A 144179-nucleotide genomic window follows, 5' to 3' on the forward strand; every position below is an offset into this window, starting at 1 on the left:
TTTGCCAGTAATCCATTTGAACAGTCAGCCACAAGGAAAAGAATGAAAGGACCAATGAAGAAAAGTAAACCATGCTTGAAGCAGTCAACAAAAGCCAGAAAAGTGGGGGTAGTGCCCATCCATGGCTCCTTCTCAGCTACAGAAATGGAACTGCTGTCTGGAAGAGAAGAAAACCCCATGGCTTTCCGTATGAGGTTTTCATATGGAACCTTCCGGAAGATTCCACTTCGTATCTCCTAAATCTGTGATGGCGAACCTGTGGCACGCGTGCCAGAGATGGCATGCAGCACCCTCTCTGGTGCACACAAGCCGTTGCCCCAGTTCAGTTCCGCTGCGCATGCGTGTATGCCTCCTGCTGGCCAGCTGGTCTTCGGGTCTCTGCCGCACATGTGTGGGGGATGGGGTGCGTGTAGGAGGCTGCTCGTGCATGTGCAGGGGGTGGGACGCATGTGGGGGCATGCACACATGCACAGGGGGTGGGGCGCATGCACGGGGCCATATGAGCATTGCATTTTGGGGGTTTGGGCGCATGTGCATGCATTCACATGCGCATACATGCACTTTGGACACTCGGTCTGGAAAAGGTTAGCCATCACTGTCCTAGGTAAAACATCAAAGATAATCAATTATCCAAATGTTATAAGGAAGAAATATTGTATAAAGCATGTGCCCCAATAAGAATTTCACTCCTTTTATTATCTAACATCATTGTGTGATTTAAACTCAGTTTAAAACTTTAGAGGCAAAAGTTAGTTTTTGTCATAAGTGAGCTGAGCAGCCAGCTATGCTCCTTTTTCCTATTTCTTGAAATAAGGAGGCCCAGCCAGGCAAGAATCAATAAAGGAGGAGAATAGTCAGTGCTAAGTAAAATTTTGCAGTATGTGGCCACTGTTGTTTCATCAGTATAAATATAATTATGAACCTGGGCTTTTTAAACTAGTTATATATACTATATATAAGATGCACGCAATCTATATGTACACTATTTTTTTTCCACAAAAAAATGAGTAAAGAATAACAAATGAGGGACATCAGTGGACGTTTAAAGTTTTTTCTAGCAATTGGGAACTAAGGGAGAACTGAGTAAGAAAGCCCATACAGTATTTAATTTACTTGGTGAGAAAACTTTACTGTAGATAGCAATAGCAATAGACTTATATACTGCTTCATAGTGCTCTAAGCTGTTTACAGAGTCAGCGTATTGCCCCCAACAATCTGAGTCCCCATTTTACTGACCTCAGAAGGATGAAAGGCTGAGTCAGCCTTGAGCCAGTCAGGATTGAACTGCTAACTGTGGGCAGAGTTTGCCTGCAATACTACATTCTGAGCACTGCACCACCACTAAAATAATAGATCAGGGGTGTCAAAACTCACGCCGTCACGGTGGTGTCATGTGACGTATTGGGACTTTCCCCCCTTTGTTTAACCAGGCATGGGCGTGGCCAGCGCATGATGCATCTGGCCCACGGGCCAGGAGTTTGACAGCCCTGTAATAAATCATATTAGAGAAATGAACTCACTTTCATTTGCACATGACCAAATTTCCTGGGCACATTTTTCTTGCAGTAACCCCACACATAGTATAAAAATGTTTTTAGAAATCTTTTCGGAGCAACGCATAGCAGCATATAATAAGCACTTACAGCAGTTAATGCAATCCCCTCATTCCAGTTTCTTTTTATGAACTGGTAATGAGCTATACTCTTATTTTACTTTGCTGTATTTTGGCAGTGTCCTTTGCCATGCTCGGTATGATTGTAGGCATGTTCGGTCTTTGAGAATAAGCAGCGATAATCAGGCTTCACTCTGCATGCCCTTATCACCCACCGCTTCTCCCTAAACACTATAATTAAAACGTATTTTTCATGTTCCACACCTCTTCTGTTTGTTACCTTTTACTGCTATGAAAAAAATATACCAAAATCTATTTTGAATTTTCAGTTCTGCTATTGGTTCTGAGGTATTCTTTCATCAGATCATCTAAGAACTCAGTGTCTCTTTGACAAGATCTATAACAAGAAGTCTAAAATAGTGTATTCTTGATGGGTGGCCATGGAGAAATTAGAGTATTCTTGCTGCACTGTGTGCTAGGGTTGGCTATTTATGAAAACATAATTTAGAGCATATTCAGAAATAATAATTATCTGCTCCTAGTGCACTTGGCAAAAATTACATTTGAAGAGCTGGATATAATTTCAAATTGTGGAGAGGGAGAGACAGCTAAGAGTTCCCAGATCACTGAGATAGCCAGGCAAAAACCTGGACAAAAAGCTTTGATGTACACCATGTAATCAGGATTGGGCCTGTCAATTAAACATTAAAAAATAATACAATATTTTCCAAATGTATTATGGTCAATCATTAGGAGGCATGTTTTTTTCCCCCTCAAAGCCTGGAAAAGTTTATTCTTAGTGTAAAAATGTAAGAATTAATTGCCTGTGACAAATATGTCTCTGTATTTTTGCATAAATGATTGTTCAGAAAACATGCTCAGATACATCTCTCTATATTTTTTTGTGTGCCCAGAAATAAGCGTGTGGCCTTATTGCCATGTGCTCAAAAGCCCGATTGGGCTTATTGTCAGGGGAGGTCTTATTTTGGAGGAAACAGGGTATGTACAGATACCAAAGTCAGTTTCTCTGATGAAACATTTTGTCCTACCTCAATCAGTTATGCCTGAATTGCATAAGAGTCCAAACTTATCCTTGGAAAAGATCAGTGCCAGAATTATGGGGTAAATTCCCATTTTCATGGGCCAATGGTGCATTTGAAAATGTTGAGAGCCTATTATGGGAGGTCTGTAATGACTGACATAGTAGAAGTCAATCACAAAATATCTACACTCTAGAAAGCAATGTCTCTGGGAACTATAGGTGGTCTAGAGGCATTGTTGGAAATGCTTGCTTAGTTGAGGCTGAAGCTTTTCATTAAAGGAATCTGGAAAAAATAATATCAAATTATTCTATGGACTTAGTAAGTAAACCAAGGAATTTCTTAGCATTTTGGGGATCCAGGGATTAGATCCAAGAATCTTTAACTCAATATGCATCTTAGCCATATAATGAACATCTGTAAATCCAGCTTGTAGTAAGTTCCTGAAAAAGTTCAATTTTTGACTCTAGACTGATTCTCTGTATGCTAATCGATTAATCCCTCCTGAATATGAGGGACTACATATTTGGCCTGAGATATTTCCTCTATAACAGGGGTGTCAAACTCGCGGTATCACATCAGTGTCACATGACATAGCATGGCTTTTCCCCCCCTTCGCTAAACTGGGTATGGGCGTGGTCAGTGAGTTTGACAGTTCTGCTCTATAACAAGGTTTTCCTAGAGTTGAGTATGTTTTAATATGTTCCTTGGGTGATAATTAATACAGCTGCTGCCCCAGGGGTGGGATCCTACCGGTTGAACAACCGGTTCACTGTGCATGCACAGTTTCCATAAAATTGAACTTCTGCATTGCAAAAAAGGAAAGGATTAAGGGAAACAGCTGAGGAGGGCCAATTCAATCGTTGATCAGCTGGGCTTCAGAAGCAGAATTAAAGGTCAGTATAATCCGGGGGCAGGAGGGCCCACTTTCACAGCAACAGAGAACCGGTTCGCTCTCAGCAGGAAGTGGGAACTACCGGTTCGGCCGAAACTGTCCGAACCGGTAGAATCTCACCAATGTGCTGCCCCAATATGGCTCATCTCTTAGGAAAACAAATCAAACAATATGAATGGTTCTATAGTTCTGGGATGTGTGAAATGAGCCTTAGCATGGTGTTAGGCCCATTCTACCATTTGCAAACACCAGTGTAATATACTAATATCTGTCAAGTGCCCAATGGCTTTCTTAGGTTTTCTTTAGGTTTTCTTAGGTTTTCTATAGAACTTCAGAAACTTCTTTAACAAAAAAATTCACTCAGCAAACTTCACTCAGCAATGCATATATTAAAGATGTGTTGTAACTATCTGAAAAAGAAAAGTTAACAAATATCAGCTCATATGTATAAGCATCGGTGATTTAAAAAATGCTACATTACTGCAAACAAACAGAACAGCAGAATTTCCCACCTCCCTGGGTTGTGACCAGATTAAGCCCCCTGTTCCCCTCCCCATTTTTAAACATGCACACTATAATTTCAATAGAGAAAGCCAAGCCCGTGGCTCATTAGCCAACAAAGATAACACTACAGAACAAGTACTTGAAATAGGATTATTTGGTGGACAGCCCAGCTGAGACAACATAATCGAGTGGAGGTTGCATCAGTCTAACCGCTGCATGCAAATGGATTCTGTGAAACCAGCTGTAATAACTAATGGAATCTGCAGCTGCATTCCAAACCTACTGGAAGAATAAAAATGTGCCCAGGCAGGAATAAGCTCCCTCACCTTTTCTCTTGTCAGCTGAGTGCAAAATCATTAGTACGGACTTCATGCCAGCAGCTGTCCTTCCAGACAGCTCAGAAAATGCTAATATTTAGCATTACTTCCCTGGTGGTGACTCATTGAGTTCTGGGCACAGCTCTGGATTGTCCAGTCTAAATTCTGTGCTCAAACTTTAACCTTAAAAGACTTTAAAAGGCTGTCTAATATTCAGTGTCAAAAGTTAGAGATACCTTCTGGATCTAGGCCAAGTCTGAATTCCAAAGCAGACTGAGAGAGTTCAGAAAAGATTCGGATTTATCTGTAGCTCATTGGATAGCTCTGATGCAACTGACTATGTGTCATAAACATTCATTGTATTGCTCTGAAGTGGTGGTGCCATGCCTTTGGAAGTCCCAAAGGAAGGAAATTTGTCACTAATTGAAATACTATGGTCAAGGCATAACAGATACAGTGTCATCAGTCAATGTTCTGGAAGGATGGTAAGATCACAAGGTACTTATTGGGGAGTCAAGAGAGTACAAGGGGTCAGTTTCAATCATATTACAAGTACAAGCTATTTGTCAGCACTTCAAGCTCCATTTACTCTAGTGCTGACATAAGAAGGAGAAGCGGAGGCATCTGGAAAGGGACGTTTGACTTTTCACCTACTTATTTTCTCTGGAGATAATATCCCCTAGGAGATGGGATGGAAGGGGGGAAATTCCTTTGAGCTGGAGCAGTAGATTAGGGGTAGAGTGACTTGGAAGATGGCCAATGAGTGCAGAGGAGTGGGGAATGGAAAGGGAGGGTTTTGGGTCTGGAAGTCAGTGTTGGCTGCGATGGAGTCGGAGTTAGAATGTTGTGCTTAATAAATGGAAGTTTTTCATCAAAGACTTTGTTTGAAATGCAATTTATTTGAGACGACCTCGAAACCTGACACTATTATTTGAACTAAGAAGAAAATTCCTAATGGTGAGAACACTTAACCAGTGGAAGAAATTGCCTTCAGAAATTGTGAATGCCCCAACACTGAAGACTTTTTAAGCCACCTATCAGAAATAATATAGATCTCCTGTGAGAGCAGAGGGTTGGATTAGATGACCTCCAAGGTCCCTTCCAACTCTGTTACTGTTACATCACTGATCATGCTGAGATTGTCACTTCGGGATCTGAAAAGGAATTTTGCATCTTAGAATCAGATATGGAACCCATCTTCTTGCTTGGTATGGCTTCTCATTTTTTTCTTAAGTCCTGAAAAATCCTCGTTTCACTTTCATCTGGATCAGACTCTGTCTTGTCCTTGTCTTTGGAAGACTAAATAAAAGAAAACTCCTAGTAAGTTCCTTCCTTGTGACTCTCAAGCAGGAAGAGGGGAGTTGTGTTTATACAAGAATTTAGCCAAGTGTCCCTCCTGGGTATCCTTATTAGAGAAGGAAGCTATTAGGTAACAGTTACTCATGCGTGTATCTTCCTTTTAAAGGGGCCCTCTGAAATTTGCCTTGCTGTTGCAGTTCCTGTTTAATAAAATAACATCTGTAGTTCTATAAAATCCTGTGGACTTTATTCAGGAGTACAAGGCAGTACAGGTAGTCCTCGATTTAAAACAGTTCATTTAGTGACCGTTTGTTGTGGCCCGTCAGCGGCCTGTGCGGATTGTAGCTGATTCTGACAGTGAGGAGTCTGGTGTGATGTTGTGCCAGCAGTCTATGCAGCTGGTACCCGAGTCAGATAATGAGGAGGCTGGAGAAGATGTGGTGCCAGAGGCAGGGATTCAGCCAGGGCCTTCAGAACCTTCAGAAGCTCCTTTAAGTGAAGAGGGCAAAGAGGAGGAGCCTCTTCTCGATACATGGGCACGCAGAACGGTCAAAAGACAGGAGTGGCTCCTCAGGAGGAGGTCTCCTCGAGAGTAAGGCTTGGGGATAATTGGCCACTCCCTTAGCCTATTTAAGGAGGAATGCCGACTGAAGCAATTTGTAGGGAACAACTTTAGTTCACTCTACTTCGCATCTGGATTCTCTGCAAATTGCTTCTGGGCTTTCTGCCAACCTTAGTAAGATTGTGATTACTTTATCTTTGGTTTCTTGTAGGCTGTTAAGAAAGTCTATTAATAGCCTTTGTTTTGAAAAAGACTGAGTTATTTTAGTAAATTAAGTTTTGTACAAACTTTGTGTGTGATGTGTTCTTTGGGATCTGTAGCTGGGACAGAACAAACTTACAACAGTATGGAAAAAAGTGACTCATGACAATTTTTCATAGTTATGACTCTTGCATCCTCCCCATGGTCATGTGATCAAAGTTCAGATGCTTGGCAACTGGTTCATATTTATGATTGTTGCTATATCCCAGAGTCTTGTGATCACACCTTTTGCAACCTTCTGACAAGCAAAGTCAATGGAGAAGCCAGATTCACTCAACAACTAGGTTACTAACTTATCAACTGCAGTGATTCACTTAACCACTGTGGCAAGAAAGCTTGTAAAAAGGGGCAAAACTCACTTATAAATGCTTCACTTAGCAGCAGAAATTTGGCGCTCAATTGTGGTTGTAAGTTGCGGACTAACTGTATGCACAGTGATCCTCCTTTCCATTTCCTCCCTCCCTAATGACAACAACCATGAGTCTTGCATCTTCTAAGGAGGCTTACAGCTTTTCAAAAGGCATCACTTAATTTTATATTTTTCAAAAAAATGTTTTCCTCCTAAATAAAACACATAGCAATTTGATTTTACTTAGAAGCAACCCATAATCATAGCAATTCTGAAAAACACCCATACATTATCAGCCACTTTCTGTTCCTGCTGATCTTAGCAGAGCTTCCCATAGTTTCTTTCCTTCCCGCCTCCTGCGATTCTGGAGAACTTGTTCAACTTGGGCTCATCACAGGTAACTTTTACGTAGAAAGCCAAACCCGAGATCCTTTTTAAGCAGCCTCACTGACTAAAACGGGCATTCTTTCCATGGGCATCTTTTCAATCACCTCAGGCAACAAAATTGTTTATTGATTTCTGTAATTTACATTTGATGACTTTGAACTTTAGTGAAAAGGTTTTCAATAGACTGCCTTTGGTGCTTATTTAGGCATAGCGCTTGTCTAAGCCACTTTGAGTGCTTGAATAAGCAAAAAGGCAAGGTACAAATTTAATAATAAATCGTAAATATACTTTGCATTTAATCCAGCAGTCTGTGTTTTATTAGATGTAATAACTTTTTTTGCAATGTAAACCTTCTGAATTTTAGCCAGGATTCTTGGCTTGCAATCTGTGCATGTGTGTGTGTGTGTGTGTATGTGAGAGAGAGAGAGAGGGAGGGAAGGAGGGAGAGAAAGAGAGAGAGAGAGAGAGAGAGAAGGAGGGAGGGAGGGAGAGAGAGGGAGAGAGGGAGGGAAGGAGGGAGAGAAAGAGAGAGAGAGAGAAGGAGGGAGGGAGGAAGAGAGAGAGAGAGAGGGAGGGAAGGAGGGAGAGAAAGAGAGAGAGAGAGAGTGGGAGGGAAGGAGGGAGAGAAAGAGAGAGAGAGAGAGAAGGAAGGAGGGAGAGAAAGAGAGAGAGAGGGAGGGAGGGAAGGAGGGAGAGAAAGAGAGAGAGAGAGGGAGGGAAGGAGGGAGAGAAAGAGAGAGAGAGAGAGGGAGGGAAGGAGGGAGAGAAAGAGAGAGAGAGAGAAGGAGGGAGGGAGGAAGAGAGAGAGAGAGAGAGGGAGGGAAGGAGGGAGAGAAAGAGAGAGAGAGAGAGGGAGGGAAGGAGGGAGAGAAAGAGAGAGAGAGAGAGAAGGAGGGAGGAAGAGAGAGAGAGAGAGGGAGGGAAGGAGGGAGAGAAAGAGAGAGAGAGAGAGAGAAGGAGGGAGGGAGGGAGGGAGAGAGAGAGGGAGGGAGGGAAGGAGGGAGAGAAAGAGAGAGAGAGAAGGAGGGAGGGAGGAAGAGAGAGAGAGAGGGAGGGAAGGAGGGAGAGAAAGAGAGAGAGAGAGAGAAGGAGGGAGGGAGAGAGAGAGAGCGGGAAGGAGGGAGAGAAAGAGAGAGAGAGGGAGGGAAGGAGGGAGAGAAAGAGAGAGAGAGAGGGAGGGAGGGAGAGAAAGAGAGAGAGAGAGAGGGAGGGAAGGAGGGAGGGAGAGAAAGAGAGAGAGAGAGAAGGAGGGAGGGAGGGAGAGAGAGGGTAGGAGGGAGAGAGAGAGAGAGAGAGATCTTCTCAAGTTAATTCAGCAAATAGTACTGTTGCCAAAACCATTAAAATTGTTGCAAATGGTAGAAAGGCTGAGAAGTAGATCCACAAAAAGAGCTTTCTCTGCCCTTTGATATTTCAGACAATTTAAAGAGGGGGGAAAAGAAAAGGACACCTTGGCATGGTGAGGTGAACACAATGAGAGTGGTGACCTTCAACAGCATTGCTTCATTCAGCTGCCTGAACTAGAAAACTTCTACTTGGCTTTCATCTTATCTCCAATCCTAGATCTTTGTTGCTAATGATAGAGTCTTATTTCTGAACCCATTCAGGATGTGTATGGAGAAATATCTGCTTCCTTCTTTGTCCCCCATCTCCTTTTTTTTTTTTTTTTAAAGTAGAGCTAAATCAAAAAAGAGAAAAGCATTGAAAAGACTGCTGCTACACTGCACGGTAATGAGCAGCTGTTCTCAACTAACACTACTGGATACAACTGGATGCTTTAATTAAAGCAGCTTAGAAAAGGAAAAAAAAAAGATCCTTTTAGACACCATTGTGAGGATCTAACAGCCATTGTTGTAAAGGATAGAACTAACAACATAAATTGCCAATAGAAATAGAGGCATATGGTTCCCCAATAACAGATGAAACAAAATTGCTCCTTTGTGAAATTTCGTGTTGAATATTCTCTGGATCTGTCAATATTTGGAAAACATTCACCATATGTTTTCTACCTCCATTTAATGAACGTAGCTGTTCAACTTTGTGATTCCCAGAGCCGCAGGTAGGTAATGTTAGACTCTGCACTTACTGATCTTTCCCAGATGGTAGGTTTTTATTATTTCATTCAAAGGGTAGTACGATAGCTATCCTGTATTTGGGTCTCCCTGGGAATGGTGCCAGGAGATGCCAGCTTGGCCTGAGAAGACTGCCCTCTACTACATCAGTCACGGGAATGCTCCCCACATGTGTATATAAGAGCGAGATATGGATGAGGCAAATCAGCCATCTCACATTCCTTTTGGATACAGCAGACCAGGAGAACAGGGGAAAAAAAACACCATATAGCCAATCAAGTGCATTGCAGTATAATACCTATGCCACTCCAAACAGATAAATCATCCAGGCAGAGCAAAGTTGTTGTTTCATAACCAACAATGCTAGTTGACACCTCATCATGGACCATCGTAGAGGATGACAGAATTGGCTACCAGCCAATGAATACTTCAGCTTCAACTAAAACAATACAAGAGCACACAATAGATACAAACTCATGGTAAACCGATCCAAACTAGACTGCCGAAAATACGAACTTCAGCAACAGAGTGGTCAACACCTGGAATGCACTACCTGACTCTGTGGTTTCTTCCCTAAACCCCCAAAACTTTAACTTTAGACTGTCTACTGTAGACCTCACCCCATTCCTAAGAGGGTGTGCTTAAGCGCGCCAGCATGCCTACCATCCCTGTCCTACTGTTTCCATTTATTTGTATTCTTATCCTGTATTCATAATCATGTTTATACTTATATCTGTAATCCTAATGTTTTCTTTTATTCATATCCTTTTCATGTATTTATACATGCTTGACGAAAAATGCAAAAATAAAAATAAATAAATAGAATTCACAGTCTTGAAGAAGTCAGAGAACTACAGATTCCACAGATTCTTTCCTGGGATTACAGGCAGCAAGAGTAGCTTTCAAATGGAACATCACCTCAGAATAATGGCCTCCATGGCTGTTTACCATCATAGGTTTGAATTTGCCACAAATTAATGCTGGCCAGATATCAGATGACAAAAACAAGCCATTTTGATTGAACAACATGCATTCCCTGATTTGCTTACCAAAATAAGATTTATTATGTGAGATTATTTATAGTGAGAGAATCATTCTCACTTTTGTTCTTCTATTTTCTAAGTTGCTTTTCTGTACCTTTGGGGGCGGGTCTATTTTTCTCAAAGTATTTTTTTTTCTTCTAGTATATTTCATGCTTGCTTAAGCTCTCACTTTAGTTTTTCCCTCTACCTGTTGCTAAGTAACCCTTCATGAGGCACTGATGGTTTTATTTATACTTATTCCCTCCTGCCTTTCATGGGGAAATTCTCTTAACTTTCCGTTAGACTGACAGAGCTTGGGATATCTGCTTCCTTGCCTTTGTCAGCTTCCAACTGAATTATGGCACACAAAAGCAGACTTGCCAGTTGTTCTCCTGTGTTGTCCATGACCCTACTTGTCTCCTTCTTTCTCTCTCAGAAATCTGTGGGGTTTTATACATATTTTGTTATTGAAAATTGTAATAAAAATAGTACAATGCAAGCTCAATTCAGAAAGAAGGGAAAGTAAAGAGAAAAGAATAAAAGGTATACAGAAAAAAAGACAAGAATGAAAAAGAAAAATATTGGAAATAGTTTATTATCTTCATTACAAATACAAACATAATTCATCACCATCAATAATGTTACATGCAAATATCTCTTCTTCCCATAAACTGTCCCTTATCCATATGCAAGTCCACAAATTACTAGCATTTCAGTCCTGGTGTCAGCAAAATAAATAAATCATTAAAGGATCCCAGATTTATCTAAACATATTTTAACCTTGATCAAATAAACCAATTTTTACTATTTTCTTTTGCTTCTGACAGTCTTAATCTTATGTTCATTTGGATGATATTGTAGGATTTGATCTCTTTTCCATTTTTTTTCCTCATCTCAAAGATTTCTTCAATGCTTTAAGCAACTTCATTACAAAGTCTCAATCTGGGTCAATTTCTTGTCTTGTCATACTTTAGGTCTTTTTCCTCTATCATATAGTCTATTATTTATTTATTATTTCTAGTACTTCTTCAAATTCTTTATGTTCTGCTATTTCTGCATCATGCAAAATGTATTTCATCACTTGTAAAACTTCCTAGATATTCTCTTTCACATTAGTAATTTCTTCTTCAAATTATTTTAGACGTTATCTATTCATAGAAGCATATTTCATTGCTGAATATGAAGCTGCTATTTTAGTCCCATTCTTCAAAAATCTCCTGAAATATTTCAAATGTTATATAGTATATTCTTTTACTTTGCAAGTTCCAATGCTGACCAAAGACAAAATGCCATCTTCTCACTTTTCTTCCTTTCCCCATTCGGTCTGGAATCTTGAGTCCTTTAGTTCTTCTTAAGCCTTTTGATTCTATGTCTCACTTAGAAGAGATAGATTTCAATGTGTAGTCCATGTAGCTAGGGTATATTTGCCAGGGACAAGCTCCTGGCACACCTGCAAGATAGGTTCAATCAAGGGGGAAAAGTGCATTCACAGTGAGGTGGTGTTGAGATCTAAGCTCCATATCTTTTTTGTACATGTACTTGATTCTGATGGAGGGTGTATGGCTTCCAATGCTACATTTGTCATCTTGCCCATTTTCATTTGATCCCCTGCAGATATCAACTAGATTGGGTTGAGAAGCAGCATTCTTGCTGCAAATCTACTAGAAATGAGATCCCAGGCTGATTCCCCAAGAGAAGCAGTATAGGTAGTCCTTGACTTACGACAGTTCATTTAGGCATCATGCAAAGTTACAACTTCACTGAAAAATGTGACTTATGACCATTTTTCACACTTATAACCATTGCATCATCCTCATGGGATGATCATGGTCACATGATCAAAATTCAGTTGGCAATTGACTCACATTTATCGTGCAGTTTTCCGGGATCATGTGATCACCTTTTGCCACCTTTTGACAAAGAAAGTCAATGGGTAAACCAGATTCACTTAACAAACATATAACTAATTTATCAACTGCTGTGATTCACTTAACAACTGTGGCAAGAAAGGTCATAAAATGGGGCAAAACTCACTTAATAAATGTCTTGCTTAGCAACTTAATTTTGGGCTCAATTATGGTCCTAAGTCATATCTCCTGAAGTCAGGTAAGAGGATTGTTCCATTCAGGTACAAGCTTTATCAGAAAAGGAACAAAGTGGGTCTAACTCAGAAGAGGAAAGAGAGAAAGTGCTTCAAAATGCCAATATAATGAACTGCATTTTTAAAAAATTCAAATGCAGGCTCTTGTGTCTTGGTAAAAGAGGGTAAATGGGAGTGATAGGGATTAATCTAAAGGATGAGGATCCCAACAAAGGTCAAAGGATTTGAATGAAATTACATGTTGACAGCAAGGCATTGTGAGTGGTCACCCAGTCATCAGCACGACTGAGGAAGGTGGATATTGTCTAGATAGAGAGGGATGTTATTATGGCCATTATGGATTCTGGAGAAAAAGCATGAAAGGCCGTGCTGAAAGAGGTTCCTATGCTTCAATGGCATTGTCTATGTGGTAGAGGCTAGCACTGACCCATTAAGAGGTGGCATTTGACATTGATGGTTTCTTCCAAGCACTCTATTTTGTTTTCACTGTGTTGCTTCTGTCCATGATTTTTTTTTTTTTTGAGAGACAGCACACACACACTAAATGCACTCACTTAGCACTTTAAAAATAAGAGTTGGAAGAAAAAAACTGACAGCTTTAGGGAACTCTTCTCCTCAGACTGTGGAAAGAGAGGCATGTAATCTCCGTATCCCATGCTGGTTAGCAACGTGTCACTCTATTTTACATCCATTGAAAATTTGGCCCCCTTTTAGTGGATTCATCCGGTTCTGACCAGTTCAGGTGTACCGGTAGCTCCGACGATCCGCTGAGAGCAAACCGGTTCGCTCCGATTATCAGATGGGCTCACTCGCTCACCCCTGCGTTATAACCTACCTATATTTCTTTTCTTTTAAGCCCAGCTGATAGGCACGGCAGAGTGGATTGCTGTGCCTCAGCTGTTTTACTCACTCTGGATTCAGTAGAAAGTAACTTTTGATTGTAATGTGCATGCGCGAAAGTGCACAGCGAACCAGTTGTTACAACTGGTGAATTCCACCACTGGGATGGTCCCATGTGCTGTGCAACTGACAATCTATAATCTAGGCATAGATTACTGTTGCCACATTTGAGCACCTTAAAGTGAGTCACAAACAAACCAGTAGCTTAGCTATTCAAATGTTTCCCTTACCTGGGCCACCACCTGCAAACCCAGTGACAGTTGGGAATGAAGGAACATTCTCAAACTGACTTTTCTGGGAAGCTTCCTCCCCACCCCAGGCTTCATCTTGGTCTCCAATTTCCTCCTGATCAACAACATCTCCGTCTTGTTTTAGATTTAATTTCCAATTGTTCTTCCTCATCAGTTAATTTGGGAAGAAATTAAGAAAATAACAAATTCCCTGCCAGCAATCTTTGCAGGACCAGGATTGCTATGGTTTTGCCCAGTTGAAACCATTATATAGGTAGTGCCTTATCAATTCCCTGGGTGTAGAAGGAATGTTTTTATGGGATAGCATGGTAGTTAGGGAAGAGGGGATTCTGAAGGAGTTTGTTCCTTTGGGAACCCTTTAGGTCAGGGGTCTCCAAACTTGGCAGCTTTAAGACTTGTTAAGACTTCTTAAGAGTTAGATAGCTAATAAAACCAGTTAAGCTATTTAGGTGATTTTAAACAGTTTTATTCCCAGTTTGCAATATATAAATATCAGGTTCAGCAAATTCCAATCTACTGAATGCAATCTCATACCTATGGAAATGTTAGGGAAGTTTATGAAGATTAAATCCTTAGACTCGTTCCCTCTTTGATAGGATGTTGCTTTCTTGACCTGATGGCATAGCAACAGCTCCTAATTTATCAGTCAAGATAGCTAACTCTCAGGGTTCCAAGTAACACCCCCAACGAAAGAAGACTCCGAGGCTAGAAGTTCCTCAAAGTTCCATTTTATTAGAGATGTCATATTGGCACATCTGGGAAAACACGAATCTGAAAGCTTCCAGGTTTTCCCCACCCAAAAGAAAATCCAAGTCCCTGCTCCAGCACCCACATGTCCATCACATGGTCCAATCAATGCACTGTCCCAACTGGAGATGCCTCCCAGTCACACCACTCCAGGTGCAGGGCAAGATGTCCTTGCCTCTCTGAGAAAGGAATGTTATTATGACTATATATCACCCTTGCTCCATACAATCCCTCCTCCCAGTTTCCCATAGCACTAAATGTGGCAGCCCTGAAGATCCAAAGTAAAAAATGGCTTCCAGGACTTACACTAACATTGTTTCATCTCAGGAGCTTCAAGAACAGCCATGATCAGAATATACACTGCGTTGGCATGGAACCAATTCCTTTCTATTTCTTTTGAAAATCTCAACTAATAACTTTGGGTCACTCAAAATTAGATTTCATTTCAAGAAGGAATTTCCAGGTCATGTTGACTATTGATTCTTTATTCCATCAGCCTTGGCTTGTGGCCTATCCTACTTTCAACCTTCTGAGTCATTTTCTCTGTAAACAGTTCCTCTGTTATGTTTGTTGCTATAGTTATATCTTGTTTCAAACATAGGTCTCTTTATATATTTTTTGAAATTCAAAACAGACAGGTCAATTTACACTAAATAACTGAAATACATTAAAAGGAAAAGGAAAAACAGCTGTGAATAACAAATGAAATTACATTTAAAAATGGGAAATTTGCACAACTCCAGAGAAATTAAAAAACAATCTTCTCATGGCAACAAAAAGCCCTTAGGGCAGAAAATTCCTAAAATAATTACTAGCCTTCTTTAAGATCAGGTGCCTGCCAGATTATCTGCCCCACCCAACTTTACATTCATAAAATAGGTTAAAATTAAAATTAAATTAAAATTAAACTGAAAACTCTCATGCTATAAAATACCATAATCTAATATCAGAATGTTATCTGATATATAGAGGCCCACAGATCCATGGTGATGCAGTGGTTAGAATGCAGTGTTGCAGGCTAATTCTGCTGATTGCCGGCAGTTCAGTTCTAAACAGCTCAAGATTGACTCAGCCCTCCATCCTTCCAAAATTGGTAAAATGAAGACCCAGATTATTGGGGGCAACATGCTGACTCTGTAAACTGCTTAGAGATGGCTGTAAGGCACTGTGAAGCAATATATTAGTCTAAGTGCTATTGCTATGTTTAGAAAATAAATACGTGTTGTGGCCACACGTTTTATTTGGAAATGGGCAAATCTGCCATCCATTCCATCAAAGAGGTAGTTAGAGTGAGTATCATCAAGGCCTAAAGACTGTGACTAGAACAACCTCACCAAGGTTTGAATATTTTATGACCAATCACACCCTCATGGCAGCTGTTTTGTAAGAGTCAAGATGACTCAAAATTTCAATCACACCTACATTCAGTGGTGGAATTCAGCCAGTTCTCATCAGTTCAACCAAACCGGTAGCTAACTTTTTATGCAGTTTGGCGAACCAGCTGAAAATAAAGAACAAAAGAGGGTTCCCCCCCTTCTCTTCCCTTCAGTTAATAACATCGGGCAGACAGCCAAGAACCACTTAACAGGTGAATACTTAGTTGTGATAAAAAACCCACAGGAATGCAGCCTTGAATAAACAATTTTATTCACTGACAGGATTAGGGCAGGGAAAGACCCAGGAAACCCATCAATGACCCATCTAGGGATGAGATTAACCTCTTCCTTTCAGGAAGAAGGACAAGATTACAAACATTTTCATGATAAAGGGTATTAAGTAACACTTCTGTGATCAGCTGATACTCCCTGGAGTTCCCCAAGACCTTTTATAGCTGTTGCAGTGTCGGCTACTTTTTTTGATTGCTCAGGTCATGGATTTTAATATTTGAACTACATAAAGGCAGTATTCTCAAGCTTATTTTTGCACCAGCCACATGAACATTGTTTGATGCCTCAGCAGACCACTTAATATTCTTTTTCCTCTTTGTTCTTCAAATCAAAACACATAACTCATATTGTAATAACATTCTTTTTGTAAGCTGTTGCAGCATGATAATCAAAACCAGTGCTACTTAAAACAAACAAACAAAAAACAACTGGCCACAGACTAGACCGCTGAAAAGGGTTCCTCAAACTGCTAATTTTTAAAGGGGAAAAATAGCAGGTTGAACAGGGGTGGGGGGATATAGGTAAAGCATTTGGCCCTCATTACAACAGACTCAAGTGTATTGAGAGGCTGATGTCTGTAGAATTAACTCTGGCAACTTTCCTATCATCCAGAGCAATAGAACTAAATGTTATTCAATAACAATATGCAGCTCTTCCTTTTTTTTTTTTGGCCCCTTCAAGTCATCAAAACTTTTACCTACTACTTGGATTAAGCCCTGAAGTTTTCTTGGCAAGATCTTGGAAATAGTTTGCCATTGCCTCCATTCTAGGGCTGAGATTGAATGACTGGTCCAAGGTCTCTGGACTAGCTTTGTACCTCAGCCAGGGCTACCCCCGGTTTTTAGCTTGGTGCCTTAACATCTACACCAAACTGGTTTTTTGCAGCTTGACATACTGACAGCTAAAAAGGAGCTTGAAGCAGATTGAGGCATGCTATCGGCATTTCCTTAGCTCAAATTCCTACTGAGCTGCTATCACGAGAATCCAAGGATCATCATAGAGAATCATAGGCACTGGGAGGTGTAGCATGCATGCCCACACTTTTTTTTGCCTCTGAAGCAGCTTTTGGCCTTCAGTTTGAAGGGCTGCACATCCCTATAAGAATAGCAAACACAGAACTTCTCAATTGCAGCTGTATTTACATGTTACCATCAACCTGAAATCTTCCATGCCAAAGTTTGAGTTGTAGTTCAGGCATCTGGACCACATTTAGTTGGGGAAAACAGATATACAGTGAGAACAGCGCCTTTTCATGATTGTAGACACATTTTTTTAAACAACTTGCCTTCAAAGTTTACAAATTTAATTTAGAAACCAGTTCTGTAAACTTTATGCTTGGAGTTTCTTTACAGCAGCCTTATAAGAATGTAGCAATAGAGTATTCTTCACCTTTTAAGAATGTAAAATAACTTTTCCCTTAAGCAAACTTGTTCAACAAGTGTCGCATTTTTCTTTGACTGACTTTCAGCTTCATATGCCCAGCCTCCAATTAGCTCTTCCATGAATATGTCAAATTAAATCTGTGTTCCCATAAGCCAAAAGTGATTCTGTATCTTTTAGAACTTCTAATTGCTGTATTTTTCTTCCTTTCATGCATATACTGGATTTATAATTCGTTTTTTGGAAATGGATGTAATCAGAGAGTAAGGCCTCACTTTGAAAATGGTTGTCATTATCTGCAGCTCCTGAATGGCTACAGAATAATTACCTTGTCAATGCTGGTAGTGAAGAGGTGCTAAATCCAGTCTCTTATGTATTATCTAGGACTGCAAGCAATATACTTAATGGCTTATAGAAGGATATTTTTCATTCTGTTGCTTTCTGATTATCCTAACAGTAGAGATATTTCAGGAATGTAATGAACAAGTCAGATTGAAGGAGATTTAATGGATATAGGATTAGATGGAGGTTGGATTTACTCAAATGCAAGTAGCAGTATCTACTGACCTTGACTGAATTTGAAAAGCTAAGCAGGGTTGGACCTGTGTGGTTTTTGAATGGACAACCATCAGGATTTCCCAGGGATGTAAAATAGATAGGGAACTAACATATATATATATATGATGTCACCACCACACATCCACGCAGAAAGCAGACTCAAACCCACACTGATAATGAGCCACGACCAAGGACCAGAAGCCAGACCGCAGCTGCATCATTAGCCACTTTAAACCCCTCCAATCCATACATGAAGCCATACACCCACCATGAAGAGCTCACACGGCCACAAACACAAAGCCAAACAACAACAACGCAGCTCACCAGCTCAAATTCCCCTGCAACTCAGACTAAGCTGAGCACAACCAAGCCCCCACCCAAACAGAACACACCCCCAGCCAATCAGAGCACAACCAACCCCCCATCCAATCAGAGCACAGCCAAGCCCCTAACCAATCAGAACACACCTCCACCCAATCAGAACACAGCCAAGTTCCCACCCAATCAGCTCACACCCCCACTAGCAATTAAAAGGAAGAGACAGCTGCGATCTCACATTGCTCCTGGAAGCACGAAGCTGAGAACACCAGCCTGAAGATGACGAATGAGACTTCGTCGAAACGTCGCCAAGACACTTCCAATTTTACGTGGGAGAATAACCAAAGACATACATACATACATACATACATACATACATACATACATATATATATATATATATATATATATATATATATATATATATCCGAGGGAAAGACAATGGAAAAATCCATCTGTTTTATAAAACACACACATACATAAACACAACAACAACCCAATAGAGATGCTTTCATGTAGACCAGTTTAACACAAAGGAAACTATATTGATTTCTAGTGAAATGGGTCACAACAGAGTTGGAGATCTGGTAAACAAAGGATCGTGCCAGATTCATGCCCAGAACTGGTAGTCATGGAAATAGTTGAATAAAAAATAAACTGGAACTAGACAAAGGTACTGTAGAGGCAACTCCAGAGAACCTGGAAGTTCAGGTGGTGGAAGACATAGATTACCCAAGGCATGCTAACAATTTTAATAACAGCTCCTAGAAACCTGACAGCACCTTCAGCCAGCTGCTTTTTTTTTTTGAGGATTTATTTGAAACAGTAGCCTATCACAACAAGTCGGAATTTAGAAGTGATGCGTTCTGTCCAAATGCAATGCAAAGCATGTACTTTGAGAGGACTAATTTGTACTCGTATAACTCTCATATATATCTTTGAAGAATAGCTCAGTAGTGTCACCACCACACTGATCTAAAGATGACTGCTGCTGAACCAGCCTTCCTTTTCTAATATCAACTGTTATTCTGGCAGCTAGAGTTGTAATATCTCAGAACGAGAAAGCAACATAGCAAATGTGGGCTGGATAAATGAAGGTCCAGAACTGCATTGTTTTAAATCCATCGTAGAAGAGAGGTTGGTTTCATTGAAAATAAACTTTTGCAACATTTCTAAATTGTTGCAAATTTAGCTATTTGAAAGAAAAATTGGTGCTTGGCTTCAGAGAAATTTTTTTCTCAGTCTGGCTGAAGAAACCATGGGCTGCCCCAGAGAATTGCCATCTGCAGTTTAAGTTCTTTGAATGAGCCAATTTATTTTTTTCTTTCTGTCACATTTTGGTGACCCAGTGCAGCTTTGAAGTCTATTGGCTATGCATTTATGCCAGTTTATGGCTTGTGTACATCACATGCTCCCATTCTAGTTCACTGCAGAGATTAGATGGGGTATTTAGATCACCCCCACTTGTTGGTGGACCTCCATTACAGTAGATACAAATTTTTTGAGTTTCCCACCCATGTAAGTAGGATTCTGAGCAGTGGTGAAATCCAATTTTTTTTACTACTGGTTCTGTGGGCGTGGCTTGGTGGGCATGGTGTGGCTTTGTTGGCATGGCAAGGGAAGGATACTGCAAAATCCCCATTCCCTCCCCACTCCTGGGGGAAGAATATTGCAAAATCTCCATTCCCGCCCCACTCTGGGACCAGTCAGAGGTGGTATTTGCCGGTTCTCTGAACTACTCAAAATTTCCACTACTGGTTCTCCAGAACCTGTCAGAACCTGCTGGATTTCACCCCTGATTCTGAGGCAATTAGGGCTTCTTTCTTAACAGAGTCCAGCTGTATTGGTAGTGGATATGTCATGAGACAATAATTCCTTTGTTGTTAATTATTTAACTATTGAGGTAGATGCAAAAAAAGATCATATTCACTACTGTTTTCCTAGTGTTGGAAGGAAAATCCATCTGGTTCAGTTCCGAGCTTTGAGAAAGATGCTGGAAATAACATGGAGGCTGATTGGAAAGAAAGACTCTGTTTATTGATGAACAAAACCAGAGCATGCAGTTCTGGGGCAGCTGACCAAATGGTTGAATGAGTGGATGGATCTTTATAGGTTTCTGTGACTTTGAAGTCTGAACTGTTCTGGGGATTGTACATTGAAGGAGCTTGTGTCTTTTGCTAAATCGTGGTAGGTTAATCCTATTATGTCCTGACCTAAAAGGTCATGTCCTGTCCTTCTTAATCCATCACCCTGGAGCTGAAGATGTTTTGTTTATGAATAGATTGGCTGGGATTTCTTAATGGGCCCAAAATCTCCATCTCTAAAGATTATGCTGGAAGTTTTACTATGTAGGAAATTGGGGCTGGAGCATGTTTCTCCATTTTTCCTTTGGGGAAATGTTATATTCTGCCTCTTTTAATATTCCCCAAAATATTTCATTCTTCGGGGGGGGGGGGGAGCTTCCCACACTAGTGACTCAATTGGAAAAGTAGATATAGCCTAGAATGAAGGATTTCTAAGAGGGGTTTTATATTGAAAAAAATTACCTTTTGAAATTATTCCCTTCTAATTTATCTTTGAGTTGTGAATGCTAAATCAAACACTGGGGTTTCTACATTAGAAGCCATAAATTACGAATCCTCCATTGTTCCATATTTTTCTTTCTTTCTGAGTTGGCTTAGCCATAGGCCTTTTGCATTCTGAATTTCCCAATCAGCGGCAGAGTTAAGAATCTGAAGGAGTGAGGAAGAATCCTTCTATTAATCTCTATCTCTGCATAGGTGTGCTGCTCATCTTTATTTATCAGGAAAAACAACCATGTGGTGCAGAGTGTTCTTTCAAAAATATTTCTTAACAGAATATTTCTTATACGAGCTGGTGGTGGTCAACCTTTTTTTTTGAAGAAGAAAGATTGGTAATGAAGAGTGAAGTCCAGGTATCTTATAATATCATGGATCACCTAATAACCTTGAGAATGTGTGGAATTTAAAGAGGTATTGGTTAGATGTCATCCTTTCCTTGTAAGTAAGAATTGTCTCTTGTCTGAAATGGTATAGGGTTTCCTATATGAACTAAAAGATATGAACTGAAAGGTTCCTTTCAACTCTGTTATTCTAATATTCTGCTTCCCTAATGCCCTTTGCAAATTGAGGGATGGAAACTAACAAAAGAAAGTATCTACGCTTCTTTTGTTAGCAGTGATGTAGTGGAAAAAGCTCAGGTCATTCATTTTCTAAGAGAATGGAAAGACAGCCTTGACTTTCTTATAATTTCGCTAGCTTATTTAGTTGGGGTGTATTGTTGTTGCAATCTTTTTAAAAACAAGGTGGCATTGAAATTTCCAACTCTATGGAAATGTAGTCATTTTACCTGAATCATGTAAGCATGTGGGTGGCCAGACAGAGAAAATAGATAAATTAAATTATTTTGCTGGCCTAAAACCAGTTCTAAGGACTGTTTGACTGATTGCCTATAGCTTTAAGAATGGTTCACTTAAAGGGAGTAGTTTGGCAGAAAGTACTCCATTATAGAATATAAGATAGATTGTTTGACCTTGGCCTTTTGCAACAGCTTTTGATTATTATTATGGATCTTTATTTATAGGCAAGGGACACAATACATTCACCAACACTGCATCTATACAATACTATAACATAGATAATATATCAAGGACCAGAAACTTCAGTATGAATGAATGGGTGACAAAGGCAGTTGCACAAAATTTTACAGCTCTTCTGAAATCACTCCTGAATTGTGAACTAAAAGGAAAGGAACAATTTCTTCTCCTGAGTTTCCATGACTAGTGACTAGCAGCGGTGTTATTAAAATCTCACACCAGGTTGTATAGAAAGGAAACAATAATACAGGTAGTCCTTGACTTATGACCTCAATTAAGCCCAAAAATTATGTTAAGTGAGATATTTGTTAAGTGAGTTTTGCCCCATTTAATGACTTTTCTTGCCACAATTGTTAAGTGAATCACTGCAGTTGTTAAATTAGTAGCAAGCTTGTCAAGTGAATCTGGCTTCCCCATTGACTTTGCTCGTCAGAAGGTTGTAAAAGGTGGCCGCAAGATCTCAAGAGACTGCAAGGGTCATAAATATGAGTCAGTTGCCAAGTGTCTGAATTTTGATCACATGACCACGGAGATGCTGCAATGGTCATATGTCACATGAAAAAAGGTCACATGAAAAATGGTCATAAGTCATTTTTTTTTCAGTGATGTTGTAACTTTGAATGATCACTAAATGAACTGTTGTAAGTCAAGGACTACCTGTACTAAGTCAGCATAGTTAACTTTTCTGCCTATCCTGGAAAGTGGTGAAAGAATAGTAGTTAGGACATCATCTAAATCAGTGGTTCTCAACCTTCCTAATGCTGCGACCCTTTAATACCACTGATCTAAATGTACTGCCTAGTCACCTTCTCACCTCCCCAGACTGAGTGCTTCAAAGTAGATAGAAGTACCAAATGTAGCATATGTCTGCATCAGGGGTGGGTTCTACTACCTTTATTACCAGTTCGCAATGGGATCACACAGATTGCTTCTGATGATGTTGGGGTCATTGGGCAGAGCCTCCCGCCAGTTTTACTACCGGTTCTATAGAACTGGTTTGAACCGGGGCAATCCACCACTGGTCTGCATGTATTTAAAGCAGCTGAGCTCTATATATTGTGATCATTCTTTGGAATCAAAACTATATATTGGGATATACTCAGGGGTGAAATCCAGCAGGTTCTGACAGGTTCTGGAGAACCAGTAGTGGAAATTTTGAGTAGTTTGGAGAACCGGCAAATACTACCTCGGGTTGGTCCCAGAGTGGGGTGGGAATGGGGATTTTGCAATATCCTTCCCCCAGGAGTGCGGTGGGAATGGGGATTTTGCAGTATCCTTCCCCTGCAACGCCCACCAAGCCATGCCCACCAAGCCACACCACACCCACCAAGTCACGCCCACAGAACTGGTAGTAAAAAAAATTGAATTTCACCACTGGATATATTTATTTATTTATTTATTAAATTTATATCCCGCCCTTCTCCCCGAAGGGACTCAGGGTGGTGAATAGCCGAGAATTAAAATAACATGCAATATAAAAGTTAAAATAATTAAAAATAAATTAAATTAAATGGCCGCCCCAATTTAAAACCCCTAGCAATACAATTAAAAACCCCTAAAATCTATTCAGGCCAGGCCAGCTTGCTGAAATAAAAACATCTTCAGGGCCTTACGGAAAGTGCGGAGATCCAGAATCAGCCGTATTCCGGGAGGTAGCTCGTTCCAGAGGGCGGGTGCTCCCACAGAGCAGGCCCTCCCCCTGGGGGCCGCCAGCCGACATTGCTTGACCGATGGCACCCTGAGGAGACCCTCTCTGTGAGAGCGTATTGGCCAGTGGAAGGTTATCGGTAGCAGCAGGCGGTCTCGTAAATATCCTGGCCCTAAGCCATGGAGTGCTTTAAAGGTGAGAACCAACACCTTGAAGCGCACCCGGAAGACCACCGGGAGCCAGTGCAGCTCGCGCAGGAGAGGTGTTATATGGGAGCGCCATGTCGCTCCCGTGATCACCCGCGCAGCCACATTCTGGACCAGTTGGAGCCTCTGGGTGATATTGGTATCGAGACCTTGATTATGGAATCTTAGAAGATCAGGTACTGACTGACAGAAGTAGATACATCTCCTTCTCAGTTGGTACTAAGTGGCTAAATGAGAAATAGACCAGCCTTTTGAGAAACAGGCAAAAACAGAAACAACAACAGATCTGTTAAGTGCTTTGATGGGAAGCAGTGATTAAACTCAGGAGATTATAATTCAACAATGATCAGCAACAAACCCATCAGTTCTTTAGTTGAGTGCAAAGCTAAGCAACAGCAATAATAAGCTATTCGGCAGTTATGTTTAGAGAAGGATAAGTAGCATCAGATTAGTTTCCTACTTTGATAGCAATAATGGTAAGATTTAAGAAGCCAGGCAGCACTTTGAATGAAGAATGATTAGCTCAAGCTTCAAAGCTGATACTGTGGTCATTGAGACCCTGTCCTTCCTCTTCAGTTCAATATAATATATGTCTGTTACTCAACTGATGTTCAACTGAGCTAATTCCCCAGACTTTTTTTAAAATGCCTACATCAGGTTTGTACAAGGATGCATATCTTATGTGTCTATATATTATTAAAATTCTTGTGTCTGTTTGATAGTTTGCAACCTTCCATTGGGAGAATATGGAAGGCATAGGGCAACAATTATTGAATCAAGGTAACTCAAATAGGTTGACTTATAGAATAGTGGGACATATGACTCCTGCAGGAATAAAATTTGGGGAAGTCATTGCTGGTTCAGCTTTATGCTGTTCATTCGAAATAACAATCACATTTCCAATTAATCATAAGACATCATTTTAAAATAATGTTAGTGAATGGGAATTGCAAGTCAGATATGGATATGCTTTGATAAGTACTTAGTTATTTGTTAGATGCATATCTTACACCTTTCATACAGGCGCTCAAGTTAGGAAACATAATATTTTCTTCTTCTGGTTTTCCCCTCAAGAACAACCTGTGAAGTAAGTGAAGCACTCAGTAACTTTTGTGGTTGAGGATGAATTAGCAGCTGGACCTAGTTCAGGGGTGAAATCCAGCAGGTTCTGACAGGTTCTGGAGAACTGATAGCGGAAATTTTGAGCAGTTCGGAGAACCGGTAGCAGAAATTTTGAGTAGTTCGGAGAACCTGCAAATGCTACCTCTGGCTGGCCCCAGAGTGGGGTGGGAATGGAGATTTTGCAATATTCTTCCCCCAGGAGTGGGGAGGGAATGGGGATTTTGCAGTATCCTTCCCCTGGAGTGGGGTGGAAATGGAGATTTTGCAGTATCCTTTCCCCTGCCATGCCCACCAAGCCACGCCCACAGAACCGGTAGTAAAAAAATTTGGATTTCACCACTGGCCTAGTTGCTGTGGTCATGTGATCCTCATTTTCAACGTTCCCTGATAACTTTCCACAAGTCAATGGAGAAGCAGAAGGATTGTGAATGCTCCTTGCCACCTTCCCACTAGCAAAGTCTTTGCTTGTGTGAAGGTTGCAGGAAGAAAGTCAATGGAGAAAGTGGCAGGGAAGGTTGCAGATTGTTTGGATAAGTCTTATGTACTCTCTGCCAGTTCTTCTATGCTTGTGCTACACTGGTCACTTGTACACTCACTCACTTCCCATCTAGCAGTAGCCACTTACCTGGAAAGGTAGAGAAGAAGGAACAAAAGAAGGGGGAGAAAGAGATGAAAGGAAGGAAAATAGGAACAAATGAGAGAAGGGAGGGAGGGAGAGAGGAAGGAAGGAGGAAGGGAAGGAAGAGAGGAAGGAAGGAACTGGGAGGGAGAAGGTATAGAGGAAGAGAAGGAAGAAAGGAAAGAAGGACAGAAGGAAGGAGAAGGAGGGAAGAGAGAAAAAAAAGAAGGAAAGAAGGTAGGGGGAAGGAGGAAGGAAGGTACATTTCCAGAAACTCCCTGCCAGCAATGTTAATGGAGAAGTCATCAGGAAGCGGAAAATTGCTCCCACTCCCAATACTTTTTTGCTTGCCCATGATTATCTGTTTAAATAAAGATATTTCTTTACTTAAAAATACTTGAAATGGTGACCAAGTGGGTCACATTTTTTTTTTAGTATAAAATAAATCTATATTTCCATTTAGGATTTTTTAAAAATAACTTGAACTAATAAGGAAACAAGACAAAATGAACTTATTTTTCAAAATATGAGAAACAGAAATGTGTCAGCGCAAATAGATGTATTCATGCTTTTATGAGCATACACCTAATTATTAGATCCCATCAAGCTCTGTAAGACACATATACCTGTAAGACCGAACTCTTATTCTTAAGAGTAATAGATAGAAGAGTAATCCTATCATCCTTTCCCATATAACACTGGACTAGAAAAAAGGCACCCTCCACAATACTTTGGGATTTGAATGTCATTTTAAATCGAAAAGAAATTCATTTTGTGTGTGTATATGACGGAATCACTGTTACCAAGTGCCTAAATACAAAACCTAGTATCATCCATAGCAGCTTCCTATTAGAGAGGAAAGTTGAATTTTCTTTGTCAAGCTCAATAGAGAATAATGGAAATCCTCACTATAGAATGTGAACTGGAACTGTGTTGTAGAATCATCTGGGCCTGATGCCCACTTGTTCTATAATGCTGTGTTTGTAGAACTGTCATATGGCCATGCTGCAGCTGATATGGGAAATAAGTTTTTCTTATTCTTCTAGGCAAATGCAGGCCTCTAAATAAATAAGTGATACATGCATCAAAATCCACATTAAATAGATAGTGTTTCCTGGGCTATAATCCTATGCCAAGCCCAGTGTGGTTGCTCTTTCACTGGCATTCACCTTTTTTCCATGGTACAGCCTGGACAATTACTTCAGTATTGTTGAACTCTGTACTGTTGACTCTGTACTATTCCTCTCAGGATAACTGAATAACAGAGTTGGAAGGGACCTTGGAGGTCTTCTAGTCCAATCCCCTGCTCAAGCAGGAAACCCTATATCAGTGATGGCTAACCTTTTACGTCCCCGCGTGCTGGCCTGCATGTAAGAAATGGCATACAAAACCATCCGTCTGGACTGTGTGGCCTTGCTTGCCTCCGCGTGCACAGGAGCGCCGAAACCCGGAAGAGCAGCATTCTGTCACGCATGTGGAAACCGGCACCCAAACATCCAGTTTCTGGCATGGACGCACACCTGATGAACAGCTGGCCATTGCGCATGTGCATGACGTAAACCCAGAAGTTTGGGTGCCGGCTCGTGCATGCACAACGGAACTCTGCTCTTCTGGGTGTCGGTGATCCTGTGCATACGAACGCCAGCTTACCGGCACACATGTGTGCACAGGAACGTGGAGGAGGAGCCAGTGAAGTCGCGCATCCCTCGCAGGATGGTTCTGCATGCCACTTCCGGCACACATTCCATAGGTTCGCCAACACAGCCCTATATCATTTCAGACAAATGTTTGTCTATTTTCTTCATGTTCAAAGCTTGGGATGAAAGGGACCAAACAGTATGGATATTCTTCCATGGTACAACATCCACAAAGCAAGATGCCTGGTTCCATGGTGAAGTGCCCATCACAACTGGTCTCCGTGCCTCCAATTCAGTACTTGGCTAATGCATTTCCAAAGACCACCCAGACTTTCTAGGCAACCTCATTCAATGTCTGGGAATAAAATCTTTAAAAACACCCAGTGTGCAGCCTGAATCACTCTGAAAGAATGATAGTTTTACTAAAGTTGGTACGGAGGTCACAACTACAGTGAGTTAATACAGTCTGAGCCCATAGGATTAAGTCAAAGATATCTCAAAAATGTCAAGAAAGGCAATCAAGAGACTTACAAGAGACTTGAATAGAGTTGGCATATTTTGCAATGCTCAGCATTTTTATGAGCTGTTAGATTCTTGTGTAACTCTCTTAGGATGTACTGGGAGATGGGAATTTGTATCTTACCAGATGCTGCTAGACTGAATTTCTGCCAACTTCTGCCAGGATGTCAATTGGTAAGGAATTCTGGGAATTTAATTAAATAACATCTGGAAAACCACAGATTCCCCCATCCTGCTGCAGCTTTGGATGATACATTACAAGATGTAGAGAAGTTAGGAAAAGGACACCAAGCCTAAACTTAAGTTATAAAAATGATACAGGAATAATAAGAGGCACATGTGCAGAGATCAAGGAATTGAACTACATATGCTCTAAGAAAGGAGAATACTCTTAGGGATCAGTCTGAGAGTTTAGGAATACCTTCAAGAGTTTAGGAATACCTTCAGTACAAATGAAGGGAAGGAATAATTCATATTTTTGTAAGCTAGCTGGAGAAAGAACCACAGCTTGGAGCTATGGAATGAATATGTAAGTTACATTCTTTTAAAAAATTTAATAGTTAATAATTAATAAGCAAATGTATAATCTCCCTAAAGAGATGGTCAAAGATGATCATTATTTAGAAACATATTTAAAAAGACATTAAAGGAGTGCTCAGCTTTCAAATTCATTCAAACTTATTATAGCATAATGTATATTTAATAACAATGATGACATCTATTTCAAGATGATTGATTCCTGATTTTTGCCTACAAAGCCCCAGTCCAAATAGGAAAATGAATTCCAGTCCAAAAAGGGAATACAAAGGAGAACTGCTCCTTTCTCAGGATCTGAATGAAAGATTCTAGTTTTCATGCCTTCATGGGAACATGTACATATGTACATACAATCCATTTGAAGAACAGAAATGCCTACCTGGTTTAAAACGGGTTTCTATCACTACCATAATTGAATCATATTTCCTCAGGCTGTTCATAGAAATATATGCCTTCACAAAAAAAAAAAAAAAAAAAAAAAAAAAAGATGTGCTTATGGAGTAGATGTTGAATCTGGGATGAATCAGGGGAAGATATTTTTCTGATGTCCAAAAAACCAATTTGTACTCAAAAGGTTTAATTTACTTCAACTGCTTGGTGTAGTGCTGGCTTGGCTTTGTCTTTTTCCCTCCTATTTCATTAGCAAGAATTAATCCAGTTTGCTAATATGTGTTTCCTTTGCTCACTTCATACATTTTGTTTGAAACTGGAGGGAGATCTGAGGGGTACCTGGACTTTATTTCTTAAAATACAGGTAGTGTTTTTGTCTCGGAAGCCTAGTTGTAACCTGGTATTTCAAGCATCTTTCTGAAGCTAATTCATTCATTATATCACCTCCCTCCTGAGAAACATGTAATTTAATGCTTTATAACTGTATAGCTATGACTTATACCTTTAACATGTGGCCTAATTTTCTTACTCCCCTGCCTGCTTTTCTTCACTCCCTGCTTTCCTTATAGCCTGGCACAATGAACAGTGCTGAAAAACCTGAACGCTTAATCATTCTTTTGTGACATCCAGAGCAGCTTTTAAGGGTACACAGTGGGACTGCGGGTGAAAAGATAAATCATTCCTCCTTGGTTCCTCTGATGGAAGTGGTTCCATCAGCTGGAAAACTTCAGTGGAACTCACTCTCATGTATTGTAAAATTGTAGAGTTTTTCTGTGGACCAATGCTGTTGTCTCTGCTCTTCTTTGAACAGAAGCAGCTTCTTCCGTGAATGGAGTGGCAGAATGGAATCTGTGTGCTTGTCTCTAACACTGGCAGCTGCATGCCCTTGGAAGCTGAAAAACAAAGCATATTGTTGATAGCTGTTTCTTGCCGACTGTGATCTACTGCTCCTATCCAGTTTTTGCTAATTTGTGAAATCCACCCCCCCCACCAATCCCAATTGCTTTAAGATATAAGTAACCATCCCTGTACTTTATGGCGAACAATTCCACGAACTAATTACATGATGTGTAAACGATTTCCTTTTGTCAGTATTCATCTAGTTGGCATTATAAATCTGGCTGCAGCATAATGGCCACCCTAATGGGCTGGGTAAAGCATTCTCTTAATTCCAACACTAAGATTTAATAATTGGATTTTAGTAATCCATATTAGAGCACATTGATAGTTAAGGATACGTATTAAAGTGTAACTAATCACTTAGCATGATTATGTCTCATTTAGGATAAGGCAGTATTTTACTAGGGTAGATAACAATAATGATAACAATAGGAAAAACGTACTGTTGCAAAAGGCTTTTATTCCTGGCTGGGGTTCAGGACTACCATATTCTTTTAAACTGCACAAAATGTGTTCATTATAGAAAGTAATGAAACTGAGCGTTTCAGAAAGATTCTGAAAGGGAAACTGCAGCCTTTGAACTGAGACAATTATATTGGTAAGAACATAAAAGAGGTAAGGAGCAAGAATGAAGTAACTAATGGACAAAGTAGCTATTGTTTGTAAGGGATTTTGATCAGATGGGTAGGATGAATTCTGGCTATTCCTAACGCATTATTGGGGACTTGATGATGCTTGACAAGCATCTCTTCTTCAGTAGGATCATCAACAGCTAACTGACCTCAAAAAGATGGTCAAAGAAGGCTACATGGCCCACATGGTTTTGTACAATTGTTTATTATAGTAGCATCTGATTTTCTTGCTATGTTTATGAAAATGCATTGCAAAAATCCTCTCAAAAAACTTTCCTGCAGTTGTCAGGTGGCAACACCAGGGCTTCGGGTTGAGATGGAAAATATTTCTCTCCCAGTTGAAGGACAGGGAATGGGATTGGAAAGAATGAGAGAGAAGGCTGAACCTTCTTCACCAGGCTCATATTACTGGAAGGAAATGGGTTGAGGAGAAGTCTGGAAGAAAAGATGAGAGTCTCCTTCTTCTCTTTCTCCTCCTCCTCCTCCTCTTCCTCCTCCTCTCTAGCTGGCTTAATATGAAGTAGAACCTATGAAGACCAGGAGCTGCATTTCTTTTGCAGGTCCCATCAGTCCCCCGTGGATCTGGGGAGAGGGGACAGGAGAAGGGCACAGTACAGGGACAGAAAGAGGTGGATTTTCAAGTTTCTGTAGAATTTCAGACAAGTGATTTTTTTTCATATCTAATGCAGCTCAAGACTGTTCACAGAATGACTATTCAGATCAAGCTGGAAAGTAAAATTTGCATACTTCTATTGATTATAGTGGAAATCTAAAAGGTAGTAATACTTGTTACCTTCTGCAGAAAGTGAAGTAGCTGCATAAGTGGGTTCTTTTTTCTTTTTGAAGGTATCACATTTCAACTAAAATGGAAATTTGTTAATGGGTTCAGAAATATAACTACATTGAAATACTGTGACATTCGTTTTTGAGGATTGGAGATATTCCATTCGAAGCAGAATAGATTTATTTATTCTGTATTAATGAAAAAAAAACCTGAATTTGTATAAAGTACAGCTTCCAGTTAACAGACCTCAGTACAATGGACTTGCAAGTAACCAACCAAAATTGCACAATATGTCATTGGCATAAATTTTGGAAGTATCTTCTCATTAAACAACATTGCATAATATTTTCCCCTCCGTTGTTAAAATGAGTTCCTTGCTTTTTAGTGTAGTCAAGTGGCCTTATAAAACCCGTAAACCGGGTTTGTTTGTTTTTTTGGGGGGGTGACTTTACAGGTCTATGTCAACTCCTGACAATTATCTGGACAAGATCCTGCAATTTTCTTGGCAAGATTTCAGTCCTTGTCCTTGCCTACGCATTAGGGTTTAGAGAAGGATACTGGTCCAAGATCACCCACCAAGCTTTGTGCCAAGATGAGACTGGAGCTCAATCTACTGGTGTACCTGTGCCTTAACCCCTACACTAAAATGTCTCTCCTACAAGTCAATATTCCAATATAGTACATTAATTAAGAGATTGACAGAAAGAATGAATTTTGATTGAAATATTGGAGAATGATGGGGCCAAACACAACTTAAAGGATGTTTTACAGCTTGAGACCCTGCAGGAGATTTTCCTTTCTTCTACACTATACAGCTGACCTTCTATACACAGGGGGATCTTCAAAAGAACTTCTGCTAATCTAAAGAACCAGGTAGGTTCAGAGTGGTATTGCAAATGACATTGCAAATAGCAAAGTAATATTGCAAATAGCAAAGCTCGAAGACTTTAAGGGTTTTAAAGGTCAATAATGATGCCTTGAATTGTATCTGCAAAGCAATTAATAGGGAGAACATATCTTCAGTACAGCATCCTATGATCCTTGTACTTTGTACTAATCCATCTAATCATTGCATTTAGCACCAATAGCAATTTCTGGATACTTTTCAAGGTCAGCTTCACTTACATCAGACTGAAGTAGTCAAGACAGGCTCTCACAAAGCACAGATAACTTTGACTAGATGTAAGGAAAGATAAATTGCTAACTTTAATTTTGGAAATTGTCTCCTTGACACAACTGCCATTTGCAAATTCATTGACAGCTTGGGTCAAAAGAAAAGTTCCTGAGTTTTTACCATTCCATCCAGAGCAGACGTCACCTTGATCCCAGAGTGCAGCTTTTTCTCTATCAACAGCACTTTTATCTTGTGTGGATTGAATCTGATTTTTCTCCACCTGGCCATTAGTAAGATTAATCAGTTCTCAAAAGTCCTGATTGCTGCTTTGGTAAACAAGTACTGTACAGTGCAATAGAATCTGGTGTCCTCAACATGTAGAAGGCATTCCTCCCTCAGCAGCTTCATGTTGATGTTGAACAACAGAGGGTCAATGAAAGAGTCTTGAGGGACATTATAAGGCAGAGTCTAGATGATAAATGGAGTTCTTACAACACTGTCCCTTACACAAACCATGACAAAGTCAAGGGAATCCTTTTTGAGCAGAGCTTTATAATAGCATTGTTTGAGCAGATAGGAAAGTCCTGTCCTTAAGGATATGCTAATCACTTTCCTTAACCAATGTGCCAGACCAGACTGCTGGTTTAATCAGCCAAGTGGATCAAGAATCAAAGAAGCAGGTGGTAGTCCTTATGTCTTGATGCATGCTGTCAACATTCTTAAGATCTGCAAGCTGAAATGAATATGTATACACACACGCACACGCACACATACAATTTTGCTATTCCCCTGTTTGTTTTTCTCTTTTCTGAGCTATTAAAAGAACGAATAAAAACAGAAATGACATTTTTAGAAGCTGAAATGAAGCCACATTAATCTGAAATTTTGTTATTAGGGTTAGCTCTCTTTTACCTGTCCCAGTACTGGAGTTCAAGTCAAGGCAAATCTGACTGACATTGTAAAAATCTTTTAAAGTGGCTCCATCAGTACTGATCCCCCTGTCAACATCTTAATAGTACAAGAAACCATTGCTTGCCTGTAGTGACACAGCAGAGGCAGAAAAGAATAATCTGCTCACTGCACTCAATGCTAAAAACTAGGATTTCAAATGGGCCTAAAAATGTTTCCCTTCTCCATCATATGGTCTGGTTCCTCATGGAAGCTTCTCCACTTGCTCGCCATCCCTCTGATAATCAACTTCATGATGTTAATCTCACTGATGAGCCTAGTTGCTCATCAGAGTTCTTTTAGAGAGAAGAGAGTAGTTAGGAGCAATAGCATCAACCACCAAAGCCATATTTATTGTCTACAAACCAGCCAAGACACCAATAAATGGAAAGGAAATTCCCCAGGTGGATCCAAAAATCCTCTGGTTTTTGAAGTACCTGGCCAAGCCATTTTAATTGGACTTCTGTTCATACAGATCCTTGTGGCATCTGTCTATCTAAAACTGAAGAGTTTTAGATAAGTTCTTTAATAGCAATAGCACTTAGACTTATATACCACTTCACAGTGCGTTACAGCCTTCTCTAGTGGTTTACAGAATCAGCATATTGCCCCAACAATCTGGGTCCTCATTTTACCAACCTTAGAAGGATGGAAGGCTGAGTCAACCTTAATTCTCTCTTTATTAGACAGTTAATTAAGATGGGGAAAATATTGTGTTGAATTAAAAAAAAAGAATTCATATCCTTTCATGAATTAACTTATATTAAATATTTTATGTGGATATTTAAAAAGATAGACAAAATGATTAAGGCTTTTATTATTAAATAAATTTGGAACTTAGATAAGTGCTGTTCTGTGAATTGATAAACCATATTTTGAATATAAATTAATGGGAATGGCTTTGTTTATCAGTGTTAGAATAGAATAGAATAGAATAGAATAGAATAGAATAGAATAGAACTTTATTACAGTCATCGACCAGCAATTGACATACAATATATTAAAAATAACACTGACATTAATAATGAACAATAACCTCCCTGTTATGAAAATACATGATCTCAAACCATTAGAGTCACTCCCTGATTTACGTGAGTGGAAAGCCAATAAGTATGTGAGTAAATGTATTTTCCAAAAATTGTTATAGATATCTCCAAAAAATTGGCATAAGTTGACAGCTATAATTCTGTAACCCATTTTTTTCTTGTGGACATTGCAGTGACACAGAATTTTGCCACCGCACGCATGGTAGCCAGATTTGAGTCCTGGAGGAGAAAACCTACATAAAAGTCATCTGCCCTAACTGGCAATCTCTCTAGTAAGGGGAGAATATATATTGACCTATAAACTCACAGTACAAACTAGATCCAAATCAGAGGAAGCAATTGATCAAAACCTGTTCCAGTCTTCAGTCCTACATGAAAATGAAGTTGCTATTTTGAGTGCATCTTCCTAGGTAGCTTGAAGGAAGCAGAGATAGTGGCTTATGTACTGTTGTATGGTTTTTATTAATGGAACAGCTCTTTGAAAATTGCTGCTTCTTTTTTAATCAATGTTGCAGGTAGTACAGAAAAAAGTTCTGTATTTTCTTTTGTGCTCAATAGCTATATAAGGCAGAGATGGTGAAGCTTTTCACTAGGAAGGCCAGATTTGATTGATTATATTAATGCTGACATATTTAGTTAGAAATCATAGTTATATGGCTGCCCATCTCACCAAACATGACTCTGTGGGGCATAGAATAAAACCATAAAATAACTATTAAAACAGAATGCCATTATCTTAGCCTGATTATTTTATTTAAATTTCATATAAAAATTATAACAAAAATTTTATATGCATGTCCTCCAGATACATTTTGTTCTGATTAATACACACATTTTATCCTGATTAATGATTGTAATAAATGTGGATTGATAAATATTTTTTAAGTTACTACAGGACAAGAGGGAAAACAAGATGGCAGTAAAATAAAAATGCTGGAAATGGATGCACTGAGGGTTGGTCTTAAAAGGATGAGATGATTTGCATGATTAGCTTTTTGTGGTTGTACACTGCTACTAATTCTGCATACCATTTACTTCAGTTTCAGGATGTTATCCCTACTAATCAGGGTTATGCTGCAATATTACAGAACTATTTAGGTTTGATTATATCACATCATCACTAAAGCTGTGAGGTAGGATTGCCTTAACTGTGAACAGAAAGATCAACATTTTCATATAAGTAGAGGGAACCAAGGAATAAACTGTCATTTACCTCACTCTTCATTGTTATTCATAGTATTGTGTAACAGAAAAAGTAATGTATTCCAAATATATTAAGACAAGTATTTAGTTTTCATTGGGTTAGAGAAGGGCTGTCAAACTCCTGGCCTGTGGGTCAGATGCGTAATGTGCTGGCCACACCCATGTCAGAGGTGGGTTTCAGCAGGTTCTGACCAGTTCTGGAGAACCAGTAGCAGAAATTTTGAGTAGGAACCGGTAGTAAAAAAAATTTGAAACCCACCACTGGCCCACATCCAGTTTAGTGAAGGGGGGAAAAGTCCCAATACATCACATGACACCATCCTGACTATGTGAATTTGACACTCCTGGGTTAGAGTTAAGATAATTTAGATATTTAGATAATCTAGATCAGGGGTCCCCAACCCTGGTCTGCAGCCTGGCGCCGATCCGCAGCCCATTTAGATCTGGGCTGTGGAAGTGGTGGACGAGCATACATGCACAGCAGCGCACAATGGTATCCCGAGCTGGAAAGGTTGGAGATAGCTGATGTCTTCATAGGTGATGTCTTCCATATTATAATCTCAGAGAAATTAGATTTATTGGTTAGCAGTGTAATACATAGCTATTTGTCCTACCATCCTCAAATGTGAATAAATGTGAGGTACTGTGATGTTGGATGTTGGTATATGTCCTGTCTATATGGGTATTAGTAAATAATTGTGCAACAAAAGGTGCAGAGATGGAAGGACTCACAAATACCAACAATGGAAGACTGGGTGGTGAAATTAATGGAGCAGGTGAGATCTGGCGCTTTGATTAAAGGAAAGACTTTATCTAGTTTCATTTCCACTTGAATCCATTTTCAGATCCTCCTTGTATCTTCTGAATAGAGAGTAGGATTGTATCTACTGATTTCCTTGCTGACTCTTACATATTCCATAGAAATGTGAGAAAAGATCTCTGTTCATGACAACTGTGCATGTGAGATATCCTCTGTATAATCAAGAATTGCATGAAAGTTAGGGATGGATTCCATGGATACGATCACTCTCCATCCATTCGGTATAGGCAAGGATGGAATCTCTCTCTTTCTTTTCTCTATCATTATCATCTATTCATCCATCCATCTATCCTTCCATCCTTTGATCTTCCCATCTTCCCATCAATTTATCTTTAATTGGTCCTAGACCAACAGAGCATGGATGGAATGCATGCAAAAAGGTAAACTATTTAAGATTATAAGAAGAGTCCTGTGGAATATGTCCAACATTTTCAATCATTTGTCCCAAACAGGTGCTTTTGAGAAGCTCAGAAGTACAAACAGGACAATGATAGCCTTCTTCCATTGTTGTTCTCAAACAATGGTGATTTATCACAATGGTGCCTGTTAGTCATTAATAGAACAGCTACTCATAACTCCATCCTTTGTTTAGCTTTTCCATAGTGAAGAGGTACCCGAAACAGGAATGTAGCTTTAACTAATTCATCAATTTTGCCTAATTTTATAGTGCCCTATTGGTACTCTGCTACTATTACATACCCACTTCTGCAGCATGAGTAAAGGTTAGAATTCCTGAGGTTGTAGTTGAAGGCACCAGGCAGTTTAGATAAGTCTACACTGGCAAATTATAAATTTGATCAAAGGAGATTGATTTCAACTATGTTTGGTTGCAGTCTGGATTTGCCCAAACCCTACATTTTGCTATGTACCAATATATCATTAAGGATATTATTTAAAAAATAGAATGGAAAGTTACTATTTTTGAAAAGACATACTGCGGTTACTTTGGATAATTAATTCCAACTTTTGTCCAAGATATGAACTAAGAAAATCTTGTATTTCTTCCTATCTTTCTTTAATAAGAAATACTATATAATCCTTCCTCTTTTTTTTTTTTTTTTGTATATCTACATTGGTGAGCCTTGTTAAAGCTCGATATCTGTTTTAGCCAGTGAGGACTTAAACCGAGCTCCCTCTGTAATTTTGAAGCAGGGCGCCTTTATTACCTTTGATCTTAGAAATATAAATATGGTCTTAAATGTGATCATGAAAGTTTCTGTTCAGATGAAGTTTTCTGATGGGGTAGTAATCCCCAATGTTTGTTCCAGAGTTCAGTTTGAAATGTAGTATACAAAAGGAGCATTTCAATCAAGCAGGTTCTTACCAATTCATTTTTCTCATTCAGCTTCTAGGTTTAGGCTTTATTGTTGAGCCATCTATTCCCCTGGGTACATATGTGTATTTTAACAAAAGTTTTCTCTTCATTTCTTTCTCAGTTTCTTTTTTAAAGCCTATGCCCTTCAGATGAATTGAGAAAACATCAGATTCCTAAAAACAGATCTGTTGTTTCACAACTCTGCTTTACTGAACCAGCAAGAAGAGGTACAGGTGATGGCTTCCAGTGAGAATTGTTCTGTGTTCTCTTTGTTATGCAAATGAATTTGAAAAGCACATAGGAAAGACTCAAGTTCTGTGAAAAATGACCAGCCAGCAGCTTCATAGGTATACAAAACAAGCAATGTGGAAAGAATATAAAAGTATCAGAGTGGTTTGGCTATAGCACTAACCCTGAACTGTTTTCTTGAGTCTTTTTTATAAATGATTTTTAACAAAAACACTGTTGTTTCTTATAATTAAGTAAAAATATATAAATATTTTCATAACTAAAGTATTTTCTTTCTTGCATGTATATTATGCAAGAAAGTTATAAGTTCAAAAGAATATGTCTAGCTCACAATACTCCAGTGTTTTATGAGTTGATTATTGTTGTCTTGAGGATTTTTTCTTTGCCATCTTCATATATATATGAAGTATATATATATACTGCTCAAAAAAATAAAGGGAACACAAGCAGAAGACATCTGAGATCTGAATGAATGAAATAGCCTTATTAAATACTTTGCTCATTACATACAGTAGTTTATACACTGCTCAAACAACTAAAGGGAACACAAAACTACTGTATGTAACGAGCAAAGTATTTAATAAGGCTATTTCATCCATTCAGATCTCGGATGTCTTCTGCTTGTGTTCCCTTTATTATTTTGAGCATATATATATATATATTCAGTTTCTTGAGTCTGCCATGGACACTAGACATAACTCAATAAGAGCTAAACCAAATCCCAAGGGGGATTATTTTCAACACAACCTAGCATCTCCTGAAACCTATAAAATGATATTTTGAAGGGTATTGCATAATATTGTCCAAGCTGTGATTATAATAGGCACATTTTTGAGGAATTTCAAAAAAGGCAATATGAATATTTCATCCAAGGTTTTTGAACAGAACTAAAAGCAAACACTGTTCGCTCTCTCTTCCCCCTCTCCTGTGTTTTTCAATAATGGAAAAGAGAAATGTTAATAGCTAGGAGGTGGGAAAGGAACATATCCATAACCCATAATAATGCCTTTATGAATTGTTTCTATATTTTTTGCGAGCAGAATAAGCGAAGAGCGGGGGAGATTTTGGATTACCAAATCTAGTGCCTTTTTGTTCTTAGGTCAGGCTGCCCTCAAGATGGCATAATTAAGTGGAATGAAAGGGGACTAGTTTGAGATACATTTAAAATATACTAGTCTTTGACATATTCTAGCAAGCAAAACTCCTTTTGAAGGGCATGTCAAGTCCTGAATCAAAGTGTTCTCCTCATCATTGGCTGTCTCATGAGTGTTGATATCCTGCAGAGCAGAAATATAAAAGGAACTGCTGTTCACCATTATTATGAAATAGGAGCTGGGAACTGTTTTTCTTTTTTTCTTTTTCTTTTTAAAAGTTTTTTATTAATAATACAAAATTTAAAAAAAACTTTGGACATAAATATGACATCACTGGTTCCAAACATCTCCCGTCGCTTTACAATAATATTAGTACTCATATAAGCATATAGTTCTTAAACATACATTTATCTATAATGACAGCTATATTTTTGTTCTAATACTACACATTTGTCTTGGCTACCCTCTTGTTATCTATCCAATCATAAAATTGTTAGAATTGCTTTTCTTGTCAGTTTACTTCCTTCTCTGCAATACAGTTGCATTGTAAGAAGCCTAGGTTATAGTTTGTATAGGAGCCTAGTTTATAGTTCTCTCTGAACTCAAGGTTCCAGCTTTGCATGATGTTGAATCTGTCTGAATACAAATGAAAATAGTTGCCTCTTATATTCCAAGAATGATCTTCTATGCTTGACCCAAATTAATCTTGCCTTAAGACTTTAATATACTATGATACACATTTCAAATATTTTTCACCAATCTTTTTTTATATTGCACCATTGCTTGAATTAAAGTGAGCACCATAGTGGAGGACAATAAAAGGTTGAATTAAGGATTGGACAATTCTATTGAAATCATAGTAAAAAGTTAATTGTGATCAATTAAATTCCCTTTGAAATTGATAGGCGTAAGGGAACTTGTGTAGATCAACCTAAGGCAGTAAAAGGTTTGTAAAAGGAATGCATTTGTGCATATAAACTGCCCAGTAGTGGGCTGAAAATGTTTTTACTATCAGTTCTGTGGGCATGGCTTGGTGGGCGTGGCATGGCATGGCTTGGTGGGCATGGCAGGGGAAGGATACTGTAAAATCTCCATTCCCACCCCACTCCAGGGGAAGGATATTGTAAAATCTCCATTCCCTCCTCACTCCAGGAGAAGGACATGCAAAATCCCCATTTCCTCCCGATCAGCTGGGACTTGGGAGGCAGAGAAGAGATGGGGGTGGGGCCCGTCAGAATTTTTACTACCGGTTCTCCAAACTACTCAAAATTTCTGCTACCAGTTCTCCAGAACTAGTCAGAACCTGCTGAAACCCACCTCTGGAACTGCCCCAATCTAATTGACTTTTGTTGGTATAATATAGAAGCCAAAAAATTTAGAATACTTAAAAATTAAAAACAGAAACAGAAACACAAAGCAGATTTCTATGGAAGCATACTATATTGGCAATTAAATTGATTAAATCAGAAAGATTCTCCAATATAGGTAATGTAGATAATATTTAACTGAAGTTGCTAATAATCCAGCATTTAGTTTAGTAAACAATTTTTATTTACAGGTAATTTTAATTACGTTTAATTATATAACTAAATTTATAATTATGTAAATTATAGGATTTAGTATAAAGAAGTTGGATTTTTTTTTATCAACATCGTGTCACTCTTGCAACTACCAGAAAATAACAATGGGAAAATTCTGTTTGGTGTTGTGGGGATTGCCCTGTAATCGTATTTTAGTTCAAGGTTCCACCTGATTTCCAGTATTACTTAAATTTTGAAGACTTTTATTTGGATTTAAAGCAGTTTTCCAAATTTCCCTATGCTTTCAGGGATGGATGTATCAAGAACCAAACTGTAGAAGACTGGTTATGGAGTAAATTATAGTTGAATTTGAAAAAGAAGGAGGTTTGCTAACTCTGAGTGCCAAACTCAGGATTTAGGAGATATGACTACCACCTAAGGTAGCAGCCCCCAACCTTTTGGCCAGTTCCGTGGGGAGAGGTTTTTCCGCGGACTGGAAGTGGTGTGGTTTCACATCCTGTGGATGGGGCTTCACTTGTTTGTGTAGACCAGTTACTGGCATGCCACATACTAGTGCCAGTCCATGGACTGGGGGTGGAGGACCCCTGACCTAAGGAACAAAGTTGCAGCCTACAACATGTAGCACTGATATGGACAACTAGAGTATATTTAGTAAGAACTTTGCCCTCTTCCTGACTATAACTCTGTGTTTTACTTTTTTGTAGGACAGATTCATTTTAGATGCCAAAGGTTGAAATTTAAATCATTTTTTTCCTCCTAAAACAATTTCTTAAGAATAATATCCAGGGTTTTTCTCATTGGGTTTAATTGGGTCCTATTTTCATTCAATTCTATGCACACAAAGGAAAAAAAAACTGATTGTAGAGAACATGTAGCTTTTAAGAAACATTTTTCTTTGGAAATGATCTGAATAGATTTGGAAACATGTTGCTAGAATGAACTTCACCTTTATCCATATCCGTGTCTCTGATATAATCTGTCTCTTCCTCTGATGTTTCCTTCTCTTTCTCTGCAACTCATCTGAACATTTTCTTCACTTTTACAAAGCATTAGAATGGCAGGAAAATCAATGCTGTAATTCCTACAAAGCACAAGGTCTGTTTTCACATACTTTTTGTGATTTATTGTTAATGGTAGGCTCATCTTATCCATGTCATACTTCTCTAAGATTATATCCTAGTAATATCTCACTATTGCAATCTGCTGTATGTTGAGATCTGAAGATGTTTCAAAAATGAACATGACTCAGACATCCGCTGCTGAGGTGTTAGCTGTCATGAACTACAAGCAAGTTGAAACTTTTTTCATTCTAATCATACTGATCATATCATCCAGATTAAATCTTTAAATTTGGACAAAGGTATCTCAAATCATTTATTAATTTTTTTGCTTTGCCAAATTTGAAGGCTGTAACCTTCTCTCATATCGTGCCAAAAATAATAATCCTATTTTTCCACATTCGTCTTGTCTTTTTCTCAGATGTAGAAATTTGAATAGTTGTTTATGATTAAGATATCTCCTCCCTCCCATTAGCTGTCTTGCTTATTTTTGAACTGGGAATAGATAGTCCCTCCCTACTCCTTTTATAGTCTAGCCTTGAAAATGTTGCTGTTATTCCCAGAAGACATCAAGGTTTTGAACTTGGAGATGCTGAGGAAATTGCAAGGATCAATTGTTACAGATCATTCCAAGAGGGAATGTAGAAACTTGAAAATGAATAAAATTGGAGACCAAAGTTTATACCACTCTTCTTCTAATGAAATACTACTTTGATAATTAGATGTTGGTTCAATGAGTTTTCATTACACTTGAGATATCTTAACAAAGAATTCTCATGTGTATTATAAAGATTAATATTATTAGACTGAACACTTTGCAGTAATTTATAATATTAGTTTTAATTGCATACTGTAGTAGAGGATGTATTTTTAAAATGGATACTATTAAGTCTTCACTCTGATAATTGAATCAGAGTGTGTTACACACAACCAGATTGTAACTGAAAAATCTGTAAGAAAATACCGCATCTTCTTAGGTATTCATGAAAGTTTAGGCAGAGCTTTTTTTTTTTTTTTAAAAAAAAAAAAACAATTTCAAAAAGTTTATTTGGACATCCTAATTTATCCATAAAACATAGTGCTCTGTTGATGGATGAACATTTTTAGCTTTATGACATAAGATGCTAAACTTTAATAAATGCAAATGGAGGGGCTATATTAGAGGGCAATGAATTTTCAATTATGCAAAACAGGATTCAGTAGAACATTTCCCATGGACCCTTTACATCTGCATATTCACAATTTATCTACTTACATGCCATTACACAGTGATCATCCCAAATTGCAATTTCTTACTGTCTGTTTACCATAGCATTGTACTACTTAAGTCTCTTGGGCAGATCATTGTTTCATACATTTCTATACTGTTTCAATAATTTAATGGAAGACCATGTCTTTTTCTAATAGAAAGTTGTAGCTTCGGTCCTTGGCAAAAAGTCATTTGGAAAAACCTGTAGAGAGTCATTACTGAATAAACAATACTGTAGTTTTCTAGGGAGTTTAAATAATTATTTCAGAAAACATCTAAGTAAAATAAAGAGGCACAAATGTATACAATAAAAAACACAGCTATAAGGCAAAGTAAGTATTTTGTTATGTAAATGATTTTGTACTATCAAGTCATTGTCAACTCTGTGGTCAACTGACCACAGAGATAGATTTTTCTCCAAGATCATCTGTCCCTAACCTGGTCCTTCAGATCTTTCAAAGGGGCACCAATCACCACTGTAACTGAGTCCATCCACCTTCTTCTTTTTCCTCCCACAATTCTCATCTTTTCCAGAGAACTAGGTCTTCACAAAATGTGTCCAAAGTAGGATAATTTAAACCTGGTCATTTGTGACTCAAGCATAAACTTGAGTTTGATTTGTTCAGTGGTCCATTGATTCTCCATGGAGCCTTCTCCAACATCAAAATTCAAAGGCATCAATATTTTTCCTATTCTTTAAAGTTCAGCTTTCATTTCATTAGAGTGTCACATGGAGGATTATGGATTACGCTCTTTACAGGTAGACACATTACATCATTTTAATATCTTTTCTGATGCCTTTATGACTGCTTTATCGAGTACTAGTCTGTGTCAAATTTCTTGATTGCTGGTTTCTTTACTATTGATAGTTGAGCTTAAAAGGCAGAAGCTATCTGCCAATTTGATATCTTAATTAAAGACCTACAACATAGCCAGGTCAGAATGTTGAAAGATATGAAGTTCTATGGACATTCTCAGTCATCCAGGACATGGTTGTCCCAAAGGACCAGAAAATCCAGTTGCCTCTTGAAAAAAGCACCTTTGGAAAGGGATGAAGTTACTCCCTATTCCAGGGAGCGAAGAGTCCATAAAGCCTATCAACCAGGACTTGCCAAATCAAATTCCATGGCATACGGGACTCACAGCATGTCTTCCTTGCCATATGTGATAGAGAATGCAGATGTAATTGGGAAGAGATAGTCTCTCAGATATCCCATCTCCAAGCCATGAAGGGCTATTAAAGTGAAAACCAGCATCTTGATTTGTACCCAGAGGTAAACTGGCAACCAATGAAGCTTGCAGATCAAAGGTATAATATATACAGCTCTAGGGGCATGCATAGCTGTCTGCCCTGCTTTGCACTAACTGAAACTTCCAAATACTCTTCAAGGACATCTCCAAGTAGGGCACATTACAGAAATCCACAAGGGGTGATTAGGGCATGATTGATAGTGGGCAAAGCTCCTGATCTAGGTAGGGTGCAACTGATACACAACACAAAACTGTGCAAAGGCCCTCCTAGCTCCAAATGCTATCTGCTGTTTGTATAGGAATCATGAGTCCAGGAGAGTCCACAGATTGCACACATGGTCTGTCCGAAGCAGTGCCATCCAACACTAAAGATAGCATTGTCCTTGAACAAGAACACCACCATACCCAAAAGCGCTCACTCTTGCCAGGATTCAGATAAAACCTGTTGTTCTCCATTCAGAAACTTACAGCCTCCGGGCACTATGATTTGCAGCATTGCTTAATTTGCTAGGGGCAGAGACATACAATTGGGTATCATTAACATATTGATGATAACTCACCCCATGGCAATGGATGAGCTCACCCAGCACTTTCATGTAGATATTAAATACTGCAGAATGGGACAGATTAGCAAACCTATAGCATCCCACATAATAGAAAGTGAGGGTTGGGCTCTCTCCTCCCGAACTACCACCAACTGGAATCAACCCCGGAGGAAGGAGGTGAAGCAGCATAATACTGCTGCCCACCCCAAACCTCTGAGCTGATCCAGAAAGACACCATCTTGATTGTATTGCACACCGCAGAAAGGTCAAGTAGGGCAAAGATGAACGCACAACCCCCATCCTGCCCTCCTCAGAGATCACCCAACCAATGCTGTTTCCATCCCATACCCAGGTCTGTATCCCTACTAATAACCATTTTCATATATTTAACTTATGTACTAGTGTATGTTTTTTTTTTTACCCAAATGTGATGCGGTAAAAGATTAGGTTGTTAATCTCTGAAGCTGCATTCAGGTGGTCATTTCGGAGGAACATATCTGTATTTAAGTTTGCTGAGAAATTCATTTTATCTTAAATTTCTGCATACAGATTGGAAAAAATGTAAATTTGTAAAGCTGAATGTTTTAAAAAGTTCTAACTCTTTTGCCCAAGTGATTGCACGAAGTGATTGTATGGTTAGATTTGTTTTCGGAATGATGCCAAAATATCACTTCGTTATAGTAAATTATGTGTACATGAATATAGAGGTGTCAAATTTTTTAAAATGCCATCTGTTTGACACACATTCACAGTCAATGGTCATGAATAACGTTTAAAATAATTCTCAACTCTTTTGACTTTACCTAAGGGAGGGATAAAACATGAAAATTAAGTGAATAAATGACACATGTTTCTTTTGAATATTCTTTCCTTAATAGCTGATTTTCACATACACTTGCAATACACTAGATCTCACCTATCTCCAGAACCCAATCACCCTGATTCAAAAAAAGACTCAAAAGATATCTAATATATTTGTGAAAATAAATCAATTCTTAGTTTGACTATTTCTGAAACTTACTTTTTAAATATATTTAAACATTTTTATTTAAACCCAGCAATAACCAAGCTCCGAGGATTAATGGAAAAAAATGAACAAAAATATTCATAAAAGAAAATAAATCAAAATCCCCACTCCATATAGTGTGGGTGTATATAAAAGTACATTTGTAATCAAAAGGAAACTACATATAACATTATAATTATCCATGTTCAGTATTGTTGCATAAAGGAACTTTTACGCAGAAGGAAATATTCTTAAGAATGTCTTCACAAATATAACTATTATAGGTGAGTAAAACAATCTTTATGTAAATGATTCTTCAGGACCATTTGCTGTTCTAGTAATTTTCAGCTAATGCTATTTCCTACACTTTCAAATACCATTAATTCAAGGGAAGATGTGTTAGTTTTTCACTATTTTACCTGACAGTTTACAATTGTGTCATACACTGCATAGTTTTAGAAGTTTTGGAAAACAGATGATTAGTCTAAACTGAAATTAATTGTTAATTAACTGCCAACTGTTTTTGCACAATTTTTCCAGTCAAAATTGGAAATCTTGGGGGAAATGGACGTTGCTACCAAACGTGTTATATGTACCAGTTTTTGATTACAAGTATTTCATTGCAACCTATAAACATTTCAGTTAATATAATGGGCTTATCATGAACTTTGTTGATAACTCAGTGGGATAAAACAACAAGCAAAAAATCTGGGGGAAAAAAAGCAGCAGCAGCATCATATTCCCCAAGCTTCTTATCTAGAGAAGTTAAAGATCCTTGGTAGTACAGTGGTCTAAGGCACCCTGTTATTAAGCTGGTTATTAAGACCAGTTGCCTGCAATTACTGCAGGTTCAAATCTCACCAAGGCTCAAGGTTGACTCAGCCTTCCATCCTTTCTAAGGTAGGTAAATTGAGGACCCAGTTGTGGGGGCAATAAGCTGACTTTGTATAAATATACAAAAGGATGAAGGCTATTGCTGAGCACATTGTAAGCCGCCCTGAGTCTCCGGAGAAGGGCGGCATATAAATCAAATTAAAAAAAAAAAAAGATCAACAGGAGACTGAGGGCATAACCAATTAACTGTTTAAGATGCTCTATTTCTTTATGCCAACTTGACTCAAAGCCAATTTAAGAATACTGTATTTTCCCTTGGGTGAAACACTGGCTGTAGCTTACAAAATATTCATTCTGAACAGCAGGATACCATGTCACCATTATGTTACTGACTCACTTCCATCTCTTTGTGGATAACTTGCCTTCTTATTGGACATAGATAGTTTTGTTTATACAAGTGTCTGCCAGGAAAAATTGATTTGATAACATACAAAAATCACAAGTTAAAATACAACTTTTTTTTTTCAAAAAAGGCATTCTTTTCTCACTGCCTTTTTGGTCTCTGGTGTCTTCTAGAACTATCTTTATCAGCTCAAATAGGCAGGTGTTTAGGTGACATAGAGGGAAAAGAACTTTACGACTGCAGTGGGAAAATGACCCCAGTATTTTCAATGGGGTGGAGATGAATACAGAATGACATCATCCACTCCTGTCCTCCAAAACGATTGCTAACCCATTTTCATGATGGGGCAACCAGGCAGTGTGAGTAAACCCTGAGAATAAGTTATGGATGGTTTCTGAGGAAGTAAAAATAAAATAAAATAAAAGTTTCACATTGCTAACTCTTTGCATGAAATTTGAGTGCTTTTTGCAAAGGTTTGAACCTCTGAATTAAGAAATTGGATTTGGATTTCAACCCAAAGTTGAATGAGACAGTTCCCAAAGTTTCCAGTCTAAGACAAAAATATACTCTTAACTCCACACTGAATCTTCTGGGTGGGACAAACTTCTACTTAGTATGAATTTTGGCCAATACCGTTTTTTAAAGCAACAGGCTACACATATCTGCTCAGAAGACCATGTCGCTGAATTCAGCAGGATTTACCTTCAATGAAATGCATGTGGCATTACAATCCTAATGATTCATCTATGAGGTAATCTAAGTAAATTACAGGCATGGCAATCAATTGTGCTTAATTAAATGTTACCTTCTAGATTTCTCAGGGAGAGATCTCTTTTTTTAAAAAAAAAAATTCATCTAGGAGTTCAAGATATTCATAGCAAAATATTTAGAATGTTTGATGAGCCTTCAAAACCAAATAAAACAGTGAAGCTCTGTTGGCAACTCTAGTGATGGGGTACCTACAACTTCTGAAGGCAAACCGTTCCACTGATTGAATATTCTAAGTATTGGGAAATTTCTTCTTATTTCTAGGTTGGATCTTCCTTGATTAGTTTCCATCCATTGTTTCTTGTTCTGCCTTCAGGTGCTTTGGAGAATAACAGTCTCTGTTTTCCTTCCATCACTGCTCCAAAAAACATGCAGCGTAGTTAGAATAAAACATCACAGTGAATAGATTTCCTTCATAACAGTCCTCCCAGCTTGTTTACAAGAAGTTGACAAAGACAAACTTAGAATATTAGTTGAAATGCTCACACCATAATTTCATCCCTTGTACGTAAACTGGATAATTTCACTTGCAATTGTGCAAGCAGTTCCATATTATTTAATGTTAGTTTAATAGTGTTTTGCCTCGGGTCCTTCTAATACTTCTCTCTTGGCATATTTCATCACCCACTAGGAATCAAGTATATGATTTTATTTCAAACAATTTGAAATGTCAACATAAAATAATGGGCCTTCCTTCTGTATTTAAGGCAGCTATTAAAAATCCAGCTGAAGTAGTATGTACAGCAACATCCTTTTCTTTTCATTTTTAATATTTCTACTGGGTAATAATACAGACCCCAGAGTTATGACACAGTAGAGTTTCTTTTAAAGTAAGTATGACCCCAGGTTATTCATGGACTGCAAGTATTTTGCGAACAATACCATTATCTTTCCCTCGTTAATTTAGAGTCCAGGAATTTTCTTGTGGTTTCCCATTGATACATTAACTGGGTTTGAGTCTATATTTTTTAAAATCAATCAAGATCAGCTAGAAACTAGGCTATGACTATAAGACTATTTTTGAGGGGTGGTGGGTATATCATTTTTACATCACCAATCCTGCCTGAAGAAAAGTTTTGGGGGAAATCAAAACAATTATCAGTGAAATGACTTGCCTGTAGAGGTTGTGGGTACTCTATCACTGGAGGTTTTAGGAAGAGATTGGACAACCGTTTTCTGAAATGGTATTGGGCAGGGGTCTGCAACCTTAAACACTCAAAGAGCCATTTGGATCCGTTTCCTACAGAAAAGAAAACACCGGGAGCCACAAAACCGTTCCCATGACTGACTATTTCTTGAGTGGTCACAAAACTAGCATACTGTATGTAGTTGAATTAAACATTCTGTTTTCTTCTGAAACTTTTCTTTTCTTGGATTTATCCATGGTTGACCTATCGGGGTTGAAAAGCTCAATAAATCGCGTGCCGGTGGGTGTCACACATTGATGGTTGTGACACATATTTTGAGTGACAGAGAGCCACAGTAGAGGGGTGAAAGAGCCACATGTGGCTCCAGGGCTACAGGTTGCTGACCCCTGGTATAGGGTTTCCTGTTTGAATAGGGGGTTGGACTAGAAGACCTCCTAGGTTCCTTCCAGCTCTGTTATTCTGCTTGTGAATTCAAATGGCATTTTCACACAACCTAGCAAGGTATGAATTTTGCAGGTCTTATACATGTCAGTTCTGTCATAATTAGTTTTCAAAAGATATTGTCTTCTGTCTGGTCTTAAATTGATCTTTAATGCTCTTTATACTTCATTAAAAAAAATATTTTTATTTATTGGGTTCTTTCTCTCCCAAATGCATTTGGAATATTATTGTATTTCATGCCATTTTAACACTATACATTGAGAGTAGAAGATTATACAGTCAGAAAGTGACTGTATTTCCCTTTCTTCCATTTTATGACTGATTAACTCTGATCCCAAAATATGCCTTTTCCATAGTGATTGTGGTTTGGAGATGTGGAATTGCATAAATATTATCAATCCATGTGAAAAATTATTAATGTAATCAGTAACATACCAAAACAAACAAACAACCCCCATCTGACATCCGTCTTATTTTATTTACAAAGATTCCCTACAGTAAACAAGAGCATTGATTTTAATGAGGCAAGTTTGATTCATGAGTATATTAGTTGTGGTACTGGGTGACTTCCTACATGCCCATAATAATAGGATACTCCTCTGCATGAATATCTTGTGAAGTGAAGAGACATGATGGAATTACAATTACTGCTTCTTTTTTAGCACACAGTTCTTGTGCTTTAACAACAAGAATTTATAATGCCCCAAAATAAAAATTAGATTATACAGGCCATCAAAGATCCTTTGTATGTATCAGGAAGGAGGGGTAGGTGGTTTTTTTTTAAAGTATATAAAAATACAGGGAAGTGGAATATATTTATCCTAGCATATGCATTTGATGTGCTCAAGTATATTTTTCTGAATGTTTTTGATGACAATTATCTGTCAGGATCCAATGACTACAAAATGCTTGTTCAGGGGAGGACACTTCTAAATACTAAATACCCCCATTCCCACCCCATACTTGAATAATTCAAAAGTCTAATTTCCCTTTCTTGCATCCTGAATAGACACTCAGCTTTCCTGTCTCATCTATCATATTTCATATTTCCTCCATTCTTTTCTTGCTAAGTCAGCCACTTACGCTTCCTGTGAGTAATGATGGGAAAACTATTTGAATTCGGTGGGCATCAAAAAGATAAAAACTAATTCATTTACTCTGAATTAGTAGGAATTCTTTTTTTTTTTTTTATTGAAAAGGTTTTCAAATACAAATTTTTCCCCCTTTTTCCCCCCCCTCCCCCCGCTCCCTAACCCCCCCTCCCCACCCTTCCCCCCCTGTGACTTCTTCGTAACAAAAAAAAACCCTAATTCATAACAGATTACTTACTCCCTCCTCAAAATACTGACCTTTACTTACTAAAAGTATTATAAATCCCCCTTTATCCATACATTTCAGAAAAGAAGAAGAGAAAAAAAAAAACAAAAAAAAACAAACACATTATACTATAACTATTATAAAATAACTCTAATTTAGCAAAATAGTGTTTTATATCTATGCATTATTGCAACAATTCAAAACCACCTTCCACTTTAAAACTATACAATAAGTCCTACTTTAATAACATTTCAAAGCGGGCTCCCCATAAAATCTAATTTAACATTTATTCCACTCTATCCATTTCCTCCACTCCCCTAAATGTATCACTTAAAAATCCCTTTTCTTAAACTAATCAGTCTGTAGCTAGCTTATTCACCCACTGTCTTACAAATTTACCATACACAACAATTCTTGATATCTTTAATTCACTGCCCACACTACTTAAAAATATATATATATATATATTCCATTATATCTAAATAAAAAAAGAAAAGACAATAACTTTAAATTTATAGTCCATATAATATCTTCTTGAAGTCTTTCCACTGGATTGTTAAAACCAACATCCATAATAGGGTGACATAGCTTGCGGATGCAACAGTTTATTCAAGATCTCCAATCATATCTGCCCCCATCAGTAGTAAACATCTTCTTATATATATAAAAGTAAAAACAACCACCCGAGTGACATTATAATTGTATTCCATATAATAATAATTGTGGGTTTCATCAGGATTATTAATTTCCATCATCGTATTGGGTAACAACCCGATCTTCTGCATGTCCCAATGTGATTCTCTTGCCTTATAATTCAAGATAATTATAATATATTTATCAACACAAAAAGAAGTTTCAAAGTAGATAATTCAAAACCATCAATTTGAGGCTCTTTCCATGTCCCAAAATTACGGCAATGCAGAGATCTGCCACTATCCTCAGGATGATATTGACCAATATGTCGCCTCCTCTATGTTTTCACATAATCATTCATATTTTAAAATCACTGGCTTCACTGTTGCTTGGGTTAGAAATTTCTATTTTTGTACAACCTATTTCTTTTTTTGTTTTCTTTTTGTGGGTTTGACCTCCATCCTAATTTTTTGTGTCTCGCATTTCTTTTTTATCCCTTGTATATCCTCTAATTGGTTTCCATGCTTGTCCTTGCCTTGATAAGTCATCACATTAAAATCAGATGGCACTTCTCTCAAATTTGTAGATAATCCAGCTGGGGTATCCGATAAATCCAAAGGCAATTTATCTGGTACAGTCTCTGTCTTTAGTTCCAGCTCCTTCTGCTTATCCTGTATTATATCTGAAGACGTTAAATTCATTTTCAACCTATTTTGATAAAATTCTTCCGCCCTTTCAACAGTATTTAACTGGTATCTTTCTCCTTGATATCTCAATATAATACCAACTGGGACGTCCCACCGGAATTGAATATTTCTCCTTTTTAACTCAGACACCAGAAAGCCAAATTTCTTCCTTTCCATTAGTATCTTAGGTGGGAGTTCCTTGTAAATCCAAATCTTTCTTCCATACAATTGCAAATTAGAATTGAAGGAATTTTGCACAATTTTATTCCTAATTTCTTTATCTGAAAAATAGATTACCACATCTCTAGGCAATTGCCTTTGCTTGGCAGTCCAGGAGTTTATTCGATAAGCTCTGTCAATCCTACAAAACACTTCCTCAGGTTGAATCTTTAAAATCCCAGCTAGAAATTCAGAAGATATTTTCCTTAAGTCATCTCTGTTATTTTCCTGCAAACCTCTAAGTCTTATTGCATATTCTGTGAAATTATATTGTATCTTTAGAACCTCTTTTTGAATCCTCTGTTCCAGATATTCTACATTACCAGACTTTTGGTCAGCATCCATTTTAAATTTTTCTTCTGAACTATAATCCTGAATATTTAACAAATCATTTTCAATTTTTTGAATTCTATTGTCCAATTTATCTTGAATTTCATCCATTTTTGACTCTAGTAAATTAGTATTTGTATCCAACCGAATCATGAATTCTGACAATTTTAAAATTTTTTGCTGCAAAAAGTCAAACTTGGATTTCACCAATTCCTTAGTTTCCTGCTTAAATTTTTCAAGTTGCTGATTCACAATCTCATCCCTTCTTTCAATCTCCTCTAAGAGAAATTCTATTATATTAAAATCAGGTTTCTGGGACTGAAGAGTTAAAACTTGTTCCTTTAAATTCTTAGTGGGGGAATCCCCCCCACCTATTTGTTTGTCTGACTTCACAAGCCTCAGTGCCATGTTTCCGCCTAAGCAGGCTTTGTTAGAAGAAGAAAAAAAAAAAAACAAGACAAAAGACTTCCAGCCAGCAACACTCAAGCCTCCAGGGAAAAAAGAGAAAAACAAAAACAGGAGCGGAGTTTTGTCTACAAATGTAGCCAGTGGTATTTATTCCGCTACATTGTAATAATAAAAAACGGAAGAACTTTCCCTCTCAAACTCTTCTCCAGCCGCGGCAGACGCCATTTTAAAAAGAAACTTTTTTCCTCTTTCTCTTCCTCTATTCTCTTAAGTAATTTTTAAAAGATAAGTAAAATACTTGCGCTTCAGTATTACAGGTCCAGCTCACATTTTCTTTGAGTAATCTGTCAAATTCGCAGGCTTGCTTTTGACGCCTGGCTCTGCATTAGCAGAGGTCTCCCAAAGCCCGGAGCAGCGGCTGGGGATATGGGGCATCTCATCCGCTCCATCCCAAAAGTAAAAGAAAAACTTTTGGGACTCTGCAGAGAGTTCTACCCACCCCTGCCGGCTCTATCTCCGTTTCCTCATGGGAACGGAGTTTTTTCGAGCCGCCGTTCCGTTGTGAAGGCGGCTCTGACAGGCAGTGGAAGCTGACGATCCCAAAGGAACGTCTGGCGGCGGCCAGCAGCAAACAGGAAGTCTGTAGGAATTCTTTTAGGAGTTCTTGTCTTCAAGAAAATTCTAAGAAAATAATAGATAAGAACTGATCTATAGGAGGAAGGAAGGAAGGAAGGAAGGAAGGAAGAAAAGAAGGAAAGAAGGAAGGAAGGAAGGAAGGAAGGAAGGAAGGAAGGAAGGAAGGAAGGATATTAATGGGATTTTTGTGTGGGCATGTGTGAGTGCCTTTAAGTCAATGCAGTGGTGGTTGCCCCCGGTTTGGTCCGGTTCTATAGAACTGGTATTAAAACCAGTGGGAGGCTCCGCCCACCCACCACGACATCATCATGGGTGATCTGCGCATGCTCCCATTGTGAATCGGTAGTAAAGGTAAGTAGAACCCACCCCTGAGTCAATGCTGATTCCTGGTGATTGCCAAGCCAAGTCCTTTTTTTTTCATGAGAGAAAGTGACTGGCCCAAAGTCACCTGCTGGTTTCATGCCTAAAGCAGGACTGGAAAAAATGGGGTTCCAATTTCTAGCCTGGCACCTAAACCTCTATGGGTTAAAAATATGGTTTAAAATGTTATTCTTATTTTTCAGGACTCCTACTTTTTATAACACAAATCTTGTTTAATGTGTATGATAGATGACCTATTCTTTGCAGGAGATGTATTAAGAAAGAAGAATAGATTTTGGACTTATTTCTCCAGGACCTCATGGCATTTCCTCCAGCTAATTTTGAAAACAGAGTGGCATTTTTTTAAAAAAAGAACAAAAAAACAAGAAAGCAACCATGTTTATGTAGGCATAATTGACACCATAATTGTCAGCAGATTTTTAAATTAAATCAAATCCTTAATATTTTCTACAATAGGGCTGGGAGAGTTTGCAAGAAGACAATCTGACTTTAACTTCTTTTTTTTAAAAGAAAGAAATATTTACAAATATATTTGTACATTAGACTATCCTTGATAAATACTTAGATATTCATAGATTAAGACTAGAATTACACTTTGTTGGTTGAAACATCTAGCACAAGAATTAAAATATACCAATTTAGGAACTAAAATCTATCTTTGTTCCTTGATATATTTATTTATTTATTATTTATTTATTAGTTTGTCAAATATGTACAAGATAGCAGGTATAAATATGAACATGGACATGAACGAAAGAAATGAATACAAATAAATGGGGAGAGTGGAACAGGGACAGTAGGCACGCTGGTGTGCTTATGCACGCCCCCTTTACAGACCTCTTAGGAATGGGGGAAGGTCCATGGTAGACAGTTTAAGGTTGAAGCTGTGAGGGTTTAGTTGCTTGACAGCTCCCAGGGACCTAGCAACTGATTGTAGAAGTTGCTTTAGTACAACCTAAAGCAGGCTAATAAATCTGAGTACCGTATTTTCCGGTGCATAAGACGACTTTTTAACACATGAAAATCTTCTCAAAAGTCGGGGGTTGTCTTATACACCAGGTGTCATTCTCCTGTAACCAGGCAGACCAGCCTGAAATGCTCTGACGAGCCTTAAATGGCTCTGATGATCCAAGCTCTGACCATCCCAGCTGAGTTGTCTGCTAATCAGGCAACTCAGCTTGGATTGCCAGAGCCATGTAAAAGGAAAAAAGTTTTTCCCCTCCAGCTTGCTTACCTTAGCTGCTAGTCGCAACGCTTGCCTTGCTTCGCTTGCCTGCAATCCATTCCATCAGCAAGCAACTCCCTGCCTGCAATCAAGCAAGGAAGCAGAGCAATTCTGGGAGTTGAAGTCTACAAGTCTTAAAATTGCCAAGGTTGGAGACCCCTGTTCTATTGGGTAAGTTTTTTTCCCCTTTGGGAGTTTTAAAAAAATAGTTAATTGGGGTTTTTTTTAGTTGTTCTTTTTTAGACCTAGCCATTTAAAGTTTAGGAAGTTTTAAATTTAGCTTTCATATAAAAAATAAAAATAAAATAAAATAATATTTGTGCAGCTTTCTGAGATTTAGTGTGTTTCTGTAGTGTTTCACTCTAACTACACAAACACACAAAATCTCACAAAGCTGTATGTGGAATTTTGTGTGTGTAAAGTGTGAAAGTTGGGTTTTTGGGCTTTTTGTGGCTGTGTGAGGTTCCTGCTTCTTGCAGGGGCCATTTTGGGTCTAGAACAGCTGCTTTTACATTGTGGGTGAGCCAGTTGATGTTTTTTAATTTTTATTTGGTGTGCGTTGGAAGAGGGGTAGTCTTATATGGCGAGTATAGCCCAAACCCTATATTTTAACAGGAAAAGTCGGGGGTCGTCTTAGATGCCCAGTCGTCTTATACGCCGGAAAATATGGTAATATTTCTGGCATTAAAGGCTGCAATGAAAATTCTTAGGACAAAAGTATAATTCTAATCCTTATTCACATGGCAAACATTGCAGGGAAATCTCCCTCATTTTTGTAAATTCATAGCTAATAGGGTGTTAATAATTTAGATCAGCTAATTGCCAATTTTTAAAACTCTTGGGTACTCCAAGAGAATTGTATAAAACAGTTGATTGCCAATATAGTCAATTAAAATAATATTTTGATTTCACAGTTGGGTCACATTAGCAGCATATAAAATTCACTAGGTACTATCAGCATTGAAATGCATTCTAGATTATTCCAAATCTACAGTGTTTTGGTAGACAATTAAACACTACTGTTAAAGTGGGCATTGTTTATTTATAAGAACTTTAAAATATATGAATAAAGTAATGATTAAAGATCTTAAAATATCAAATAAGTTTTTTCTGACTGTAAAAAACTTACGGTAATTCAGAAAAGGAGTTCTTTCACATGTATTGAAGATCTCAGAAAATGTTTAAAAAAGGTAAGCTGTCAACTATTTTATGCTGGAAAAATAAATGATAAAGAGGACATATATTATACAAATTCTTGCCCCATTATCTTATTTTGATTGAATTTCAATAAGCTCATTAATATGATTTATGGAAAGGTAGTATGATTTAAAGATGTGAATGTGAATTTGAATTATATACCAAAAGTTGGGAATCTATCATTACATGAATAATTATGAACCTATTGAGCATGAGGCTTAGCTAAAAACATTGTTCTTTTTGAGTAGAAAGAGAGTTTCACCTATTTTAAAGTCTTGGATTAATGATATGTCTTTGCTCCCTGTTTAAGAATCAGCTTTCTAGTGACATAATCAAAAGAATGAATTAATATTGCTCCATGTGGGGTCATGCCTAAATGACATGTTAGAAACTGACCTGTTTTCTTTTAATGTGATGATATATATCTGCCCTTTTTAAATTCATTCTTTTATTTTTATTTTTCCTTCTCAGAGAAGGAAAACTCCGATCTCAAACCTCCACTGCCTTGTGGCTATACCCATCTATGGGAAAGTCTTCAGGAGTCAACCTCGAGGCAAAACCTGGAGCAGGAGTCCTGGAGCAAGGAGGAGTGCTAGAGGAGTAATACCTCTCTAAAAAAAACCTTGGTCTGGTAGCACCTCGTAAGGGCCCCTATCCAGGGTTACAGGACAAGATGGTCAACTGTTTTGAAGGCGGAAGAGAGCTTTATGCCCCAATGGCAGATAAAACAGCAGAACCATCTTCTAGAGAAAGGAAACTCTGATTACAAACCTCCACTGCCTTGTGGCTATATCTACTACTGGAAAAGGCTTCAGGAGTCAATCTCGAGGCAAAATCCGGAGCTGGAGTCCCAGAAGCAGTTTGTGACTATGTACAATCATGTTCTGGTAACTCCTGCGACGCAGCTGGAATTAATTGTATCAGCTTTGCCGTTCTATTGAACTATTTCAGCAACATGGAGAGTGGGGGATCTGCTGCTTGGGTAACAGTCTATCCTCCATATTAATCTACCCAGGCCTCGTGCTCTGGAGAGGACACTCCAGCTTTGCATACAGCATTGAAACAACACAGGAAGTGGCAGTTACCAGTTATAAGTCTTTGGTTGATTGGCGTAGAGCGTGACGCCAGGGGCCACTTTTGTTGGTGGGAGAGGTCATTGTACCTCATCGGGAAGCTACTGCCCGCCTTAAGCTGGGCAGCCCCCAGTCAGTAAGATGCTGCCCCGCCACGGTCTGTTAACCTCACAGGGTGCGTGGGGTTTAGGGTCAAAGCCGACAAGCAGATCAATAACTTTGCACCATGCAACAAACATAAGAAAACTTTAGCCCTAAAGTTGGGCACCTGGAATATTCAGACAATGACCCCTGGCCTTTCTGACGATTTACAAGAGATAGATGACATACGTAAGACAGCTGCCATTGACATGGAGTTGAGCAGACTGCAGATGGACATCATTGCCTTCAAGAGACAAGATTGTTAGACTCGGGATCTATTAAGGAGAAAAACCTCTCATTCTTCTCACAGGGAAAGCCATCAAACGAGTCTAGGGAATATGGGGTTGGCTTCATGGTCAGAAACACCCTACTAGGATCCATTATTCCAACTGCTGCAGGAAGTGAAAGAATTCTGTCCTTGCAGCTCCACTCATCAGCAGGGCTGGTTACTCTTATTAGTGCATATGCTCCAACATTATCATCTTCAGTAGAATCCAAAGACAAATTCTACGACGATCTGGCTTCTACTATCAAGAAAATCCCTGAGAAAGAACCACTGTTTATCCTTGGCGATTTTAATACCAGAGTTGGAGCTGATTATAGTTCTTGGCCCATTTGTTTAGGTCAGTTCAGTGTCGGAAAGATGAACGAAAATGGCCAACGACTGCTGGAATTTTGCTGCTACTATGATCTTTGCATTAGCAATACATACTTTAAAACAAAGCCTCAACACAGAGTCTCTTGGAGACATCCAAGATCGAAGCATTGGCACCAGCTCGACTTGATTCTTACCAGGCGCTTCAACCTCCCCAATATTACAATCACACGCAGCTATCAGGGTGCTGATTGCAATACAGACCACTCCTTGGTGTGCAGCAGAATAAAACTGCAAACAAAGAGATTGCATTATTCGAAGAAGGAAGGAAGACCACGAATTGACATCAACAAGACCTGCAATCAGGGCAAAATGGAGGAATTTGCACAAGCACTCAAGGAAACTCTCCCAGGCCCAGCTGAAGTAAATGCATCTGAATGATGGGAATATTTCAAGAATGCTGTTTATAACACCCCCTTGTCAGTATTTGGTAAGGAGATCAGAAACATAGCAGATTGGTTTGAAGCCCATTCGGAGGAGTTGACACCAGCCATCGAGGAAAAAAGGAGAGCTCTAATTGCATATAAAGCCTGTTCCAGTGAGCGCAACCTGCAGGTTCTGCGATCTGCTCGTAGCAAAGTCCAACAGACCGCCAGAAGATGTGCTAACGATTATTGGCTGCAGCTTTGCTCTCGGATCCAGATAGCAGCTGACACAGGCAACATCAAGGGGATGTATGACGGCATCAAGCAGGCCTTAGGTCCAACACAGAAGAAATCTGCCCCTTTGAAGTCTTCTACAGGTGAGGTTATCCAGAACCGAGCACAGCAGATGGCATGCTGGGTGCAGCAATATAACTCTGAGTTATATTCCAGAGAAAATGTGGTAACTTTTAATTAAATAATATTAAATAACATTGAGTGCCTGCCTGTCTTCGAGAAGCTTGAGAGTGAACCAGCTTCACTCAACTGCCCTGAGTCTTCGGAGAGGGGTGGCATATAAATTTAATTAATTAAATTAATTAAATTAAATTTAGAAGAACTAAATGCGGTCCTGGACTCCCTTGCCTCTGACACCCAGGAAAGATAACATTCCTGACGAAGTTCTGAAGTGCTGCAAAGAGAACATCTCCACTGAACTGCATGAAATCTTCTGTCTTTGTTGGAGGGAAGGTGGACTACCACAGGACATGAAGGATGCAAATATCGTCACACTGTACAAGAACAAAGGTGACAGGGGTGACTGTAACAACTACCGTGTCATCTCTCTTCTTAGTGTTGTAGGGAAGCTGCTTGCCCGTGTCATACTGAAGAGGCTCCGGGTGCTTGCAGAGAGAGTCTATCCAGAATCACAGTGTGGATTTCGAGCCAACAGGTCCATTACTGACATGGTATTTTCCCTTAGACAGTTGCAGGAGAAATGCAGGAAACAAAGACAGCCACTTTTCGTAGCTTCATAGATCTTACAAAGGCTTTTGACTTGGTTAGCAGGGATGGCCTTTATAAAATTCTCCCCAAGATTGGATGTCCACCTCAGCTCCTCAACATCATCAGGTCCTTTCATGAGGAAATGAAGGGCACTGTAGTTTTTGATGGCTTAACTTCAGATTCCTTTGATATTAGAAGTGGAGTGAAGCAGGGCTGTGTCCTCGCAGCAACTTTATTTGGGATCATTTTTGCTGTCATGCTGAAACATGCTTTTGGAACTGCAACAGAGGGTATTTACCTCCAGACCAGATCAGATGGAAAACTCTTTAATCTCTCTAGATTGAGAGTAAAGTCTAAAGTCCAGCTGAAATGCTTACGGGATTTCCTCTTCGCTGATGATGCTGCCATCACTGCTCACTCTGCTGAAGACCTTCAACAACTTACGGACAGTTTTAGCAAGGCCTGCCAAGACTTTGGACTAACAATCAGCCTGAAAAAAACACAAGTCATGGGTCAGGATGTGGATTCACCTCCCTGTATTACAATCTCTGCACAAGAACTGAAGGTCGTCCATGACTTTGTATACCTCGGCTCAACTATCTCTGACACTCTCTCTTTAGATACTGAGCTGAATAAACGTATTGGTAAAGCGGCCACCTGTTGTGGTCCGCCAGTGGCCTGCGCGGATCGTGGCTGATCCTGACAAAGAGGAGGCTGGTGTGGTGTCGTGCCAGCAGCCGGCGCAGCCAGCGCTCACGTCAGACAGCGAGGAGGCTGAAGAGGATGTGGTGCCAGAGGCAGAGACTCAGCCAGGGCCTTCAGAACCTCCAGAGGCTCCTTCAAGTGGAGAGAGCAAAGTGGAGGAGACTCTCCTCAATGCTCGAGCACTCAGGGCTGCCAAAAGGCAGGAATGGCTACTCAGGAGGAGGAGGTCTACTCGAGAGTAAGGCTTGAGGATAATTGGCCACTCCCTTAGTCTATTTAAGTCGCACACAGCTAGTGCTTTCTTGTTGGAAACAACTTGTAATTATCATCAGAGCATTTTTGGAAAAGTCTTATCATATCTTGTTTTCTGGGCTGGTTGCCAACCTTTGCCGGACTTTGGTTTATTCTTGCTACTTAATAAATTTGATAAGGACCGTTGATGTGTGTCAATATCCTTGGGAATCCAGAGCTGGAGCAGAACACCACCACACTTTCCAGACTTACAAAAAGAGTATGGCTTAATAAGAAGCTGATGGAACATACAAAGATCCAGGTCTATAGAGCCTGCGTCCTGAGCACACTCTTGTACTGCAGTGAGTCTTGGACCCTCTATGCATGGCAGGAGAGAAAGTTGAATACCTTTCGTATGCATTGTCTCTGACAAATTCTTGGCATCACCTGGCAGGACAAAGTTCCAAATAGAGCAGTCTTGGAACGTGCTGGAATTTCTAGCATGTATACACTATTGAAACAGTGATGTCTATGCTGGAAGGGGCATGTCGTGAGAATGGCTGATGGTCGGATTCTGAAAGATCTCCTGTATGGAGAATTAGTGCAGGGAAAGCGCCTCAGAGAGAGATCACAGCTGAATATAAGGATATCTGCAAGAGGGACCTAAAGGCCCTGGGAATGGACATTAACAACTGAGAAACCTTGACTTCCGATCATTCAGCTTGGAGGCTAAAGACACAGCATGGCCTTCTCCAATTCGAAGAGACACTTGTTCGGCAGGCTGAGGCAAAGAGGCAGTCCCGGAACCAGCGAAATCTGGGGGCAGGGGACAGAATGTATCTGCCCTCAACATGAAGGAATTGCCCCTCTCGAATTGGCCTTTTTAGTCACACTAGATGCTGTTTTAGGACCTCTTTCCAGAGCACGATACCATAGTCTCTTGAGACTGAAGGATGCCAATGGATTTTTCTTTTCTGTTCCTTTTCTTTTTAATTTTTTCTATTTTACAGCAAATATATAAAATACATTTTGAAAAAACATGAGCATTTGTATTCCCCTTTCCTTAATATATCCATATCTCTATGCAAATTTTCTCTACAGTATCTGGTTCCTCATTTCCCATTTCTCCTTGATTTCTGCCACCATGCTTGGTCTTTTTTGCCACTTGACCTTTAGCTGCTCAGTCAACTGTTCCCTATCATCCAGCCTCCTGTTTTTTCCATCCTTTATTTCTCTTTTGGGGCACACCTATCTGTTTGTGAGTCAGTCCCCTTCCTTTTATCTTCATGGTTCAGTTTGGAGTTTCTTTCTTTTTTTTCTTTTTTCATTACTTAAATTTCATCTCTGCTCTTTTATTCCATAGGGGAAAAAAACACACCTTCCATTCTGAAAGCTTTTAAACTTTTGTTTCTTTTCTTTCTTCTCTGCCAACGTATTCTCAAATTCTAATGATGATCAAGAAGTTTCATTAGAATAAACCTTTTATTTCATTATTCATTTGTTAATAACAGACGGCCAAGGTATCTTGGCAGGTGACAATAAAAATGAATGAGATTGATTCTCATGAATTAGATGCCCAATAGTGCCACTACTGAGTCATTTTGATGGATCATACCATTTTATTTCTGTAACAGGTTCTCAAGGCCCTAATACAGACTGGCAGAGGCTTCTGAAAAAGGGATGTGTCAAGGGGGCAAATGAGCAAAGCACCATTCTAACAGCATGGCACCCACTCTGTCTCTGTTTTACATTCATCATGACATTGCACCTACATACAAAGAGTTAAAGCTTGTATTACAATAATGTTAGGCTACTTTTATTACTGGATGTTGCATATACCTCTGCAGACTAGAAACTAAGGCTGCATGCAGATGGTTGTTAATTACCCTAACTGGCTGAACAACACAGTTGTTAAGCAAAATCTCATATGACCACCCTGTTTAATGATGGCACTTCTGATATCTTTTCATGTGGGCAGTGGTGGGATTCAAATAATTTAACAACCGGTTTGCCCAGGGTCAGATTGACTGTCATGGGAGGCGTGACCCATTCCCATCCTCCAGTTTTGCCACACATGTGGGATGAGTCTCCTGTGACAGCCAACCTGACCCTGGGCAAACCGGTTGTTAAATTACCACATACACACACACACACATACCGTTATCAAAGTGGATCCTGGGCACTGCACTGCAATGGAGAAACAGGAAATGGAGTAGCCGGCATGAGGGAAGGAGGAGGAGCAGGGAGAAGAAAGAGGGAAAGTAGACTTCTCCTTCCCTTGTGTCAGCCACTCCGTTGCCCATTTCTCCATTGCAGCGCAATGCCCGGAATCCACTTTGATAGCAGGGGGTGTATTTTAACAACCAGTTCATTTGAACCAGTGTGAACCAGTTGAATCCCATCACTGCATGTGGTTTTTTTTTAATTTTTTATTTTTTTGTCATGGGCTTCTTTCATGTGCCAACCAAGTACTTCTTTTGTGAAGGGAGCCCTGGCGAACATAGAAAAGAAGGACCTAGCTGGTAGTGGCAGGAAGCAGGACACACATTAAGCTACCCATAGGTATCATCTGATGGATTGCTGGATGTTTCCAAAGCACTTCCCCATGTCATAGACCAGGCTCAGGATTCAGATTCTGTATCTGAATCTGATGCTGAAAAAGCTGTTCCAGTTGAAATGTCAGCCTTAAGAAGTAAAAAATCAGGAATTACATGAGGCTGAGTAAACATAGGTACCAGCTTAGCAGCTGGAAGAGTTAGAGGAGGAGGAGGAGGAGGATGCAAGGCATTCTAGCCCAGGGATCCCCAACCCCTCGGCCATGGCCCATTATCGGGCTATGGCCTGTTTGCAACCGGGCTGCACAAGCGGTGGGCTGGCATGCATGCATACGCACACAGCTCAACTTGCAATAGTGGCGGGCCAGTGTGTGTGTACATGTATGTGCAGCTCAACTTGCAGAAGTCAAGTTGCATGCATGTGCGCATCGGTCTGCCATTTGCATGGCTCAATTCCCCTCTCCCCCCTGTGGGGGCACCAAGCTGCAAAGGTTGGGGACCACTGTCTAGTGGTTCACTGTCTATGAACCCTACAGGTAGAGAGGAGAGCAGAACAGCAAAGTTCTATTAGACTCCTCATCAAGCAAAGGACTAGAAGTAGGCCTCAAATTATGACCTTAATTGAGCCTGAAATTAAGTGTTATGTTCATAAGTTGAGGCATCCATGTGACCAGAAATAATTTTCCAGCCTTTTTGCTGTGATCTTTATGTGAATGCTGCAGTTATTAAGTGAACCTATTCATTTCAATTGGTTTTTGTTGTTTTTTGGGCAAAAACTGGCAAAACAAATGCCAGAAACCTGCCCCCCCCAAAAAAGCCTTAGTACTTTCATTAAGCACCATTGTAACTTTGAATGGTTGCTAGATGAATGGTTGTTAAGCAAGTGTTACCTGTATAAATTTCATACTCAACTCTGTTTCAGAAAAAGGAACCTCTCTCAGGAGATCTGGATTCTATCCATCAAAAGGGCTTGAGATTTATTTTCCCCAAGCAAAACACAATATTGTCCCTGAAACACATGTGGAAAAACAATACTTTTGAAAGAGAAATGTCATGAAGCTTATACAGATGTTTAGGAAATTTTAAAGACTCTCAATTTATGTTCCAATCAATAAACAGGGGAACATTTACTTCTTTTCCATAACATAAAGGTTTGTAATAAAGAGTAGGCTGAAGAAATGTCTAAAAATACCATTTAAAAATGCTGCTCAATTGAGGGCCGTCTCTCATTTCACATAATTTTCTACACAGATTTCTTATTATTCCTTCTAAAACATAAGTATATCTCCTTATTCTATTTCCACAAGCCACAGGCATCAATTTCTATCCAGTAATTTAGTTTGATGGAATATTTCTTGGGTGGGGGGGAGATTATGTAACTAAATGTGTGCTTTTAGTGAAGAAAAGGCAGCCTAAATAATTGGTTCTAAATTACGTAGTATAAAACACTGCCTGACAAATTGAAACGATATATATTGTGGCTTGTCAAAGGAGGAAAAATGCCTTTGTGAATCCTTTACTTGATTAATTTGCCTAAACTAACGAGAGGAGGAACACTCTCTACTGCAGATATGAAAAGTTAAGAAAAATAGCTAAGTTACACGCCTTTACTATTTTCTAATACATTCTAATGTAATGTAATTTAACAAAAGTGCTATAAAACTATAACTTGTTAATTAATGTAAAGTAAATTCCTTAATTAGAGTTCAATTACTTTACACTCATCCCTTTAGCCAGCTGATCAAAGTGGCAGTAGAGCCCACCCTATGTTAACTCAGACAGTTAACATAGGGTGTTATGAATCCTGGCTGAATCCTGGTGGGATTCAGCCACTTCGCACCACTGTTAATTTTCTGAGCAGTTTGGCAAACTGGTTGTTGGAAGAAATCATTAGGGCAGAGAACCGATTGTTAAATTACTTGAATCCCACCACTGGTGGGACCCATAGCAGAAATGGCACATTGTCTCAATCCCATCAGATGGAAGTCTTTAGCAGATGGGACCTACAACAGTCCTCTCCTGCCGGATCTGATGACACAAGTAGATGTGATCCACAAGCAATATGCCAAAAATTCTGCAAACTTTTTTTTGATAATGATATGTCTGTTAAAAACATTGTGATCTTTGGTGCAATATAATTAATATTAGTTAACCACATTTAGTTTGTCTAATTCTATATTGAAACAAATTCATTCATTCAACTAACATCCTTCACCATGTGAAATTGTTCCACTTTCTTTTTCCAGAACTTTTCTCAAATACCATAGAGCTGTCATAAGACAGATATTTTGCTAGTAATATAAACCATTATACAAATAATACTGAGCAACGACTTGCAGAAATCATATTAGTCCGTCCAGTCTGGCTGTTTAGTGAGGGCTGTTGAAGTCCTCCAAGCAATGGACCTTTTTAATGGGACCTTCTCAATGGACCTTTTTCAGTCCCTTTTATGGAATACTCTGTTCCTGGAAATACGGATGGCCCTTACTCCACAGATATTTCAAAGAGACAAACCAAAGCAGCACTGTTCCAGCAAGTGGTGGTTTGGAAATACCTTTTTAAAACAACTGTTGATTATATTATACATATTTTAATTGTGTGTGGTTACTGCACCCAGAGTCCACCTTCCTTAGGATGAAATCACTGGGCCAGTGATTATAGGAGATAGGGGGAAAAATGCATCCAGCTTTACTGAAGAATTTAATTTGGAAAGCCTGAATTTTTGAGTTTGTATCATTGAATATTTTAAAAGCATTGCTAAGCACAACTCAGGTGGAGGGAAGCAACCAATGCTCATGTATACATTTTGCCAGCTCATCAGGAAGGCACCTCTACTTTCTCAATTTTTTTTTTCTTTTCAGGCAAATTCAAAGGCACCCTGTTTGCATGGGCCAATTTCATATTTTAACATTTCATAGTGGCACCCAGCAATAGAATTTTGGAATCTTATAATGCACAGTAGGGCCTAGCAATTTAATTAAATGGAAGAATATTAAATGTGCATTAGGATGCAGCTAGAGGCTTAACGTGTCTTGGAGTGCCACAGTCGTTTTCAAAGCCAGATTTCAAGGTGCAATGAAGCACATTGCTATGAAGAGCACAGAAAGGCATTTTAAGCAGCCTTTTCAGTTCCTATTTGCAACAACTGCAATCTGAAAAGGAAGCATGGGGTGGGGGGAGTGTTGAACAGAATGGGAGTGGGAGTGAAAGTGTGTGTGTGTGTGTGTGTGTGAGAGAGAGAGAGAGAGAGAGAGAGAGAGAGAGAGAGGGAGGGAGGGAGGGAGGGAGGGAGGGAGGGAGCTTTTGAATATTCTGATTTTTCAATAAACTTTTTGCAACCTTTTATATGAGTTTTTACATCAAAAAAACTAAAAACCAAAACATGCACACTTGGTGAAGAACCACCTTCTAGTCAAGCCAAAGATGAGCACTTCTTAAAAGTCCAATCATTTCAGAGGAAATGCCAAGCACATGCCTTAAAATGTCATCTGTTGATATTAATGAGACTTTAAAAAACACAAACTTTAAGTGGACTGTATAGTTCCTGTTTTAATGTTCAAATCTTCCTAGAAATATGAAGCACACTTCAACTGAAATTCAGCTCCTTCAGATCTTCACTGGTTTCAGATGTCAGCATCTGTTCAACAGAAGGAGCAATTGTAACTGTCCAAGAACATCTACTCAAATTAAATCCTTTACAAACCACATATATCAATATTATTTCTCCAGTGAAAATATCTACACAGTACCAGATCTGTCTGTTACAGGGTAACTGTCAGGCAGGTATAAGAAAATGGGAGCCAGATAGAGTTCAAAACCACTGCAAGTTTGTTTCATATTTACTTTACACAAGAATCTGAACTATTTGCAGTCAAGGCAAATAGTCCCAGATTAAAGTCAATGGACTTCAAGGGTGGGGGTAGACTTAGATCTCTTTTGGGGACCTAGGGACTCCTAAACTGATGATGCATTTGACTCTACCCTCAGGCTCAGCCTGGTTATCTTCTACAGTAATGTGTATATGATTTCTGCAAATATATGAATGAATAGGTATTTACTTTTACAGACAAGGTAAACATCCAGGATTTATTAAGCAGTTATTCAATATTCAGTGAAGAGACTTTTAAATATTAATAGGATTGAAATAGCTAACTAGGGTGTTAAGAAACCAAGATTTACATTTAAAAATGCTTTGAGATACCTCCAGAATAAACCTTTGGGTTCATCTATATCTATGCCCCAACTAAGTTTTCTTTTTAAGGAGTGGAATGGCTGCTTTAATGAGTGCTGATATATAGCACACTTATCTTTTATCCCCATCTGAATGTCATATTTTTTTTATCTTTGCTTTTCTTCATTACTCATTGTGACATTCAATCAAAATTAAGCATAGCTATTATTTTCTACCAGAGAAGAAGTGCTTTATGATATAATAACCTTGAATCAAATTAAGGCTCTACAGAATTCTCTTCTGACTAAAGGCAGCCTTGAAGGAATATAATAAGAAGCCATAGTTCAGGATCCTTGATTCAAGATCCCAGCACATAAATATGGAGCTTTTCTCTAACAAAGCTCTCTAGTCCTGCAGAAAACACTGAATGAAATTTATTTTATTTTATTTTATTTTATTTTATTTTATTTTATTTTATTTTATTTTATTTTATTTATTTTATTTTATTTTATTTTATTTTATTTTATTTTATTTTATTTTATTTTATTTTATTTTATTTATTGTATGCTAAATACATTTTTCTTTTCTGCTCCCAACACGCATGGAAGACCCAAGGAATATAGTATGTTTAATATAGCCATGTCATAAGAACCCAATATTAACATTGTTTTCATTGTTCTTCCATATAATGCTAGTGGATCAGCATTGGTACCCAAGTAATTTGGGAAAGTAATGAACTGGATTATATCAGCACATCAGAGGGACATGACCCATTATTTTAATTTAGCTGCTAAACCTTTAATTAAAAAGGAATATGTTTAAATTAATGTTAATGAACATGAATTAAAAATTGAAGGCTGAGCTTAATGAGCTACTATATTGATCAACTTGCTCACAGACATTTCTGTTTTTCAGGAGAACCAATTACTCAACATTTTTGACAATTAACGTGTGAAAGTATTTTTCAAGATCATATCTAACAATATTTGCGACATGCTATCCTCCAACTCAAATTTTCAGTAAGGGCAGAGAGAAAAACTCAAATAAGCAACCAAAGGAGGAAGTAATACAATAAATAGTGACTGTATGTAAACCCCCAAAAATGCATATTTCAATCATGAAAAACAAGTAGCATGTCTAGATATATCAAGCAACTCATACAACTAGCCAGAAAGATGATAACTCGGGATTTAATTCTAAATGATGTCTGGATCATTGAAGAAGTGCATATGTGGTTAGATGGATTGGAAGTGAGTTCTCTGTTTGAGGATAGAGTTGTTTATGTGATTCAATCTCCCCTGTGTCCCATAAGTTTTCTGAAGTGTGGAAATGGGAGCATTAATCATAATCTGTACCAAAGAGATTTAAATGGCTATAGGTTAAACAGCCATGTTTTTGAGCCTGACACAGCTCATATATGAAACTTACATGTGCACACAGAGGAATTTTATAATCTTAGAGGGATATGGTACATGAAAACTACCATATTTTTCAGAGTATAAGATGCACTCCCCGCCCTCAAAAGTGGGTGGAAATGTCTGTGTGTCTTATACAGCGAATATTGTGGTGGAGGGAGAGGGGTTGGTGCAGTGCCGATCAATTGTACTAGAATGGGCCATGGTGGCTGTAAACAGGCAGTGGCAGCGGCGACAAGCAGGCTACGGCAAATGGGCAGCAGTGGCGGCAGTGGCAGCAGTGAACAGGTGGCTGTGGCAGCAAATGGGCCGTAGTGGCGAACAGGCTGCGATGGCAAATGGGCCAGATGAATACCGGATGGATGTTGGGAGGCACATTTTTTTTCTTGTTTTCCTCCCCAAAAGCTAGATGCATCTTATAGTCCGGAGTGTCTTATAGTTTGAAAAATATAGTATATCAATAAAGCCAATTTGGGAAGCATAAAGGTCTATTTCACTTCTGGAAGATTAGTTCTTGTAATTTGGTTGCAGTTTGGGATTAAACTTAATCTGGTGTTTACATCCTAAATGTAAACACCAGGAAATCAATTCCTTTCAAACTTCTTTGATGATACTCGAGCACAAAGACATTTGGGCACATTTTATTTATTTATTTAGGTATGTTTTTCTACATTGTGTGTGGAGGAGGATTTGTTGTCTTGGGTAATTTGTTTTAATCTTTGTGATATTTAGATACAACTACTTTGGTTTATGCTTTAAGAAAAGCACGGTAGAAAGAATCTTTCTTTTCTCTTTTCAATAAAACAGGAGACATGGAGTTGTAGGTATTTTTAAATTGGGATAACTACCTTCTATTTCAGAAGTCAGCAGGTTTTGTTCCTATAGATTAAGGTGAATGTAATTTGTTCATCTATAAAAAGTGAAATTTGTTGACTTTTTAAAGATGTAGCTTAATTAAACTAAGCCAAAGGTCTGTTTTAAAGTCTTGAATCAAAACACAGCCAGCACAGTTTAACCCTCGACATTAATGGGGAGGAAAAAAAAACACTATAATTTTCTTTCATGAAAAGTTATCTTTTATATCAGATCAGAAACTTAAACTTTCTGCTTCCAATTCATTTTGGAAATGAACGGTGTACTCATTTCTGTTTTGTTTTGTTTTTAATTGAGAAATCTTAAGCATTCCAGGTGCATTCTGCCTTGTCCGTTTGATTTAGTGCTGATATTTGACTATCTCTTGCACATTATTTAGCACTATTGTATGAAGTTTGCCTTTGAGCATCTGGTTTTGCGTATGAAGAATACATCCCTAGACTATTATTATGTTGCTATTTTTATTTTTCTACTTGTGAGGTGGGTTTTTTGAAACCTTGGGTTCCCTTGGCAAAGGCAGTTATGGCTGATAAAAGCTGTAGTTTTATCAACATCTGGAGAAAAGCAAAGATTTGCAAATGAGGTACGTTTCTTTTTTATTATTATTATTCAGTTGTGTCTGATTCGTGGACTGTCTGGATAAGTCCCTGCTTTCAAACGTGCCATTGTTTCCTTCCTAAGGCTGAGAGAAAACAACTAGCCCAAGGTCACCCAGCTGATCTTGTGCACAAGGCAGGATTAGAACTCACAGTCTCCTGGTTTTTAGTTCGATGCCTTATCCATTACACCAAACTGGGTCCCTAAACAGAGTAATAAATGTTGCTAAACAATCTGAAAAAAAAAAATAGTGCACATCTCAACGATATATCTGAGCAAGTTTCAATATAACTTCTCCAGTTTACCTTACTTGATTTTGGTCTAAGAAACTATGCTTGGCACCTACCCCACTTCTAAACTCTCCATTATACCATTATAGTGGAGAGTTTAGAACATTATACCCACCCCCTACAATAAATTCCTTTTGTATTATATTGTCTTTCCTTCCCACTGATTTCGCACTGCTCTTCTCAGCATCTGGTGTTCCATTCATCTGACTCCAGAAGTTCCCTTTATCTTCTCCTGTAACACCACAACCACTGACTTCTCATATGATGCAGCTACCTCCTGCAATATGCTACCTAAAAGGCACTGCTAATGGAGCTCACTATCCTCAAAATCTCTATTGTTCTCTGAGGAACCTGTTAGCATCACTCTCCCCTGTGTACAATTGAGTTCAGTGTGGTTTCTTAAAATTCATTGTCCATATCCTATCTCATCCTATAGCCATCTACTCATCATTTACATCCCCGAAAAGACAAATACAGAACCAATAAATACCCCCCTCTCACCAGCTACATTAGTAATCATTTCCTGTTGATGCAATCTTTTTTTTTAATAGTTTATTTCCATTTTTAAAAACCGATATTTTACATACATACATACAGAGTTATTGCAATGAATGTACATAAATATGCATCTATACAAACTCTACTGAAATCCATTTCATTTCCCTCTCTTTTCTTTCACCCAAATATACCATAAATTCCAACATTCGTAATAATCAGAGTCTTTTTGGTTCCTAAGTAATTTTGTTAACCGATCTGCCTCTGCACATTCTGAAATTTTCCAAATCAGTTTATTCTCTGTGGGTATTAATTCACTTTTCCACTCTTGCACGTATAATATCCTAGCTGCAGTAGTAATGTGGAGGATCAAGTACCATTTTTCCTTAGTTATTTTGTCTAGTTTCATTCCCAATAAAAAAACCTCTGGTTTCAGCTTTATATTATAGCCTGTAATTTCCACTATCCAGTTCCGAACTTTGGACCAATATTTGCCTGCTTTGGGGCAGGTCCACCATTGGTGGTAATATGTCCCATTACTATTCCTACACTTCCAACATGCCGGGGAAACTCCCGGAAACATTCTTGCAATTCTTGCCAGGGGAATATGCCCATGGTAGACCATTTTATAGATATTTTCGTTGTAGGGGGTTGCCAAAGAAAGTTTCATATTCCTGTTCCATATCACGTCCCATTTGTCCAGATTTGGAGAAAATCCGAGATTCCTCCCCTAGGCAATCATGGTATCCTTAATCACCTCTTCACCTATCCATTGTGATACCAAGAACTGATAGCACCTTGAAAGTAATTTCTTTTCAATTCCCAGTAAGATTTTATCTAGCTCCTGTTGGTGCAATCTTAAAAAATATTTTGCCATACTTGACAAGGCAGAGGTTCAGTGGTGGGATTCAGTTGTTTCTGTCTGGGTCACATGAAACGGCAGCAGCGATTGCGGGAGGCTCCGCCAACCTGCCCAGATGTAATGTGTGACTACTGCACATGTGCAGAAGGGCGTGTGCATGTGCAGGGCTCACATTTGCGAACCGGTAGGGAAGGTAAGTGAATCCCACCTCCGCAGAGCAGTAGTGGGTTTCACTTACCTTCTCTACTGGTTCGGAAGTGTTAGTGTGTGCGTGTGCTTGCTTCGCTCGTATGTGGCACTTCTACGCATGTGCAGAACCTTCTGTGCATGCATAGAATGTCCATGATGACGTCCGGGTGGGTGGGCAGAGCCTCCGATCCCCACCACCACTACCGGTTTACCCAAACTGGGCGAACCAGTAGAAACCCATCACTGCTGCAGAGGTTATACATCTCAGGAGCAGAAATAAGACAGTAACTTCCAAAATCCAAGCACCAGAGTACAGAACTAAAGTTGAGGAATTGAGGACAGTCAGATCCATCATCAGTCATTCATCTTTGCTGGATGATTTTAGGTCAGTCAGTATATCCCAAGACTGTCTCAACATGTTATGCTTCTTGAGTTAAAATAAAGGAAGATCCCCATGCCTCCCTGAATTCTCAAAGAAAAAGTAGCATATAAATCTAACAAAATCCTCCCACTTCTCCTACATAAACAGATTAATAGCTTCATTTTATGAATGTTATTGTTAAGGCTGATGGTTACAACAGTCTTGCAAGGCAGAAATCCCTTTTCTAATGAAGCCTTAAGTCAGAATTTCTTAAGAGGGAGGAGGAGGGGGTGGAGGAGGAAGGGGAGTAAGAGAAGGAGAAGAAGAAAAAAGGAGATCTCTATTCAATTATTTTGCAATAATTCAAAGAACAAAGCTAGTTAGACAGTCAGATAAATCCTAGCAATATAGAGTTAATGATTTACTAATGAAACCAAAATATAAATCTCATTTATTAATGCATTTGAAACACAATTCTAATAAATACAAATTAAGTTGAATTAAATTAATAATACATCCTGTTTGTTTGTTTGTTATAAAAATATACATCAAAAATTACCTCCTGTAAATATGAATGTCTGAGAATTCACAGTAATGAGTCTCCCTTTAATTTATTCCCAAGGGCCAAATTTGCTTAAGTAAGAAATTTAATACAGGCAACTAAATATCAAAACAACAGCTAAATCTTCGCAAGGCACCAGGAAGGAAAGCTCTCTGGCTCAAAACCAGAGTTAATAAGAAAAGAAATCCTCTACGGAGAAGGAAACTTGGTACATAAAAGGTAAAATCTCCTTTAACAGAACTCCTGAATACTTCATATTCATACTATATTTGTACTGCAGCTTTCTTGGCAGCAGTTTGGAAGTGGCTACAGACTTGTAGTTTTCTGATGAACCCTTATTTTAGTACAAGCCTGTCTTGCTTTACTTTACAGACCAGTTAAGGACTGGTCTGCCCTATAGCCAGTTAGTATAGCCTCCCAGTTTAACAACCAATTCGGTGATTGTGTGCTTCACGCGTGTGTGTGCGCAGTTTGAAGAAATCTTCACTCCTGCGTTTCTTCGGAGGAGAAACACAGCTGAGGCGCGACAATCTGCTCATCGGGGCAAACTGGTTTGCTCCCAGCTGATTGTCTGAGCTACCAATTCACCCAAACTGGTAGAATCCCACCCCTGCCTATAGCAATATAACACTGATGAGCTGTTTAAAGAAGCACTAAAGCTAAAACTATTGCTGCAATTTTAAATAAAGTATAGCTGAGCACAATGTTAACATACTGTAGGTAGTCCTCAGTTAACAATGGCAATTGGGATTAAAATTTCCATTGCTAAGCAACACAGTCATAAAACAGGATATTATGTGTCTATACTGCTTAGCAATGGAAATTCCAGCACTTCTGGTTGTTAAGCAAATCACTGTGGATCATTAAGCAAGGACATCACATGGGGTGTCAAACTCAAGGCCCAGGGACCGGATCCGGCCCACGGGGTGCTTAGATCTGGCCTATGGTGCCTCTGAGCGGCCCTCCCAAGCTCCATTTTAGGCCACGACAGCCTCTGCAGCCCTCTGCCAGTGAAAACGGAGCTCAGGGAGGCTACACGCAGTCCGCCTGGGCTCTGTTTTCAGCCAGGATGGCCTCACAACCCTCTGACAGTGAAAATGGAGTCCAGGCAGGCCGGGGGTGCCTGAGCTCCATTTTTGCTGGCAGAGAGCTGCAGGAGGCCATTGCAGCTGAAAACAGAGCCTCGATGAGTGATGTTGAGCTGGCCACGCCCACCCAGGCCACGCCCACCCCCAGCCCCCCAAGGTCAAACACAACCCTGATGCGTCCCTCAATGAAATTGAATTTGACATCCCTGTTCTTATGGAACATGGGAAAATGGCCAACCTCTTTGAAACCCTTTGCAATTATAAGTACCTTGAACAAGAAGTTCTTAATTCTAGGAACTTTGAGCCTTATGTGAAATTCATGCTCATCAAAGGATTGCGCTCAGCAGCACACACAACTGGCAATTTCAGGTAAACCTGCAGGTAAGTAATCTGAGTGTAATGAATTTTGTCCAAAGCACATAATACCCCAGCATGTAAGGTAGTATCAAGCAGGCACAGCTGCCATGTGGCGTGATATAAAAAGACTCCAACTTGGTGGTAATAGGATGTCAGCTAAGACTGAAGTATTTATTATATTATGTCTTTGGGAAGAATAAATGTGAATCCACTGGGTGTGTGCAAAAGGAAGCGTATCTTGTAAACAAAATGTTATTCAAAAACCCAGTTAAGCTTTCATATGTCCTTTTCTGCTCTGCACAAATACTTTAGTGGTTTAAAGCAGATGATTTGAATTTAGCTTTTCTGCCTTTCCTGTTGAGAATTTCAGTAGGTGACAAAGCACAAGCTAAGATTTTCAAATTAGAGTTCAGGCTCACCTTTGGCAGTTCTAATCTCATGATGTAGGAAAAGCGAATTAATTTAACAGCATCTTTTTAAAAAGTTGTTTCAGTACAGATTTGTTGCCATTTAGTTCATTAGACAAAAAAGTCATTCTGAAAGAGGAAACATGACTAAATAATGCATCCATCAATACACTGGAAAACTGCACAGCTAATGACCCACAACATGTAGAAACTGTAACAGCTCCATCAAATGATACCTAATTTCCATAAGTGTGTTATATGTGTGTATACGCATACATATACACATTCGGCAAACACTCAAGGTGAATTGGTACAATTATATGAAAAGGTCAACTGGCTTTGCTCTAATTATATTTTTGTACATTGGTTGCCCTTATTTTAAAGATTTACCTACCTTTTCACATTGACTCATTAAATGTAATCCATTGCAAAAAAAAAAAAAATAGATCAGTTGCGAAATAAAAAAGTCTTTTCCCCACAAAAGCACAATCACAATAACTTACAGTTGCAAATTGCTACACTTTCCTCCTTTTACTCAGCCACAGGAACATCTGAAAAGTTCAGACTCATTCCAAGAACTAGGTCATTTTATTATACAATCACCAGTCTTTTGCTTCCAACAGTTTTGGCCAGTCCATAAAGGGCAGAGGGGGTGATTTTAAAACAGGGACTGAGAATTAGGCAGAGGCCCCTGTGGAAGCTTGAAATTCATTGCATGTCACTTGAGTTTGCAGTGTGAGTAATTGTGGGGAGGTTGGGAAATGCACCTAACAAAAAAAGAGAGAAAAGGCAAGTGCAGTGGCAATTAGGAGAAGGGTGGTATATAACTTGAATAAATAATAATAATAATAACCCCCCCCCAAAAAAAAAGGTAACTCAGGCCAGGTCACAAAAAACCTGTGAAGCATTTCAATTACTAACTTAATGAGCTAACTAGAAATGATTACTGGAGTTACGTTTCGAAGATTCTGCATTTATACAAGAATAGCATTAAAAGATATGTTATGTGAAATCTGGATGGCTCTTGTTTCCTTGATCTTCCTCAGCAGTGTAAAGCTGGACACACAAGATAGGATAATCTTCCTTATTAACTGGCATGCGTGCAAATATTGCCTGCAGTGGAAAAAAACCTTTTTTAATGACCAGATAATTGTTCCATTTAAAGTTGCAATATTAGCAACTTAAAAATAAAAATAAATGCTACTTCACTCCTTGATACTTTCCTAAGCTCTACAAATCTGATCTAATCAATTCCCCAAAATGAAAACATTTGACAATGGTAGTGTCAGAAAGTTTTAAGACCATGCTGTGTTCCACATCCAAGCAAAATTCTTTGAATATGTTTTCCTTATGTCTTAAGGGTGCTTGCAAAGCCTCTCTTGAATATATTTTGATATTGGTTGATAAGAATGGAAATAGTTAGCTTCAGTTCTCCTCTTCCTGAACTGAGTGTCCAATGAGAGGACTTTGGTGCTCTCTGAGGTTCTTTGGTTGGCCTATTTGGCAGTTTCTTGACTAGGGTAGAGAACCTCTAAGACCACCCCTACCAACACTGACAGGGCAAGCCATTAGAATATAAACTGAGAGCAAACCCCACTCCTTACTAGCATTGATGATGTTATCTAATTTGGGTAATGAAACATCTGTAAGAAAACATTCAAGCTCAGAGAGCACCAAAGATCCCTCATTTCAACCTGAGCTACAAATATTCTCCTTTACAAGTGACTAGTATTCAGTGATATGGATCTCACGCTGACAATCTTTATGCTCACAGGTGGACTGTATTAAAAATGTGAAATACCATTAATACAATCCCCTGCATGGATTGCCCCTGTGACTATGCAGGACAGATGGGGAGGAAGCTAACTACCAGATTGCAAGAAAACAAATGAGCGGTCAGATGAGGAGACCTGAACTCACTGGTAGCCTCACACTGCAATAAACAAGGAGACACATTCAATTTTGCAGCTACCAAAATTGCTGGACAAACAGGCACAAAAACAACCAGGGAAGTGACTGAAGCCTGGGAAACAGGTCTTTCATCAGTTAACAGGGGTGCTGATTTACCACCAGCATATCAAGTACTTAGAAGGTGAGACCTAGGCAGCACAAGCAGATGACAGCTAATAACTTAAAAGCCAGCAGTCAACACACCCCAATCAACATCTAAAAAGCCATTTACAACAGGCACTATAAATACTACACAAAGAACAGCACATACTATGCTAGAGAAAAGTTCCTTGAAGATGGGCTCCAGTAAGAGTCCGAAAGCTCAGAAGACAAAACCTCTCATCTTGGTGACGACCAAGTTTGGATCCTGCAATATTATTCTAGGCTACAATTTATCTAGATAATCCTTATGCAGCATCTTTTTCTTATGGCAATGGACAAAGATGTTTGATTGTAATCTTTTTCAACTGTAAAGATTTTGGCTTTGAACTGATCCATAGGAGCATGAGGGTGGGTTTAAGAAGGGTGGCAGAAAATGAAAGAAAGTCCATGAATGAGCAAAAAAGATGGTACAAGATACAGCACGGTTCCAATGGACTTATAATTATCGAACATCATCATCATTACTTTGATGAGGTCCTAGAGAGGGCAGCCAGAATAGCACTATCTCCAAAGAAGATAAAAATAATGTGAGTTGTGCCTGCTTTGAGAATAGCCGAAATTTAAGTCCTGAAAAATATAGCATTTTCAGCAATGATTCTGTATCTTTTAGAATTTCTTGCCAAGAGATATGTAGAAAATTGAAAACTTTAATCATATCCAAACTGTTCTCTGCTAAAATGTTATGTGTGGCAAACCACCTTGAATGGTGATCAAGAAAATGGCATGGATTGTCTATGTCAGTGATGGTGAACGTTTTTGGCACTGAGTGGAGCTGCAACTAGGAAGTGGAGCTGCCCAGGGCGCATGCGCATCCCCGAAAATGAACTTCTGGTTTCAGCTACTGAACTTCTGGTTTCAGCCAGCTACTTTTTTGGGTTTCTGGTGCGCATGCGTGCGTGACAATCAGCTGGCCAGCGCACATGCTCACACAGGAAAATGGAAGACCAGCTCTTCGTTTCCGGCACTGCCTCATGCAAAAAGGCCAGCTGATCATTGCATGCACATGCATACCAGAAACCCAGAAGAGGAACAGGCGATGCCGCACATGCCAAGCAACATGGCACCATGTGCCACTTCGGGCACATGTGCCATAGATTCGCCATCATGAGTCGATGTCATAACCAGGAGCTAAATTCTATTTGAGAGAATATTTACTGAATTTCAGTTTCATTTGTTAAAATGTCTCTATTTAAAGTTAGGGAGGCGGAAGCATTAGTTTTAATTCAATTCATGTACATTGTATGAACCATCTTGGGTGGTCTTTGTCTCACCAACTTAACTATTACCCTGGGATCAAGCTCTCCCAAGGTCCTCTATAAAAGGTAATCGAAACTGTAAATTTGAAGATTACAGGATGAAGAAAATGCTCCTGCACTGAAATGTACTGCAGTCTGCTTCATGCTATGGTATAAAAGTTAGAGGAAGAGTGTATAATCAAAGTAAACTGCAGGAGATCCTAATTACCAAGGAAGTGGAGTTCTCAAACAGCTAAATGAAAGACCTCCTAGAATAATTCATGACTAGTTCTGATAGACCTAATTTACACAAATCAAATGGGAGACAGGAACATAATCGGAATGAGTGGAACATGAAGAATAAGTGCATAAAGGAAGGATGGATGAAAAACTTAAAAATTTTGGATCATGTGGTAAGATTACTAGGTATGAAAGTTAAAAGTAACCCCCCCACACAAAAAATAGCCAATGATGACAACTTTTCTATACAAATGCTAATCACTTAATGTTAGATTTTGTTAGAGGATATATTCAATTTTTCTCTATATCTTATATCTTATATTTTAGGAAGGATTCTTCATAGTTGAAAAATATAGTGAAAAATATTATTTTTCTTTTAGCAATAAATACATACGTTAATTCAAAAGATTTTAAAGGCTAAAGTACAAGTGAAACCAGAGACTTTTCTTTTGAGACTAATGGACAATAAACTAGTCATGGAACTTTGTTTTATGTATGACGACTGCAGCAAGACTATTATATCAGTGGTAGGTTTCAAATTTTTTTACTACCAGTTCTGTGGATGTGGCTTGGTGGGTGTGGCATAGCTTGGGCATGACAGGGGAAGGATACTGTAAAATCTCCATTCCCACCCCATTCCAGGGGAAGGATACTGTAAAATCTCCATTTCCTCCCAATCAGCTGGGATTTGGGAGGCAGAGAATAGATGGGGGCGGGCCCAGTGGTGGGATTCAGCCAATTCGCACCACTTCGGGAGAACCGGTTGTTAACTTTCTGAGCAGTTTGGTGAACTGGTTGTTGGAAGAAATCATTAGGGCAGGGAATGGTTGTTAAACTATTTGAATCCCACCACTGGGTGGGGCCAGTCAGAATTTTTAATACCGGTTCTCCAAACTACTCAAAATTTCTACTACCAGTTCTCCAGAACTGGTCAGAACCTGCTGAAACCCACCTCTCAAAAGTGGAAAGATTCAGCACTACCCACAATGAAGAAATGGTTGGTGAAGAAAATGTAACTTGTGGAGATGACTAAATTAATTTCTGATATGAGGGGGGGAAAATCTACATTTATGATTGATGGGGAATCCTTTATAGATCTTTTTGCATAGAATAGAAAAAACGTACTTTTCACATGTGGTTTTGATGATTAGAGAAAAAAGTGAACTTTCTTTTGTAATCATAGAAATGATACTTATATTTGCTGCAACTGACATTAAATGTTTCTTCCTTCTTTTTATTTTTTTCCTTCTGTATGTTTGCTTTTTTTTCTTTCTTTACTACTTTACTCTTATTAGTTTGCCTTAGTTTTTGTGTTCTTTGTAAAACTTTTAATAAAAAAAATTATATTAAAAAAACAATTGCTTAGTATTCATGCTTTGATGCTCCAATAAATGTTTATGTTGTATATTATGTTTCATAGTCAAAACAGCTATCATAATTAGTTTGTTTTTCATATGGATGTTTTATTCTCATCTTCTTGATTTGGTTTGCTAATGTACAAAATTGCACAGAAAAAAATACCTTGCAAGTAACAACAAATAACCATGATTAATCTTTTCCAATCATGTTAAATTAGGTTAATTTAATTGTAAGAGCTGAGGTGGCACAGTGGTTAGAGTGCAGTACTGCAGCTACTTCAGCTGACTGTTAGTTCAGCAGATCAGCGGATCAAATCTCACCGGCTCAAGGTTGACTCAGCCTTCCATCCTTCCGAGGTGGGTAAAATGAGGACCCAGATTGTTGGGGGCAATATGCTATTTAGTATACTGTCTTTGATGTAAGCCGCTCAGAGTCCTCGGAGAGTGGGCGGCATAGAAATATGACTAATAAATAAAAAATAATAAATAATATGAACAGATGCAAACCAATTGTATTCTGTGTTTAGCATAACTAAATCCTATACCTTAATGTTAGATATTTCTGATCATATGTCACAAAGCTGTTGAGAACTACATGAAATATAATAGTAATATATATCATCTTTCTCCTACATATGACTGTGTTCTCATGACATGGCTAATGTAGCCTGCCATTAACTTGTGGGAAACACTCAGTTGCATGGTCTGGCAGTGCATGAACACAGATCCTCTAGTAAAACACAAGACAGTAAGAAAATCACTTCTTCCCCTCTTTAAAAAGATTGGGGAGAAAATCCATAGTGGGCTATTTAGAGTAGAGTAGAGTAGAGTAGAGTAGAGTAGAGTAGAGTAGAGTAGAGTAGAGTAGAATAGAATAGAATAGAATAGAATAGAATAGAATAGAATAGAATAGAATAGAATAGAATAGAATAGAATAGAATAACAGAGTTGGAAGGTCTTCTAGTCCAACCCTCTGCTTAGGCAGGGAATCCTATACCATTTCAGACAAGTGGTTGTCCAATTTCTTCTTAAAAACTTCCAGTGTTGGAGCATTCATAACTTCTGGAGGTAAGTTATTCCACTGTCAGGAAAATGATGAAGTTAATGCCAGTATGGGTGTAGTTGGGGTGTGTGTGGATTTTTTTTCTTCTTCTGCATTATATTTTCTTCTTTTATTTTTCACTTTGCATTACAGTTTATCCCAAAGGTGCTTTTTCAGGAGGCAACTGGATTTTCTTGTTTTTTCTTTTGAAGATGTTATGCTTCTCATTCAAGAAGCTTCTTTAGCTCTGACAGGATAGTGGGGAATGGAAGGATTTATATTCCTTGCAGACAAAGAGTGCTTCAACCCTCTAAAAAGATGTAAATGACCAGCTGTCTGCAAGGAATATAAACCCTTCCATTCCCCACTATCCTGTCAGAGCTGAAGAAACTTCTTGGATGAGAAGCGAAACATCTTCAAAGAAAAAACAAGAAAGTCCAGTTGTCTCCTGAAAAAAGCACCTTTGGGACAACCATGACCTGGATGACTGAGTATCTCTACAGACATTACGGTTTATCTTTTTAAATGTTAAGTGTTACTAAAACTACTATTAAAAACAAAACAAAAGCAGCACAGACACCCATTGGACTCACAATGATGTCATGCATAATTTGCATCAGTTGCCAACAAAAATGACATCAGGTCATTCATGTCAATAGCATCAAAATGTGGCTGATGTCCATCCCTCCCCCATTCTCTTCCGTAGAAGCACAATTCGGAGCATTGTTTGTTCGGTGGCGATGATCGATATGCTTTCTAAACAAAAGAAAGCTTTGGCTCTTGATTCGGAGGAATGCTTTATCTAGGAGACCTGATGCAAAGGAAACAACATTATAGGCAAATTACTGAGATAAATTCTATTGCTTTGCCTAATTTCATTTACAAATCAGAAAAAGACCTGCTGCAAGCCATTTTCTAATTACAGTCTAAAGATTTACCAATATAATATGATTAGTGAAAGATTGCCTTAGAGTTGGCAAGCAGACTGTTCCACTATTCAGGCAGCTTGACTGCAGTCGTGGTACTTTCAGATCTCTGCTATAACATCATTTCTCACCCAAAATATTTCACACCTGTTTAGCATGTTGTATTTGATAAATATGGGAGGATTTTTTTTTTTTAAAAAAAATCTTAATTAATTTTCCATCTCACATACTAAACAAATGAAAGGTAGAAATGGTTCCTAAATCTGTGAGGAGCACATTATAGTAATAGGATCCAAGAAACTGCAGTAATCTGGCAGAAGAGGTTGACCCTTTAAAAATGTTGATCTGGAGCAGGGGTGGGTTCTACTTACCTTTACTACCGGTTTGCACCGGGGCTGTGTGCCCGCACTTCTGCGCATGCACAGAAGCGTTCTGATGACGTCGGGGTCGGTGGGCGGAGCCTCCCGCCAGTTTTACTACTGGTTCTATAGAACCGGTGCGAACTGGGGGCAACCCACCACTGATCTGGAGCATAAAGACCCTGATGGAGGCTTATATTTTTATCATTTTTTTCATGGGTTTTAGAGTAGGATTTCTTCAATTTAAAGCACTCTTAGCCTTCTCAATCATATTTGTTTATCCAACTAAATTTTGCATGACACTGGCAATCCAGTTCAGCAGTTAGGGATTGTGAGTGTAAATGAGATCTGCAAGCCTTATTGAAAGAATAGAAATGTATTGTATGTTAGGATTTGTTTTTTAATCCTCCATTAGCCAGTTAAATACAAACATAGTCACATAAGTATATTAGGCTTGTCATACATAAGCAACATTCAATGCAGATAAAGTGAATCGTAGTTTAATTTGTACCATGTCCAATTAAAATATATAAAGAATCTTCCCGGTGAGTCTGAAGCACCCTTTTTCCAAATTGACCAACTAGACCAACTTCCTATGGGAAGGAAACAAGGAATGCTCTTATAATGCTTTTGCTTGTTTTTATAAGTGATTGTGGCTGAAGAGAATGCTTCTTAGGGCAGAGAAATAGTAATATAGCATCTTAAGTTGGAACAACTGTCTCCAAGATGTTCTTTCCTCAAACTTAACCCTTCATGTCTTCCAAAGAGGCATCCGTTGCCACTGTAACTGAAGTTCCTGAAGAGTGGCAGGCAGACAATATATTCATGTCACCACACTGAAGCAAACTTTTGGAATGAAATCTGAAGATCTGTCCAACTGTAATAATTAAGGTAAATCCCATTAAGCAAAATGGAATTTAAGCTTTCATTCTTGTCATGATTCTAAGAATTGGACTTGTCTGTTACAGGTGTTATGTCTACCTTATATGCAGCTCTATCATCCCTCTCTATTGTAGTTGTTTCCTGTATCATTCACATTGCCCCTCTAGGATTCATCTTTATTGTTCCTGTGATGCATTTCCTGTTCCTGTTGTATTACTCACTCGCTAGTAAAATGGTTTCTGCACAATGATGGCTTGTAGTGTGCTTATTTACTCTACATGAAACACCTTACATCCAAGTAGAAATGTATAACACTAAACAGATGTTTCTCAATATCATATTGAGTGAAATTCCAAAACTGCACCTTGCAAGTCTTAGCAATAGATATTATTTGGAAAAAATGCCATAGGAAAGGAAAATAGGAAAGAGACTTTCCATATTACTCACTGTGCAATTTGATGAATGAATTCCACTGGAAGCTAAAAGACTTTCATTTGCAATTCCCTTGACTTCTTGGCAGCCAATTATGCATCAGCTTCGTTGTCCCAGCTCCTGGCATTCAGCATTACTATTTAAAAATGGATGACAAGCTTATATCTCAAGATAATGGCAATAAAATCAAGGACCGTCATTAAATGACCATCATCATTTAAATATTGTAACCCTAACTTTTATCATTCCTGTCCTTTCCTGGTTTTTAAACATTTCTGATATTCATGAGTTTTGGTTTGAGAAGACAATTCTGGAGAGAGGCAGCATGAACCATTATGTTATCTCAGTGGTTTTTCACAGCCATAAGCCTGTAACAAATAGCATTCCTTTCTATCTTCTTGATATCATCTGCTTCCCTGCCATAGTCAAAAGAAATCTCCTAATGAGTGCAAAAGTCGAGTCACTCTGTTCATCAGGAGAATATTTGATGCTTATCATGTTATTTTGTAGGAATGCTGTTTTGATCTCCCTTAATATAAGCAGCTGTAATGCAGAAAGGCTGGCACCATCCATTGAATTTATGTGAAACATCGCCACTGGTTAGCTGCAATCAAATGTTAATTTAGTCTTTGATAGAACATATTAGCATGATAACTCACAGAACAGTTTTGGTATGCTAATTCTAAAACAAAAAAAAAATGAGATTAATGCACAAATCAATATGAAAGCGACCGGATGCCTGACATGACATAACTGATCAAAGTTGCCCAAATTATGCACAAATATATTAACAATGAGAGATGCATATTTTTTTTCTCCTGCCAGAAATTGCATGAAATTTAATTAGAAATTGGAGTCTATAACAATGAAAGCATAAAACGATGGGCTTTGTTCTTACCTTAAAAGTTGTTATTGGGTTCTGCCAATAACAATTTTAGAACCTACTCTTCCAAAGAATTGTCATGGTATCTGAAGTGCTTAAAAAAAAAAAATCCTATCTTGGTTCTAAAACTATTTCTTCTGAAGTTGAAAATGCAGAAATTTTTTTTTCACAAGAAGACTTTCCCTCTCTATCTTTTTAAGCATGGCTGGCATAGCTCTAGCAAACTTGCAAGGTTGACAATAATGTCTTGGAGGCCAAACAAGTAGCAATGGCCTATTCTGGTAGACTATTTTGTTTCACCCAAAGTATGCCCCAAGTATGTTTCACCCAAAGTATACCCAAAGTATGCCCAAGGAGCTGCTGATACAGTTCTACAGAGGAATTATTGAGTCTGTCATCTGCACCTCTATAACTTTCTGGTTTGGTTCTGCAACCCAACAAGACAGACACAGATTTCAGAGGATAATTAGAACTGCAGAAAAAACAATTGTTACCAACCTGCCTTCCATTGAGAACCTGTATACTGCACGAGTCAAAAAGAGGACTGAAAATATTTACAGACCCCTGGACATAAACTGTTTCAACTCTATCCTCAAAACGGCGCTATAGAGCACTGCACACCAGAACAACTAGACCCAAGAACAGTTTTTTCCCGAACGCCATCACTCTGCTAAACAAATAATTCCCTCAACACTGTTAAACTATTCACTAAGGCTGCATTACTAGTACTATTAGTCTTCTCATCGTTCCTATCACCCATCTCCTCCCACTTATGACTGCTTGACTGTAACTTTGTTGCTTGTATCCTTACGATTTAAATTGATATTGTTTCCTGATTGCTTATTTGTACCCTATGACTATCATTAAGAGTTGTACCTTATGGACTTCCTGTCTGGTTTCCGGTGCCGCCAGACGGTCCTCTGTGACCGCCGCCCCGTTGCCTGTAAAAGAGCCGCCTTTACATCTGAAAGGCGGCTCGAAAAACTCCATTTCCTGACGGAAATGCGAGTCTGAGCGGGTGGGGGTGGGTAGAGCCCTCTGCGAAGTCCCCAGAGTCTTTTTAAACTCATGGGGACGAGCAGGTTGGCGCTCCCCCTTTCTCCCTCGCCGCCGCTCCAGGCATCGGGTGCACTATGCACTTTTGCATAGCCAGGCGCTGGAACCGGACTAATCAATGAACTTAACAGATGGATCTACTAAAAAAAAAAATATATGAGATTTGGATTTGGATTTGGGACCCTAAACCGCAAGTATTCTTAATGATTTTACAAGCATTTTAAAGTGAAGAGAAGGGAAAAAAAAAAAAAGTTTTAAAATGGCCGCGGAGGCTTGGGAAGCAGAAGAAAGAAGAGTCTTTTTATAACAGATACAAAGTTGCGGAATATACAGTGCTGGCTACAATTTGAAACAATAGTTATTTTAGGTTCCTCTCTTCCTGGTGACTACTTGATCTTGTTTGGGGGGTAAAAGAGAAAAGTCTGCTGGAAGGATGGCGTTAATAAAAGCTGACAGACAAGAAAGGGGGGGGGTGCTCCCCCACTTTCTGAGCCTACAGACCCTGCAGAATGGTTGTAATTTAAAAGAATTTATTCAGGAGGAAATGGCAAAATATTATGAAACTGTGAATCAGAAATTTGAAAATTTAAGGCAGGAAATTAAAGAAATGATACAACTAAAGTATGATAATTTGCAACAAAAGATTGTAACAGTGACTAATGGTTTTTCAGAAATTGCGATAAAGTTGGATACAAATATTAAATTGCTAGAGTCTAAAATGGAGAAAATTGATAACTTGGACAATAAAATATTAAGAATTGAAAAGGACTTAGCAAATATTCGAGATAATAGCTTAGAAGTAAAGTCTAAAGAAGAAACTGGTCACGAGACTTATAATCTAGAAGATATAAAGCAAGGAATTGAAAGAGAGGCTGTAATGTTGCATTACAGGATCACAGAATTTGCGATCAGAATTAGAGGCTTACAGGAAAATAATAGTGATGACTTAAGAAAAACATCTGCTCAAGTTTTGGCTGGGATCTTAAAGGTTCATCACGGGGACGTAATCAGTAAAATTGATAAGGCTTACAGAGTGGATTCCTGGATTGCCAAGCAAAGGCAATTGCCTAGAGATGTGGTAATTTACTTTACAGAAAAAGAGATAAGAAATGATATTCTGCAAAAATCCTTTAACTCTACTTTACAACTGAATGGGAGAAAAATTTGGATATATAAGGAATTGCCGCCCAAGATCTTAAGAGATAGAAAGAAATTTGGGCCCTTGGTGACTGAGTTAAGAAGACAGAATATTTTATACAGGTGGGATGTCCCAGTGGGTATAATATTGAGATATCAAGGAGTAAGATATCAGTTAAATACTCTTGAAAAAGCGGAAGAATTCTATTATAAGGTACTTAAAAAGCAAAACCAACAAGAGATAGAAACCCAAGAAAAGCAGAAGGAGATGGAAATAACGAAGAAACAACAAATTAAAGAGGTCTCCATAGACGAGCCGCTTTTGGATCCTCTTTCAGAGGCCCCAGCTGGATTATCTAATATAAGAGAGGCGGTTCCGGACCCTAATGCAATGATTTGTCAAGCCACAAATGAGCATGTAAGTCAACCAGCTGATATACAATTTACAGAACCAGAAAGATCTCAGCCACAGATGCAAACCCAACAGGATCAAGCTACTCTTCAGCAAAACCAAATAGTTGATACACAATCTACAGAAAGGAGTTTAGGATGGAGATCCAACCCACGAGAAGTTAAGAAAAGAAGAAGTAGGTCTCACAAACATAAAAACTTTTAAATTAAACAACAGTGTAATGCCAGCTACTTATGAGAGGACTGAATATATAAAAAGATAATGGGCAAAATATTGGCTTATTTTATCCTGAGGAGAATGGCAGATCTCTGCAGTGCTGAATTACTGGGTGTGAAAAAGGCCTTAAACCAAATGGTTGGAAATATCTTGTTTGTTTTTTGGAGTTCCGGATAAATACGTGTATGCTGAGCTACATGGCAAGAGACTTATTGGATTGGGGCACGCAGAAGATCTGGTTGTTACCCTATTATGATGGTTGGAACCAATTATCTGGATCAAAGACACCTCCATAAACATTATATGGAATATAATTATAAAGTCACTCGGGTGGTTGTCGGGGTTTTTTCTTTTCCAATATGAAGATATTTGTTGCTGATGGGGGCAGATGGTAACTGAAGATATCGAAAATGCTGTTGGAATAAGGATGCGATGTTACCCTAACATGGGTGGAGTTCATCATCCAGTTGAAAGATATTCCAGAAGATGCTATATGGACTATAAGTTTAGAGTTTTTTTTTTTTTTCCTTTTAGGATCTTATTTACATAAGGGAATATTTTTCTAGGGGATGGGGTAGAAGAATAAAGATATTAAGAATAATTATGGTAATTCTGTAGGAAAGTGGGTGGAGAAAGGTTAGGTTATGGATTGTCTATTTTAAAGAAATGTTTAGATGTGAATATTTGTAACGAAGGGGGGAAACGAAATGGCTACTGGAACTGAATAAGTGTTAAATTAGGATTTTTTGAATACTTAGAATAGAAGTATGTTTTGAAATGTTATATTGTCTGAGGGGTAGTAAAAGGGTAGACTACGAGTAGAAATTGTTAAATTGGGAGATATAATAATATTATTATTTTAAATTAGGAGTTATTAGATAATGTTATAATAGAATGTCACTTTGAAATGCTTATTATAGCATAGTATACGGGGGGTATGATAATCTTATTAAAATGAAAGGGTTAGTATATGGAGATTGAGTATGTGGATAGTAAAGTATGAACTTGGATTTTACTATGAGGAAGTCAAGGGGAGGGGGGGTGGGGGGGAGGAGGGGGGGAAAAAGGGGGAAAAATCTGTATTTGAAAAACTTTTTCAATAAAAAAAAAAAGAGTTGTACCTTATGATTCTTGACGAATTTATCTTGTCTTTTTATGTACACTGAGAGCATATGCACCAAAGACAAATTCTTTGTGTGTCCAATCACACTTGGCCAATAAAGAATTCTATTCTATTCTATTCTATTCTATTCTATTCTATTCTATTCTATTCTATTCTATTCTATTCTATTCTATTCTATTCTATTTAGTAGTAATACAGAAACAACAACAGTACGGCTAAAGGTTTTGGATTTTTTAAAATCTCTACCACATAAGTGGAACCAGCAAGAGAGAAGAAATGGTGGGAAGGAGACAAGATAAAGGGTTGTTTAAAAAAAATGGGCAGATCAAGCTGAAATCTGCAGAAAAGACAATTCTTCCAATGCATCCTTAAGGGCAGGGATGGGCAACTATGAACCCTTTATGACCTGTGGACTTCAATTCCCAGAATTCTGGGAACTGCCAGAATTGCCAGGCTCATGAATTCTGGGAGTTGAAGTCCACAGGTCATAAAAGGTCTGTAGTTGCTCACCCTTACTTAAAGGAGAGGAAGCTTGGGAGTGTTCTGAAATATGGGGTGATTCTTCCATTCTAAGCAACCCTCCCTCCTTCCACTTGGTCACATGACCCAGATGAGAGCTCTTATTAACATGCTGGAAAGAATTCCAGAAACCCAGCTCTCTGTGCATCCTTATCTTGTTAGGCCATTTGGAAAAAGGCAAAAGGAACAGGTTTAGATGCTGAGAATAAGCTTCCTCTGTTTTTAAACACAGGAATGAATAGAATATAATGAATTCCTCTGATGAACCCTGATGGTGATGAGACAAGCTAGCATCAGAAATAATACCGGGCCTGGAGGTGTTACTATGACAGCATGCTAAAATATTAATATGACTGATATCTATAATCTGCATGTCAATTGCTCAGGAGCTGCATTAATTGTGAATTGGTATGATGAGCATGTGCTTTAACATATACACCTCTGCAATTATTTTAAACTGTACATTTTCATTTAAGAGGAGTAGCTTGCTTCCTAATAATTTTAATACAGAACAGATAATTTATATGGGTTTTTTAAAAGTTAAATCCAACTACTGAAATGGACAAACATATCTGAACTCTTTAAGCTTTGCTTCCAATGTCATCTCTGTTTGAACTTATTTCATTTCCTTAGCAAGCAAATAGCATAACTGAGAGCTTTATACTGCCACAAACCTATCCCTTACTATTTATATTATGAATGGTGAAGTATCTTGGGCTTATAAAAACTGCATGACAGCTATTCTAGAATGATGGATAATCTCCTTGCATCTATAACCTACAAGAGCTACTTAGCTTTTTGGCTCACACATCTAATTAATTGATGAGGATTCCAACCATGGGGGAAAAGAATATGTAGCCCAGCTGGTTGTGCCAAATTGACACAGAACAGGAAACACAGAGAGTAAGGCTGTGCAGAGAGTGGTAGGTATGGCAGAAAGGATTATTGGAAGTTCACTTCTTTCTATTCAGAATACAGCATATAAGCGATACTTAACCAGGGCCTGCAGTATTGTCAGGGACTTTGCACATCCTCTCTATGACCGGTGTTCTTTGTTAATTTCTGTGCGGAGGCTTCACAGTATCCAAAGCAGAATAACTAGATTCTGTAATAGCTCATTCTATATAGCAGAGTTCCCCAACCTTTCTGGGTTGGAGGCCCGGGGGGTGGGGGGTGGGGGCGGAGGACAGGTGCCTTTAGATGTGCATGTGCATGTGTGAATGGGACTATGAGCATGCACACAACACAAATGTGACTGTGAGCGTGCACGATGCTCGCAGTGATACCAGTGCCCGCGCAATGCTTACAGTGATGCTAGCGTGAGGGTGTGTGTGGGGTGTGCACACATGCAGGTGCATACATATTGGCCAGACACTCACATGATGCAGTGGTCAAGAGGCAACGGCCCTGTAGTGGGCTATGGCCCACAGGTTGGGGACCCCTGCCATATAGTATCAATCTTGTTAACTCTCAAGACTCTTTTTTCCGCTATGCATTCAAAATGAACTGTGATATATATATATATATATGTGTGTGTGTGTGTGTGTGTGTGTGTGTGTGTGTGTTTCAATTGAGACACCTGGTCTACCCCAGCATATGGTATTAAATGGTTTGTCGTGAATGCGACTGCTTGAGGGCTCCTGGATTGGAGCTGAAAGGCGAAAGGGATGCAGTATGCTCCCTCCCACATGCTGGGGTAGACCAGGTGTCTCGATAGAAAAGCACTTGTTCTCTCCCCTGGCTCAAGCTGATGAAGGGAGGAGAACTTGTGGCTCAGAGGTTAATACAACTGCCTAACATGCAGGCAGCCCAAGTTTGAATCCAAGAAAGGGCATGGCTAGCTGATGAGAGCTAAATAGCTTGAAATAGATCTATACTAGTCTCCCTTTATTTCTTTATCAGCAAAATATAAATTTTACATAGATATAGATATAGATATAGATATGGATATAGATATGGATATAGATATATGTAGAAGAGGCGATAGACATCACGATCTCCGGAACGTTTAAAAGTTTAAAAATTTTTATTTTAAAACTTGTGCTAAGCTTTCGTCGGCCCCTACTGAGTTCGTCAGAGTATAAAATCCCCCTTGAGGAGCTGCTTGCTTTTATGTAATGCTGATCAATTTAGTCATTGCGGGCGTAACAGGCCCACACCCTTGTGTTCCCCCTGTAATTAACTTTTTTTCTGCCTTAGTCATGCTAACAGATGACGATGCACTTCCCCCTGCCTCCTTCCCCATTGTGTGTTGCCTCTTTCTCTCCCTGGGGGGTAACGCAGGGTTATCAGGCATAACGTTTAAATGTTCCAGAGATCGTGATGTCTATCGCCTCTTCTATAACTATACCTGGAACTCACATCTTTAGGACAATTCTTAATATATATGTTTGTGTGTATTTACATGTATATATTAATCACAGTTCATTTTGAATGCATAGCGGAAAAGAGTCTTGAGAATCATATGTGCATGTGTGTGTATATATCTATATAGAATATGCATATGTATGTGTATTTTCTTTTGACAGCGGGCATCAGAATGTCATTTTTTAATGTGTGCCAGTGTGTTCATAGAAAAAAGTGACAATAAAGGTTATCTTAGTAGGGAAAAAAGAACAAACAACTAGTATGATCTTCTGGTAGATTTTTGTGTTGTTGTTCAGGATATATTTTAACCCTTGGCTAAACAGATCAGATAGTAGAAAAAGGCATATCAAGATCCCAAGTTCAAGTGTGGTAAGGCAGAAGAAGGGGAGAAGAAAGGGATGGCCGGATTGTATTCTTTCCATTATTTCTTTATTCCTTTCCTCAAATTTAGCAATCTTACACCAAAGCAACACTAAATAACATACCAAACAAATGTAAAATGGGTAACCGGAATATCAAAACTGGGAATGTTGTGATACATTTGCATTTCATTTCTCTTGAAAATCAAGTCACTGTTTCTCATGAATTGAAATCAATCACCTATGAGGAGTCCATGGTAAGCATTGCTTGACTTGGTTTTATAAAGACAATAATTCTAAGAACTTATCTCTGAGATTCCTTATTTTCCTCTGCCTCCTAGTTCCTTATTTCTTCAACATTTTAGATTTAGATTTCAAGCTTGTTTGCAAGGCTGCTTTGCTTATTACTGAGCTTTCTATGGCTCTCTAGAAATAAATGCACAATAATTACTATAATGCAGGTTATAGGCATCAGGTCATTATCTATACTATGAGTGTTAGCTCAACTGGAGTTGCTTTTAGTAGCCTTCCACTGTCAATTTTTGCCACAACACCTTATGTGCTCTTTAATCATGAAATAGAAGCACTGTTTTTCTTTTTGGAAGGAAAAGTTAAACCATAATGTTGTGGCACATGCTGCTTTAGGCTACTAGTTGCTTAATTTTCATTTCAAGCATCTGTTTTCTTGCATTTTCTCAGCAGCAAAAAAAACCTGCTGTTATGCTGATAGTTATTTGTCAAAAGTACAAAAGGGAGAGATTACAGTGTACAATTAAAAAAAGTATGAAGTTATGAATAAACAAATCATACATAAAACTGGGATATCAAACTATTCCTTCGGGGGAAATAGATGCCATTTTAATTTTCTACAAAGCTGTAAATCAGTTCTCCACATTTCCTTTCATTATGGAAGCTTTTTTTTTTCTGCCTTTAGGTTTTGTAATATATTTTGCCCATCCTGCTGTTTCTTTTTTATTTTAAAGCTGTATATTACTGAGTTCTGGTGCTTTTCCCATAAAAATATAATTCTGGGTAAAACAAATGTCAATTTTTAAACTTAATTATTGAAGCATGAATAAAAACAGTACAGTTCAAATACACTCCTGTTTAAGCAGAAACCATAGGAATTGTTCCAAGTCAGAGTGTATAGGATTTTTTTTTGTACTCACAATAGCTTTTTCTTGTTCTTTGTGTAACAAAAAATCATTAAGAGGCTCAGTCATAAAAAAATTATATAAACTGTTGTAATGGAAGATTACAGGAGATATGATGTTAAACCAATTATGAACTGTGTTATGTTTCCCTGCAGATCAGTTTTACAGCTGGAATGGGAAGAGTTGCTGTTATATCTGTTGGATACCCTTCTAAGACCAACTGTCATGCTCCCATCGGAGCCTGAATCTGCAGAGGAGGACGAGCCGGAGCTGGAGCCGATGGAAATCGAGGGGCAGCTTTGTTGGCTTCAGAGGAAAGTGGGGAAAAGCAGGACAAGGCAGCCCAGGGCCCCTCAGGATTGGGATGGCTTGTTAGCAGGGAGGAACAGGGGCACAATGACCAAGAGAGGGCAAGCAGTGGAAATGAGGTGCAACAGAGCTCAGGTGATGAGCAAGAACCACCCCCTCCTGATCCCCGAGCATGGAGAGTGGAGAGAAGGTGGGAACAGCGCAGGCTGACCCGATGACTTGGGCTGGCTGAAAAGGTCCTTCTCTGGGACCTTTGGTGGGAGGGGGTCTTCTGTGCTGGTCTGGCTAAATGAAGCTCCAATCCTAAAAATCCAAGCCCAGTTCAGCCCACCCAAAGAAGGAGTGTTCTTCTGCAATTTTTCTCCCTGCCCTTCTTTGCCAAGTAGCTCTTTTTCTCTATATGTGTAAGAGAACTCCTTCCCTAGGCAGTTCAGCCCACCCAGTAAAGGAGTCTTCTTCTGTACACAGAGTGAAAGAGCTGCCTGCCTGTGATGTCTTTCTTGGATGACTCCTCCAACTCTTCCTCGGAGGCTGGCTCACGGGAGAATGAGCTCATTCCTGGCACGTCAGGAACAGCCAGAAGAAAGAACAGCCAGCTATTTAGCACAGAAGGCAGAGGGAAGCGTTGCTGGGACCATGTGTGGGTCATGGCCATGTGTTTGTCTGTGTTTCCTGCTTGACTTTTGAGAGACTGAACTTCTGTAACCAGTGAGCTAATGTGGATGGACTTTCAGTTTTTGCCTGGGGGTTTCGTGATCGTTTATGGGACTTACTTGTTTGGGAAGCTTGCTATTTGTTTTATGGACTAATTGGCCATTGCCTGGGGGACTAATCTGAGCTTGCTTATGATTGGCTTCATTTGGGACAGTTCTAAAGCTGGGTGAAGAGAACTGCTAGGAAATACCAGTAAAACTCTCCATCAACCACACTGACGTGTATGTGTGAGTGAGTGGAGCAGCACACTGCCCTCCTAACAACCCATGCAATCACTTAATAACCACAAATGTGAGAGCTGGGATTGCAGTGGTTGAGTCAAATAGTCATGTGGGTGTCTCACTTAACAATCCTAATGACTTACTATTGAAATTCTAGGCTTAGTTGTAGTTATTAAGTGAGGGATACCTGTGAATCTGCAAGTACAGTATTTATACATACAAATGCCAACCAGAATAATAGAAACACGCTTTACAGGAAAAATACATTATCCATTAATAGGTTTTTTTTAAAAAAATAGCAAAGATGAGTTCATTTTAGAACTGCAGCTAAGAATGATCTTAACTTCCTCACTATCACCACCATTTCTTGGGCTGCTAGTGAAAAGAAAATGTCATGCATTTCATTGATTTTCATTTTGAAGAGTTTCATCCTATTCTTGTTCTGCTAACAATGAGAAGCTGCTCTGAGAAGTTACTGTTATCTCAGCAACTGTTAAAATAGATCAATTAACAACATCTATGGTTGTTTTTGTGGCATTATAAAAGAAGTTACCAAAATATATTTTTTTAATTTTTTATTGAAATTTATTATAATACAATACAGTACAATCAGTCAGACAGTGTTATTTTTCTACATAGGTTAGACTGTTTTTTAAACAAATTAAATTCATTTTAAATGTACTTTGGTCAAGCAGAAATACATGGGACAATTCTAAACGCTAGAAGATAACAAACAAAATGGTGCATCCTTTGAAAGCCAGAGAATCATATTTTTCTGTACACATCAGAGAAAAATCTCTCAAGTTCCATATGGCATATTTAAGCTGGTATATTTTGGCATATTTTGATACAGTGGTTATATTAGGTTTTGGAAGTACAGTTCATAGATCTTGGCTTTGTTTACTGTAGTATTGCCAATTTACTTTCCTCCTAAGAATCAGATTGCATGCACAGAAAGCTTGAGAGAAATATAGTTGTTTATTTGTTAATTTATATGTCACATTTCTCCCAGGCATTCAGTACTCCATCCTTCATTTTTTTTCTGCATAATAACCTTGTGAGATAGGTTGGGTAGAAAGAAAGGCCCCAAGTCTTTCTCTGTGCCTAAGGGTACATTTGAATGCTGGTTACCTGGTCCTAATTCAGTACCTTAACCACTAAAATGTATTATCAGTATATCTCATTTATACAAAGTACAAAAATGATAAAGAACATCAGATTCCTTGCTGGTTTTTTTCCCTTTGGGAAAATTATAGTGAGAACTTCCAGGGAAGATTGGCAGATTGAAGATGGCTCTGTAAAAATCAGATCTAATGTTTGTAACTAAGAATAAGGAACCGACAAATAGATTGGCACCTTTGACCCCCTCTGGATAGAGAAAAGATACAAGATCAACCAAGCTGTGCTCCACATGGTTGCTTCTCATGAGGAGACTGCAAAATAGCAGTCTCTGGAGGGTGTGAAAACGAAGAACCTGGAACTGAGGGAAAATTACCTTACTTGGGGTGGGTCTTTTTGGACTTGCAGACGTCTAGCATGGAAAAATGTTGTATATTGGATTTGCTTACAGTTAACATGGTGTTTAAGCCTTTCTCCCTACAATTACTTTATATATCCTATCTGACAGCATTTAAATTGGCTTTGTATCTAATTGTCTTTCCATTTAAAATAAGGGATATTTGTGAGCTTGTTCTCTTGCAACGAGCAATTGTCCCTCTGTCATATTAAATGTTAGTCTTTTGTTCACACTAAGATACTGGGACCACTTTATGTCTTCTAAATGCAGATTTCCTTACAGTTAAGACCTGAGATGTGGAATGATGAGTTTTATATCTGTTAATTAATATTACCATTTTAGGGCTCTGTTTGGACTTTTTGCTGACACCTGGATTGGATAAGACATTACTTATTGGATTTGCTACAGTTTAGAGATGAGTTATGGGATGAAGACTTTTATATTTATTAATTAAAAGGAGGTGAAGAGATAGTAAAATTATTTATACTTGTCATGATGAGGATGGGAGATAGTTTTCTTAGGGTTTTTCTTTTCTTTTTTTCCTATTCTTCCTTTTGCATCTTTTTCTTTCTTTTCTTTTTCCGAGTGTATTATCTTTCATTATTGTAATTAAAACTTTCAGTTTAACAATTATTTTTAAAAAGGAAAATTGTAATGAAAATGAGTTCTACACAGGATTTGTGTAGTGTTGGATACTCTGTTGATCAAACAGCTGGATATAGTTACATCTGCCTAACTATAAAATAGAACTATAGTTGTTTATTTGACTGATCCAGTCATGAAAATCAAGGCTGATTATGACAATCTTCCTTCAGCCATGACTTTTTGCTTATTGCTCATGTATCTACACACACAAATTTTACTCTAGGGACAGGTAAGTAGAAACTTGCTGTAGTTAGCTTAGTTTCCCATAGGAAAATGGTTTTATAGGGAAAGGAAAGGCTACTGAGCTCACACCTGAGGCAGAGACCTTATAAACAGAGATAACTCTGTGTGAGGCAATGTAAGTTTGGCCTTGGGAAGGAAAAGAAACCAACAAGCAATTAAGAGAGGGAAAAAGGAAACTTAGTCTTAGTAACTTAGAAAAAGGTATGAGGTAGAGAGAAACTTTGACAGGTATTCAATATTGTTGTATGTATGTATGTATGTATGTATGTATGTATGTATGTATGTATGTATGTATCAGTGGTAGGATTCAGCTAGTCCTGTCTGGATCACATGAACTGTTAGCGGTGACTGCAGGAGGCTCCACCCACCTGCCCGGACGTAATGTGTGACTACTGCACAGGCTGAGAAGGCTGTGTGCATGTGCAGAGGTGGCATGTGCAAGGAAATTGAGTGCACGCACGCACTCACATTTGCAAACTGGTAGGGAAGGTAAGTGAATCCCAACTCTGATATGTATCTATGTATGTATGTATTTGTTTATTTATTTATTTATAAAATTTATTTGCAACCCATCTTGTATCCAATTAATGAGCTATCTTACTATCTTACAGTAATAGATGATACGAATGGAAGATAATATTTATAGCTAATATTTGAACTGTGGAATCCTCTCTTGGTTGTTTTCTTGCAGGTATTTCATTCCCAAACATGTTTGGTAATGCAATAACTTCAAGAAAAACAACCAAGTTCAGAAAACACCAAGGACTTGAAGTAATAAATGATTTCAGGAATCCTTGCTGTTTCTATTCCTTCATCTTACCTACTCCAAAAGGCTGCCACTCTGGGAAGAAGTGGGAGGAAAACTTTGATGGTAGAGATCTAATAGCTGTCCAACCATCCAAGATGGTTGGACAGTGTTATTGCCATAAATTATGTTCAACAGACAAACTAGTTACAATAATTAGTTATATCAAAGAGAATAAGGTATTGAGGGCAGCAGTAGGAGCAAAAGCTTGGGGCAATTCATCTGCTGTCCACATGGATTTAATGCAGATTTCCCTTATAACTATGGATTGAGTACTGACTCAGTGACTGCAAAGAGGTAAAGAGTGGGGTGTTTGTATCTCTTAGTTAACATTGGTTGGTGGTTCAAATTTGTACAGCTGAGATGCAGTCAGGAGATAAGGAATTTTAAAGACCTGGAGTTTGAGAAAAGAGTTTTGTTGTAAAGATCAGAGTGGGAGCTAAAAACTATCCTTAGAACATTATATATCGGGAGGGGAGGGGAGGAAAGCAGGAGCTAGGGATTTCTTGAGAGAATACCACTGGAAAAGGAATTCCCAGTTAAAGAAAGAGAAGGTTAAAATTCTTTCAATGATAAGTGTTAAGTGGCCAGGATAACTCAGTTTCAGGCTGGTCTATTTCAGGGCTTCATACATCTATAGGCCAATGATTTGGTTGGCCACTCAACCCAACCATTAAAACAAATACTGCAGAAACCAGATTTTCAATCTCCTTCCAACCAAATCAATGCTGCCTAATAGGGACCAGTCTGAAGAAGCTTATCTCTCAGTAGATCCACTGAGCAGATGACCTTCTCAAGCCATCTCCTCCATTCCAGGGGTTATCCTTATGATGATGTGGGATGATGACAATGGTGATATGGCATGTGGACGTATCTTCTAGAAATGTTTAGTGGGGCATCTGAGAATATGTTCAAGTCAAATAAATTGGAGATAGCACAACTGCATTGGTTCAGTTGGAGCCCATTCTGGAGCCCATACATCAGCCTATTCTGATGTATTCGATTTTAAATTTTGTATATGTATGTGTTTTATTTCATGGCTGTTCACCGCCCTGAGTCCTTCGGGAGTAGGGCGGTATAGAAATTCAATAAAATAAATAAATAAATAAATAAATGTACAATTAATTCTCATTTAACAATTGCTGTTCTTAGCCATTGTTTGCACTTATGATGATGATAAAACACTAACATTATGACTAATCCTTGCATTTACAACCCTTGTAGATCTGTAAAGCAAAGGAGTGCTAAAGTGAGATCACAAACGCAATCATGGTTTCACTTAGTGACTACTTGCTTACTGACCAAGTAGCCAGTCCCATTTGTGGTCACCAAACAAGGAATATGTATGTGTGTATCAGTGGTGGGTTGGTTTGGGCGAACCCTGGTTTGGGCAAACCGGTAGTAGCAGTGGTAGGAGGCTCCGCCCACCTGCCCGGACATCATCAAATATGCTCTGCGCATGCGCAGAAGTGGCGTGCACATGAGCAAAGTGAGTGCATGCATGAGCAAATCAGTAGCAAAGATAAGTGAAACCCACCACTGGTGTGTATGTATGTTTATACACTCGCAGATACACACACATATATACGCATACGCATACTCATACACATACACATACACATACACATACACATATACATATACATGAGGGATGCCATGGCTCAGTGGCTAAGACACTGAGCTTGTCGATCGAAAGGTCGGCAGTTCAGCTGTTCGAATCCCTAGTGCCGCGTAATGGGGTGAGCTCCATTACTTGTCCCAGCTTCTGCCAACCTAGCAGTTTGAAAGCACATAAAAAATGGAAGTAGAAAAATAGGGACCACCTTTGGTGGGAAGGTAACAGCGTTCCATTTTGCGTTTAGTCATGCAGAGACGTCTCAGACAGCGCTGGCTCTTTGGCTTTGAAATGGAGATGAGCACTGTTCCCCTAGAGTAGCAATATGTTTGAGGGGAACCTTTACCGTTACCTTTATATATATACATATACATATACAGTTGCCTGCAATTACTGCAAGTTCAAATCTCACCAGGCTCAAGGTTGACTCAGCCTTCCATCCTTTCGAGGTAGGTAAAATGAGGAACCGGTTTGTGGTGCAATAAGCTGACTTTGTATAAAAAAGAACACCGCTTGGGGGGGGGGCGAAAGCCCTACTAAGCAGGTATATACAAAAGTATGAAGGCTATTGCTTAATTCATTGTAAGCCACCCTAAGTCTCTGGAGAAGGGCGGCATATAAATCAAACCAATAATTAATTAAATAAATAAATAAATACATACATACATACATACATACATACATAGACATACATATACTCATATAGATTCATTCATTCATTCATTCATTCATTCATTCATTCATTCATTCATTCATTCGCACACATATACTTTAGTTCAGAGTCAATTTGAGCAAATACAGTGTTCATTTGCTTGTGTGAATTGACTCTGTCCATTAGAATAAACACAACAAACTTTGTGGGCAAAGGATTGTGAACATATCAGGACATCTCACTTTGATGTAAGCATAAATCAGAGAATCCATTAGTGAGGAACAGATGGAGTTTTAATGGAAACTACCTCATCTGTTCTTTCTGAAATGTTTCCATTCTCATCTGCTGTGTCTGATAGCAAGATAATTTAATAGCTTTTTCCCCTTCAAGTTTCAGTTAGTTTAATGCAGCAAATTTGAAGAATTTCAATAGCTATCAAAAGGAGCATTTTCTTCAATTGCTAAAATAGCTGTTATTTTCAAACCCAAGAAAGTATTTATTCGTTTTAAGAGTTGCAGTGACCTAGTCCTTGCTACATAATCTGAAGTTTATAAAGTCTTGTTTGCTAAAGGGATTTTTTTAAGTTGTTATAAAACTTTAAACAAAATTATGTGAGCAATGCCTGAATATATTTCATAGGTTATTGGAAGAAGGAGACGAGCTTCAGTCTCGGATATGATGTATTCATATATCAAGTTTCTAAATAACACAGTTGCCCTCACTAGATGTATCTATATTGCAAATATATATTGTACACCTTTGTCTGTCCCTAGCTTTTCCAGTGAATGCTGGGAACTGTAGTTTGCTTAATGTGATGAAAATTCTTTAAGGTAATGGTCATTTATAATTGCTTGTTTGTGAGTCAAGGATCCAGTTCAGCTTGCTGCTGTGAGACATTTGTATAACATTATAGAGTCTGATCTCCAATGCGGTGACTCAGTGGCTAAGATGCTGAGCTTGTCGATCGAAAGGTTGGCAGTTCAGCGGTTCAAATCCCTAGTGCTGCGTAACGGGATGAGCTCCCGTTACTTGTCCCAGCTTCTGCCAACCTAGCAGTTCGAAAGCACGTAAAAAATGGAAGTAGAAAAATAGGGACCACCTTTGGTGGGATGGTAACAGCGTTCCATGTGCCTTTTGCGTTTAGTCATGCCAGCCACATAACCACAGAGACGTCCTCGGACAGCGCTTTGAAACGGAGATTAGCACTGCTCCCTTCAGTCAGAAACGACTCTAGAGTCGTTATAGAGTTTATAGAGTCTGAGTTTGGGGGGATGAGCATAATGGCATTATTTTAGATGGAAAAGGAATAATTGGGTCAAACAGTTCAAGAATCATTGCTCCAAGGAGACCTGGCACAGAACTACTTTCTCGGCATTTTTTGAGAAGAGCAGATGAAAAAGTTTTAAACTATGAAATAATATGTTTCCTCTCTATCAGCTTATTGGATTTAACAAGTAAAAGATTTTGATTACAGAAATAGAAGTTGGTTCCTGCCATGGGTCTCTAGAGATGAAGACTATCCCATTCTGGCTTTTCCCATCAGATGCTTGTAGACACAGGTATACCTTTGCCCAGTGGTGAAATCCAATTTTTTTTATTACCGGTTCTGTGGGTTTGGCTTGGTGGGCATGGCAGGGGAAGGATACTGCAAAATCTCCATTCCCACTCCACTCCAGGGGAAGGATACTGCGAAATCCCCATTCCTTCCCCACTCCTGGGGCCAGCCAAAGGTGGCATTTGCTGGTTCTCCAAACTACTCAAAATTTCCGCTACCGGTTTTCCAAACTACTCAAAATTTTCCGCTAAAATTTCCCAACCAGGTGGGCAGAACTACAGTACTTTGTATGCATATGTTAATAATGTGGATTATTAATAATTTTATTCCCTGTCCCTCTCCCGGTTCAAATGCTTTTATTACAGACAAATTTCTGTGATAGATACAACAAATTTACTGATATAAAATGTTGCAGAATCCATCTTCTGGATAGATATTGAGGAGGAAAGAAACTCCTAAAAATTGCAGTTCAACTAGCAGAGGATTAAACATTATGGATATATTATTAAATATGCATCCCATAGAATGGATGAATATTAGCAATGTATCCATATGTAATTTTGAAAGCATTTTACTGCATCAAATTTTGAAAGCAGGTCTGGGTGTATATTCATATAAAATAAATGATACATGTCTACATTTCCCTCTGGTTTTAAAACTGCAGAAGCAAGGGGACAATTTTCCCACATAATTATGTCTTTTTATTTCGGGCAATTTAGTTTATTGAATGAACTTTCCCTTTTTTTCGAAGATAGCATAAATTAAATATGGACAATACCAGAGATGACAATAATGTATGTGATACATTTGTTGTCCTTGTTTGCATGGAGAAGAGGAGGAGGAGGAGGAGGAGGAGGAGGAGGAGGAGGAGGAGGAGGAGGAGGAGGAGGAGGAGGAGGAGGAGGAGAATTCATTTTTCAGGCAATCATGTAATATATATAACCATGTAATATACTGTATGTTTAATTATTTAGTCCATTTGCAGTTTAACCTGTAAATTTATCTGTAAATCAGTTTCCCATAAAGTTTAACAATAGTGTAAGATTTATTCTGAGTACAGTATCTAGAAAGCATGCATGGGATGGTCAAAGAGATCAAGTATAGGTATGGCTGAGAAGATATGGAGACATTTACTTGAAGGCACCCAGGGAAATGAGAAGCAGAGGCTGCTGGAGGGTGGCCATGCCAGCAAAAATTAGTTACTGATTTTGTTTATGATGCTCTGGACCAGCATCTGAGAAGTATAAAAAGGGAAGTTCAGTGCTGCACAACATTGGAAGAGGATGAACATCCATCATAGATCTGAGCTCACACAGAAGACTGAAATGTCTCATAGATTTCTTTGTTCCATCCCTGCCATTAGCATACTGTACAGACTGAAATGAGGTGTTTCACTATTGTGCAAAGTAGGACAGTTGTTGCCATAAAGGTCAGGAGGAATTTTATAGGATAACTTCTTTGAGTAAAGGAATTCCTATGAAGGAACCCTAAGTAACAAACATGCATCACTTCATTTCATATTATTGCTTTTTCTTGCCCAAAAGGAACATGGATGAAGGTTTCTCTTGTTTCATAATTGCATCAAAAAGGTTGTAGAGATATTCTATGAAATATATTCCCAGTTTCTGGATGTATGAAAGTTCATATAAATGAATATTTATTTTATAGCATACTGAACTCACTGTGGCTCATCAACCTAAATTAGAACTGATACAGACAATATCACATAATCTGTACTCTTCAGCCATGATGCAGCTTGAGTCGTTTTAGCAGATCACATTTCTCCATTAATCTTTCTTTCTCTCTTTTGAAAAAGTTTACAAAACTTCATTAATTGTTAAGCTTTGCTGGCTCAAACTTTCAGAACAGCAATTATTATATACAAGTGTGTCTACTGAGCCACAAAGTATTGATTATGTAATTAATGTGTGAACTGCTTCTTATTGTGTGCATGGAATTCTGAATTCTTTGTATCACCATATGGGTAGAAGTATGAACAAAGTTTCACAAGAGAGTAATTGGAACATTCTTTTGGAAACTAATTATGTAAATATTTCAGCTTTTACTTAAGCATATAACTACTGCAGATTCTGACCATCTGCAATATGATCCACCCTACACTCCACTGAATTTCCTGAGCTTGCAGTTTACATATGTTAATCGATCTGTTCAAGTAAAATTTCAGACCTTGAAAACAAAGGCCATCTGCCATCTCTGAGCTTGTCTGATCAAGCTTGTCATGTCTTCCACCCAGGCTGAGCTCAAAGTTTTAAAAAGTCTCTATAAGGTGTCTGTGTGGCCACAGTCTCACCCTAACCCTATTCCTCCTCTTTTCTATAGCCGCAAGAGACAAGAAAGAATAAACAAAGAATACATAGAAAAATGTAAGCTTTAGCTCTGTTGGACCAACTCAAGGTTTTTCAGTTTCTTTGTTCCTCATTGGTGCCTTATGAATTAGCTCCAATTCTGCACATAATTCCCTGAAATATTAAAAACAAATGTTCAGGGCTTTTTGGGTATATCAGACTGGCAAAAATCTCGACATTCAAAAAGTAGGAACAAAGAGCTAGAGAAAACTTTTCACTTTTGACTACCATCTTGCACTTTTTCCCCTACAAAATATGGTATGCCTAGAGATATTCACAATAGCATCTATCACCCAGAATACAATTTCAGAGGATTTAAGTCAGGGCCCAGAGTTATAACCGAACAAAAAAATAATGTTTAAGCATAACTAAACAAATAGATCCCAGGATGTAATGCTGAAAAAAGGGAGACCCAAATTTCAAATTTGCCTAAGTATAATTCTTTTTGGCCTAAGATCCATTTTCCTTTAATTCATGTTAAAAACAAAGAATGTGTACTTAACACTTGAATTGCCTTGAATTTTCTTAATGGTATCCTAAAGTTATACTGGCAATGGCACCCACTTCCAAAATCTTGTAAGAAGATCTTCAGGGATTAGTCCAGGCAGTCATCAGGGGTCAACACTGACTTACACACACACACACACACACACACACACACACACACACGTTATACAGCTGTCACTACTGTATAAATTACAGAAGATAGCAATCCAGTTAGTGATGCCATTTTATTTGACTTCTATACACTGTATTTTGTGCGTACAACTTCACACATGTAACTCAACCAATGGCAACAATTATTGAGAACTGAGACTCTAAAAGAAGAGAAAGGTCTAACTCACTGGACATAGAATTTGCTGTAGCAAATTTGAAGAAGATTAAAGCTTCTTCAAATTTGAATCCACAAAATCCACCATAAACATGCCAAGAAAACATAATCAAGTACATTTGGTCACACTTAAAATAAATTGCAACATGGCAGAGAAACATATCATGATTTGTATCTTAGATATTTCTTGGAGTCTTTAGAAGTAGACCCATATAGTACTTGATATCTGAATCAGCCATAATCATGAAATATATTTTAATTTACTTTGGGATGAGCAATAAATGTATAGTTATTTGTAATGATCTTTGGATGGAAAAGTTAACACAATAGATTCAATATAGGTATTCAACCTATAATCTCTTTTTGGCATCCTGTCAATCTGTAAAATTCTGACCAAACTGACTCTTTAAAGTTTTGGTCGGGGTGCTCTTCATTTTAAGGATGGTCAACCTTTTTATGTGAAAGGGAGAACTGAAGTGGATATGACAATGGTGAAAAGAATCATGTTATACACATGAGCAGAGCCAGAGTGAACTCCCCCCCCCTTTAGTGGGAGTTGAAATGGTTAACTCATATCAACCCACAGAGAGTAAGAAAGATGACCTTGATGGTGATGCAGTCTGCAGTAACTGCAATCCAGGAAAAAAAAGCAAATGCATTTTTAAAATCCAGACTGAGATAATATTCAGAAGTGCCTGAGACCGAGATCACTTTAATCAAAGAAGTATAAGAGGAGGAGCAGATATAGCACAATCGGATTCGCAAGAATCTGTTATTATAGCCAAGCTCAATAAAAGTATCTTTAGCTTTACAGAGGAGTTGATTTCCTGATCTTGTTGGACTTTGGACTCCATTGTTTGTGTGTGTTTTTTGCTTCAAGATAGCAGAAAAGTATGCTGCTGATCTGAAGCATTTGAAGAAAGATTGGGAACTACAAAGAAAGATGTAATGGTCATGTACGACAATTTTTGTACAAGGAATATTTTCCCGTTGGCTTCAGTGGTAAAGGAATAAAAAAATAGCAAGACGGCATTTAGGATGGTGTGATAAAAGCCTTTTCTTTCATGAATACAATGCATATACAAAAAAAATGGGTTTTATGCTTCTGTAACTGCCATCTTACCTTTCTTGACAGCCCCATGTTGTGGACACGTGACTCTTGTACTTACAGAAATAAAGTTCCAAACTTTAGCCTTAGCAGAAAAAAGGCAAAAGAACTGGTCACATCCCACTCATGTTGGAAGCATCTAGGTGCTTCTGGGATGAAAGGATTAGCTAGTGACATCATCATTGTTTAGGAGATGCCCGGTTTGATGCCCCTTTCATTTCACTGGCAGAGCTGGAGCGAAGGATGGGAGCTCACCACATCCCATGACAGCACATGGATCTGTCAGATGTAAATGCCTTATTCTCCAATGTGTAAATAATGTATATATGGAACATCAGAGGTTAACTTATTCTTTGGACTTTAATGTATTCATAACTTACCACTCCCATTCCTAGCTCCACCCCTTGTATATATAAGGAGCCACTCTCACCATTCTCGTCGCTTCTACCTTGAATATTCAGTGAATATAGAATGCCTATCATAATTAAAAAGAAATATATTTAAAGCTCTAACTCCTATTATCTTTATTGAGTCTGATCCTGAAAATATTGCAACAAGCTGGTAGCAGAGGATGGTTAATTGACTCAATAAGTAATTAAAAATGTCCAAGAAAGATAGGCCCAACACCAGGGCCTACAGCAAAGAAATAGAAACTGATCAAGAGATGATCAACGAATCCACCAATGCGATTTCGAGAGAATCCGAAGAATACACCACTGAAGAAGAAGAACTAATGAGTGAAAATAATGACCAGAAAGAAATCGAAATAGAAAATAACGAACTCAGGTCAGAGATATTAAAGATACTAAAAAGCCAAAAGAATGATGAAAGTCTCATCGCGGACCTCCAGGAGATGCTGAAGAACAGCGGAGCAGCGAGAGAGAAAAACGTCATTAAAGAAAAACCCAAAGATCAAAAAATCGTAAGTGAGATGACTACTGAGAAAATAGTTGTTAAAAAGAAAAGATGTGATCCCGCGCGAAATTTTGAATGGCAGCCATCTTGGTTTCAACGAACTTCAAAAGAGAATGGAGCAGAGCCAATCAAAACGCTCAGTTCAAAATTTCTGGCGCGAAAAACACTATCAGACGAAGAAAGTGAGAAAGAAGTCTCAAACTCTTCAGATGATCCAAAATCAGAAAGTGAAGACGATTTAACAAAATCTCAAGTAAAATCAGCAATGAAAACGCTTTTTGCTGCTTTTGGGCCAAGACTGAAAATTACCAAGACATCTACGAAGAAGCAAGAAATCAAACCGGCGACTCAAGACCTGCACGCTCCCATCCTGACTTCGAAAGCGACGACGCCCGAGCCCAGAGAGCCATGCCGATTTCGCCCTACACCACAGACAAAATCGAATACCAACGCACACAAAAAGAAGAAAAGAACCGTCACCACCACCAGAACCCCAAAAACCGAGCCAGAGACCGACTCATCTGAGGAGGAGCGGATCGAGAGAGCTGAAAGGGAGAGAACCTTCCACGACGCCACCAAAGAAGAAATGAGCAACGCGCATGTGCGAAACTACGTAGACGACCCAGAAGGACTTGAACTGGCCAGAGAACCGCGCAGACTCATTGCAAGCATCCCAATGCCGTTCTGTAATTTCCTGCACTTGAGAGATCACGGACTGCCCCAGGTTGTAAGTAATGGACAGAATAATGTAGGTAACTTACCCAGTGACTTCCCAAAACTTAGAATTGATGGCATTAATTTACAAGAGTGGTATCAACAGCTTCAGGTTATTTTCATGAAAGAAAATTTACTATTCTTTATAACTAGCCCTCCAAGAAGACCTTGGACTTTAAAAATAGATTGTTTACATCATAGAGCATTTTTCATAATAATATCTAGCGTGTCTCCTGCAATGTATCATAGCATCAAACCAAACCTAACTGTATCAGAAATAATTCAATGCATGTTTAATTTATTTCACAGCGATAGCGTAGCTACAACCACAAGAATGTCTAAGGATTTCTTTTCCTCTAGAGTAAAACCAGGGGTTTCTATAAGTGAGCATTTGATAAATCTAAACAAAATAAGAGCTGAGCTACAATTGAGGGGGGAAGTGATTTCAGATCAAACAATGAAAAGTGTTATTATCAATTCACTTGATCCATCATGGGATAGCTTTATGTCACACTTAGATACCATTAATTTGGGATATTTATCCATAGAAAGTCTATCTAACAAATTGATAGCAGAAGACAATTCAAGAAAAAATCGATCCAGTAACCAAACAGACCACAAACCTTTTAGGAAAGTAGTCTTTCAAGATAAACATAATGAGGCCTTTAGATGCTACAATTGTGGATCCAGGGAACATAGTAGAAGAGACTGCCCCAAAGTCTCAAGAGAGAGACATAGACCAGAATATAGGAGCAAATATAATTACAGACAATCTTCCACAGATAGACACAAATATAGAAGCCCACCAAATTACAAAGAAGGTAGAGGGGGTAGAGAAAATTCAAAAGAGAGGAAATCTGGGTCACTGAATGGGCTAAATAAACAAGACAGCACCAGAACACAGCAGGATGAGAATAACAATTGGCTTATTGATTCTGGTGCAACAAATCACACCACCAACAACAAAAGTATATTATCTTCATTTATAGAAGATAAGTTTGTGATAAAGGTAGCTAATCAAGAAAAGGTTCAAGTACTAGGCAAAGGAAATGTGACCTTGCCTGGTCTAGGGAAAATAGAGGGGGTATTATTAATCCCAGAAATACCTCACAACATACTAAGTGCCATAAAATTAAGCAGAGAATCTGATATCAATATAGTTTTCTCAAAGGGGAAAGCAACTATAGAAAAGAACAAAACAAATGTAGGTACTGTAATGATAAAAGGAGGTCTACCCTATCTGATAACTAAAGAAAGATGTTTACATAACATTGATTCAAATATGGAAGATTGTATTGAAGCAGATGATGAAAATGTCAGTAACAGTGACAATGATGAGTGTAGAATAACTCATGATCACAAAAATACATACAAGGAAAAGAAACCAAAAATAGGTAAACCAATTCATGATGAGTGTGCTCACATCTTACACAGGAAGTTAGGACATGCAAGCTTTCCTGTAGTACAAAAAATGACTGAACACGCAGAAGGTGTCAAAATAAAAAATTGTGAAAATTATTTGGAATGCTCAGTATGTAAGTCCACCAAACTAAAAACCAGTCCCAGACCAAAAAAATCTAACAGATCAACTAACAATATTTTTGATTTGGTACATATGGACTTAGTTGGTCCATTAAGTCCCTCAATTACCTATAGAAAACGTTACTTCCTAACAATAGTGGATGACTACAGCCGATATGGTTTTGTTTACACATTAAAGCACAAGGATGAAACATTTCAGAAATTTAAGGAATTCTACAAACGTATAGAAACACAACATAATATCAGAATAAAGCAAATTATGACAGATAGGGGATGTGAATTCATGTCTAAAGAATTCTCCCAATGGTTAAAGGATAGAGGAATGTTACATTTCACGTCCAATCCTTTTTCTGCATTTCAAAATGGAGTTGCAGAGAGGAAAAATTCCACACTACAAACCATGATTAGGTGCACATTAGAGGATGCTGGTTTAGGCAAACAATTTTGGTCAGAGGCATTACATTATTCGAATTACACTCAAAATAGAACCTGGTCCAGTATTGTGAATAAGACACCATATGAGGTGATGTACAATAGAAAACCCAAATTATCACACATGCACATATTTGGAGTCACTGCAGACGTACACATACCTAAACAATTGAGGAGAAAGGGAGAAAACGTATCCAGGAGATTAAGATTCATGGGATACGAAACTGGAACCAAAGGGTACAGATTTATTGATAGTAATAACAAATTTATAGTATCCAGAACAGCTGTGTTCCATGAACAGGCCAATTGGTCAAAATTGCACCTTAATGAAATATTTCCTAATAAATGTAAAGATACGATATCTTGCGAGGAAGGAACAACAGAAAATCAAAATATTAACAAAAGTAAGAACAAAACCAAAACTTGGACTAATAGTCAGCATAAAATAAAGACAGACACATTAACAAAAAAGGAAGCTAGATATTTGCATGATAACCATAGCAAGCCTGAAAGAACTATTAGAAACAATAGAAACCAAATACCAAATAAATACAAAGATTACATAATGCATATGAATGGAGAACAAATAACACCTAATACATATGAAGAAGTATTGAAACTTCCACATGAAGAAAGAGAAAAATGGGAACTAGCTATGGAAAAAGAGATGGAAAGTTTACAAGGATTAAATGTATTCACACCTGCGATCGCACCTAAGGATAAAACAATTATAGGTACCAGGTGGATTTATAAAATTAAGAACTTAGAAGGAGGCAATACCTTATACAAGGCTAGACTAGTTGCACAAGGCTATGCACAAAAATATCCAGAAGACTATACTGATACATATTCACCCACAGTGAGAACAGAGAGTGTCAAAACAGCCCTTGTAGTAGCATCTGCACTCAATCTGGACGTATTCCAATATGACATACAGACCGCATACTTACATGCAAAATTAGATAAGGAAATATATGTAAGAGCACCACACAGTCAATACACTAATAAGAACGAAATTTGGTTATTAAATAAGAGTCTGTACGGATTAAAGCAATCCGGCAAAAGATGGTACGATTGCTTGGTAAAAGTACTTAAGACCATGGATTTCAACGCCACCACTGCTGATAACTGTTTCTTTGTAAAAAAGAGTAATGATCATATTGAATTTGTATTAATTTACGTGGACGATATTTTATACATTGGAAAGCATAAAGAGAGCAGGGAAATCTTTGTAAATAAGTTAAATGAACACTTCTCACTGAAATCTCTGGGTAAAGTGAATAAATACCTTGGTGTGCAAATTAACAAAACTAAAAGGGGATTCAAACTTACACAGAAAGATAAAATCATCGAACTCCTAAACAAATGTAACTTAAATAATGCTAAAACCTGTGACACCCCTATGCAAACTGATTTTCTTAGAAACACTGATGAATCTTCCCCTGAGTTTAAAGACAACACATTTTACAGATCAGTTATAGGTTCACTCCTTTATATATCTAATTGGACTAGGCCAGATATTGCATTACCTCTCAATCTATTGTCAAGATATGTTAGTAAACCAACCTTGTATCATTGGGAAGCTGTCAAAAGAATTCTAAGATATCTGAAGGGTACATTAGATTTTTGTTTAATGTTGGAACCCAATAATGACAGAGAACCAAAAATTACTTGTTATGCTGATGCAGATTGGGCTGGTGATACATCATGCAGAAAGAGTACTTCTGGTTATGTTTTTCTATTGAATGATTGTCCAGTTTACTGGTATACTGGTAAACAAGAACTAGTAGCCACTTCTACTACAGAAGCGGAATATGTTTGTTTGTCCAAAGCTGCAAATAACCTTGTATGGTTCAATGATCTGATCACTGATGTTTGGAAGAAACCCACCTTACCATTTATTATGCATGAAGACAATAAAGCGGCCATTGAAATATCCAGATCCGATGCAATTGGACAAAGGTCCAGGCATATTGATATAAAGTTTAAGCATGTGAGACAACTGTCTCAAGACGGATTCATTAAAGCAATACATTGCGATACTTCTGAACAATTAGCTGACATATTAACAAAACCCTTACCTTCTAAACAACACAAATATTTAACTTCTAAATTATATGTATTATATTGTCCTGAATCAGAATGTAATTGGTGTTGTGTAACGAACCGGCATTTAGAGGGGGATTTGTCAGATGTAAATGCCTTATTCTCCAATGTGTAAATAATGTATATATGGAACATCAGAGGTTAACTTATTCTTTGGACTTTAATGTATTCATAACTTACCACTCCCATTCCTAGCTCCACCCCTTGTATATATAAGGAGCCACTCTCACCATTCTCGTCGCTTCTACCTTGAATATTCAGTGAATATAGAATGCCTATCATAATTAAAAAGAAATATATTTAAAGCTCTAACTCCTATTATCTTTATTGAGTCTGATCCTGAAAATATTGCAACAGGATCTCAAACATAGGCTAGCTAATTTCCAACCCAGTATCCTAACCCTGGAGCCACTATGCTCCTTAGAAGAACTGGTAAGAAATAGCAATAATTTTATTCAAAATAGGGTTTCAAGATTTAAAAGAGATATGTAATTTGGAATTCAGGTGGAATCTGAATCACTAGAAGACTTGAGGGCAGACAGGAGGGGGAATTATATGCTAAACAAAAAATAAAATAAAATAATTAAAGATAGGGCACTTGTGGGAAGCTTAAAAAGGACAATTATGACTGCATAATTCTCAAATATCTGCTTTTTTAAAAAAATTTAAAATGTGTAATGGGTGTCATTCCATGTGTGTAGCCGCCATTTGGAATTTTGCACTTCTCCTACTCCATATTTTGGCAAAATGTGATGAAAACAACCAATACAACAGACCTAGCAGACAATAGAACCATGTAAACTTTCCACTAGTTTTAGCAGCAAATCTAGACAATATAGAAAAGGGAAGCAACTTTAGTTCCAATGCAGATTCAAATGTACTGTTGAGAAAACTTGTTTCCTTTTTTCACAGCTATTCATATATCTCCTCTGATACTTCCCTTGCCAGATTTCTTCTTTTCTTCTCCTTTTTTATTTGATTTCCATCACAAAGCAAGGCCATCAACATAGCCTCTATAACGCAAGCTTTTCAGTAGATGTAGGACAATTAATTGAAAAGTATTTTTGATGATTTTTCTCTGCCTTTTAAGCAGGGGTGAAATTCAGCAGGTTCTGACAGGTTCTGGAGAGCCGGTAGCAGAAATTTTGAGTAGTTCGGAAAACTAGCAAATACCACCTCTGGCTGAGTTTGTTTGTTTGTTTTTATTGGATTTATATACCACCCTACTCCCGAAGGACTCAGGGCGGTGAACAGCCACAGAATAAAACACATAAATACAAAAAAATTAAAATAGAATAAAAACGAATTAAATAATTTGGCTGAGACAAATTTAAAATACCCAATAATTTAAAATAATAATTTAAAAACAAATTAAAATTTAAAAGGGGAAAAGATTTAGGCCAGGCCAGCTTGATGAAATAAGAAAATCTTGGGGTGGGGTGGGAATGGAGATTTTGCAGTATCCTTCCCCTGGAGCGGGGTGGGAATGGAGACCTTGCAGTATCCTTCCCCTGCCATGCCCACAGAACTGGTAGGGAAAAATTTTGAATTTCACTCCTGTTTTTAAGTACCCAGTTTATTAGACTTACATTCATTTTCATATAACCAAATGATCTGCAGTTTATGTATTATTGAGAGAAAACAGAAACAACATATACTTTTTTATTCACTGTCAGAAAGGAAACCCATATTTAATATTTTCAACTTCCCTGTAATAGAAAATAAAGAATCCTAAATCCCAGCTTTTTGGATGAAAAAAAATGCTGTAGCTGATTAAATTTGTCATCCATAAGCAAATAAACTAAAGCTTCGCTCTACAAACTTACCATTTAAGCTAATGAAGGTTGAAAACTGATGAACCTGGAAGCAAATTCATTCAACACAGTGCGAGTTACTTATGAGTAAACAAGCATGGGCAGAGTTTGTAAGAGTAGCAAGAAGTTTAATTGCAAGCCCAAAATGTAAAATCTAAAAGTATGTGTTGCCGATTTAGAACGGCATTCATTACAATGCACTCTCTGTCTTAGTCCCTTTGTAATTCAGTAAGTGTTGTATCCTCTTTGTATTCCTCTGCTTCCCGACCACAGTGATGAATACACACACATTCATTTTTTGACAGAGGCTGGGATTGGTTGGCTTCCTCTGTCTTACCTAGTGCCTTTGCCATTCCAATTCTCTGCTTTCTATAATGCAATTTCAGTGCTCAAATGTTTCTTGATTAGATTGCACCTGTATAATGTTCCATTTGGAGAAACAGTTCACGTATTTCCTAATGTATGCCCTAGGTAACTTTTTTTTTTTAACATTGACTCCGCTCAGCATCTCTTTCAAGGTAAAGGCACAAGGAAGAAAGGAGACAGTTTTAAGAATTTGCCGAATTTCACAGGCAATGCAGGATCCATTGTCCCAAAGGTGCTTTTTCAGGAGGCAACTGGTCTGTCTTGTTTTTTGTTTGAAGACATTTCGCTTTTCATCCAAGAAGCTTCTTTGATGAGAAGCGAAACATCTTCAAAGAAAAAACAAGAAAGTCCAGTTGCCTCCTGAAAAAGCACTTTTGGGACAACCATGTTCTGGATGACTGAGAATCTCTACAGACTTGCAGTATCCATTCTAAAGAATGCTGGAATGTCACTCATAAATGGGTTAACTGATCCAGTTTTCTAAGGAAATCGCTGATCTCTTGTCATGTCTTTCCACAATATTTTGGTAGAAATTATATTTTTTCATTATCTTTTTACGAAAATATAATGATCTCAGTTACCAAGAATGCTTCTAGTATCATCAATTTTAATTAAAAGTTTGTTTTGTGCTTAAACTAACTTTTTGCCTTTGAGATATTATAATTACAGATTTTGCACCAAGAGAAAAAAAGTATATTTCAATTGTTGGTTGTTAGAACAACATATTGTACCCTTTGAAGAAAATTTGCCACTTGAAATTCTTTAATCTACCAAGAGCCTAAGATGAACGTCTTAACTCAAAAATGAGAGAAATCAATTTTACCTTTCATGGAGTTGCACCGGCAACCTGTGTAAAAATAAAAATTTATTACGTTGAAGTGACACTTTGTGAAATGAGACCTTTTAACTTGTCAAATGCAAACTCTTAATTAATATCTATTATTATTATTATTATTATTATTATTATTATTATTATTAATAATAATAATAATAATAATAATAATAATAATAATAACAACAATTATTAAACTTATAATTGTACTCATAAAAATATAATAATTATCAACACTTATACTAATGATTTGCCTTGAGGGGGATATCAGAATATTTTCCTAAAAGGATAACTCCACAGCCATTTTTTAATGCCTCAACTTAAGTTGAACAGCTGGTTTTTCATGGAAAGCAGGCACTTTTTCCCACATTCTGATAAGAAATGTATGACAACACAGCATGCTAACTTAGTTGTGATATCTAGCAACAACCAGGCTTAGATAACAACACAGGCAAAAGTCACAGGGATGGGTGGAATAAGTTAGAATTTTAGCCATGAGTTTGAATGGCCTCTTCCAGGGAAATACTTTAAAGTTGTCTCCCTCGATAGCTTTGCTTACAAATCTTTCTGAGAGCAGAAACTCCATTTGAAACGCAATATAAGGAAAACATGTAACATCTATGGTAGTGTTTCCCTAACTGTGCTGAAACATGGGTAAGATCTTTTTTTTCTTTTATTGGCGTGGAATTAAAATCTAAGGGTTAGAATCTTTTGACTAGTATGCGGTATCAGAACTTGCTTTTAGCTACACTATGTATAGTTATTGTTATTTTGCTCTTTTGAAGTTTCCGTGGTTCCTTCTGTCAGGTTTTCATTTAATAAGCAGTAAAAATTAATTCTGTTCTCTGTCATGAATCTTATGACGTTTCTTGAATGGGTCTTAGCTATCTATCCCTTATCTCTAAGAAATAAATACAGCCCAAAGTGAATTTCACACAAAGCTTCTGTACTTGATGCAATTGTGAGCTGTGTGGCTTCCCTAAGGGATACTCTGTTCCTTAAAAATCATCCACAAAAGGTGGAGGATTAGGACCTGGAGTGTCGTAAATCCCTTTTAACCTGACAAATTGGTCAAAATTCTATTATGTAATTCCACAATTCTTTTTTCAAGGTCTGTGTTGAGGGAAATATTGGATTTTCTAGTAAAGCCATTTAAAGACAGACATCTATTGCTTTCAAATTTCTTGGAATTCTGTATCTATCATTGTTGTCACAGAGCCATGAGTGTGGAACTCCAAAAACTCAGACAACACCTGGTTGGCTGTATCTGCTGTAGTGAGATATGGTATTATTCTCTGTTGGAAGGCAAACAAAAAACAAAAGCACCCCTCTATGACACACCTGCTAACTAGACCACACACTAACCCTTTTCTCACATTCAGGGGTGGGTTCTATTTACATTTACTACCGGTTTGCAACGGGCCGCATGCTCTTCTGCGCAAGTGCAGAAGCATTTTGATGACGTCAGGGTTGGTGGGCGGAGCCTCCCGCCGGTTTTACTACCAGTTCTATAGAATTGATGCAAACTGGGGGCAACCCACCACTGCTCACATTCCATAGGCAAAAGCCTTCCCAGGCCACATGGACAGTTACAAAAACCACTTAAAATCTTTTAAAGCTGAAATTGACAAAGAACAGTCAGACAGTACCAGCAAATCAATCAGGAAGCAAGATCCCATAAATCACAATATGGAAACCTAAATCACAACATCCAACCCCAGATCTTTGACATCATACCCCTCAAAAAATTCCACAGCTAGAGAAGATTACAGACTTAGAAAAGTAGAAACCTTTTCACATGATCCCCAGGGCAAAAACACTTCAGATCAACACACCCCTCAATAAGACTATACATGTCATTGTTCTCAGTTTTCTGATTTTATGGCCACCTTCAGGACCTGTACAGTTCACTATGCTATCAAATAAACTATCCTCCATATCAAGCAAGTTTCCCAGAGTGTTTATATTCATGACCCAGCTTGGAAAACGAACCAACAGAATTTTCTTCTAATGCCTCTAAAGTCATTACCTTAATAAAGAGATTTTTTTTTAAAAAATACTTTTATTAAGGTAATTGTATAAGCAGAGGCATAGAATCAAGATCACGTGAAACATTAATACTGCTTTATAAAACCCTAGTAAGACCACACCTGGAATACTGCAACCAATTTTGTTCACCATACTACAAAAAAGATGTTGAGACTTTGGAAAAAGTTCAGAGAAGAGCAACTAAGAGGATCAAAGACCTGGAGACTAAACTATATGAAGAATGGCTGCAGGTTTTGGATTTGGCTAATTTAAAGAAAAGAAGAATTAGGGGGTGACATGATAGCAGTATTCCAGCATCTGAGGGGCTGCCACAAAGAAGAGGGGGTTAAATTGTTCTCCAAAGCAATCAAGGGCAGGACAAGAAAAAATGGTTGGAAACTAATCAAAGAGACAAGCAACCTGGAATTAAGGAGAAAAGTGAGTGAGGACTCACTAACAGTGAGGGCAATTAACCAGTGGAACAGCTTGTCTTCAGAAGTTATGGGTGTTTCATCACTGAAGGTTCTTAAGAAGAGACTAGACAGTCACTTATCTGAAATGGTATAGGGTCTCCTTTCTGAGCAGAGAACTGGACTAGAAGACTTCCAAGGTTCCTTCCATGTCCTGTCCTGTCCTGTCCTATCCTACCCTACCCTACCCTACCCTACCCTACCCTACCCTACCCTACCCTACTCTGTTCTATTCTATTCTATTCTATTCTATTCTATTCTATTCTATTCTATTCTATTCTATTCTATTCTATTCTATTCTATTCCATTATATTCTATTCTATGTAGATAAAGGCAGGATGATTTACTAAGATACCTGGAAAAACTTAGCAATCATAAGAGAAGAGGATTTCTTTCTTTTTTTTTAACAAAATGTAAGTGGTTAAAAATAAATGAAAACTCTTACTTTAAAGAAACTGAGCCAAATTGAGTGGAGAATTATAAACCGGTGCTTCTTTATTAGAAATACAGTAATCACTAGGCTCCCAGCAAGAGCTAGAGCTCTGTTGCCAAAAGGTTCAAACAGAGTAATTGAATAATTAGTTTACAGCCATAGGTAAAGAATACAATGACATCAAAGGAACTTGGCCGATGTCTTCTTGTCTGCTGTACGAAAGTGATCAGCATGCCAGCATCAGCATGCCAAGTCATAAAGGTACATTGTTTTACTTTGCTATGATAATAGGGTGATTTTCTTCATACCCCAAAGGGGGGGAGGTGGCAAATTATTGAATTTTACTATCTATTTCCTTGAAATGATTGCAATTACTAGAATAAGTGCTTACAAATCGGAATGTCTACCGGGTCAAGGAGGCTGTTATGTCACATGGAGTGTAGGTACTAAGAAAGATTTATGTTAGTCTCAGCTGACCTTACACTTTCGGAAGGCTAATGATATATAGCAGGGCTGTTTCAAGGAGGAAGAGAAGAAAGAACAGAAAGAAGAGAGTAGGAATAAGTGGTGATTCCTCACAATGGAAAGGAATGAACAGTGAGTGCCCCAATTGTTAAGTCCCCGCCGGCACGACCGCTCTCGAACAGGCTGTGTCGTCAGCAGGTTCGGATTGGCGGAGACGCGCAGCAACTAAAGTAGCGGGAATTGCCTGGGTCTTAATTGGTTGCCGCTGTCTGACAGCTCGCTATTTAAGGAGCTGTCAGGACGCGCGTTCGCGTTCTGTTCTTTTTCCACTTGTTGTGTTGCTCTTTCTGGTTAATAAAGTTTATGACTTGAAAGGCCTGGCTTCCGAGTCATCCCTATAGACACAACACCAAGTATTGGTAGTGAGCTTTTTAATCATTGATCTGGAAACAGGAGCAAGGGCTTATCTAAGTTAGTTGACAAAACCTAATAGGTTAGGATAATGAAAATGTCCAATAATTAGGAGGGTGAGAATACGCCTGTTTTTAAAAAATTACAGAAAAGGAAATTCTTATTCATAATACCTACCTCTGGGCAATCTGATGAATTTGAACTACGTCAGATTTAAGAAAGTCTGAAGGAAGTACTTCTTGAGAGAATGCTTGCTTGAACTTGGGAATTTGTTGCAGGAAAAGGTAGTAAGGTCTCTAGCTTGAGCAACTTTTAAAGGTCATCACATATCCATAGAGAATGAACAATTAATGGCTAGTAGTCGTGATCATTAAATTCTGCCTTCTGGAACAAAAGCAGCACGCCTCCAAATACTAATTATGGGTGAGCAAAACTAGAAATAGGCCACTTTGCTGTCCTCCTGCTTGCTGGTTTAGCATTGGCATCTGGTTGGTTCCCATGGAAACCAAATGCTAGAATAGATAGGTCTCTGGCCTGATCCAGCACAACAATTCTATAGCCTTAGGTTTTTAATGTGTTTCATATTAGGATCTCATGAGCTTTTGGGTAAAGATTCTTCAAAAGGATTCACACACCCCTATATAGTTTTTTTTTCCCCCAGCTGGTCTTAAGAACAAGACATTCAGATCCTCAAAAGGTTTGGAGCTGTGCCTTCTGACTAGCTCAGGTGTTCATTTACTTTTTACTTCTTACTACTTCATAATTTCAAGATTCCTCAAAGAAAATGTGTTTTTATTTGTGGTTGACAATAATTAGAGCAAAATATGAAGGAATTGCCTTAGGAGGGTTATAGAGGTCAGAAAACTTCAAGACCTTTTTAATGTTCTCCATTTGTCCAGTCTCCATGGTCCCTGGTTGAAGCTCCCTGGCTCATACCTTTCTACTAGGTGCATATTTGTGAAAGAAATTGAGGATTTAAAGGTTTGAATTGTAGCAATCATAAGGAGTCCCTTTGAGAAGTAGCAGGGAGAGTCACTCCAAGACAATGATCAGACAAGCGAGACTTGAGCCCTTTCCAATAAACCAATTTGAGAAAACATGAATCATTTATTCAAGTACATATGCAGAACTTATTTATATGTATATGCAGTGGTGAATACACTGTGTGCTCTGTATTATCACCTTCCTCCTTCTCTCCCTTACTTTTCTTTCCTCTTGAGAGTGTACTCAATAAAGGCAAAAGGGGGAACATGCAGTCTGAAATTTGAAAAAGGTCTATGACAATTTTATGCAGCCAACTTATCACGGCCAACTCACCACAGCCAATTTGCCACGGCCAATTTGCTGCCGGACTTCTTGTTGCGGGACAAGAGTTACACTAATATCAAAGAAATGGTGGAACAGAATCATTAAAGAAAGGATGCAAAAGGAGAGAGAGAATGAAATGTGAATGGCAAAAATTAAAATATTTTTTAATTTATTTTAAATAATTCAATAGAATTGTTAAATTGTCCCACAGTGAGTTGTTGTCCCACAGTGGCTGTGACGAGTTGTCCCCGTGGCAAATCGGCTATGGTGAGTTGTCCCATTCCCATTTGAAAAGGAGAGATGAGTCCAAAGGGCAATAAGTTAATTTAGACCTATGGACGATTTTAGAGTAAGATATTAACTTCTTAGAGTGGCTCCAACTCGTCCTCTCAGTTTTTCATTCCTTAAAAATTATTCCTGTTGGTTTGTCCAATTTCTGGATTAGTTTGAATTTTTAAAAAAGTGCGCAGACTTACAGTATGTTTGTGCATAGTTGGGGCCAAATGCACTTTTTAAAAATGTTCCTAAAGTATTGCTTTTCCCCAAGGATTTTAGGATTTGCATCCTGAACAATCTTATCTCCAATAATCTTTTCCTTTTATTGATGAACAGATTTTCAACATTTAGAAATGAGCAAAATTTGGACGACTATTGTGTTATTTTGAAAATGCAAAATTAAATTTCCATTACAATATGTATCAAATTAATTTCTTTCCATTCCTGGTTTAGCTGTATGATCTATTATAGGTCTTTATTTAGAAGTTAAGGTCCTGCTGGGTTCAACATACCTTACCTATACATCATTAAATACTATAATCTCATTGTGTTTTGTAACATATTGTGATATTTGCAAAAAACCTTTCCTGTAAAAACCTAGGAAAGGATTTCTTTTTTCTTTTTTCAATCCTTTTCAGCCATTTTATGCTATAAAATAAGGTCACCAAATGTTTTTTTTAAAGAAGCTGTATGGATGCACAGATGAAATATTTTGTGATTATGCAAATATGGCCTGACTTGCATTAACTTCAGGCCACTGGGGTGATATTTTCATACGTTTGCATATACACTCATCTCCATCAGCTTCCTAGTTAAGCTTTGCTACAGGGAATAGTAAATGTTTGGATATTTGATCAAACGCGCCATGTAGTCATTAAGGTTGTTTAATAATGTTAGTCATAACTATTGTCACATAGAAATAGAGTGAGAGAAACAACTCCTGTCTCTTTCCCCAAGGAATAAAACATATTGTGACTGCATCTTATAGAACTATGAATTTAATTTCTATAGCCAGAAAGTGATCTATCTATCTATCTATCTATCTATCTATCTATCTATCTATCTATCTTCTATCTATCTATCTATCTATCTATCTATCTATCTATCTATCATCATCATCTATCTATCATCATCTATCTATAATCTATCTATCTATCTATCTATCTATCTATCTATCTATCTATCTATCTATCTATCTATCATCTATCATCTAACTATCATCTATCTTTCCATCTATCTATCTATCTATCTATCTATCTATCTATCTATCTATCTATCATCTATCATCTATCTATCATCTATCTCTAATCACATAGAAGTTTGTTGCTTAGAAAGTAGTTGTGTGAGATTACAGTCAGGCATGGATTTCAAGTATACTCCATCTGCAAAGGTCACAAGCTCCAAATATGCTATTTGCAGGGTAATTATAAGTAAGGTCTGAAGGCATATACGCACACATATAAAACCAAATAGCTCCTCCATAGTTTAAATATCAGGTTACTTATTTAATACATTTCCTATTCCTCAAAGGTTAGCAGATGTAGGAAAATATTACAAACATTGTGACAAACACCTTTAACCTCCTCTTCCCCTTGGGCCTCAGACTTCCAGAAACACGCTTAGATGCCATCAAACTGATTACTTTGCAGTTCTTAGAAGCTGCAATAACATTCATATTATCCTTGTGCTGAATTGATTATAACTGAATTGGTGTTTCGGCAACTGCATCATTTGCATTGCTGGCGTGATTGAATGGTTGCATTCTGATGTTTATCCAATACACTGAGGGTTTTCTTTTTCCAAAGAGGCCTTTTTTGGCATTGTTTCTGCTTCTACGGCTTTTGTGCTATTGTTTATCTACACTTTTAGAAAAAGAAAATAAGGGATAGCAGACAATCAGAAACAAGAATATATTGTGATATGATTCCATGGAAGCATGGATGTCTTCATGAGGTAAGGGGGATATAGAAGATATTCTAGAGAACATTATTATAGTTTGTAATTCAGACTTAATAGTTTAGTGAGCCAATTACAAATGTTGTTTGAGTCAAGTTTTCTTATGAATATTATACAATTATACTTAATAGGAAATTAAAACCTGGGATACAACACTATCTATTGTCAAGTTATTTATTACCAAGCCAATATATTTATTATTTCATATCCGAAACTCCAGCCTTTAATAAATGCTGTATATTTGATAGTAAAAGCTATGAAAATAGGCATGACTCCTTGATTTATTTGAGTTAACTACTAGTGTGTTAAGGAATGAGGCTAATATGAAGGGGTATGTTCCAAGTTCATACAATCATTCAAAGGACCATTGTACCATATCTTTCAGAAACCCTGGATTTGGGGAATTACCCTAGGATTAGAAAAGAGGTGATGTAATTCCCATCTTCAAAAAAGAAAGAAAGAAAAAAAACACAGGAAACTACAGACCAATCAGCCTAACATCAATACCCAGGAAGAAACTGGAAAAGTTAATTAAAAACAGATCTGTGAACATCTAGAAACAAATAAAGTTATAGCTAGAAGTCAGCACTGGTTTGTTAAAAACAGATCATGCCAAACCAATCTTATTTCATTCTTCCATAAAATGATTAAATTAGTAGATCAGTGAAATGTTGTGGACATAGTATAGCTTTATACTTAGATTTCAGCAAAGCTTTCAACAAAGTAGATCACAACCTACTTCTTGGTAAGTTAGAAAAATGTGGGATAGACAGCATCACCACCAGATGGATTTCTAACTGACTGGCAAACTGTACTCAACAAATCCTTAATGATACCACATCTACATGGAGGGAACTAAGCAGTGGAGTATCACAAGGTTCTGTCTTAGTTCCAGTAGTCTTCAATATCTTTATAAATGACTTAGATGAAGGAATAGAAGGGGAACTCATCAAATTTGCAGATGACATTAAGCTGGCAAGAATAGCCAAGACCCCAGAAGACAAGCTCAGGATCCAAAAAGATCTTGACAGACTTTAACAATGGGCCCTGTTCAACAACATGAAATTTAATGTGGAGAAAAGCAAGGTTTACACTTAAGAAAAACCAAAGGTACAAGTACAGATTAGGGAAAACCTGACTCAAAAACAATAATTGTGAGAGGGACCTTGGAGTCCTAGTAGGTGATCACTTAAATATGAGCCAACAGTATGTGGCAGTAACCAAAAAACCAAATACAATCTTTGGTTGTATAAATGGAGGCACAGAATCAAAATACTGCTTTATAAAGCCTTATTAAGGTCACACCTAGAACACTGCATCCAGTTTTGGGCACCACATTACAAAAAAGATGTTGAGACTTTAGAAAAAGTGCAAAGAAGAGCAACTAAGATGATTAAAGGTCTGGAGACTAAAACATATGAAGAACGGTTGCAGGATTTGGATTTGACTAGTCTAGAGATTCTTTTTGGACTAGGAAGGACATGATATCAGTATTTCAGTATTTGAGGGGCTGCCACAAAGAGGAGGAGGTCAATTTATTTTCCAAAGCACCAGAGGGCAGGACAAGAAACAATGGATGGAAACTAAGAGAAGCAACATGGAATTAAAGAGAAATCCAGTGAGGACAATTAACCAGTGGAACAGCTTGCCATCAGAAGTTGTAGGTGCTTCATCACTGGAGGTTTTTAAGAAGAGACTGAACAGTCACTTGTCTGAAATGGTATAGGGTCTCCTGTTTGAGCAGGGGATTTGACTAGAAGACCTCCAAGGTCCCTTCCAACTCTATTCTGATTGATTGTTGACACAGTGGATAACATGTGACAACATAAAACTGAATGTTCAATGAATGGCAAGTATAAGCAGCAAACATGCATGAGCATTATTGTGAGAATTAAAAAACGAACTAGTGAAAATGAACTGGAAATGTGTGAGAAAAGAAATCTGGAAGGGTTATAAAGAAGGCATCTGTACCTGCCATTCATCTAGAGAATATGATGGATTTGCTATCCTTCCTCAAGGTTTTTGTCATAGGTGTCAAATGCCATGTATAGTACAGTGTTCATAAGGAGCCATGCTTCATATCTATAGTATTTAAAATTGAGGCACCTTCTCCCCTCTCCAAATCTGTATCACCTCCTTAACTAACTTTAATTACTAGATCTATAGACTGATCTTTCAGCCTTCCACTTTATTTTCCCCCATATCTCAGTCAGAATCTTGATTGCACAAAGTCTTGTAAGACTCAAGCATGGATGGGAACTGATAAAACAGATGGCATTGCAACAACCAAATAAAGATGTTAAAGCACATGATCTCCATTTTCTTCTCCTACTATTAAGTGTGTTACAAATCCAGTTTCACTCTAAGACAATATGTGAATCATGGCTAAATAATTCAGGGGTTGCAGCTTGCTACGTTTTTTGGTTTGGCTATAATAAAGGCAGAGCCTAGGGCCGTGATGGCAAACCTATGGCACGCGTGCCACAGGTGGCACGCGGAGCCATATTAGTAGGCATGCCAGCTCAGCTCTGGGGCGCATGCGTGCGCTGGCGAGCTGATTTTCGGGCCTTCTGGGCCCACCAGAAGTAGGGAAACATGCTGTTTCCTGCCTCTGGAGGACCTGGGGGCGGGGTGGGGAAGGCCCGTTTTTCTTTCTTACCTGGCTCCAGATCCTCTCTGTGTATCTGGGAACGGCGAAAACAGCTTCCCACTCCCTTGGAGGCCCTACGGAGGCTGAAAGGGCCCATTTCCCCACTCCCGGTGGGACAGGAAGTGACGTTTTTTCCTATCCCCAGCCTCCAGAGATTCCTAGAGAGGCTCCTACAGACTCCTAGAGAGGCTTCTACAGACTCCTAGAGAGGCTCCTACAGACTCCTAGAGGGGTTCTGGAGGCTGGGGACAGCAAAAAATGTCACTTCCTGTCCCACCGGGAGTGGGGAAATGGGCCCTTTCAGCCTCCGTAGGGCCTCCAAGGGAGTGGGAAAGGCTGTTTTCGCCGTTCCCAGATACACAGAGAGGATCTGGAACCAAGTAAGAAAGAAAAACGGGCCTACCAGGCCATAATGTGCCAGGAGCGGGGGGGAGGGGGAGGGGGTTGCGCACACATGCATGTGGGCACATGCGCGCGCGACCCTCCCCTGCCCCCCCTCTCCTGGCACGGGATGGCAAAAAGGTTAGCCATCACTGGCCTAGGGGTTAACTGATTGGCTATGTAGATGTAGATCAAACTGTGCACGTAAAATCAAAAGAAAGAGACCTGCTACATTTTTCTACCTCTCCCTACCTTTGTGGAGAAACCTACAGGAGACTTCCCATTGGCAACAAAAGGTCATGGAAAATTACCATCTTCTGGCTGCCCTTTTAGTTAAAATATATTTTGTGAGAAGGAATGGGGCCAACAGCAAGGAAATTCAAGAAATGCAGTTTTAGCAATACATTTACTAATGTGAGATGACTTGAGATACCTCACTACACTTCACTACACATTATTATTTTCACCAAATCTGATTCTAGTAGCTGTTGTTCAAGCAGTAGTATAATAGAGATAAAAATATAACTTGTGTCTTTAGATGGCATCAGTCTTTGGGGAAATTTATTTTTTTTCAAAAAATTCTCTCCTTTTAGGCTTTTCTCTCCTAGCTCTGTTTGGATCTTTTTCTGCATATCTGTAATTGTATTACTTGCATTTGGGAAAATGTCCACATTACATAACAATTTATTAGGCCTAATTGAGAAAACAAAATAATGTATTAGGCCTTTATTAGATTTATTAAGTCTAATCAAGAAAACAAAATAAAGATAGATATGTATACCAAGGGGTATTGCATATACCTAAGATGGGTATAGATGGCATGGATTTTGTTGGTTGAAGCCACTTGTATACCTATCATCTACCCACCTGCCTTTGCAAACATGATTCTCATGTATGTTTACTCCAGGAGAAATTCCATTCCAAACGGATTTGCTGCACATGTGCACTGCAGCAAAGCAGCATTTTATTTATTAATATTCAGTTTATTTATTAATATTCTCACAACTCGATGGGTGTGCACAGGTTGCCACCTTGATTATTAAACAGAGGTCAAACTCATTGTGATTGCTTGGCAGAGTTAGAAATGTTTGTTATTGTTTGGGAACAAGCACGGAGTCTAGATTTGTGCATATGCACATGGCAAGGGAAGAGTGTTATGAGCCATGATTCAGAATCTGATTCTAATCTTGAATCTGATGATAGAGATTGATCCGATGAGAGAGTCCAGAGATATTTAACGAGAAGAGTCCTCCATTCCTCTCCCAGCAATAAAATACCTTATGCCACCAGACTCCAAATTTTGGGCTTAGACAACTTAGAACTATGCCGACTTCAGTCTGACCTAAGCATAATACATAAAATTATCTGCCACAATGTCCTACCTGTCAATGACTACTTCAGCTTCAACCACAACAATGCACAAGCAAACAATCGATACAAACTCAAGGTAAACCGCTCCAAACTCGATTGCAGAAAATATGACTTCAGTAACAGAGTGGTCAATGCCTGGAATGCGCTACCTGACTCTGTAGTTTCTTCCCCAAACCCCCAAAACTTTAACCTTAAACTGTCTACTGTTGACCTCACCCAGTAGTGAGATTCAGCCAGTTCGCACCACTTCGGGAGAACCGGTTGTTAACTTTCTGAGCAGTTTGGCAAAGTGGTTGTTAGAAGAAATCATTAGGGAAGAGAACCAGTTGTTAAATTACTTGAATCCCACCACTGACCTCACCCCATTCCTAAGAGGTCTGTAAGGGGCGTGCATAAGTGCACCAGCGTGCCTACCATCCCTGTCCTAATATTCCTTTTTTACTTACTCTTTTCATGTATCCAAATTATGTTTATACTTTTACCTGTTATCTTATATACGCTTGATAAATAAATAAATAAATAAATAAATAAATAAATAAATAAATAAATAAATAAATAAGGATTGCCAGTCAGAAAGCCAGGATTGTCACCCAGGCTTCAATCAATACACCAGAACTCAATTCAGGTTCATCAGTCACAGGCATCTCCTGAACAGTCAGATGATGAGGCACAGTCACCAAGTTTCAGGTCTAGACACAAACAGAGTCAAGCAGAATCACCAAGTCTCATGTCTAGGCATAAACAGATGCAAGCAGAGCAACATTCTTCAGTGAGGCTCCTCACTAGGCAAAGGATGAGGCATGAGTCTGCTGACAGATTTAGACAGTTGCTTTGCTTGTAACCTTTCTTGGAAACAACTGCTTGTCTTTCTAACTTGTGACCCTTTGACTGGCTGATTACCTGAACTGGCTTTCTGTAATTCTTGGGATGTACTTGGACATCGCTTCTTGGACTGTAATTGGCATTTTTCAGGCAAGCGCTCTCTGATAGGCATTTGAATTATATGTCTACCTGCTGTTATCTCTGTCAGCTTCTGAATGGTGTACTATGTCTGTGTGCCTGCAACCTTGAAACAGAACAAAAAGATGGCTGGTTGCTTTCTGTATGGATTTTAGTTAATGAACCAGTGAGAGGGAAAAAGCAGTGCTGAGGTGGGAGGTTTTTCTTTTTTTAAAATTTCCTTTAATTCCCTGCAGAGAAGGTTCTTCCTGCCTTAGTTCCTTGTGGAACCCTGTTTTAGAGAAAGCATTCTAGCTATAGATATTATCATTATCATTGCAGAGCACAACTGGCAGCAAAAATTCCTAAAGAAACAGGAAGCAAGCTGAAAGTCCATACTGATTGTAGTGGCTGTAATGACCGTGATGATTGTAATCAATGACTATAGCATGAAGGTATCAAACCACGAAATGTCAGCATTGGAGTAAAACTGATGGATATTTTATGTTTGTATATATTACATGTGCAAATGTGTGCGCATGCGCAGGAGAGCTCCAAAGACCAGCTCGGTCCCCTGAATTGTGCGCATGTGCACCAGAGACCCAAACACCAGCTGGGGTGTGTGCACAGGCACAGTGGCAGGTGAGTTGGGCAACAGCTTGCGTGCCCGGAGAGATGGCTCTGTTTTGGGTACACATGCCATAGGTTCGCCATCATCGATATAAGGTCTTTGAGAGGCAACTTCTAAATTGTTCGGACATAGGAAGGTTAGTGGATGTAATTCTGGGACAGTTAGGTCCTTATCAAATCTCACTCTTTGTATATCCAGAGGCTTCATTGTGCTGCAATCGCCATTCATTTTGAAGGTTAAGCTCCCCTGTATTCAATGGAGCAGTTGAACTAACAGTTGATGCCACTTTGCTCAGTATTTGCACTTCAGATAGAGATCAATAGCAGTCTTCAAGATTTTTTTTCAGAAGGCAAGAAGTAGAAGAAGATGAATGGAAAGTAAGGACTGTTATATGCCATTGAACCCAATATACCCAGCTTACCGGGATGAGAAGAAGAGGGGAAGGGAACATCTTGAGGACAAAAATGATTGACTGACAGAAATGCAAAAAAGCACTGTAGCATTTTGTTACACACTTCACTTTAAACATTTGAGAAGTTTTGAAATAGCACATCAAAGGGATTCCACAAGCAAAAAGTGAAAATGAGATTGCAATGAATACAAGCAAAAGTTATATACAGTATATGTGGTGGTTTTTATACTGCCTAATGGATATTTTTGATTATCTGTTTGTAATTTACAGCACAAAGGATATCACAATTCATAATGGATTTTTCTACAATGAAATGATACTATTAGCCAATGGCCTTGAAGTGCTGTAAAAGGAAGACCTCAGCCACAGCTTTTATAGATGACTCACTCCACTCATAGTTGGTTGAGGATTTCTGGAGACAAAGAAATGTTTTAATCTATTCCAGGATTTAAAGCATGAGTTGTAGGCATTATGGAGCTTCATTTTGATCAGAAAAACTGCACGGAGGAATGCAAGGTCAAAGCCACTCAGCAGGATTATTCTGCCTCTGTTAGCCTTGCAAACCATAGATACATGCTTAAACACCTAACAACCAATCAATCATAGCAACAATTAGGTCCTAGGGACTCTGGTAATTTAAAACAATTCCTCAGAGATTTTATTTCCTTATTTATTTTTTCCAACTATAGGAATAAAATAAAGCACATGTGCATAAACAGACATCTTACATTGCTAAGGCACTTGACATAGCCTGCTACTAGGACTATAGTTACCTCCATTAACTTGCATTTACCTACCTCCAATTAGTTATATTGTCATATAATCTGTCTTTATATAAATTGGGAATGGAACTTTAATTTCCAGGTTCTCTAACTGGGATTGCTGCTACAAAAGCCTTTGCTGTACAAATAAGGCCAGGATTAGCATGGACATTTATTGGCATGATTCAGGGGTGAAATCCAGCAGGTTCTGACAGGTTCTGGAGAACCGGTAGCGGAAATTTTGAGTAGTTCAGAGAACTGGTAGCGGAAATTTTGAGTAGTTCAGAGAACTGGCAAATACCACCTCTGGCTGGCCCCAGAGTGGGGTGGGAATGGAGATTTTGCAATATCCTTCCCCCTGGAGTGGGGAGGGAATGGAGATTTTGCAGTATCCTTCCCCTGCTATGCCCACCAAGCCATGCCCACAGAACCGGTAGTAAAAAAAAATTTGGATTTCACCACTGGCATGATTCCATTATCTTTGATGCCATGTCTCAGTGTTGCCTATGTACAAAGCTTTAGACAGTTCTGCTTTCTTTTCCAGTTGTAAAGGCAAGCCAAGCCTGTCGAATTCCTGCCTACAAGCAGTCATTGTCAAGCACCAGGGAAATCAGAAGATTCAGGCACTTCAAATAAGTATAAAGATGTATTACAAGCTTAAACTCTCTACAAGAATCTGACCAACTGGCAATTAAGGGGAATGAGTGGGAGATATAAGAGAAACACTCAAGGTGAGCTAGACTTAGTTCTCTTGAGGGCGTGCAGGGACTCGTGACTTATGATGCGTTTGACCCCTTCCTCGGGCTCAGACTGGTCATCTCCTCCCATCATCAGAAGCACAGGAGAGTTGTTAGGTTCAAATGACAACCAAATGCTCCAGTACAGCCCATAGCCCCATATTTATAATTGCTACTTTGTCTCTCTGCTCTACTTTACCCCATTTCCAGGTACAGAAACACCCTCCCCTCCCCAAGCTGGACTTCTGTGCAACATCAGATCAAAATTGCCTATTATTACAAGTTAGGACTTGGCAGATAGATGCATAGCTACTTCATTTGACTAACTACTGAACTGCACGTGCCAGTTCTGTCTCATTACATTTAATACATAGTGTGTGTTTGACCCTGTTGTTTTAATTTTAATTTTAATTACATAAAGCATCTTGGGACTCAATTTGGAGAAGGATTATTCTGCCTGGGCTAAAAGGACTTACATTTTCTTTCAGCCAATTCCATTAGAAAAAAAAAATCCCGCTCCTGGTGCCACTGCATGTGGTTTTTCTCCCTTCTGCCTTTCCCCTGTATTCACAAGAAAGGAATTCAAAACCAAAGCAGGAAGGAAGCAAGTATATTATTAACCTTCTTCCAACAAATAGACCTGAGCCAGCTTTACAATGCTGACAAAAAGCAGGGTGTCCTTTAAGCCTCAGTGAAATATTTCAAAATTCCTGGCCAGACTCACTAAGTTAGAAATTAATTCTTCCTGAACTCTAGTGCCCTTCAGGTATTGTTACAAGTGGGGAAAGTCTATCTAAATTCAAGGTAGGATTTGTAATATAGTAGGGACGACTATGCTAATTCACTAGAGTTCAAGCCAGCACCCATCCACCGAGGCTCTTGACACAAATTGAAAATCACTCTAGCCACCTTCTACATATAGAGGAATGGGCAGCTCTAGCCCATTCAGCTGCTTTTTCTACCTCTTCCTGGCTTGTCCTCAGTTTTGATCTTCAGCCTTTTTCTCTATCAGTTCTCAGTCTGATGAGAGTGTTAGAGAAGTAAGAACAAGTTAAGAGACGGATGGTGAGAATAATAATTGGAGCTCTAGAAATTGCTAGTGGTTAAGGCACCAGGCTAGAAATTAGAAGACTAGAATGCTAGTCCTGTTTTAGGTGTGAAAGTCAGCCAGAAGGTGACTTTGGGCCAGTCCAGTGGTGGGTTCCTCCCAGTTCGGCCCGTTTCCGCCCAATCTGTTGCTGCCTCCTGAGTCCCAGCTGATGGCTAGAGGGAAAAAAACTGTTTAAACTCTTGCTGCGGAACTTCAAAGGGCCGCCCTACAGCTGATCAGTGTTAAAAGAAAACAAATGAGTAGACCGGTGCCTGCAAAAATACATGAGTAGATCAGTACCTGCAAAAATACATGAGTAGACCAGTGCCTGCAAAAATACATAAGTAGATCAGTGCCTGCAAAAATGCATGAGTAGATCAGTGCCTGCAAAAATAAACGGGTAGATCGGTACAGCCTGGTAGACCAGTACCTCTGCTAAATCCTAAATAATTGTCACATGACCATCAAGCCACGCCCACAAAATAAGCCATGCCCACAAAATAAATCACGCCCACAGAACCGGTAGTAAAAAATTTTAGAACCCACCCCTGGGCCAGTCCCTCTCTTTCATCCCAACTCACCTCACAGGGTGGTGGTTATGAGGAAAATGGGAGGAAGAAGGATAATTTGTTCACCACTTAAATTATATATAAAAGTGATAAAGGTGGGATATAAATAAACAAAGGTCTAGAAAAGTTATGTGAAACTCTTGTGGATTGCTGTATTAAAGTGTAATCCATCAATGTTTGAACTAGTAGAAACGTATGCTGTAGAAAAACATCCCTGTTCTAAGACCCAAGGCTTATTCTTCCTCAGCAACAAGGACAGCCGATGAGCAGTGCTATCTTACAGTTTAAAATAGGACACATTAAGAAGAGGAAAAATGGTTATTTGATTTCCTTGGCTTTGTTTCCTCTCTGAATGAACATTCCCAGCCCTTGGGAAAAACAGCCACTCCGCTAACAGCCACTCACACATTCATGCATTTTTCAGTGAAGTGCTAAAGAACAAAAATCTCAGGCTACAATTCCCTTTCTTTTCCTGAAGCCATGCCAAAACTTCTAAATTTTGCTCATTATCACCTGTTGAATTTGTTGGATGGCAGTTCTGCTCTCTAGGCACACTTAAGAAAACTACTTCTCCCCTTTGCATAGGAAAATAACATTTGCATCTTCCATCACTAGGCACAATTTTTATATAATAAAGAAATTACACTGCCCCATCATTTATGAACCAGATCCAGTTGCACCATCTATTCTTGGACTCTTAAATCTTTAAATAAACTTACAGCATTTATGACTTTCTCTGTGTTATTTTTTTTCTCGGTCTTTACAGTTACGGCTTTGGTTTCATTTGTATTCTTCAACATAACACTACCATTCTGATACAAATGTTCAAAATTCCCTCCCTTCATTTTCATCCCAAGTCATCTGTTTTACTTTTACTCCATTGATTCTGCTGGAAGCTTCTTGTTTAGCCTTCTTTACCCATTTACTTTCCATTTGTTCTGCCTCTTTTAACCCTTCCTTGCTCTTTTTGACTACATCTGCCATTATCCATTTGTTCTGCCATTTGTTTCTTAACATATCTTTCTCTTATCCTTACTTTCTGCAGCAACCATTCTTTTACATGCATTATTTTTTATTCAGACCCTCTTTCACTGAGCATTCGTTCCACCAACACCCTGTTTTCTGACTTTCTATTAGCATATCACGATAAACCTTTATGATAGTTCACATCATTCTCTTCATTTGGTTCCAGGTACTTATCACAGCTCCTCTTCTTATCTCTATTTTATAATTATTGAGTTAGGAAATTACTGTAGTTTATCATATTTTTTCATAGAGGAAAAATTCTGCAGACATTCATATTTCCCTTTAGCTTCTTTCACACTTTTTCCTTCTATAATATATAGAACAATTGTCTGTCTCACATTCAGGACCTTTGATCACCCATGAATTTTCACTAGTTATCTCAGTATTTCATAATGAAAAATCAAATCAATCATCCTTTTAGATTTATGTTCATTTCTTTGTCATCTGGACAATATGAATAGACTTATGCTTTAAAGACATATTCATAACATATTTTTATCTGAGCAAATACTCACCAATCCTCTTTTTTTTAATTTTTGTTTATTTAAAGATACAAACAAAACAAAACAAGTAATAACAAGACATACAAATCATGTACACAAAAAAAAAGAAAGAAAAGAAATCAGGTATAATCTTATCAAAGTTATCGCAACTGTAGTCTGTTATATGATTCTCATTTATATGTTTAACTCCTCCCTCATTGGGTCTTTTATGTTGTGTTTAAACTTTTCTAAGTCACTATTGGCCTACGGTAAATAATTTGTGTTTCTATATCTATCTTAGATTCCACTGGCTACCTCCTAGTCCTGTTTTTTCCTTTTCCTATCTTCCAACCAAGTGTACCACTTATCCCAAGATAAGGAAAACATGATTACTATTTAGTATGGGATAAGTGGTACAATCCTGTTCACTCTTGTGCCTCCTAATGGCCTAAGCAATTTTTTTTTCTGTACTCCATCATCTCATTCCAACATATATATTTGTATTTTCTATCAGAGTTTTCTATCAGATTTAACCTTGATTGCATTAATTCAAAAAGTTGCACGTTTCCCCCCCAAACTTATAGATGAATGTTTTGCTATTAATACTCAGGGAAGCATGATGTTGAGCTAAGTTGACCTATGAATTTTACGTTGATATGTACCCACAGCAACTTAGATGATACTGCTTTACAATTTATATTGACTGTTTCCTAATATGATTTGATTGCTTATTTGTACCCTATGACTATCATTAAGTGTTGTACCTTATGATTCTTGATGAACATATCTTTTCTTTTATGTATACTGAGAGCGTATGCACCAGGACAAATTCCTTGTGTGTCCAATCACACTTGGCAAATTAAAATTCTATTCTATTCTATTCAACAGCTTCCGACACACAATTTAGCCTTTTCATACATTTTCTGATTGTACATCCATTCTGCTATGTAAGGTCAGACCATCTTCCTTCAGATCTGTTATATCCTTTCTCTCTTTTTCAATTTCATAGATGCAATGCATATTTATTTCATGAATTTATCATGTACTCTAACAATGCAAGCTGCAGTTTTGTATATGCTTCAACATCACCACCCAGGAATACTGTACTTCATTACCCTTCATGACTTTGCACAGTTGTGGCCCTCCCAAAACATTTAGTAAGATTAAAAAAGATATGGACTCAGTTACCACGCTTAGTTTCATCCATGCTTCATCCAGAATTCCATAGTAATGGTCAGAATAGTATAAGCTCAGCTTTTGGCACATTTAGTCAGCATACTGCAAACACAACCAAAGCTCAGAAAGCAGATTAATAGAGTTGGAAGGGATCTGATAGGTCATCTAGTCCAACCCCCTGCCCAAGCAGGAGACCCTGCACCATTTCTGACAGATGGAAGACAAGTCTCTTCTTGAAAGCTTCCAGTGATGAAGCTCCCACAACTTCTGAAGGCAAGGTATTCCATTGGTTGATTGTTCTCACTGTCAGAAAATTTCTCCTTATTTCCAGGTTGAATCTCTCCTTGTTCAGTTTCCATCCCATTATTCCTTGTCTGGCCTTCAGGTGCTTGACCCCTCTCTGTGGCAGCCCCTCAAAAATTAGAACAGTGCTATCATGCCTCCCCTGGTCCTTCTCTTCACTAGACTAGTTATGCCCAGTTCCTGCAACCATTCATTGTATGTTTTAACCTCCAGTCCCTTTTTATGCCACATATGTGCATGCTATTCTATGCAAGCCAGACAATATAGAAGTTAAACAGCAGTTGTGAAATCCAAATTTTTTTACTACCATTTCTGTGGGTGTAGCTTGGTGGGTGTGGTATGGCTTGGTGGGCATGGCTTGGTGGGTGTGGCTTGGTGGGTGTGGCTTGGTGAGCATGGCAGGGGAAGGATACTGCAAAATCTCCATTCCCACTCCCACTCTGGGGCCAGCCAGAGGTGGTATTTGCTGGTTCTCCGAAGTACTCAAAATTTCCACTACCGGTTCTCCAGAACCTGTCAGAACCTGCTGAATTTCACCCCTATTATACAGGTAGTTCTTGACTTACAACAGTTCGCTTGGTGACTATTCAAAATTACAACGGTACTGAAAAATTGACTTATGACCATTTTTCACACTTATGACTATTGCAGCATCCCCATGGTCATGTGATTTACATTTAGATGATTGACAGTTGATTAATATTTATGATAATTGCATTGTCCTGGGGTCACCTTTTGCAAACTTCTGACAAGCAAAATCAGTGGGGTAACCAAATTCACTTAACAATTGTGTTACTAATTTAACAACTGCAATGATCCACTTAACAAATGTGGCAAGAAAAGTCGTAAAGTGGGGCAAAACTGATTTAACAAATTTCTCACTTAGCAACATAAATTTCAGGCTCAATTGTGGTCGTAAGTGGAGGACTACCTGTATTGCAAGCCTGCATCCTACCAATGCAGTGAATTAATAAACATTCAAGAGCCTTCTATTATAAACCAGAACTGTAGAAGAGCTGGTATAACAGTGCAATAGTATGTGATTTTCAGAATTTCAAAAGATTTTCAAAATAGTTATATATAGAAATGTCTCCTAAAATAACTACACTGATTGCTTAGATTCCCCACTCAGATACTTGTTGCTTCAACATAATATAGAGAATAAGTTTCAGAAACATTAGTCAATGTACATCCCACTAATGTATACCACGATTTTTGGTGAAAGGAGCATTGCTTTAGTTTTAAACCATCATTTAAAACTAAATCAGACACATGCTGTAGATCAATTCTTTCAGAAATATTAGGCAAAGAACAAACAGTGATCCTGTTCAAATTTGTTTCCTATATCAAATGGATATTTGTTTAGTTACAATACAGGTAAAAACAAAACCAGAAAAACAATCACCTGGCAATTTACAGCGAGGCTTAAAATCATGGGAAGACATAAATATGGTTCTGGAGAACAGTGGGATCAGAGGCAAACAAAACCCACTAATGCTAACAACAGTCTCTTCTACAATACACACTAAAATACACACACACACACAACAACACACACAAACTAAAAGGTTCATTTTAGATGAAAAGAATGTAATTTATTCTCTGAATGTAATGCGGTTGTCAGCTAAGAAGGTCGTAGCCAGAATCCCGGTACCAGCCTTATCTTTCATTTAGCACAAGCACCTGCAGCCGGGCCACAGAAGAAGCTCAACAACAATTGAGAACATCTGTTCTGCCACCTGGGAATTCATCTTTGGTTGGCTCTAATAGCGAATGCATCATAACTGTTCAATTTAGGCAGGAATTGCTGACCCTCAAGAATTTATTTGACTCACAAAACATTCATACACTAAACTTGTCTTCCGAAAGCATCTAAGTTGACATTTGCAGGCATCATTAAGGCATCAGTCGGAATGAATGGGACTATATCAGAGTTGAAGCAAAATGCCTATGTGTTCCTACTTTGATGCCCTCTGAAAATTAGATGGCACTCTCACTAGTTTATCACAAATCACTGCTCTTCCAAAATGCTGGGAGTGTACCATTTATCCCCTTGTTCCTCTCTAGCAAAGAAAAGTGCAGTTTAAAGGTTTAATAGCTTTTAAGCAGCTGGACAAGAGCTGTGATCTGCATTTAAATAGAAGACTCTGCAGGACTACATTTCTCCTTTCTCACAGCTTAGAGGCAAAGCAGCTTGTCTGTAAAGCTTTTTAGGTTACAAAAAGGAGCTTTTGCTGCTCTGCTTCTGTTTCCTTCTGTTGTATGACACCAGATGGGTGCAAGTATCAATGGCAGCATTGCTAACTTACTGTTTGTTGGCTAACAAAGTACACTCCCATCTAAAGAAGATTCTGGGTATTCAGACTTGCCAGCACAATGACTGGATTCACTTATCACCCCAAACTATGCCTGAACCAGGTGTGGGCTCATCTGGGTCGGTACGCAGCAGCCTACTCATACGATGGGACCAGTGCTGGGATTCAAATTTTTTTACTACCAGTTCTGTGGGCGTGGCTTGGTGGGCGTGGCATGGCTTGGTGGGCATTGCAGGGGAAGGATACTGTAAAATCTCCATTCCCACCCCACTCCAGGGAAAGGATACTGTAAAATCTCCATTCCCACCCCACTCCAGGGGAAGGATACTGTAAAATCTCCATTCCCACCCCACTCCAGGGGAAGGATACTGCAAAATCCCCATTTCCTCCCAATCAGCTGGGACTTGGAAGGCAGAGAATAGATGGGGGCGGGGCCAGTCAGAGATGGTAGTTACTGGTTCTCTGAACTATTCAAAATTTCCACTACCATTTCTCCAGAACTGGTCAGAACCTGCTGAATACCACCTCTGGATGTGACGATGGTGAATGCCGTGACAGCCAACCTCGAGAAGGAAGTGCCGGAATTGATTTATTGGACAGTGTTTGTCATATTTGTGTGGCTGTCCAACTGAAATAACTTATTTTGAACAAGATATAAAAAGTCAATAGCAATTAGAATCCTCAAAGAAAAGAATACAGTGTGTTAAAAACCAACAAAAACATATAATATTCCAACCTGATTAAAACAGACTACATTTCATCCAGATGGGACTTAATCATACCCAAAGGACTGGGGAAAGAGCCAGGTCTTGACTGACTTTCTAAAGATACATGAGATTGGGACCAGCAGTATAAAGGTGGTAATGATGATGATGATGAGGGTAAGGGCAGTTTGTTCCAAAAGGCAGGGGCTGCCAGAGAACAGGCATGCCTCTGAGATCCCACAAACATTGTCTCAATGAGAATGAGGGGACCAGGTGTGCACCTTCCCTATTGGATGTAAACTCTTCAGCATATGTGTATTTCATATGCTGCCCGAGTTAAGCATTAAGTTGTATACCATTCCAAAGATAAAGTAAGTTATATTTAATATATTCACTTTGATTGTGATAGTATTTCCTCTGAAGAATTCTCTAAATCAGCATTTCCAATGCTTTCAAAAGTCAGCTTGTTTCCAATTCTACCTAAACATCAGCATTCAAATCAGACCATTTCCCTATTTAGCTGCAGAGAGCTTGAGATAAGGAAGGCAGCTCTTATAATCATCTTTCTATAACATATGGTAGTAGCTAGGCAATGTTGGTTGAACTAGAAGAAATAAGCAGGATTAGACTTTGGAACCTACCAGAAAATCCTTCAACTGCAGGATAAACTGCAAAATGGGGAGAGAAGGGAGGAAATATTGGGACAAAGCAATAACAAACCACTTCTATATTGTTACGAAGAAAACTATGTGGATATTGTAGGAAGTTAGCACCCACCCCTTTCCTGGAAGAGTGAAATATTTTAGGAAATATGAAAAAGGCAGAATATTATATTTCCCTGGGATAAGCATGTTTTGAAGCAGCTCCCATCTTCCTGCCCCCCACCCTTTGTCAATGGGCCATTAAGGCCTGGGCCAGTCTACTCTACATAACAAAGATCTACCTCCTTCAGGCAGAGCCATAGTAGGAATTGCCAAAGATAGGATTAGCCCTCTACACAATAGCAGCAGAAACTCACCACATGTGACCTGGGAAGCACATGTGACCATCAGCCAGCAAGGCCCCCACCCCCTGGGAGTCTGACAACCAATCAGGATACTCTTTTGGGGCCCAAGAAATGCAGAGCCAGGGAGAGCATAAAAACCCGAGGATTTTCTGTATCTGCCCCTTTTCTGTTCAGGAACTCAAGCCATGTGATCCTGTCCACCATTAAACCATCTTTCCAAGCAGTCTCCATGTTTCCAGTGTCTGTTTCCCCACTTGGAGCAGAACCCAGAAGGATGTTTCTTCCAACAATATGTATGTAGTTATTGCTAAACTTAACTCAGGAGAGACTTCATCTAAGTTGCCCATTCCTGATGTTATGAAAATATGTATATATAAGGGCTGCAGCTATAGCTTCCTCCTTTGCCACTTGCCAGCCTCCTCCTTTTCCCAATAAAATATTTTTATTTTAAAAGGGGAAACTTGTATATTTAAAAATCCTGCTACTGTTATGTTTATCTGCAAAAATGCCTTTGGGCTCCAAAAGGGTTTATATTTGTGGGAAGTACACCCCAAATGGACAGTGCCAGAAACCTCACAGCACCAGAAACCTCAGAAAACAGTGCCAAGAAACTCAAGCCAGCTTTAGCCCCTTTAAGATAACCCCAGGCAAAAGCACCAACTGAAAGGAACACTTAAGTAGAGCCATTAAGATAAGGGGAATCAGGCTAAAAATAACTCTCCTGGAACTCTCCATTTACTCTTTCCTGGCAGAATTAACCCCCAGGATAGGAAAGACAAAGCCCCAGGAACATGATTAACCCATTAAGGCAGGAAGACAGAATTCAGAGTAATCACTTTAACTAAAGGCACACACAAAATCTCATCAAACCACACACAAACTTCAAAGGGAAAATGGGTGTAAAAATCCATACATTTATCATGCCACTCTGCTTGCATGCAGGAACGCTCGAGCTGTGTCACTTACTTTTCTTTTAATTTCCTGAATTAAAGGATCCCTTTTCTGGCCGCTGCTTCCATGTCTATTTCTTCTCAGCATCGGTGACTGCTTCCCAGCTGGGAACGAACCAGGAAAATTTCTTCCAACATGTTTATAGAAGGTCTTTAAAAAATGATGAGTAGTTTTACTCTTATCAGAAGAAAGACAGAAAGGAGAACAGAGCTGTCCAGTAAAAGCCATAATGCCCAGTTTGACATCATCATGCAAATTATGTAATCTGCATCAACAATAACATCATGATGATATGCATCATGACATGATATGAATATTATATTTAAGGGGGGGGCTGATCACCCAGACAGAAGGATGGTTTCTAAGGATACATGGATATGGACGGACATAAGTACATCCATACTTTCTATTTAGGCCACAATCACTGTGTGCCACTCACTCTTCCCTCATGCAGGAGGAACAGTGCATGGCATTATCCTATTCCCACTCTCATCCCACTGCAATTGTGTTGTCAAGCTTTAGTGTAAAACTATTCTCCTCCCTACACACACACACACAAAAGCCCTTTAAAGTAGATGGTCTCCAACACTTTGATCCATTCTAGCATCAGCCCCAGCTCTCATGCACTGCATGTCCCTTTCTCACCAGTAGCTGGCCACTTCCATAGCTGGCCAGTAGCTTTGGACAGTCATTTTATCCTGGGCTACTGGGTTTATTTATTTATTTATTTATTGGTTCAATTTATATGCCGCCTTTTTCCGGAGACTCAGGGCAGCTTACAATGCATTAAGCAATAGCCATCATACTTTTTGTTCTCTGTTGATTGGTGTTCATTTGCTTATTTTGTTGTTATAATCCTGCAATTGATACAACAATATTTCATTAAGCCAGTAAACCATCTCTTCTTTAGAAACTCATGATCTATTCAACCCTTTCGTCTCTCGCTGGACCCTCTTTCTACATATCCAATCTGGGTGAAGCATGTTCCATTTGGCTTCCCATCCACTGTACTGGAAAGCTCCTTACTTTTTTCTTTTTATATATTTTTAAACCATTTTACATTGCAATGTCTGAAGATTGCTACATCGTTTCTCTGAAAGTAAAATAGCGGCTCATTATTATTATTACAACATCACAATTAACCTAGAGAGGAACTAGAATCAAAAGAAGCACAGAACATCAGAGGAGTGATGACACAATAAGAGATAAAAAGAAAAAAAAAACATTGTTTGTGCCAAAGGAGATAATTTAAGAAGAAGGTGATGAAGGCAGAAGGAAATTATAATACAAGTATCAGGAAAAAGTAAAAGAAAAGCAGAGGGACTGATAAGAAAGGAATGATCCATAAAAGAAAAGCAAACACTGGTAGATGGGTCTACACAGAAGCCAATCTATGTGGTTTTCCCTCCTTGTACATAAAAGATGGAGAAGTAGCAGGATAATGACCAATCAGTCATGGTCTGAGTAAAGCACCAGCCTGGCCCCATTAAGAACCATTGCAATCTAGCCTGGAATTTCTTAACAGCCACAAAGAGTAAGAGGGACAAGCATTTAAAAATCTCATCACAGAATTATGCATAGTGAATGACATTGGTATGAGCTAAATTTAGCAGTGTTTCCTTCTTCTTAGTTTATGCCTTTGATTTTTCTCTTACTATTTCTTTCCCTGGTTCCATGCTTCATTTAATAATACATCCTAAAAGGGAAAAGTATGATGGGCATGTTTGGATGCACAGTACATATCAATTATTTCCAATGACCCAAGCATGTTAAGCAGCTTGCAAATAGAGGACCACTATTTGTCAAAAAAAAAAAAAGGCTGAATTTTTGCATCTTTATTCATGTAAGCATAGAAGTGCTCATGCAGACAGCATGAAAGAATATGGTAAGATAGCCTTTTGAACTTGGATGCTCTCCAATTGTGCGCACTTCAGTTCCCAGAATTGGTAGCATCAACCACGCCAGAAAGAGAGGTCTGGAAATTGATGTCAAGAGGGCACACAGTTTGTAGGCTAGGGTAGAGTTGTAATCAGCTGCAGGAGTTGAAATGATATTAATACAACAATGCTCGACTGGAATTGTGAAATATTAGTAAAAGAATCTTACTACAAAGATAGCTAGGTTCCCTTGACTGTGTCGAAAACCCCCAAAAAAACAAGGTATCAAGACCAGTCATTCTAGCTTTCAGCACAGGAAATGTTAAACATAACTGCAGGATCTAACTCCCAGTGGTAGTTTTCTATGCCTGTGTGAAGCCATGGCCTAATTGTATTTCTGAAATTAGCCTTTACACTGCCCTAAAATTTAAAAACTCAGCGAAACTCAGCACCAGCTTTTCAGTGCATGATTGAATAGTTTACTGAGTAGACATGTTTAAGTGAATGCTGTCACACTTGATAACTTTGCAGACACAGACCACTGTGTTTAGAAACACAGTTCTGATTTGTGTTGGTGGATTTCTCATTTTCTACTTCTTAATCTATTCTTTGCCGATTCTGTAGCTATTTCAATTTTTATCTCATCAGTTTTGCAACAATCTTCCAGTTTGCTTCTGTTGCTACCAGATTTATAACGTATAGAACATTTATTGCTTAGAACATGTTTTCTTTACTGTACATAAAAAACTTTCAATTATGAAGGACTTGCTGCCGAACAGTATTTCTGGGATTCCTCCCTGCTGCCTAACTGCCTGATGGTACATTGTTGTTTTAGTTCAGAGCCATTCAAATGTATTTTCTGATAGCAACCACAACCTTTCATATTGATACAGATCATGCCAGACTAATCTTATTGCATTCTTTGGCAAAGTGACAAAATTAGTGGACTAATTAGGAATGCTGTCGATATAATTTACTTGGACTTCAGTAAGGCATTTGACAAAGTAGACCATAACCTACTACTAGATAAAGTAGAAAAATGTGGGTTAGACAGCATCACCACCAGATGGATTCGTAACTGGCTGACCAACTACATGCAATGTGTAGTCCTTGGCTCTGTTTTAGTCCTAATACTCTTCAACATTGTCATCAATGATTTGGATGAGGGGATAGATGGGGAACTCATCAAATCTGCAGATGACACCAAGCCGGCAGGAATAGCCAACACTCCAGAAGATAGGCTTAAGATACAGAAGGATCTTGACAGACTTGAACATTGGGCGCTATCTAACAAAATGAAAATCAATGGTGAAAAAAGTAAGGTTCTACATTTAGGCAAGAAAACCAAAATACACAGGTACAGTATATGTGGTACCTTGCTCAATAGTAGTAACTGTGAGAGGGATCTTGGAGTCCTAGTAGACAACCATTTAAATATGAGCCAGCACTATGCAGCAGCTGCCAAAAAAGCCAACACAGTTCTAGGCTGCATAAACAGAGGGATAGAATCAAGATCATGTTAAGTGTTAATACCACTTTATAATGCCTTGGTAAGGCCACACTTAGAATATTGCATCCAGTTTTGGTTGCCATGATGTAAAAAAGATGTTGAGACTCTGGAAAAAGTGCAGAGAAGAGCAACAAAGATGATTAGGGGACTGGAGGCTAAAACATATGAAGAACAGTTGCAGAAACTGGGTATGTCTAGCTTAATGAAAAGAAGGACTAGGGGAGACATGATAGCAGTGTTCCAATATCTCAGGGGTTGCCACAAAGAAGAGGAAGTCAAGCTATTCTCCAAAGCACCTGAGGGCAGGACAAGAAGCAATGGGTGGAAACTAATCAAGGAGAGAAGCAACTTAGAACTAAGGAGAAATTTCCTGACAGCTAGAACAATTAATCAGTGGAACAAGTTGCCCGCAGAAGTTGTGAATGCTCCAACACTGGAAGTTTTTAAGATGATGTTGGATAATCATATGTCTGAAGTGGGGTGTAGGGTTTCCTGCCTAAGCAGGGGGTTGTCCTAGAAGACCTCCAAGGTCCCTTCCAACTCTGTTATTCTATTCTATTCTATTCTATTCTATTCTATTCTATTCTATTCTATTCTATTCTATTCTATTCTATTCTATTCTATATTCTATTCTTTTCTGATGAGTTCTCTGCTTGGAAAATCAGACAAAGAGAGAATTCTTAATCACTACAAGTGTCAGGAACCTGCCTTTGGTTTCTGTGGGAGAGACAGATTTCTTGTTTCCAATTTTTTTGTGCACATTATAATACAATGTATGTTTTTGCTGTATACAAATATTAACTATTTCATCTTCCACTATGAATTGTGTGTTTCATCTAGTGATAAAACTCTTTGCCTAAAGATAAATAATACAAGAAAAATGACATACTTTTGCTGTATGAACAAATCTTTGATAGGGATAGAAAGAAGCGGAATATTATATTATTTAATATTTATTTAAAGCCAATAGCCTTGTGAATGATTGCTACTAATAAGGTTATAGGAATAAGAATGAGTATAAGAATATTTTTAAAATCCATCTCATCCTGACATAACAGTGTTCGTTTCACCATTTTCTATTTTGCTATCTCTGTGATCACTGATTGTGCAGCCATCTAGCTACATAATGCTCAGTTTTTTCACAACAGCATGCATGATTAAAAGATGGTAACTTCTACAAATTGTCTCCAAAATGTATCTGAAATATGTCCTTACTTGACTTTCCTTGAGCTCTCTAGCTAGTCCTGAGTTAACCAGTGATTGAACAAGTGGTCTTGTCCACCTCATTTCAACACCAGTTCAAGATCTTGATATTAAGGCAAATCATGATGACCTGATCACAGGTTGGTGTGAGTAAAGGCAGACTTATTTATTTATTTGTTTGTTTGTTTGTTTGTTTGTTTGTTTGTCATATTTCTATGCCGCCCACTCTCCAAGGACTCTGGGCGGCTTACACCAAAGACAGTATACTAAATAGCATATTGCCCCCAACAATCTGGGTCCTCATTTTACCCACCTCGGAAGGATAGAAGGCTGAGTCAACCTTGAGCCAGTGAGATTTGATCCGCTGATCTGCTGAACTAGCAGTCAGCTGAAGTAGCTGCAGTACTGCACTCTAACCACTGCGCCACCTCGGCTCCTATGTCACTCTGATTTTAAAGCAGATCAATGCAACCTTGCTTCCCTCTCCAACCCTATTCTACAATGGTGTTTTATACAAGCCTTGACAATGTTTATGGTTTTTACTTTACTTTACTTTTACTTTTATTTGATTTATATACTGCCCTACTCCCAAAGGACTCAGGGCGGTGAACAGCCAACAATAAAATACATATATACAAAATTTAAAAAGCAGAATTAAAATCGAATTAAATAGTTTGGCCCAGACAGATTAAAACCCCAATCAGTTTAAAACAAATTTAAACTTTGAGTATTAAAAATATTTAAAAAATTAAAATTATTAAAATTGTTTAAAAAGAGGGAGAAAGTTAGGCCAGGCCCACCTGGTGAAATAAAAAGGTCTTTAGAGTGCGGCGGAAGGTGCGCAGATCCGGGATCCTCTGTATCTCCGGGGGGAGCTCGTTCCAGATAGTAGGTGCCCCCACAGAGAAGGCTCTCCCCCTGGGGGCCACTAGTCGACATTGTTTGGCCAACGGCACCCGGAGGAGCCCCTCTCTATGAGAGCATACCGGCCGGTGGGAGGCTATTGGTGGTAGTAGGCAGTCCCGCAAGTACCCAGGTCCTGAGCCATGGAGCGTTTTAAAGGTGGTAACCAAAACCTTGAATCGCACCCGGAAGACCACCAGGAGCCAGTGCAGCTCGCACAGGAGGGGTGTTACATGGGAGCGCCATGTCGCTCCCATAACCACCCGTGCGGCCGGGTGGTTATGCTAAAGCACACTTTGTTCTACTTTAGTTGTTGTAAGCTGCCCAGAGTCATATACTTGTGGTGGTGGGGGGCTATACAAATTGGAGCAATAAAAAATATAGGTTTGTTTTGGATGTAAATGTAGAAG

The 144179-nt window shown here is 38.5% G+C and overlaps 1 long non-coding RNA gene across 3 annotated transcripts; it reads right to left on the reverse strand.

Annotated features, from left to right (window-relative positions):
* Window positions 1-29224: 29224 nt before the first annotated feature.
* Window positions 29225-117679, reverse strand: LOC132712115 (uncharacterized). Of its 3 annotated transcripts, none has more exons than XR_015731413.1 (4): window positions 117410-117679; window positions 113417-113440; window positions 82913-83033; window positions 29225-29429 (listed from the first exon to the last, which is right to left on the reverse strand). It is a non-coding gene; the product is annotated as an uncharacterized LOC132712115 (long non-coding RNA). The 3 variants fall into 3 exon arrangements; XR_009622811.2 differs by lacking the exon at window positions 29225-29429 and adding an exon at window positions 81083-81109; XR_015731412.1 differs by lacking the exon at window positions 29225-29429 and having other exon boundaries at window positions 81083-83033.
* Between the last annotated feature and the right edge of the window lie 26500 nt (window positions 117680-144179).

This window comes from Pantherophis guttatus, chromosome 1 (assembly GCF_059756535.1).
Source record: "Pantherophis guttatus breed Tessera chromosome 1, ASM5975653v1, whole genome shotgun sequence".
NCBI classification, from domain to species: domain Eukaryota; kingdom Metazoa; phylum Chordata; class Lepidosauria; order Squamata; family Colubridae; genus Pantherophis; species Pantherophis guttatus.